Source organism: Aphis gossypii, chromosome 2 (genome assembly GCF_020184175.1).
Source record: "Aphis gossypii isolate Hap1 chromosome 2, ASM2018417v2, whole genome shotgun sequence".
Classification (NCBI taxonomy): domain Eukaryota; kingdom Metazoa; phylum Arthropoda; class Insecta; order Hemiptera; family Aphididae; genus Aphis; species Aphis gossypii.
Window position 1 is genome coordinate 14,876,888 of NC_065531.1, and position 119,113 is coordinate 14,996,000.

Consider the following 119,113-nt stretch of genomic DNA (forward strand, 5'->3'; position numbering starts at 1 on the left):
TTATAAAAAAAAAAAATTCTAGAACATATAAAATACTGAGTGGCAGACATAGTTATAATAAAATATAATACCTAATTAAAAGTCAAATGGAGTGTAAGTTTTCAAGAATATCGCTTTTAAAAAATATATTTTATTAAAAGTTACATATAGTCATATATATGTAACTTTTTCATTGTAATTAATAACTAACTCACTTTTTTGTAACTTACAACAGGACATTAACAGAACAATAATTATGTTTAACTTACTACTCCACTTCACTATTAAAAAAATAGGGTATATCCGTACAGCTTAATGTAGATGGCAATATTTGGTGATCATCTGTTAACTTAGATCTTCAATTTACATAAAACAATTTATGGTTACAATAAAGAAAATTGAAAAATAATTAATGATAATAGTGTCATAATTCATAACAAATCTTGATATAAAATTGAATGATTATACAGAGTGTTAGACAGAATATACAATATTGCAGGTACAATTATATCATCATGGTATATAAAACAAAAAAATATATATTCCAAACGAGCCTATATAATGATTAAATAATATAAACCTATTTATATGATCATTTGTTAAACACTCAGTATAATATAATTAATGGAATAAAATGTATTATGTGCCTGTGTTATAAAATAATCAAATTAAAAAAAAAACATATGTCTTTCAATCATTACAAACTATAACATAACATATTGTAATAATAATATACAATGATAAAATAATACAGTAAATAATTATTAAAACAATGTCTTATTGTTTAAAAGGTTTTAAAATCTAAACAATTGAAAGTAAAACCGAAGCTTTACAAATGGCCCAAATTACAATAACGCTGGCACTATAATAATTGTATTTGATAGAAAAAAATATAATATAATTATACTCATACTATACATAAGCTATTTAATATGTATAATATAAATAAAATGTAAGTCCATATGACAAATCAGAGTTTAATTAATTTTATATAAATATAATACTAAGGAATAAAAGTAGATCAAAAGAAAAATTATAGGAAAACTAGCTAGGAATACGTTTAAATGGAGGAAAAAATATTCTATTTATTGAAACTCTAATCATGCTTGGAATGTTTAACAAGAACTGGATTTTTTAAATATTTAACTAATAATTAGTAAAAACAAATCTTTTAATTTGTTACATTACATAGTTAATTTAAATAATTTTATAAATCTTAATTTCCCTCTAATTTATTATGATAATTTATTTTTATGAAATAATTATAAAAAACTAATTTCAAATGGAAATGTATTTTAAGCTTAAGAGCTTTTTAGAGTTTTTAAATTAGATTATATTATATTCTATTTAATAAAATAAACAAGTTCCAACATTTTTCTCATTTTCCAAATTATAATGAAATAAAACAATACTAAATATAGAACAAAATTAAAATTGAATATAGTAAAAAAAAATTTTAATCATAAAAATATATATGTAAATTTATCGTTGTTTTTTGATAGATAATAAATATGTTTTTAAAAAAAGGAAATAAATTAGTTAATAAAAACCTAAACAATAGACTTTAGTAAGATTCAAAATAATAAATAAATTTAAATGGCGCATCTTGTTACTATCACATTTTGTTTAAAGTTTAAAGTTTAACTTGAATTAATTGAGAATCACAATTTATATGGATAATATAATATTATTCATCAATCAAAGCTTATACCAAAAAAAATATAAATATATTGCAATAATACTATTTAGGTAATTTATTTTATACTCATAAAATATCATTAAATATTTCATACATGTACAAGGTGTATACTACTATGCATTTATTGTTTTATGGTGTTTTAACTTTCCATGATTCCTCTTGTATTCGATTAAAGCAGTCTGCTAGGAATGTAAACTGTACATACAAACAGTACATGTTAAATCAGATATAAATATATCAGTAGGATACATCTATAACTTAGAAAATATAAGTTTATTATTAAGTTCATAGAATAAAATACTTACATAAGGAGTATGTAGTTTAACACTTTTGGGGTTTTTTTCTTCACGTTGAAACTGAAAACTAAATAATCCATTAGTCTCATCAACCTCCCAGCATTTGATGGTTTTCCATGTGAATTCAACAATTTGATTCTAAAACAAGTAAAAGCAAATGTATTTGTTGGTATTATTTTTGTTATTGTTCTATTTAATATTTATTTTAATTATTTAGTTAAAAAAGTTAAATAAATAACATTTTATACTTTTCTAAAAATATTATCACAATTAGTATTCAAAATACATATTATTTTAAATGCTCAAAAATATACTGATTTTTATAACTACCATTTTAATAATATCTCTTATTATTTATTTTTACATTCAAGATAATTTTAACATTAAACAGTTACATTTTTTTTAATATATATATAATTATTAAAATATAAATCAATAAAAAAATATATCAAAATATACATTATTACAAAACATTCTCTAGTTTATTAAAATAGTTGAATTGTTAACTGTCATTAACAAACTAACAATTTAACTTAATTTTGGTTTAATTATTAGACACCAATTAAGTTGCTATTTTAATTAAAATATTTCTATAATATTTGTTTTAAATTTATAAAATTAATAAGTATAAAACAAAATAAAGCAATATATTACTAATAAATAGCCTACATGTTTCAATTATCCAGCACTTAAATTTAAATATTTTACTAAAGACCAGATATTTATGAATCTGTATGTTTTTACTGAAACCAATCTACATAATCACATTTGTCAACTTGTCAACACTTCAATTCTTTAATAAATTTATTCAAATTCAAGTTTTTACCAAATAAAGTATATAATTCGAGGTTAAATAATAATGTTAGCAATTTAATATACTTTAGTAATGCAACTCTGCCTTTTTATTAAGCTATACTTATTTACTTATTCAATGAAACATTATTTCTCATTTATTTAACATATAAGCATATTTTTATTCATTTTTTTTTTATATATATAAATATCCAGTCTATAGCAATTATTAAGTAATGAATATTACCTCAAGAGTACCATCTTCAGTACATGCTATAAGTCTAAGACCTAAATAACCAACAGCTGCCATCACATGACCAGTCTTTCGAGAGTCGCACGGACAATGTGGAAAAATTACTTCACCATAACCAGGTAATTCTTTAGCCATTTTTAAATACTATAAAAATACATTTACTTTTTTTACTTAATATTTTACATTGTTACATCAACATTTTATAAATAGTCTTGAAAATGTCATGTAGCATTAATTGATAAAATAAAATAAAAAATATGAAGAATAATTACATCTAATTTTTTGGAAGAATCTTGCAAAGCTTTTAGTTCGTATAAACGATCTCCTACAATGATATGATTACGATCAACTTCATCTATAGTACTCCAAAAAATAAATGTAGCAGCTAAATTATCTGATTCTATAAGTCGAATTTCAATGGCAGGGTTAAATAGCCATCGTTTAATACATAAACAACTAGCACTAGCAGTTCGGTAGTTTTGAACATAAAGTTGATGAGCAACTTCATTTGGTTGAATTTTCCTTTCTAACAAAATAAAATTAATTAGTGTTACAAGTAAATTAAATATAAAATACAAATTTTAATTTTTTGAAGTAATCACAAAAATATATTATGACATTGTATTAAAAAATCTTGATACTCACCAAAGTTATACTCAACAATTTCAAATAGATAAAAATAATCTGCTATATTTTCAGCCATTTGTATTTTATCAATAACACTGTTATAAACACTATCAGCTGTTGCATTTTTTTTAGTTCTAATAACTACTATTTCTCGGTCAGGTAATATTATTTTTAAATCCACTATGGAATCAATATTCTGTACACAAAAATTAAATGAAAATATAAAGTATATTTAAGTCAAACAGATTAATAGAATTACCTGTATGTTACCAGAATCCGCTAAGAAATCTTGCATGATTTCACACTCAGCTATCACACGAACAGCGCATACTTTTTCCAAATATAATTCTAAACCTCTTCTTCTCGAATCAAGTTGTTGTTCACTTAACCTATTAAAAAAAAAAAAAATGCATTATTTAATGTATATAATTTTTTTTTTTTTTAACTTACGTAAATGGCCACTTTCCCGGGAGTTTAGGAAAACTATATCCAATAAACTCTCTTTTGAGATTAGCATGTAGATTGGCAAACTCACTATATCGTTTTGAACATAAGTGTCGACCAGCCATATATATATTAAACACCTAAACAGTAGTCATGTTTGTAAAAATAACCATTACTCTAGTTCATTTACTATGGTTGAAATGGATAAACATAAACAATAAATATGATTTATTTCAAAGGAAAAAAATTAGAACACTAATAAATTATATTTTACAAATACATTTAAAGTATATAGATGAATAAAAAATATGATTTTTAAAATTATAATTATTTACTTAATAAAAATAACTCAATTTTATATAAAAAATAATTCATTAGTCATTAAGAGTTAAGACACATGTTATATCATTATAAAAACTTAAAGTATATTAATTTCTTACCACATATTTGTCTCCATCTTTATCAACTGTATGATAATCTGGTACAGAAATTGGTAATGATCTTTTATCACTGTAATCTATATAATTATAAGTAGACTGATCATCACTAGGTTCAAGTCTTTCAGCTTCCTAAAATATAATAACACATTACATTCAGTATATAATGCGCATAAAAGTGGTATAAAATTAGACAAAAATGTTTTATTATTTTAAGTCATATTTCAACTTTTGAAATTTATCCTATATAGTTCTATATTTAATTTCCAAAAAAAAGAAAACAATAACTTAATTTTTAAGCCAAACTATGAATATGACTATTGGCATTTTATTTTTTTAATTAAATAGCAATAAATACTACAAAACTTCAGATTAAGTCTTGTACATTTATTAGATCCATGTCATATCTAGTGAAAACATAAATATGTGGCTACTGGTAAACAAAAATAAATTATGATTATGATACATCACTAAAATATAATGTTTATGAGTTTATATTACATAAAATACTACATAACATCATGTTCCTTATTATTAAATTTATTATTATATTTTACACCCAAACTTTTTAAAAATCATACCTTCTAGCATTTTACAATTTTGAATTTATTACTAACTGTTTTATATACCTAGACACCTAGTTATTAAGAATCTATTTTATATAACTATAGTTTTAATTAATTTATTTTATTTTTAAACACCAATCAACAATTACAGATTTACAAATTAAGTTTAATTTACAGTGTAATAGCATTGATTATAGAATAGTAAAGTCTATTCACTCTGTTAGATTTTGTTGGCATTTTCTCCATCTTAAAAACCGTACAACATAATATCAAAATACACATTCAGAATAATTCACTAAACTATTATTTTAGTAATAAATTGAATTAATCTATTGTCAAATTTAAAAGTAAAACTATTGTCTAGATCACAAAAGGTTTTGTTTTATATTTTAAATATGAATAAGAGCATTTTAATATTTGTAATTTTTTGTAAAATTTAGAATGCTCATAACTTGTTTCAAAACTAAAATATTATTAAAAGCCTAAATGGGCTCTAGATAATTTACTTACCTTTAAATTTGATAATAGGTCAAATCACTATAATGTTAAAAATAAAAGTAAAATGTATTATTCTTAACATTAAATTTTATTCATTACACTTATACATTGGTAAGAGATAACATAATGCTCCTTAATGAAATCAGGTCACAACTGATTACGTTTGAACAAAATCAGTAAAAAATTAACAATTACTGTTTATCTAGTATAGAAAACTAATTACATCAATTTCTTTTTAAATTATGAGTTGGAAATATTGTAGTCCTACGATTCTTCTAATACTTAATTTAGATGGGTAATATTGAATTTAAGAAAAACTAAGTAAAAATTGCTGTTTGTTATTGACCATTGGGTAAATTATATCAATAATTTTAAAAAACTATTCAGCATATTTCACATGTTTTTGGTTAACTATGATAATCTACCTAAGAACATAAAATTATAGAAACATTTACGTACTTGAGGTGTAACAGAAATTACAGTCAATGTCAACACATCACCGCCCGATTTGATCAGGTCCACAACTTGTTTGTGAGTTGATCCTTCGACATTCACATTATTCCTAAATATCAAACACAACATTATAAAGTTTTAATGTTCTGAGCAACTCAGATTAATATTAATCGGAATCAACTTCTTATAAAACATGATTTAATGTCTCAAAAAAAAAAAAAAAAAAACGAAAAGAAACACACAAAATAGCTTAAGCCTTACACTTCGAGAATCCTGTCTCCTTTTCGGATCCCTGCGTCATACGCTGCTCCTCCTTCGAGTACAGCACTGACATGCTGTAGAGGAGCGTAGAGTTGACCATTTATACTCTTAAGTTGACCACCCTCACTAACCTGGCCACGAACGTTAAATCCGAAACCAGTGACGCTCTTTGTTATCGTGACTTCACGAGGGCCCGTCGGTACTTTCGACGACATTGTCCATTAACACTCCATTACCTAAATGAGCAATAAAATCATGTGATGGTCGACGGATAAAAACGAAATTAATGTTCATTTATTTTAAAAATCACTGATGGGTCAAGAATATTATCATCCGACATTTCGATAACACGGCCACTATCAATAGTAATATCAGTACAATATGAATCGTAAATATTCCGACTTAAAATTCTCAACCAGAGAGACATCTACAGCACAAATTTAAAAATATTTTGTTTATTCGTTTGTTTGTGCCATAACAATTTATCTATCTTCAAATTAGTTCAAAACATATCATGAATTTTGTATTAAAGTATTGTGTTTTTATCAAATACTAAAGTTTACCTTTATGAAAAATGTAAACATTAGGTAAATGGAGGGAAATTTTAAAATAACTGAATGACAAAATAAACGTAGGTTGTACTTGTTATCTTGTTATTTTAAATTTAATATTATAGGCTATAGAGGCTATAGCCAAAGTCCTATATAATTACCTACCAATTAATAAATTATTTATGTTTAGGTATTTAATTATTTGTATTTTAATTTACACAATTTCAACAAAACATTAATTAAATAATGAACAGTATTTAGAGTATAGGGAAATTTTTAGTAAAAAAAATTAAATTTAGCAAAGCCGTTTCTTAGGAGTGAGGGGGAGGTGTCCAAGGAGTTCGGATTCCCCTAAAAAAAATTTTCAATATTTTATAAATGTTTAAAACGACTATTTATCTTTTCAACAATACCAACATAAATATTTTCAGTCATAAATGGTTTACGCTCCAATTAAATTAACTATTGACTGTTTTGTATCATAATAATTTATAATATCATATGAAAATATTATTATAGCGTCTAGTAATATAATATATTTATATATGTACTTAAATAGACAGACAACGACTGCTATCGATGCCGGTCGACGGTCAGCAACGACCAACAACAACAATATTATTAAATTTGTTTAAGTTAAAAGTACCTACCTATTGTTATTATAATATACCATTGTCCGCCAGACTTTGACAGACGCATTATATTATTTTAAATTATATTTTATCAAGATAAAATTTTTTTTGTCTAATTGTCAAAACCTAAATTCTGTAAACTGAAAACTTACAATATATTCATTTCAAATCCCCCCACCGAAATATGGCTTTGGAATCTAGGTACTACCGGAGTCCAAAATTCCATAAGTATTGATTTCAAAAACGAAAACGGAATACCTATTTATCGTTTTTAATCAAATCGATTTTCTTTTTTTATTGTAATAAGTATGAATTTTTATTCATTAACGTGAAAAATAACCGTAGATATTTGTACATATTATACTTAATATATTACTATATTAGCATTTTCAAGATTTTGTGGTAAAATTTTAAAAATATTTTGGCTCTTTTTGATCTATTCATAAAAATTTGACATTTGACGTTTTTTTAAATTTTTTAATCGACATACCTGCGTATTATACAATTTTTATTTGTAAGTAAAAACCTCGATAAGTTGATACACGTGACCTCACGTTGTTCTTGCGCAGCAATTAAAAAATATTAAAAATACATACAGTTCATTTATAGTCACAATATCTTTATAATAAAGTATGTGTTAAAAAATAATTCTAAAATCGTTGGTAATACGAATACCGTACATTATGATATTAAATGTTATATTATTTATATATTATGTAGGTTCCTAAATTTCTATATTAAGGACCCGTGTGTATTGTGATGAATACGACTTCGGACTTATAAAAACAGTATACGAATTCGTGATTTTCAAATGTTCAACGCGTGATATATACCATAGACCTTATACAAAGTATAAGGTATACTTGTATACTTGAAGAACTTACATCATATTATCAAATCCAAATGTCTTTGCATAGGACGTATTGGTAACAAATTATTACCCAAGGTGATGAACCAGGAATTCGACCACCGCTATTTGTGGTAACTAGATCGCGCCACCATGTATATAATATTATATGTAAATGGTTCAGTATCTTACATGGAAAATTGGTTTTTTGTGTACTTGCGTATGTTAAAATAAATTATAGCATATTAGTACATAATTATTATTATTATTTTATATTTACCTACTTGGTTGATTGTTTGATTAACATAAGTTATTGACTTAACTCTATGTTACCCGATAAGTAGGTACAACGACAATTTATATTATAAGAAACTATGACAAAATTCCCACGTATACCAATATCAATAATGAAATAATACTTTTATAAACTTATTAATTATAACTTATTTTTTTTTTCATGAAAAACATTATAACCGTTAGGTATATGGTAATAATAATTACTGGTCTAATAATTGTGTCACTAAAAAATATGTGTTTTTTTTTTTTAATGATCATCAATCATCAATATTATAAAATGTAGTGTAGTTATAAGAATTAATAATTATATTTATACATATTAATATATTATATAGGTATATATTATTTATTTAACAAAACAAATATTTACAATATGTATAATAACAAAAATACAATTAGTGATACAAATACTACATTTTAACGGGACTTAAAGTTTTTTTTTTGTTTAGGTCGTTTAGGAGATCGCGTGGCCAATTACGCTTTAAGCGTCGGGGAAAATTATCCTAGATAGTGAGGGAGGATGGATTTATTATTAGAGGATTTGAATGGGCCAAAGTGTTAGAATGGAATTTTTGATAATGAGTGGAGACTTGACAAAAACCAAATTTATTTCTGAAAACCGTCATTATTATAGAACTGATGTGAAGGTGCATTAAGTAATATGTATAGAAGCAAGAAAAATAAAATAAAATACAAAAATGTTTTCTAAAACATTAAGATATACTAATACAAATTACAAATACTTACTGCATTACGCAGCAAACAATTAATTCTTATGTTAGTAGAGAAGCTGCTTGACCAATGATTATTAAATATAATTATAATCAGTGGAGTAGTTACGAAAGTTGGGGTGTAAGAGATCCCCCCCAAAAAAAACCAAAATATTTTATATAATGGTTAGAACAAAATAAAAATGACGTTTAGTTTAACTAATTACTAATAACTTTTATAAAAAGTTCATTCGTGTATAGGAATGAAATAAATAAATAAAAATATAATAAATATTGTTATTTCAATGCATATAGTATCTACGATCTACCAAATAAAAATATTGTATATATCAGTCGTTTTCATTAGTTTCCTGGTATAGGGCAAATTCTGGTCTATACAGGGTGATTCTTTTATCAAACAGCACTCATTATTTTAAAAGTAGGCATAGATTTTTTCAAATTTTTAGGTACAGGTTTTCTAAAACTGTATAAAATTTAAATTTTTTTCACTCTTATATATTTAATAGTAAAAATACTATCAACTTTTAATTTTCAAACAGCAACCTATTTTGTTAATTGCATAAATTAATAATGCCATTTTTTTCATGAATTTTCACGTTACACTTTTAAATTTCGTTGATCCGTCAGCGAGTTATAGCTGCTCAAAGTTAGTTAGTTTTAGATAGTTTATAGGTGTTATAGGTACATCAGTACTAATTAGTCAGAACTGGGATTTTTATTTGTAAAGTCCAGTAGCTTGGATCTTGAGTGAAGTGAGCTTGTATGGAGTGGACACGAAATTAACCACGAAACTAACCTTTCGGATTTCAGTATTGTTACTCCAAAAACAAGAAAAATTGGCATTGGACGTTGCAGGCTCTCGGCACAAATTAACGCCATAATAATTATAATACATAATAATAATAATCTAATATTATATTAAACATGTAGTTTTATTATTGTCAATTTTCATTACTTAATACATTTTTTTTTCTTTAAATGCCAATCTCAGAAATTTTGTGAACTATGGCATTTTGCCATTTACGATACCCTATTTTTATTTCTTTGCATATATTATATTATAGTTTTTCTTTTTTAAATTTATATTGGCAATACATTTATTGAAGAAATGCCAAGTTTGTTTTAAGCGTTTCAATTATGAATTAAAACCATAAATACTAAAATATTATTCTTACTATTGTTATTATTAATTATTATTATTGTTATTACCTAACATTTTAATTGTAATACATATTTATTAATTAATATATTATATAACTTAAAAATCATTAGAATATTATACAACGAATAATAATAAGTTAAAAATTATAATACAAATATGAAATAATAAATAATAAATAGTATAGTTTAATATTATGAATATCAGAATATAGATATAAGTGGTACATACTTCGACACTTCGTAAACTAAATAAAGTCTGTAAAAAAAACCAATAAATATTATTTTAGAACCCGAGTGGATTTGATGACTATGTAGTAGGTACCTATATATTGATTTTAAAAAGATGTGATTTTTGTGTGTCAATACACATTACATGATAATAATGTCGTAATAAAAATAGTTATAAAAACTCTCTGATACTTTGAAGATAGTTAAAAAATTTCAACTATTTTTCATAATAATAAATAAAAAAAAAATTAAGGAAAAACGGAAATTTTAAGCAAAACTAAATTCGACAAAATCGATTTTTTGTGTGTGTGTGTGTGTGAGTGTGTAGGTAACTCTAAAATAAATAACTAGGTATACATACAAATACTTACCTGACATTTTCACCAAATGTTTAAATAATCATTTTCTATACATCGTATAATTTTTAAAATATTTTGAATCATTTGAATCTTTTTAATTTTTTTATAAATGTCGATAAAAAAAATATTTTTTAACGGAATCGGTAGAAAAATTAATACTAAATTAGTAATTACTCATAAATTATTCATTTATAAGTTTAAAAATATTATAAATTTATTTTTAATCAAATCATTTTTTTTAAAAACGTTAAAAAGATAAAATGCTGAAAAAATTCGTGTATCTAGAAGTATTTTCAAACTATTTTGTAGTTAAAAATTCATAAAAAATTGTTTATACTTATGATTTAAAAGTGTAATCAATGATTCCTCATCATTTTTTCAACCCGCTATTGGATAATATACCATTAATTAAGATAATAGTACATTAAGAGGATGATAGTGCAGTAGACACCTATATATTTTCAAATTTGTTTTCTTTCTTCATTTCTTCGACGCGTAACAAATTTGAGTTAATGTGAACTAATCTCGTATTCTCGTGTTATTATAGCATTAATATTAGAGTTTCAATATTAATCCATAGGTATTCAAACTCGAATGGTTTTGAAGAACCCTATAATTTGCTATATATTGCGCGTGGCTTAGAGACAGAAAATAAATAGCGCGATGACAATCATAATATACATTTTAATGAAAAATGTAAACGGCAAACCGTTAACCACAATTTGTTTACTGTTCAGCGTATAGCAGCTGTAGTCACAGTTGGTTAGGTTTAATGATGTTAATATTTTAGATTTTAAGCAGAGCGATTAATATATTGACAGTATATTTTAACACTTTTTGAAGTATTTATAAGCATGACAAATTTTCAAACATTTTTATCTATAAATGTCGATAAAAAGTTTTTTGTTGGATAAAAATTCTTATATACATACATACATTTTTTATGTGTTTAAAATTAGAAATTTAACTAAATTTGTCAAATTGTAAACTGTAAGCCGTTTTGTAGTTAAAAATTCATAAAAACTTTTCATTAGTAAATTCTGAAAATTGAATACAAGATTCTTCATAAGTATTTTCATACTGAAACCATAAAATCTAATAATTAATTTACAAAGACAATTATTTTTTATAGACATTTTGAATTATTTAAATTTTAAAAAACAATATTTAATTTTTTTTTTAATATTATCATGGGAACTTTGTGTATTTCAAAACACTATCTGTTTGTAGGTACTATATGAATCTTTATTCACTATTTTACGATATTTTCAGAAAGATGATATTAAATTTTTAGTTATATAAATTGATGATAGTATAAATATATAATAATAATGAAATAGGTACTAATAATATAATAAATGCAATATATTTGGGAAAAAATATATCATTCTATCATATTACTAAAAGTAAGCTAAATTACATTATAATAGCTATATTAAATAATTAACATATGACTTAGCGAAACACAGTTTCCAGTGTTTCCATTCAGAATTGTTTTTCGTATATAATGATGCATTCAAATTGAACACACTTATTATAGTGACCCAGTGAATATCTAATGTACAGCAGAGCAATATCCACTTAGCGTCTTAGCTACCTATTTTTTTTAATGCATAATGCACTTTTTATTTATAAAATTTTTAAATTAGATAATTATTTTATAATAAAGAAACCTGAAACTTTTTTATAACTTATTTATCAAAAGTTTTTTGTTTGTAAGTTTTTACTTCTTGAAAAATGCATTTTATTTAAATAATTTCTGGTGACACATTCAAAACATTAAATATTTCTCTTTAGTCTTTACATAAAACCATTGATTATAAATACTAACTGTATATGTCATATGATATAATTTACATATAATAACTATATCTAAAAACTTAATATTTTATAGGTATTATATGATTTTTGTTCCTTGCTATTATTATTATTTGTCTTCAATAAAATATTAATTTAATTAGAATGAAATATTTATAACTATTTATATCGCTACGTCGGCGCGCCGGCTGCCACTACTGAAAACCTGTTTACCCCGCACCGCACTTGACCATTTGACAGAAGCTAAAATGAAATATGAATTTACTAAATGTTATTATTGGTTCTTATCGCCATCTACCGGGATTTTTTTTGTAGACCATCGAAAAACCGCCCAGTGAGCAATCTATAGTATTTATAATCAATGATAAAACTACATAGGTAACATATAAAATATTTAATAATAAGTAATATAAATAGGACGAAATCTATTGCATACTCTATAGTTTATACAAAACATTGCAATGATTGTAGTAGATTTTTATAGTGTCCATTTCCCAACAATAATAATATTATAATATCTAACTGTTAAACGGATATACTCAATTTATATTAATTCCATTTATTTATTTGTCAATAAATTGGTTTTTGTTCGAATAAATTCATAACAGACATTTTTAACGTGAGTATCATATATACTTTAGGTACATATATGTAACATAATAATCATTATGCTTAGTATGTTTAAATACAAGTGTATTTTTATACAAGCCTCGTCAATATATTCAACCCTAGTTTCAATAAAAAAAAAAAAAGGAAATTGTGTTATAAAAACATAATAGGTATTAAACTACTAAATATTTAATAAACACAGATCGCTGTGAATGTATTGACAAAATATACCAAATAGTGGATACTGGATACTTCTTTTGATTCACGAATCTCAGAGCAAACGAATTGAATTATTTTATGACCTGTATAAATATATTATTTAAAATTTTTACATTTCCCCACTTTCATTTATAGATTTTAATGTATTTCATTCAATTCAAATTTCCAATCAATTGATGGACTACTAAATATGGTTATCAATAAGGATCAGTGTTCTGCTTCTTCATCACGACGTATAATTAATACATATGACAATATTATACTATAACTTTAATAACATTGAATTATAAAACCTAAGATATATCTACCAAAATAAAACAAATAAAACTTTTTAACAATGTAATTATTGCAATTTATTAACAACATAATATATAGTTTACATAATATAATGTATTAAAATATTTTATACTACAGTGGCGTAATTGCGGGGCGGCAAAGGTGAGCATTTGCCTCATATACATTTAACTGGAGACAACTAATCATTGCCACCCGTCGCATATTTTATTTAACAAACTTTTGAATTTCCTATAATTCAACTAGTATCTAGTATAACAATATATTTATATGTATAGCATTAGTCTTACATAGTTGCATGAGTAAAAATATCATTTAAAATCATATTATTTATTGTATATAGTCGTATTTAATACGCAGTTCATTGGCAGCCTTTCTACTTTTTGGTTTGTAAATTAATGTTATATTAAACATTAAAGATTAAACTATAAGCGTTTTCTCTTATAGCAGAAAACAATTCCCAACAAAATATAATATAAGATATTACACTTATATAAATACTATAATGGCATAAGCATAATGATAAATATTAAATATAGTATGGTGACTGCTTAGTCTTATATACGTTTAAATAATATTTTTTGTTTCATTTTTTTATTAACGTAATAAATGTATCAATTATAATATTCATAAATAAACTATAAAGGATTTTGTTTAAATATTTTTTTTTATATTATAGGAACATTTGAGTTTTAAATAATTAAATCCTACCTACTAACTCAAAAGTAAATACTACCGATTAAAGAGGGCGTCATGTGTAGTCAACATAAAATAATATAACACGTCGAGTTCACTGGATAGTATCCCTCCTCATAATATTATCTATATTAATAATATATTCTGTTTACGGATATTAGTTATTAGTAATAGTTATCATTTTTGCATATTGCTCGAATCTACCACAGATTGTAAATATTTTCATTAAATAAAAATTTTTTAAATTATATGATAATATTTTTATACTATTATCTATTATATGAAATTTTTATATCCATAATCTGCATAAAAAAAATAATCAAGTTTTTTCCTTTTTTTTGGAGGTTGTTGTTGAACATAGATAAATTGTATTCCTTTCATTTCTCCATAAATACACCACTGCAGAAGACAGTTAAACATTTTAGTCAAAAAGTTAGGTACCTATGTTTTAAATAATTTAATCACAATTCATGGGAAAATTTTTAAAAACCAATACTTACAAGGTATCAACTATTAATAGATTAATAGGTAGGGTTTTTATGGCAAACGTTATGTAAGGTTTACCTATCTAATATCATTTAGTGGAACAACATATAAATATTACTTACAGCAAATAAAAATAATAGTAATAATAATTATAACAATTATAATGATAATTGGCGAAGGCATCATGCTAACAGTTAAAAATATTAATTACCATAAACAATAAATATATGTATATAATATTAAACACTTATTTAATATACACTATATATTAGCTATGGAATATGGATATACAAAATATAATATATTATAATCCCGATCGTGACCATAAACAATTTGGTGTTGATAAATCGGCTAAATAGTGATAATTAATTAATGATAAGACAATGATTTGTTTACGCACTTTATCAAATTCATTACCTACTCGTTGATACTTGATACGTCTGTTGACAGTATTCAATATTTAATGAAATACATTATTACTTATGAGTATTATGACTATGGACAATATTCACATTACAAATTATAAATATTATATATTGATGATTTGAAATTATTATTTCAATACAAAATGTTACGTACAAACATTCTCTAGAACAAAATGGGCGCACTTCATTAATATTTTTTTTGTTTTATTTAAATTTTTACTAAGTACAAATAACGAATAAAAACTTTTCACTACGATTAAATATATACTGTACAATGATTGTCAGTGGTCATTACAAACTGTATTAATAATACATATGAGTAGTCAAATCGAATGAGCAAATAGGAAACCTGCAGACTGCAGATACAATGAAGATAGTAATCAAAAGAGAAAATCACTGATTTGGTAACAAATAAAATATATCATTACATCCCAACAAGAAAAACATGATCGACATGTGATTGAATTTGGCAATGGAAACGCTGACGCAAATTCCATTGATAATAATATTGATAGATAGGTAGCTCTGAAATGAAGCTGTACAATGAGCTATATAAAACATATTATTATACATTAGTATGACGCTGTCGCCAGCATTGGCATCTCTGGTTAGGAAAAATGCAATTTAATAGAATAAACTTACCAAGGTTAGATATGGAGTATATTTATTGATGTAAAAAAATGATTGAAACTGTGTTTGGTTTTCATCATCACTCATTCATAGGTACCGTAATAACATAATCGTACATCATTTATTATTTATTATTTACAACTTGAATTATTTAATCAACATTGTTTGATAACAGATAAGTTACTTGACAACAAATTGATAACTCACGATGTTTTTTTTTTTTTATTTTTGATTAAAACACCGTTATGGCGGCAACACTGTAGTCCTGTAAATGTTATAATGTGTAAACCCATTTTTGAATCCCCTTTCTGTTCAAGTTTAAACTACTTTAAAAGTTTGAAGGTTTTTTAGTATTAATTAATGTTCATGCCATTCTTGAATTCGACTAGCGAGATGCGCAAGTAATCCGCATAAACAGTAAGTTCAATAATAAGTGGTTTAAACTTTAAAATAACTGAATAAATTTATTTATTATCATATAGACAATATAAGTACTGAATAGTATAATAGTATTATAATATAGTCACTGAATACAGTAAATAGTCTCTGTCACAGTGTCAAAGATATTAAATTTTATTAAATACGACTATCAATGGCCAATGAAAAGTAAGGCAACTAGGGCACTAGGTACTGTACTTGGCATTGAGCAAAGAGTGGTTATGTAGGTACTCTTGCTAAATAATATTGTGTCAGTAGACGATAAACATTTTAAAAATTATACAACTTTATTAAATATTATATTAATATGATTAATAAGTAGTTAGGATAATACTATTACCCAGACCCTGGTCTTCAATTTAGTCAAGTATCTTTTAAATCTACCTACATACAACATGGAAAGTTAATCTCAAATATGAACTAGTTTATAGTTACTCATAAGTCACAAGCTCATAAGCATGGCATTGAACTAAATGCAATGCATAGTTAAATATTTTTTATAAATTGATACTAAAGTTTATTTATTTCTTTATATTATGCATCACATATTAATATTAATTAGTTTTAAATTATAAACGTAACGATGAATATAATGTAATGATTTTGTGTTTGTCATCACTAGAGGGTTGGATTTGGAGGAAAATGTATTTTTTTAATAATAATATTAGAAATGTTTGTACAAAAATGTATTTCATTAATGGATGAACATTTTTTTTAGCCTTTTTTACTTAAAAATACTCTTTTTGCTTTTTTCTCTTTTGAAATTTAACTGTATTTAATGTTTAATTTTTGATTCAACTAATAGTTTTAACTTTTAAAGTTTTAAACACGCACAAATTGATAAGAAATTATGAAAACGACGCTTTGTCGATAACCGATTTTATATAGTATAAAATTATTTTTAATGGGTTTTATTATCGGCAATATTTATTGAGTATTTAGTATGACAAGTTAATTTAACGTTTATGAAAGTACCCATACTACCTATTTATAGATTAAAATATGTTTTAAATGCTTAGATTCAAGACTGTTCATCAGCTCACATTCGTAGATTATTATTTAGTCGTTTTTCCACGTTTATATTATACATTTTTTTCAATATTCCAAGAATTATACAAAGTGACAGCTCTAAGCATAAAAAAGTGCATTACAAAATTCTGTGAAAATATGCAAATCCAATTTTCGATCAAATTAATTTTTTTTTTTGGTTTAACTCAAAAACAAATTATTGTAGACAGGCACTTAAATATTTTTATAATTCCATATTATCTCAACTACGCCTTTACCAAAATTGTATATTACCATTTTCTATTTACGATAAAAGTTTCATTTTGACTATTTTTGAGCTAAGTATAAGCATGAGGAATTTTTAATTTTTTTATATTCACGTTTGTCATACCTTGTTATTAGTTACCTATTATAGTGGATAGATAAACATTTAAAAAAATAAGTTTAAAGACAGGAACAATTATCCTTATGAATTTATAATTATTATTGATAAAGAATAAGTATACATTAGTTTTAAAAAAATAATAAAAAATAAGGAAACTTAACCTCCTCCAATCCACCCCTAATTGCTCCACTGCAACACGTACTATACATAGCACACTTAACTAGATAATGTTTACATAATATATCTAATATCCGAATACTTATGTATATGTACTATATTATATATATTATATATCCTAGTTGTATACTTGTATCATGGCATAAATGCGGTTTATTCCAAAAACATAATTATTGCATACACTGCATTTATTTATACAGACACTGAGCAAATAGTACACCATCGGGTGTTTAATATTTTCAAAATAATTGTTTGAAGGCCATTTTAAATTTGAATTTATATTTTTCATTATATAACACTTTGACATTTTGAATAATATTAATATATTATTATTATATTACATAAACATTTTTATCATTTACCGAACCCTCCAAAAAAAGTATAAATAAATATATTTATAGGTATGTTATTATTGAGTATAACTAGTTACTCTACTATAACTTAAACTTAAATGCAATATTTATGAACGCATGCATCTTAATTTATTCTCAAATTTAAAACCAAGGTATAGGTTTAAAATATGTTTTTTATTTTGAATTATAATTTATAATTAAAAAAAAAAATGTTGACTCATATTTGTGTACGCAAATTTACTGCGATGAACCGGATCTTATTAAATATCTGTCATGAACATTAAAGATAAATATATTTCATATTGTTTGAAACTTGAGTCAACGCATAAATATACATTATATATACATTATAAATAATACATAAAATATAGGCTTTACTGGTATCAGTGTATATCAACAATGAACTATCCACTATCTAGCGTTCACTGCTTATAATGAAGTACGTAAAACGTAAATATATGAATTGAGGAACCTATTTACTCTTCTCCCCACAGATGTTTTACTATCTGCTTAAAAGTATAATTCTTTAACACTAAACTTAAAAAATGTATACTAAAATCTATGTTTTCGGACGTAGATAATATGAACGCAGTAAAGAAACATGTGAAAACATGAAATAATAGTTATATACATTATATTATTATTATAATTGATTTCTTGCTTATTAGTTATTAATTATTACTTATTATGTGTTATATAACTTATACCACTAGGTATCAAATAATTGAATACTTATAAATTCTATCAATGTCTTATCCCCGTACTCCAAATTCCAGTATATCTAGAACGTTATTCATGCACTATACATAGAATATTGTAGTACATAAATTGATACCCTTGTATTATTATTTTAAATTTTAACAAGAAATTACACAAGCTCTTAACTTGTTTTATTTTTTTATTTATTGAATTTATACTTAACTACGATATAGACGATATAGTATATAGTTATAGTCGATATATAGATAAATAGATAGCTTCCTCCCACATGTAGATCGTGGATTCGTGGCCCGTGGGTCATAAACAATATGTGGATCGTATTATAATTTATAAGTATAACAGCATATACTGCATGTCTACATAATATCTACATACAACATACATTTATAAATTAAGATCAATGATCATAATACAGTTAAATACACATTTAATGATGTACATAAAGGTTTAACATAAACATAATAAATTTTACGTACCTATTATGTATACTGTATCTATAGATACGCATATTTCACTTGACTTCTTAAGTGAGTTTAAATAAGCTTAAGTAAACTTTTTTTATCCATTAATCAAATTTGATGTAACACATTAATACGTAAAGTATTGCAGGGCGATGATATACGTACCTCCATACGCTGTAATAATATGTATAGTACCTAATATAATATGATGCTGTGGTATGTTTAAGTTATAGCTATTTACTATAACTATATAATATTTATAAAACTGCTTTTAAATTCAGATAAGTATAGGAAATAGAGTATACCTATATTCTGAACGATCTCTGTAGCTTGTTTGTATTGAGAATATTTGGATCGATAGAGAGAAGAGTATTAAGAAGATTGTTTAATACTAAAAAAATTCTATGGAATTATATTTACCTAAAAATTACTATATACATACTAACACAGGTATTCAAAAAAATATTATGGCTACAAATAACTCAAAAAAAGTTAAAATATTTTGAAAATTGTATCATGTAAATATGTAATGAAAATGATAATATAAATACTCAGCGAAGTCGTGAAGGCATTTACTGATTCTGCTGTTATTATTATTACTTTTTTTTTTAATAAACAATAGAATATCAAAAATTCCTTGAATAGAAATAATTATTTTACAGATGCATATTCAATATTGTAAAAACTTTAACTTGATATGCTTATAAAAAATAATATGGTTAGGATATAATGTTAACCTAAAAAGAACCTTATTAATTTTCAAATCTTAGGTACATAAACCAACATTTTAATGAATTTTTAACTACAAAATAATTTATTAACTTTCGCGATTTTTATGAATTTTGTTAAAATTCTATCTTTAAACGCTAAATAAAAATATTGTAACTATAGATTTTCGATAATTTTTAATTGAGAAATTAACAAATTATGAGGATTCTTGTATTAAAATTCTACTCAGTGAATAATTTTTAATGAACATTTATAGAATAAAACTAAAACAACTTGAACATTTTGCATAATCTAAAAATAGCTCAAAAACAGTCAAAATGAAATTTTGTCATGAATATAGAAAATTAAATTATAAAATGTTGGTGAAAATTTCAAACATTTATGGTTATCCATTTTCGAGTTACAAAAATACAACAAAAAATAAGACAAAATCGATTTTGTCGAAGATTGGATTTACGTGAAAATTCCTGTTTTTCCTTATTTTTTGTTTTTATTCCTGATAGTAAAAATCAATACTAAAAATGTTTGAGTTTTACCATTCTAAAATATCAACTAAACTATTTTCTACCAGAAACCACCCGAATTTTTAAAAATCAAACCACTATTACTATTCTAAAAGGCTACGACAGATAGAAAATAAAATATAAAAAAAAACACACATCATTGTAAAATCAATACATATTTATCGCTCCGCTCAGAATCTAAAATAGATATACTTATACCTTTCATACCCTATATCTTAACCTATTGGCTATTAAATAGTTGCGTAATTTAGATTAAATTTGTAATAAATAATATCAATATTAATAAAGTATAATAATTTATAGGTGTATAACGTTATATCTATCAATAATAACTCAAATCATCTACATCGTGGACCGTGGTACATCATTTATTGTATATTTGTACTGAATTTAATGCAATGTTGTGCGTATTATAAGACAACAGGTATTATAGTACTATGCCCTTTAAAATTTGAATAAATTATTCAATATTCACAAATAAATCGTTGACGACTTCAAAGTAAAACTAATAACCTCGAAACCTTGACGATTTATGAAAAATGAAATTTCGATAAATTTTTATTTAATATTTAAACACTGTATGAATTCAATTAACTATTCACAAAGTATATATTATATTATATCTAATATATAAACCTATATTATGTCATTAAAATAAACTATATACTCGTACATTAATTCTGTTACGTAAAATGAATGATATTTTTATTACTTTTGAGTAAATATTTTGCTTGTTTCGATCGATACGATAAACTTAAATTAAAAATTTTAATTTTTCTTTAGAGATTAATATTATATTAATTGTTATTATGTTCGTATATACCTACCTAGGAAAAGGTAAGTATGTATAGTCAAGTTTCGTTCTGGGTTAATTGAAACGAATGACGAATTATTATAACATATTTTACAAATTAGGTACTATACTAAACTGAGAATATCTTGATTCGCAGTGGTAGCGTGTAATACAAACAAAATTCATAAATACCACTATACCAGACGGCTTCTAAAACCTTTTTGTAGTTTTGAAAACACGTGGTGGTCAGGTGTTTGGACGTAATGAAGGTATTTTTTTTTATCCAAGCCGATTGTATAGTTTTGGGTACCCGTGGAATTGTCACCCGCACTTTCACCTTCGAAATATTTTATGTAATATACCGCCGTCCGCCACCAAGTGACAGTTCTAAAACCAGCTATATAGACATTAAAATTATTTTTTTTAATTAATCTACACCGCAGTTTTTTGTTGGTCTATTTAGGTACCTATGCATTAAAAGATCCAACACAATTTTCAATAAATATATCTGTATTTATACAATTATGCATATTTACCTATATTAATATTTTAAGTCGTATCATGTGTAGGTACTAACTACTAAGTATTGTGTATAATTGTGTAGGTTTAAATTTCTGAAAAATAGCAAACAATTAAGTGCATAATACTCAAAATTATGTTATATAAACGATGCTATTGTGTATTTTATAATTTTTCAAAAATAAATTATACCGTTGAATTAAGACTTAAGTATACATCCTCGATACATATTATTGATTATTCGTATTGTAATTAAATAAAAAATAAAAATTTTGACCAAAAAAAAAACCTTCGGAATTCCGACGTTTTTATCGTCTTTAAAATCATTCTCAATCTTAATATATACCAGTGGTGTGTATATATTCACGTTTTATTATATTTTCAAGTTGACCGTCATCGAATAACCTGTTTTATTATTGTTTTTTTTCTTCTATAATTTTTTTGATCCAAATTATTACAGGGGTAGTGGGGGTAAAGGGACGTTGCTGATTTGCTGAAAAACCATTAAACCGAAACAAAAAAAAAATTAAACTCGTATATACTGCCGTAGACATAAAAACCTTATAGTCTTGGGCGTACAGTATACACCTGTATGGCTATACGTATATGTGTATTGTCTATGTATAAGACTATAACACTCGTATACTCCTGAGACGGTAAACCTTACGGGTCAGGGTAGTTTTTTATTCCGTTACAGGTATATATACTTCAAACACTATATACACTAATACACACACAAATATAATAAAATATTATAACCTATATATAAATATAGTGGCGTGGGAAGGAGCCTAGTGTTTGAGAGCATTGCCGCCACGGAAAGGGGATTGAGAGAGGGATGTAGCCACGACGAGGTATATACGAAATCCCATTTATTCGGAATTTTTGTGGTTGGCTGGTTTGGGATTTCGGGTGGTGATACGGGGGTATACTATAATATACAGTAATAGTCGGTGGGTGGTAGTAGAAAAATATTCGTTTCGCGGACTCAGAGTCTCTGACAATATTTTACGTTCGTGACGCCAGTGCTGGAGAATTATAATATATAGGTACCCACACCAGATATCACTGCGCATACACACCACTCGCAGGAACACACAATATAATATAATATTATTTTATAAACATTACTGTGGCGGCGTTGAGCAGCACGAAAACGAATATCATTATAATACCATGAAAAAAAAAATAAAAATAAAAATAAAAGAACAGCCGTCGGGCAATCTGGTGGTCGTGCGGCTGTGGCCTGCCACGGTGCTACGACGGCGGCGGAGAGTCGACCCACGGTTGTGCGGACGACGCGGTAACGGTGGGGAGAAAAGGCGCTCCGCCGCCGCCGATTGAGAGATCAATACACCCTGGGCGCGGCGGCGGGGCGAGTGCGCTACACGCACCAACAACTCGGCGGCTATATACCTACGGTATAAATACTACTACAACGACTCGGTGTGACCGCGAGCCGGTCTTCAACCGAGGTAACCGCGGTCCCGGGCAACGTCACGGATGTTACAAGCGTCCCGCACTTGCAACGTCACCGACATCGTGTCGGCCGATTGATGTTTTCGTTCGGCATTCCTGTCTGCCACCGTCCTTGTCCAACTACTAAATATAGCGCGTACGCGGATCCGTGCTCGCCGCCGTATCTCGTCCGTACAATGCACGCGCATTATCGTTTCATCTCCGTCTGATCACCCCCGTCCACCACCGCCGCCGCCGCCGCCGTGTTTCGTGTGTATTATTGTTTTGGTTTTTTTTTCTAAAACATTTTTTTTTCCACATTATTATTATAACTATTATTATTATTATTTTTATTATTATCATTATATTTTTATTATTATTATTATGTCGCCTCCCACCATACCGCTCGTCCATCACCGCAGCAACTGAAGACGACGACGACGACGGCGTTTTACGTTTTTCGCGATTTACGAAATCCTCGCTATCAACGTTTTCGGACGCACAGAATCCGGCCGCTGCCGCCGCCGCCGCCGCTGTCGTGTTATTATTATTACTAATATCGTCTTCTTCGCGGTCGTCGAACAACACACGTCCGGCACGGCCATTGTGGCTGTCGAGTACGCACACCGTTCGCCTTTTTAAATACATTTTTATTTCATTTTTTTCTCCCTTTTTTTTTTCGACTCGTCGTCGAGTATATCCGTGCGTGCATGTGTGCGACAGTATACGCGAGTGTGTGTGCGTGTTCGTGCGCGCGCGTCGTCTTGCACACACATAATATATATACATACGATTTATAATACATATGTGTATAAATAATAATAGTTTATATACATAGAGAGAGATACGTGTATGTGTACGGTGTGTATTTTGTATTATATTTATAATAATTCACGTATCGTACGTTTAAACGCTTTATATACAACGTCGAGTACGTTCGAAACGTAAACGGAAATTATTGCCGGCCGATGGCAGCGTAGGCAGAACAGCTAGCTGCATACTCCGATCCTCGGCCACTACAGTAGAAGGAAGAATCGAGTCGTCCGTCACAATTTCCGTGAGTTGTGTAAAAGTAAAAATACGATCGCTCGAACGGGAGGTTTTTTTTTTCCACCTACGTTTCCGTACTTGTCTGTGGCGTAGGTACCTATTCGAGTTTTGTTTATTTTTTGTAACTATGTCGCTTCGAGTTAACACTCCGATAGACCCAATTTGAAAATAAATCATTGATTATACTTTTATATCTATGTGTACTTGCACAATTATCATGTCTCGAGATGTTGTGTGTATTCGTCTATTGCTTTTTGGTTAATTTAATTTTTTTTCTGTATTTAGGTTTTTAGACAGCAATCATCACTGTGATGCATTCGATACTTTGAGTTCGATCTATTAGCAATGAGCCACAACATGGGTGGCATGGCCCCTTACGTCACGTAAGTTGCTCTTTATTTTTGGACATCTGTTCAGCTACCCTCGCCTATCTATGTACATAGTTGTAACGGTCATGTTGGTGTGTTTCATATAGGTTACCGAGAGGCCGTAATCAAATGGCGTATTACAATCAATGTCAAGATATGCCACCTCATATGCAGAGAGGCCACTGTTATCCAGATGATTTTAATAAAATGGGTGGACCCTGCTCGTATGTATTGTTTTTTTTTAATTTTATAAAACGGTTAAAATTAATATTTTGCGAATAGTTAATTCATGTAATAACACCCATATTAACTAGTAAAATTTAAAATATCCCTTTAAAACTATTATATAATCAAATATATAATATGTTTCTACCTACTTAAAATAATAAAATTGACACGTAAAAAATTATTTTAATCATCTATTTTTTTCTAATATTATTCTATAATCTTTATTAATATTTTTTTTATAATTTATAGGTACATTTATGTAACAATTTAAAATGTTTGAACATTTAAGTTAATTAATATATTGCTTCCTAACATAGAACCCTTGTATATTTGCATATTGCTATTCTATTATGTGTTTATACCATAATTTTACTGTTTAAACTAATTAATCTTATAATTTAATAAAGATACCTTATGTTAGATACCTTAACTTTGAAATGAACCTAATAACTATTAAGTTATTGTTAATATTATATTATTATCAATCATAATATTATGATATTGTTTAATTATTTAATTATTAATTGCCCGGATACATAAAGGTAATATCTATTTGTTAAATTATAATAACATATATTTTTTAATTATTTATCCAAATTCTATCTAACTTTTTTTTTTTTTTTTTTTTTGTTACTAGATATTTAAGAATAAAAGATACCACATACTAATTTTTAAATTATTATTACTTTATAGTTTTTTTTTTTTTTTTTTAATTGACAACAAGTGTTACATTTTTTTTCAATGAGAGCCTTATAGAGTAAATAATATAGCATTGAAATTGAAATATATATACAATTTGAAGTTGCTTACTATAGTAAATTTTAAATTTAAATTATTTGACTAATAGGTAATTAAAAATAAGTAGGTAGGTATTAAAAATTATTCTAATACCTATGTATTATTATTTTTTTTAAGTTTAATGTTTTAATTTATAATAAGCAACTTAAAGATAAATTTATTATAAATCATCACTAGCTTTTTATAACAAGTAAATATTATTCAAGCATCAATATCGACTTAGTTCATCTAATCAAAAATTTTAGTTTTTAACATACAAAGTCATTTATGCTTATTTTGTTAAAATTGTATAGATAACATAATTTAAAAAAAAAAAAAAATAACTTATAAATTTGTTTAATTATTGATTGTGAATTAATTAATCAAAACTTTTTTTTGAAACTATAATATAAAATATTTTTAAAATTTTAATAAAAACTGGTCTATTATTTTATTTTGTTTCAAGTATTAAATCATTATGTATAATTAAAGTGCCTCCTATTGTTTTAAGTTAAAACAGATGAAATTGCATTTGGTACTGAATAATACATTAAAAGCTAGTACCTTGTGATCAATAATGTGAACTTTTATCTTTTATTTCTTATAATTTATTATGTATATAAAGGAAATTCTTTGTAAAAAAACATTCATTTAGTATCTAGTAGAAAAAATAAATATTTGAATTTTGAACTATGTTTTAAAATTGTCATTTTTATTTATCTATTGTAATTTTTTAGGATGTTGCCTATGGGCAATGAGTTTAAATCACCAATGATGACTCCAGATCCACCTCCACCACCTCCAGCCAAGAAGAAACGACGTACTTCTAATGCTGCTACTGTGACGAATCATGCACCTCAACCACCACCACCATCACCTCAAGATTTACTTCCACCCCCTTTAACTGGTAAAATTGATCAAATATATTTTAGCAATAATTTAAACCAAGGGTTGGCAACCTTTTTGGTGTGAAGGGCCAAAAAAATAAAAAATTTCACGGGCCATATACCTTATTTTATTTACAATTTAATTTTTTTAATCAACTATCATAATGTGGTATACTATACTTTTATATAAATCACAAATTGAAATCATGGGCCAAATAAAACTGCTACACGAGCCACGAGTTGCTGACCCCTGATTTAAACTAGCAAATGTTACAATATTTATTTCCTCAATATTAGGTATTTATTATGCTTACTTTCAATTAATAAACCAAAACAATATTTTTTTCAATAAGGGTAATTTTTTAATGGATGTTTGAAGAAAAATTTACGTATGAAAACTAGACATGGAACGTATGGGAAAAATATGTAAGGAGTAAAAGCATATACACATATAATAGACCTAATACGCCCATTAGAATATATTCCTATTTAGACCTAAACCTTTACATACTTAAACACTTAGTTAATTGTGTAGGTATTAAATTAAATTGATGTTAATGTTAGGTAGGATTCATTTACAATGATATGTAGATATTTACATCTAAAAATGTATACAGAATTCTTTTATCTTTTTGGAAAGCTATCTTATTTTTATCATATATATTCCCGAATCCTTTACCCTATAATTTATTTTATATAATAAATATTTTGTTAAATCAATAAATCCATTAAAGAGTAATATACATACTAAATTATGGTTTTAAATAATTCCTCCCTACAATTTAGACATTGAAGAAACTTTGCATATATTTTCTAATATTTAAAGCTTTATATTTTAGTGTTTACGTTTATCGATTAAATATTTGTGTGTGTTATAGACTTCCAAACTGTTTTATTTTAAACAATTTCAATTAAAAATGACTTAAATAAATGTTCATTACTTAATATTTATTTAGTATATTGTTATTACCTACTCTAATCACACATACTATAAAATTTAAAAATCTTCACAAAAATAATTAAGATATACTGTAAATAATAGTAAATTTATATTAAATATCTTAATAAATACCTGTTATAACTTATATGTGTGTATTTAATTTCATTAATGATAAAATTAATTTAAAATAAACTATCTAGATATAAATCTATACTAAACAGTAAATAAAATTCTTGGATTAAGGTTTAAGATTGGTGACAAATTAAAGTAATATAATTTTGTAAAACTTAAGAGAATTTCATTTAAATAATTTGGTTTATTATAGGTATTTTGGTAATGTTACAATTATAATTATTTTTTGTTTTTCTTGTATTTTTTTTATTATTTGTATACTAATCAGAATTTTCTTACCAATTTCTAACCTCATGATTTTTTTTTTTTTTAGATTTATATAGTTGTACTTTAGAATAAACCATTGACAATCTTACCCGTTATACAATACCGTTCAATCTATTCTTATTGAGTTTTGATTTGGGAACTCTTAATATATTCGTTAAATAATTTTTAAAAAAAATTACTACAGCATAGCAAATAAAAATATTCATTTATACACTTACATGTCACTTAGTTTAGTAGGTTACTAACAATTGTTAACTGTATTTTGTAGTTATATTATGGACATCAAACTTCTATTTAATTTATCAAAAACACACTGATAAGCATACATATGATTATACATATGACAAAATTATATCTTAGTATAATAATTAATCTGTAATATGTAATAAAAACATGTAAAATATGTATACAATATTTTGTTATTACATTCTTATAATAATGATTAATAAATCTAAAATTACTGCATGTAATTAAAGAAATTCTATCTTCATACAATATTAAAATAAAAGCTTCAAACCCACTTATTATAAAATCTAAATATTTAAATAAAAAATATTAAATAAGAAATTACAAGCCAATTTTATTTTTTTCTCTAAAATTTAAGTACAAGAATTAAACATCAGCGATTTTCCCAAAAAAAAAAAAAGATTTGTACTTTTATGTTTTAAAAATGAATATAAATATTCATATTTTATATAATTTTTTTTTTTCATTTCTTACAAAATTTACCGGCCTAGGCGTAAATCTGGCTCGGGTTGTATCAAAATTCAATATATTTTTAATTTCCTTAAAAATCTAAAAAAAAAAAATAGAATAACTAAAATTAAAACTTGAATTTAGTCAAACCTTGCTTAATGGTGCCAATATATGCTTATAGTAGTTATAAGTATATTGTATTTAAGGTACCTCTTAAAATACTTTAAATGGAATTGTTCACCTCTAGATATCTAATTTATATCTTAGCAAAATGAAAAACTATTATCCTATTACAAAAACTATTTATTTTTTATTTTTGAGTATCCTGTACTTCGGTGAATTATTAAGCTATTTTCATCATATTTCCTATTATTTTTGTTTAGTTTGTTTAAATAATAATGTATTTAATGCATATTAATAATATTGATATTAATTTTTTAGGTTATGGAGATACTATAGTTGCTTCAAACCCTTTTGATGACACTCCCCCACCACAAGTGATGAACACAAATCATATGAACAGACAAATGATGAATTCTCGACCCATGATGTCTGGTAGCCCTTGCCACCAAATGGGTGGCTCACCTATGAATTGTGGTCCACCTATGGGTAGCCCAATGGGTGGACCCTGTGGTAGTAGTCCACATAGAAATCCAATGGTATGCGGACCCCCTATGATGAGTTGTGGTGCACCAGGCAATAGTCCACATGCCTTATCTATGAATCGAAGTCCTTCTGCTATGGGTAGTCCACATATGGTGCCAAATATGCGTGGCAATAGCCCTATGGAATGTGCTGCCATGGTAAAACCGTCTTTGAATTGTGCTTCGCCTATGGGTAGTCCCATACCTCAAAATACCAATATGAACATTCATCCACCAATGTCTAGTCCCATGACAATGGGTCCTTCACCACTTAATGGTCATCCTAACTCAGGTCCTGGTGGCAGTCCCATGATGATGGGTCGAGGAGGCCCTTCACCTTTAACAAATAGTCCAATGTCGATGAATATGCCTGTAAGTTCAGCAGACATGAATGATATGAGTCCACACATGTCAGTAGACAATAATGGATGTCCAGTACGTGGTCCTCCATGTCCAGGATCCAACAACATGACATCTGTTTCCATGGCTTGTAGGCAACCAATGTCAAATCAGCAGTGCAATAGTATGCCTGGACCTAGTAATATGATGAACTGTCCAAGAGGTATGCCCTGTCCCCAAATGATGCGGGGTCCACCTCAACCTTCTGAACAACATAGACTTATGTCCCCTATGATGCATCATTCTCAAATACCCAATAGTCAACAACCAGGTGGATATGGACCTGGACCTAATTCTAAACCAATGCCAGTGTCGGCTGGAAAGGTACAAGAAATTATTATTAATAATTATTACATCTTTAAACTAAATTTATTTTAATTTAAAATATGATTTGATTTGTATGTGTGTAAACAAAAAACCATACATTATTTTAATATATATATATATTAAAAATGGTGTGTAAATAAACCATTAAAGCTCAAGGGTTATCGAAGAAAATACCATTAATTCTATATAATTAAAATTAATTTTTGAGATAATGTTTGATTTAATTAGTTGAGTTTAGTGGGATGAATTGATTGTTATTAATTACTAATTATTTTCAAGACTGAAAGAGAGCTAAAAAAGAAAGTGGTTAAACCAGGAAGTAAAATTTGGTAAAGGAATTTAGTTTATTGATAATTATACATTCAATTTAATAATTAGTTGCCTACACAAACACACATGTGGGAGATTTGTTTCATTCTTTTTGTATTTATTGTTAACTAAATATGTATATACTTACTATACTCTTGAGTTAGGTGCTCCTTTGGATAACCACACACAAAAACACTGTGTTCACATTACTAGTGAATGCATTTTAAATTACAAATATTTTTTTTCTTGTTTTTGTGAAGTAGCTTAATAATTGAATAATTATGATTTTTATTAAAGTAAATTTAATATATATGTATACTACCACATACTATGTAGTCATAATTTAAAATAAAATAATTATTTATCCTTATACTAACTAATCTGTTGTTTATCAATAAATTTAAGTATGTGTACTTACGTATACAAATATTGATTTATAGGCATATAATTATGATATATTCAACCTTAATAAAATAATAATAATTAAATAAATAAATATACATAAAAAATAAAAAACAAATTAATGATGGTGTACTTGTATTATCATATTTTATGGAAGAATGGATTTATCTTATTACTTTAATAAAAAGGAATTTCCATTAAAAGGCGAAGAACTTTACCATAGATTTTGTTATCAATGTTGCTTCGACCGTTTTTATTTTTAATTTAGTTTTCCCTTCATCCATAAGTTAGTTTATTTATTAAAAAATGATTATTAGATATGCAATTTAAGCAAGTATTCACTTTAAAATTCCGAAAATTATTTTAAAATTTAAATTGAATCACAATCATTAATTTTCTTTACAGATTTAAAAATAAATGACCATACTAATAATACAGTTTTGAGGAATTAAATTTTTTAATTTAATTATATTGTGAATTTATCAACTAAATTACCAAATGATATAAATGTTATTTTAAATAATTGTTTTTATTAATTTAATGATAATAGCTTGAAAGATGAATGTTTACCCAATTAAAATCATTCTCTATATTAATAAGTATAATGAACATGAAATAACCATTTATCTCAAGTGAAAATTAATCATTTTTGTGTATTCATATTCTAAACATGTGTCAAAAGAAGTATTTTCATAATTGAAATATGCATATTAAGTTAAAATTGCTTCATTAATTCTTAATGAATTGAATTATTTATTTGTAATAAAATAGTAAATAATATTTTCTTTTAAATCAAAATACAAGATTCAAATTCTTACTTAAAAAGGGGATAAAATTCAAAAAAGATTGTTTTACTGAATATTTCTCAAAAACAAGAAAGTTAAAAATTATAAGGTTTCAAATTTTTCAAAAATAAGTGTAATATTAAGTCTTTAAAAGCCCATACATACTATTGTAGTACCTGTACCACTACCTGTAGTGGCACTGCTAAATAATTGTACTAACACCGCCATTTAGTTTACTGTTTTATAGAATTCAGAATAATTCTTATCTTATTCATGCTTGTCTTGCTGAAATTTAACTTAAATTGTTATCATTTTTTTATTTATATGTATAATATAACCAATTTACACATTATAGTTGCTTATAATCTAAGTATTATAATTTTTAATAATAAACTTTCAGATATACCCTCATGATCAACCAATGGTGTTCAATCCACAAAATCCAAATGCCCCACCAATTTATCCCTGTGGTAACTGTCATAAAGAAGTGCATGACAATGATCAAGCTGTTTTATGTGAATCTGGTTGTAATTTTTGGTTTCATAGGTAATTATTAAAACTATTAACTAAAAATATTAATTTTATACATTAATATTGTATTGTAATATTAAATAACAAACAGTATTGAGTAAAAAACTTAATAACACATTGTTGGACTTGTAATAGCTCTTTGTTACAATATTACAACTTGTAGGAGGTTTTAGTTCTAATTCTTATAAATATGTATAAGTTGTATTTAATGAATTAGATTTTTTGAATATGGCATTGTTGTGACTTTGTCTTTAAATTAACATCAATATAACTACAACTTAAAAAGTATTCAAACATAACACAATAAACTTGAGTTTTATTTAATATTGTTCCATGTTTATTTACTTTATAACCAAAATGTTTTAATAAACCATTATAGCCTTCTAGTAATGTTATTGTTTTAAAATCATTCATGATGTATTTAAGTAATTAAACAAAGGACAACTTGATGACAATGATAAAAATAACAAGACCAAATTATAAAAATCATGTTATATTGCTTTATATTCATTTTATACTCTCTAAAATTTATTTGCTATCAAAAGATAAATAAATAGAAAATAGAAATGTATTGATACTGATATTATTGTGCATCACTGATATTGTTTGGTATTTATATTTTTAATTAAGTTATATATATATAATATTAATGTAATGTAAATGTTTTCAGGGTTTGTACAGGCTTGATGGAACCTGCTTTCCAGTTACTTACAGCCGAAGTATACGCTGAGTGGGTGTGTGACAAATGTCTACAAACAAAAAATATACCTTTGGTAAAATACAAACCCTAACGAATACATTTAACATCTCCCAACCCTAAATGACTTTAGCTTTCACGCACTGAATGTTACAATATTTACAGTGCTTCAAACCTTCAATGGATTAAGTACTTAATCTCAGTTACGAGCATTAACACAATTTCAAATACTTATTATTTATGTATGGAATATAATTTATATGAAATCAAAAATAATTATTTTTGAGTTATTGTCAGTCTTATAATTTTTGTTTTATATTTATGTGTATATTATATTTATATATGTGTGCATATATATATATATTATATATATTTTTTTATTGAGTTACGACTGAGGTTCAAAATGATATGTGTAGCGTATAAAAATTCCTCCTTTGTACTCATCAGTATTTCAACTACTTGCATACATTGAGCGTTTTGCCATTTGATTTTTATTTGGCATTTAAAAAATCTAAAGTTCCTTCGAATATACAACAAATTGGGCCTTTTCCTTTTCAATCTACTAATGCATTGTCTTATTGCCACTTTTTTCTTCTTTATTATTTTACTTTTATTACTTTTTTCACAACTGAATTGTTTTTATATTATGCAGGATGCTCTTAATAATGTCATGATTTATTATATTTTTTGTGTATATCAGTTATCATTGGTTATAAATACTTGTGTTTGTAATCAATGATGTAATAAAGAAACATTTTTTTTTTTAGAAAATAATTTAACACAATCAATATGTTTGTATATAGTTAGTTCAATTAAAAAATATATTAAAACCGAAAAACTTATGAACTTGAGATTGTAAGTTTCTAAGTGTTACTTGTAACTAAATAAAGTAAAATTAAAAATTTGTAATAATTTTTGTATTTTTATAATTCACACTATTTTGCAGATTGTTCAATGAATGTTTGTACATCTAAAGCAAATAGCAGAACAATTGGTTTGTATTATTATTATTTTTTTTTTGATTTCATCAAGTTCCAAGTGACCTTTTGTTATAATATGCAATTTATTATATTGAATAGTGTATTTTGAAAAAGTTCAAGTATAATTTTATACTATTATATTGTCTTCAATCAAATATTTGATGACTAGTTGAATAATAATTAATATATAAAAACGATCAGTATTTATCAATTTAATACAACCAAAAGTTAATAATACATCAAATAATATGCTCTTAGTCTAACATCATATTATCTCGATCGCCATCAACAGCAACAGCAACAGCAATTAGTTCATCCTTTGATGAAATGGAGATGGACTTAATATTTTTTAACTACTAAAAACAAAACAAAATGTTTAAATTGATTTATTAATTATTTAAATACATGTATAATTATAAAAGTTGTATTTCATCTTAAATGTATTCAACAGTTTAAACATAAATTTATTCCTAAAAAAAAAATTACCTTATATCATGTTTTATTTATGCAACTAAATAACTAAAAAGGTCTGAAAAATCCTCTTGCCAGGGACAAGACATACTGACATTTTTGACCTACCCGGGAAATTAAATATTTAGTGGCTAACTTCTAAGTCCATATTAGGGTAAATATTATAGACTATAGACAATAAAAATAAATATAAAAGTACAAAGCATAATTTTAGACAATAATTGTAATATATTTACTATAGTATTAATTATTAAATTTTTAAATACTAGCTCTAAATAAAAAATAAATTAATAACTATTTCATCATATTAATGTGTTACTTAGTTAAGATCATTTTCTTGCAGATGATATATACAAACTAGTCATTGCTATGGTAGAATATTGTAGAATGTACATATTGTGTCTGTTGACTCACAATTATGCGATTAATCTTCCGATTGTCTTATTGGCCCAACCTATGTCTGAAGACAGATATTTATATTATATCTTAAAATATAAACTATAATTAAATGTTAATTATTATTTTGTTTCATAGTAACTAAATAATAATTCATGAAGTCAATGTTTTTAACATTTGTTAAGGTCAAGGATTGATTGAGCATACATCAGGATAACTTAGTCAAAATATTGTTTGATTGCATGTAAGAAATATTTTGAAAACTAAGCTGAAAAATATATACATTAAGTAAAACTCAAAAGTCATACGCCATCGATATAAAATCTCATGATGTGTACAACACACATATTCTTAATAATTGAGGAATTTACATTTTAACGAATCATGATTATGATTGGTTCAAAATTACATTAATTTGTGATATAACGTCTCTTATCCTTAATAATTGTATGTTGAATTTCACTGTTTAGAAAAAAAAAATTGAATTCCTTTTTTATCTAACACTTGCCGTCTTTTTAACTTCTTTATTATTATACAATGTGGTCTGTATTGTGTTATAATAAAAAAAACACTATTAATATAATTTCATATTTATTAAACATAATATTTGCATACAAAGTGAGTCATTGATTGTAATGATAATTTAAATGCTAAAATAATAACTTTATTTCAATTAATTTGAACTAAATCATAAATATTACAAGAGAAATCAAAACAACAATTAATGATTAAATAATATTAATTTATTAAACTTCATAAATTATTAACCAAAGGTACATAAAATAATCACAATAATTTCACCTTATCCGAAACAAATTAATAACTTGTTTTATAATACCAACATTGGTAATTTTTAGTTTTGGTAAAATAGTTTCACATTTATCACATTTAATCATTGTACCAATCTAAAAATAGTAAGGTAAATGAAAGTACTAATATAAAAAATAATATGTATACTCTAAGACCAGCATTAGTTTGTATAGCTGATCTTATTTCAGTGTTGGCATCAACAATGTTCTCAGTGGTATTCACTGCAATTGTGTCTATTCTCTCAAGATCCTGATCTTGTTCCAATATTTTTTCAGTAAACAACTCTTGCAATTCAGCAATTCGTACAGCCTTAGACTCTATATTTCTTACCTAAAAAAAAACAAAAGGAAAAACAGCTCAATAAAAAGTTGGCAAATGAAACGATCCAATTTCAAAGTATAGTACTTACTTCATTTGATAACTGATTTAATTCGTTGTACATTTCTATATTTTCAGCTTCAAACATTTGTAATTCTTCTGGTGATAATTCATCATCTTGTTGAGCGGCATATTGTCGATCAGCTGCTTCATAATCAACAATTGCTGCGTTATTGGTTTCTTTCAAAGGTTCAAAACCATGAGTCAAGTTGCTCAACTTTGAAACATTCTCATACTCTAAACACCTTTGCGCCCGTGTTGCTTTGATCTCAGCAAACAATTTTGAGACAGATTTTAATCGCCATTCAACATAGCGTATGATCTGCCGTCTATGATCATCAATTTGACTGCAATCACCTGCCAAACTCTTTTTTAGCTGTGTCAATTGTTGACTGCATGTTTTAATAATGTGCTGTGCGCCGATATCGATTTTGTCACGGTCTGCGTCCGTTAACGTGGTTTGCTGGTTAAAAGCCTGGACGTCAATATAGTCCTTAAAGTGACGGTTCAAAAAGTCTGTTAACTTGACTAGATCGTTGACAATATCCTTGGCCCTACGAGAAAATTCATCTCTGCGCGGCTTTCGCTGCTTCAAAATATCCACCTGTGGCGGTGCTGGGGACCCGAATGCTCTGTTTCTCGTTTTGATCGTCTTAACATACGCTTTGAACACAGCAGTCTTGTCCATTTTAACTACAAAATCATCGTAAAATATGGTTACACCAAAAAAAATTAAGTATGACGACAACTCTTTTTTGAATATTCCCCGCTATCAATTATCACTTGTCATTATGATTATAATGCTATCTTCAATTGTGTTGTCGTGTGGTTATCGACGTGATAACAACAGTGGATTTAAAAATTGTTAATAACCATGGTTTTGGTTGTAACTCAGATAACGCATTTAATGATGCGGAACAGACCGCCATTTTTACGTTCAAATTCCATGGACGTACTAGTAATACCAAATAATATAATATTATGTATATTTAGTATTATTATAATCCATGACGAATTTTATTCTTTGTTTCATCGTTCCAATCGTTCCCGAAAAAATGACCACTCAATAAACACCATCATCTTCGTTTTTAATTTTTCCAATCAATTAACTATGTGTTCGTGTCGATATACTTCGAATTGCTGCAAATTAATATACTCCGATCCTGGATTCATCCTTGAAAAATATCGTACAAATATAAAATAATAAACGCGCGTGAATGTTCATCAGAATAAATTAAATTACAATTGTGTTTTACATTATAGTTAAATAATATAATTGACATAACTAACGTATTTTTCTTTACCACTCGACCCATATAATAAATATAGTGGTGCCAATAGAAAATGTTGATTCGTGTTTTCAAAGTGAAGTATTTATAATTTATTTATTTATACGCTGTTAATGGCTTGCAAGATACAAACACCGAAACAGATCACTTATGGTTTCTAATTCAAAAATATTTGAGGTAAGTTTATTTCGATGTTCGTTATTTTCTATACAATTTTATTATTTTTAGTAGGTACTTATTGCTATTATTTTGTGTTTAAATCTAAAAATCAATCAAGTGCAATTCCAAATAGGTGTATAATAATCTTCATTGAAATTTATGTTTGTTGGCAATCTATCAATTATTATCACTAACAGCCCAATAATATACCTATAAACAACTTCTTCGAAAATAATAATCAATCTGTAATCAATATTACATCAACAAATATTAATAACCTATGGATGCTAATAAAACTATTAGCATCGGCAGAATACGCTCAAATTCCCAAACGATATGATATAAGTTTTTTTTAATGTTGTATTATATCTCTTGTGTCTAAAATATTAGTTATTTAAAACATTTGTAGGTATTGTGGTTTTATTAAAAAAAAAAGACTGACAAACTGTTTTAAAATAATATAACGCAGTGTTAACCTTTATAATCACAATAAATGAATTGAGTTACTAGAAAATCGTAGGTTGTTGAGATAACCAATAAGTATTTCATACCTAACTAAATTATTTAAAACTATGTCCTGTCATGATGACCAGGTCACAAGTGAAACTTGTTTTAGAATGAAAAAAACATTATTTTAATGGAAATGTTTAGTATATTATTACCAAGTCCGAAGAATATAAATTAAAAATTGTATTTACGTGCTAACAACCTAAACAGGATGTAACTTTGCAGTCACCCCTACATGCACACATGACCATATGTTCCTGATGTGTCATTTTGATTGGTAATTTTCAACGGTTTTTATTTTCCGGTATCCTACATATATGTATGAAAATTGCCTACATTAAACGCCTAAATCCAGTCAATTATTATTAATATTTTATATAAATAAACAGTGAAATAGCATTTTCTAGAATGAAGGTTGTAAAACACATTAGGTAGGTGCTAAAAAATTATAACAGACTTTTCTCTAAGACATTAAATTAAATATTATAATATATAATGTACATCATTATAGTTAATATTTTAATAAGTTAATTATTATTAATTTAGGATTAGATATTTGTATTAAAATTAATATTAAAAATTAAAATATATTTAGGAAAAAACTATTCAAAATAGTTATATTTATTTATTTGAACTTAGTTATTATGTATTGTACACTGCAAACAGGGTCGGGTAAGTATAGCATATTTTTTACCCAGGCAAAGTATAAAGTTAGCATCCTCTCATAATTTTGCCCCCTTTTATTGTGCCACTGTTATTAGATAATTTGGTGCCCCCCAACCAAGACTTTAGGGGCAAGTGCCCTGGTTCGCCCTACCTAGATCTGACTCTGATAACAAAAATTAATGATCACTTAATTCTAAAATCACACATTTTATTAAAATATTTAATTTGGAAAAGAAACTAAAAAAAAAAATGAAACTGCTTTATTACTTTTGAAAAAACCACCAGTGGTTTATTATTATACAATATAAATATAATTTTTGAAATCTAAATGCTTTTAATAATACTTTTAAAAGTTAGTTGGAAAAGATAAAGAGGCTGGATGTTAGTAAACCACTATATTTTGTGTTAATTTATTTTTTCTAAGACTGTACGGCTATTATAAATGCATGATTTATATTTTGTGGATAATAAATAAATTATTTAATAGTACCTATATAAAAGTATAGTTAGTTTATTCCGCAATATTGTTTTAAAATTCTTATTCTTTCATCTAGTGTTTTTCAAATAAAATATTCAAAAAATAAAATAATGATGATGATCATTGTCTTGGTTGATCATGTTTTGATGGTTGTTAAAAATATGATTACATTTAGCAGCAGATAAATCACGAATACTAAATATATACTATGGAATATTATTATTAAAATATGTTTACTTATATAATTATTTTATTTTATTAATATTAATATAAATTGTGTTTATTGCGACTTTAACTGTTAAACTAAATGCCTATCGTTTACTCCTTAGAAATGAATTCAACCCCCTTAATGATTGATGTATATTGTATGTACTTTCTAACATACGTAAACAAATCGTAGTAACTTTGAAAATTACATCGTATACAATTGTTTTATAAATAGTAGGTATAATACTATAATATAATGTATTAAAATTAAAGATCACTTGATGTGAATTATAATGATACCATTATACTAAAACTAAAATCCTCAAACAAAAATGTGAATTTGATTATTTATTAATTTAATTTTTTCATAATAATTTATATTATATACTAATATAAATTCTATTTCTATGGTAATATTTACAAACATCAAAATAGATACAATTATGATATTTACATGATCATATATTGTTATTAATAATTAGGTAAAAAATACCTAACAGGACGTTAAAAATATTTTATAAATACAATTATTCAATTCTACAAAAAATTCTTTTTAGGTATAATTTTACATTTTCACTACTAGGTAGATTAAACACAAAGTAGTTAATTGTATAATATTCATATTGATTGCATTTTTAAATATATATTTATGTAAATATATCTATCGACCATCATTATAAAACATAATGTTCATCATTTTGAGAAAATTATTACTCATTAATATACGTTAATTTTAAAATATTAAAAATTCAATGTATATTTTACACAAAAATGTAAATAATTGTTAATAAAGTATAATTAACAAAAATTATTGCACAAACATAGATACGTATTAAATAAAAAAATAAAGTTTAAGAATTTCTAATTTTAAACAATATATTTGCACTCAAATTCTGTGAAAAAGCCAAACTATTTTTCAAATTATTAAAATACAATCAAGAAAAAATTAAATATCTAGAAAATGGGAAAACAATTATTTTTTGCTTACAACCATTGTTATTATTTTTAAATTTATTTGTTGAACCATTACCATTATGACAAGTAAATTGTTTACGATAAACCAAACAATTCAATTATGTTTTCATTAATTTATATTTATATTTCTCGAGAATCACATTTTTCTTAAGTTACCTTTGTGGTTTGCATAAAATAGGAGGTGCTTCTTTGCCTTGCATTTTATGTTGTTTTTTTTTTTATAAAAGTTTGTTTAGCACCTATAGGTAATAATAGCTTTTACAACTTATTTTGATTAATTCCCAAATTATGAAATGCGTCAATATTAAAGTGTTAATCGTCTAATATATTTAATATCATAAAAAAAAAAAAAATGGTAATATTTTTATAGTGGAAGTAAAATGATATTTTGATGTCAATATTATGTGCAATAATGACATGAATGCGTTTAAAATAATTGTACGATGTCTCAGTCTCACGATACCAACAAAATCTGTTTAGTCGTCTCCCATCATTGCATCACACGGGAAAGAACACCCTTACGGGAATCATGAGAAATGTGTGTGACGGTATTCGTATTCAACGGAAACAGGGCAGCCAGGATGGCCGGTGTACGTCCGGATGTGGTTTCCGTATGACACGCGATATTGTCTTCCGGCGTTCATATCTGAGTATCGGTGAAAAGTCGGTCGAACCTGTTTCTTTGGTTGAATTCGATTTTTGTTTATTATTATTATTTTACTTTTTCTACAAAAAACTTTATCATATTTAAAGTAGGCTCAGGAAGAATAAAACTAAAACCCTACTCGGCTGCTAATTGACAAGTATAGTCAGTATATCTTGTATATTGATGTAAAATATTCACGAAAAATCAATTCATTTAAAACTATTTAAAATTTAACTGGTTAAAAATCGAAATAAAATAACTTCGATTGTGTGTACAAAATCAACAGTTGGCAACCCCGAGGGTTGTTTTAACGGTGTATAGGCGTATGGCAACTGCCCTAAAGGTTGAGCATGTGTTTAGTTCGAATAAGTAGTATGTACCATCATTATAACAGCAAACTATATATATTATGAGAATACAAATATTTATACTTTCAACTATCAATTCACTAATTTTATTATTGCTGGTCAAGCTATAATCAATATTTCAACGAAAATATTTTTTCCATTAGAATGCAAATCATTTATGCATGACACTTTTAAATGGAAAGTTATTAACTTTGTATCATCTTGAAGTATAGAAACAAATGCTAATGTTTGAATAATAACACGAAATACGAATCACATACTATTTTATACCTACTAATAATGCAGACCGCACTGAGTGTCTGAGTGAACTGATATATTAACCAAATGGCAAATAATGAATATTTTATAGTCAGTACTCAATGGTATAATTTAATTAATTTAATCTCATGGAAATAATTGTGAGAACTTATCATGAAAAAATATATAGGATATTTAAATTGACATAATTATACCTACATAGATTTGTTTAAGATATTATAATGTTCAGACTGTTTTTTGAAATTGTTTAGTATTATAAATTATTTGTAATTACTTCACTTAGTCAAAAAAATAAATAAAAAATGTTGCGTAAAAACCAAAAGTATGGTTAGTGTAGTTGGTAATGTCTGGAATTTTTAATAAACTTATTAGGTATATTTGAATTTATTCTGATATTTTTAAAGTTACATTGTTAATTTTATTTATTGCTCACGGTTCATAAACGTTGTGTAAATCGTATGAAGTTACTATTGTACAGATACGACAGTGTACACATGTGCCTCAAACCACACAAAAGTGTCTAAACATTTTGCATTTCGTGTGACGCGTTTATTCGCACGCTTTGTGGGTGGCGGTTTCAAAAATCGTTACGCACTGACCGGGGAAATCATTTTGAACGCTCCACTGTCGATAGAACATTTGTATACGTTTAAAGGGGAGAAATTACGATTAATGTTATGTATATAATAATATTAAATAAAAACCGTGGTGAATTTAACTTCGATTTCTGGTCTTTCAATGTGTTTACTGTATAGCCTGTATTATAGGTGTATATATACATTATACACGGAAGTACAATGGATGAAGAATACCTGTGTAGTTCACATATTTCATTCCTAAATAAATATACGCGTTTTACCTGCAAATCAGCTCCGCGCCAAGGCACCTTTATATATTTAATATATAAATATATATATATATATTCAATTTATACCTCCCACTGCACATACGTCGTCGTATGTGAATGCCAACAATGCCGCAAACCAGTTTAATGTGCATCTGCCTTACGTAGACCAACATCCAAATTGTCCCTGTATAATGTTATTGTATAACATATATATTATATATTATGTAGCTAAGCACGCTGCCAGTAATGGGCAATGGCTATGATGTCTTTTTGTAAACGCCGATATTTTTTAATTTATACCTAATATATCAATAGACAACAGTTATAATATAAAACAACGTTGTTTTACATATTATATATTTTTATTTTTAAAAATATCTTGACCAATACTAGTGAGAACCATTAATATAATCGTCATGTTTGGAAGATAATCGATAAAAAAATAATACTATATATTTTTTGAAATTTTCTTCATAATACGGAAATCAATTTTTTAAACATAATTTTGGTTTAAAAATGGTTGTCCCATCATTTTTTAGAATTTGATTATTTAACATAAATATTTGAAAACCGTCGCTAATACTATTCCAAAACAATGGCTAGTTTTTAAAAAAAAAAAAACGATTTATCATGATTAATACATAATAATAATTATCGTTTCAAATAGCTAAAAACTATGTAATAATCTGATAATTATATACCTACATACATCTTGTCATCAATTATATCAATAAGCTCAATACTAATTACATTACAAAATACCTGCTACACAAATATTAAATTGTTAACATAATATTTAATGGTCTTAATTTAAATAATTCTATTATTAGCTATATTTATTTAATCTATTTGCATAAACAATGCAGACTGCAGTCTGCAGAGTGCAGATTATTGTTTTAACCGATTACAGTTATACATAAAATCAATTTGTTTCGTTAACTGTAGTTACTACCTATAAATATTGACGGTAATTAAATAAAACGCTATTTAATAATCATACAATTCTAATATAAAAACACTCATCAGTAGTCAATACAATTTATATGTTCTAGTTGTAAATTGTAATATCCTTGTTCTGAGTTGTTTATTTATTATTATAATATTATGATAAAACGAAGCATAACTCCATATCACAAAAAGTACAACATAATATCTAAAACATTGATATTTTAATAAAACTTTATTCATGTACAATTTTAGCAAGAATTATTTATACACTTAATATAATTTACTTACAATTATAACTTTTACAACAAAGATCTTTACATATTACAACATTAGTCATGATATATGTAGTATATAGTACTACACTGTATAAACTGTATAATGTATTGTATATATTATATTAAAAACAAATCAATAGTTATTACTTATTATAGTAAAATGTTTTATTTCAAAATCAGATCGATGTTTTAATATTCAGCGTTTGAGGTATTAAAAGTAAACAGCTGTGCGTAATATTTTATTGTTCATATACTGCTTTTGTCATCTGTGTCCATACTAAGCGCCATAGGAACTATACCCTATCATTAAATACGTTTACGATTCGTCATAGTGCTACGGTCTTAAATCGATAGGCTACTACTAAAATATTCCCCTCTAGTATGTTAATATTTCCAAGTTCATAATTCAATAATTTGGTCGTTTGAACGTTTGCTTTGGAATTAGTAGCATTATTTAAATTTTTTAAATTTGTATATTTTTATACAAACCATAAATTCTACTTGAAATCTATCTAATTTGCAAGATAAATTGCATTTTAAAATTACCATATTATTAAATTTTAAATAACCAAGTATTTACCTTGCGCGACCTAAATGACGTCACTAAATTAAGAATAACAATATTACGGTCATTCTTGTATAATAATAAAAACAAAATAAATTGTATTCGTGTACACTATAATAATATTATGCTACGTCTATACACTGCATTGTAATTCTACAAGGTAAAATACCGAGCATGCTCATACCCATTTTTTCTTTAATAATGAATTTATTCAAATTTTCATCTTTAGAATTTATAAATATAATTTATTTATTTTAAAATTCTTGAGATTTGAAGTGCTTCATAGTTATACATATTTCTGTTTTTTTTTTTTTTATTATTAAATAAGAATCCCTTTTTTAATTATAAATTATTTATTAGATTATTTTTTTGAAAATGTTGATGCATCTATTTAAAAATTTGAACAAGTAGTTTCTCATTCATTAAAATATTTATACTAAGAAAAATAACAATAAACCAAACCCATTATCGTAGATTTATTATCCTTAGTAGGAACACAAAGTTTAATTACTCAAAAACTATTCGTTGAAATTTTGATCAAAAATTTTGAAGGTCAAAATTTTCTGGAAAATTATTCACTAAATAAACTACAGTAGAAATGGGAAAGAATAGAGTTCCGGTTCTCTATCAAAAACAGAAATTTGTACTTTCACATGACACTTTTTCGCATTACAAACAATTTCAAGAGCTTGAAAAAATAAATAAGCATACCTATTTCTAAAAATCAGATTTTGAATAACTGCATCATTAAAGATAAAAGGGGAGTGATTATGCTTGGTAAATCATACTGTACATATATGATATATTCAACTTCGAACTTCGTAATGTAAAATTTATAATTAACATATTTAGAATTTAAGTCAGTTAAAAATTATTATAAATTTATAAATTATAATTGTTCTAAACAAATGGTTTCTGCCTATATGTAATATATAGGTACTATAATAAGTTTTAAACCACTTTATAAATATATTATTATAATATTATATAATAATATAATAGTGGAGATTTTTCTCAAATTTATCTTGTTCTTAAAGTAAATTGACAACATTGTAGTCTGTATTGTAAAAATAAACATAACTGTATTTATACAGCTTCTTTATAGTTTATAAAGATATAATCTTATAAAATAAAACAATAAATTTATTGCATTTATTTTCATTATAAACAATTTATTAATATTAAGAATAAAAATTGAATTAAATGAAGTAAATAGTTCATAAAACAACTAATTTTCACGAATACTTTATTAATTAATCTCACCATTTTACTAGTTATTAATGAAGTTACTTACTATGTATAAACATTAAGACAAATGTGTTGATATATGTTACTTATCTTATGTATAAAAAAATCCTACTGATAGTAATTTGTGAAATATAATACCTACTAATATTAATGATGTGATGTTTGATTTCATTGCAAACTTGGTATAACACGTATTTCTCGGCATGCTTGATTATGCATCATATCTATAAATTAGTTATAATACTATAATAATAATTGCATTGTTGAAAATAAAAATGATTAAACCACGTACAATATGTCAACGTATTATGAGTATTTAGTCATATTTTTCAACCACATTTTTTTATTGTTTAACTTTACAGAATAACGACATTGGAGGAATCCTGCAGGTATACGTTTATGCAGGTCGAAAGCTAGTGCGATGAAAGCCGAAGTGCATATTGTAATACATAGTTGTTCCGAACGTACAAGTCTCCGGTAAAACTCAAGTTGAATGATACGTCCCACCAAGTATATTTTAATCGGAAAGTTGAGGTCGAATAGCGTCAATAAATTAATCAAACATTCAAATTCTAACGAAATCCTATAGGTAACGAAAGTTTAAGATGTAATAGAATTAATATTGTGTAAAACGCGTATCAATAAGATATGACAATTTTTCATTTGAATAACATATTTTGATACTTGAATGTTTGTTATAGGGGTGTGAAATTCATGCACGCGGTTCTGTACAATACAATCGATAACGTACAACAGAATAAATGAGATGTATTAATTTAATTTGGTCGCGTGTACCTGCACATGTGTACTGTGTACACACACTTTCAATCGTCAATTCAGTTTCGTTTAGATATTATTAAAAGGAGAAATTTGTAGAAAATATCGATTCATGTCAATTTAGTAAGTGTATTCAATACAACGTTGTAAATATTTTATGTAATTTATTGGAAGCGTTTCGAAACGCACTGCAGACAATGATAGATTTTACTAATCTCAAATAGCCCATAACTGCACAACGTCACAATAATGTCTCGGCGACTACGGGTGGCAGATGTATTCCGTGGTCGGCGCGGACTTAGCGCCTCTGGCCTCTGGGTCCATCGCATCATGCATATTATTATACATATATATATATATAAATTATAAATACAAAACACTATAACAGTATATAACCATCACGTAAAACCACGTTGTCTGAGCTTGGATTCGGGGGAGGGGGACGATCGTATACCTATATTATACATAATAATAATAACATATATTATAATGTTATAAAGTAATGTGCCGCCGTCTTCGTCCTTGGGTGCTTATATTATATTATAATATTATATGTCCTTAACGGCGCGGAGCATCTTGCAAGCTGCACACGCACCCGCCGTCGGTCTTCTCGGTTGGAACAGCTGCCTTCCTCCTCAGTGTCTCTCGCCGCCACCACCCAACCCGCACAAGAATCCCGTTGTTCCTCGCTCAGGTACACGTACACACATACGATTTCTTCTTATTATTATTACTATCGTTATTATCATTATACACATTATTATTATAATCCTTGAGCATACGTATTTCCTGCGAGGGTCGTCTCGTCGCGGACGCGCACACGCATAAAAACCAATCGTCTTTGGATACGACCCGGGCCGGGTGTTTGTGTGTGCGTATGTATGTATGCCGAATGCCGACTATACGACGTTATATTATAGCTTAGACGAGGGGCGCGTGCCCGACACACGTATATTATATATGAGCGCGCGCGCGCACGCGTGTACGTATCATATCTATAAGACGGTTTTCAGCCGGCCGAGCACGAGACAATCGCGCGTCTCCGTAATATATTATATTATATTAACCGTCGACGTCTTTTATTTTTTTCTTCGGGTACACGCCCTTTGTCAGGACTCCTCGCCCTTTGCGCGACGATATTGTCTTTTTCTTCCCTTCTTATTCTTCTGCTTATTTTTCTGCAGCTCAGCCGTCGTCCTCCGCACAATATACAATAACGTACAATGCATCACACAATAATAATAATATACACGCGCGTATAATAATAGGCAATAGCGTGTCGTTTTTCGCTTTCCTCCGCGGTCTTTGTCGTCGTCATATATTATTATAGTTAACAATTTTTTCTTCCTTTCTCCTCGTCGTCGAATTTTTTATACTATATTATTGTAAGCGAGCTCACGCGCGCCCATTACCCTCAACCCCCACCTCTCAGCCATCACACACCCCCGAAAAGACTATACTCGTTTGCAACAGTCGGCGCGGACGCTGCACGCGCTTCAGCTGTTCGCAGGTGTGCGGCCGCGACGACAATAATAATAATATAATAAAATATAATATATATAATATTATAATGTAAAAAATCTACCATGCGACGCGAAAATCTCAGGAATGCCTGAGCGCCCGTAGTCCGTCACCTGCGTGTTCCGATAAGACGCTTACCGCCTTGGCCGTCTCTTTCGTAGTCTTCTAGTGTCTGTCTCATGTATATTATATACGCCAGCCCGCATAAACTCTTTTCATCTGGTAAATTGTTGACGGCTAGCGAGGAAAAAGTTCTTGATTAATAATCTTAAATTTTCAAAAATACATTTATTTAACTAAAATGTTTATAATTTAACGACGCGTTATCTTTTGATTTCGTATTAGTTAAAATTAAAAACTAGCAGTATCATACACTTTATGTACAGTATCATTCATCACATTAACCAGCGAGATAGAGTACAAAATAGCGTTCTAATTCTTAAAAAAAAACAAAACAAACACTATTTTAGTAAGATGTTCTTTTAAGCAACTGTTTTGATTTAAAAAATTGTATGAAAAAGTTCTACTTTATTCCAGTGATATATAAAATATATATTAGTTTCAGGATGAAAAAAATCTTATATAACTAGATAGGTATTCATTTATTATACATGAGGAGTATAATTATATACATATAATATGTATATAATTATATTTAGATATATTTAGTAGGTTATCCTAGTAGGTATATTATCAGTTGATCCTATCATTAGAACTTTTACCAATTCTTCAAAGTTATAGTTAGTTTTCTGTATAATTTGCTTTTATTTTATTACAGTTTTAAAACTTTTAACTACTTAGTGCATTTAATGACCATTTATATATTTTTACATCCAGTCCTACTTTCATGTTTTATACTAAATTGAAGGATTTCGGATTTTAAACTTGCTTGGTTGAAAAAAAAACCGAAAAATTGATATTGACCTTACGATTTCAATCCAACGTATAAGTATCGACTTGTACGTTATAGAATGTAGTAGGTTTACATATTATATATTATGTACTCTCTATATATACTGACTACTCTATATATCTTTACGACAATAGCGTCGTACTATATGTCCATACAGTCATTCCACGATCTTAATTAGTTTACTACACTCAATAATATAAAATATAAATTATGATATTAGGTAGGTACATTTCTTATTAATTTTACTTCGCGTGTGTGTAGTTTGCGCGTCCTAGTAGTACGCACTACGCACCTCGGTCTAGTTTCGACCGCCGCAGAATCGTATGCTGTGAATATTAAATTATTATATGATGTGTTGTACGCACAACAACATCTGGACGACCGGTCGATTTTACTTAACATAAATTACACGCTTAGTTATATATTTTTCTTCTTACAATTTTTTTTCACAAACATCTGTATTCTATTACACGCTTGCCGGATAATGACAGATAGCGGCAAATGCGTTCGACTGTGTACCTCAGCGTGTACATTATACTTTAAAAGTATAATACTAGATTATACTATAGTATATTATTTATACGATAATAGCGCCTGTCGTGTGCGAGCATTTGTTAGTGTTATAGTATGTATGAAAGTATATTCCTGTATTCGTTCTACGTGGATTTTTACATAGGCTAAGCCGGCTAAGGTATACGAGGGGAATGTGGAGGACATGGGCGTATCTAAGATTTAATAGTTACAGGGGGTATAGAGTCATATAAAAATAAAGTTCAAAATAAGCTGAGGGGAAATATCCCCACATCTTCCATCATGAGCGCTATTAGAGTTTATAGTAGTCACGAGGTGTCCTGTAAAATCGAAGTTGAATCACATCGTGACCTTTTTTAAGGTAACATAAACGCCACCTTTACTACGCCTATTTTTTTTACTTATAGATATTATGTTTTTATCCACCGCATAAGATCTATGTATGGTGACTTATTTTATCCAAACTTAACTCTCAAGCTGTAATTCCATAATATCAAACCACGATAATACGATATACATTATATTTTATTTATATTTGTCTACCACGTCCGCTACTATCACACTTCGATGGAATATTAATCATCTCACTGTGTAGGTATATTAGAAATGAATCAATTAATACATAAATAGTTCTTTAAATGTGAGTAAAAATTAATTAATTTACTTATATTGCAAGTACAAATTCCTTCAACATGCTATACGGAAATATATCGATATTCTCAAGAAGACAGGGAATGATTAATTTACCATATTATGTAGATTGATATTTGAATATTTGATACCTCGTAATTCCGGCAAATCTGTAATTGATTTTCAATAAGAACTTTTAGTTTTGTTTATTAAGTATTTATGTGGTAGGTCTTTGAGAAAATTATTTCAAAAGTACACATGTGCCAAGAAGACACTTTTACTATGTATAAATATATACCTAATATTAGATTTTGAGCGGAGCTCATGGTATTCATGAATGTATTGATTTTACAATGATGTGTTTTTTTTTTAAAGTATTTTTCCGTGTAAAGATACTTTCTATTAGATAAAATATTCCGATCATCAACTTCTAAAAACATTTCTGATGGGTTGAAAATATTAGATTGTATACCCTAGGAGATCCTAATACTTTTTACAATAGTAAAAAAACATAAGTTATAAAATTGAAGTTTCTATCATTTGGTAATCATGTTTCCTAAAAGATTATTTTAATAATAATATATATTTACATATTTATGTGTATAATTTATTAAAATTATAGGTATTAATATAAAAATTACTTATGTATTAATTATTAGTTGATAATATTGTATAAAATATTGTCATCATTATTACTATCATAATATAATATGCAAACTGTTTTTAATAGTAATTTAAATATAAAATAAAATACCATTAGAAATATATGCTGACACATTCACATGATTCTGCTCAGAATTGTTTTTTATCTCATTAGATGATTTATCGTTTCAAATTGAACATAATATTCATTACAGTAACCTATGCTCAATGGCAAAGTACAATCGACACCTACAATGCGTAACTACACAGCGGTTATCTACTTTTTAAAATACAAATATCCTCTTTATGTATAAAATATTAGTAATTATTATAGGCATTATAAATTATGACACTATATGATAATGTTTATTTTAAACGTACATCATGTATAGAAATTATGCGATTTGATTTTCATAAATGTCATTTAAATTATTATTAGGATACAAAAGTACAACAATGCTATGAGTATCAACACATTCAGTACTACAAACTAAACATTATAATAACATGTATGAGTATAATACATAATAAATATATATATATATATACATGATGATTTAGAGCCGCGTTACTGTTGTCAAAATTATAGTAAACATGGAATTTGTATACCTAATAAACTAATAAGAAATAACTGTTTTTTTTTCCGAGGGGTTGTGTTCAAACGAGTGTGAAGGTAATATATACAGAGCGTGATTTCCTTAACCATATAACCATTACCTCACATCGGAATTTCATCAAGAGAAGAGAGGAGTTTTCGTTACACAAGGGTTGATTGGGACTTGATTACCCGCATTAACATCGGATTATGTTTCAAAACGAACGTCGTCGTTGGCGGCGGCAGCAGATAGTTTATACGACGCAGTATAAGCATCTCAACGTATAGGTATACAAACTGCCCTTCGGCCATAATCTTGTAATATTATTATACATAGGTATTATTATACCACGTGACCACATGGCACACTGTTGTACATAAACCACTATAGGAGGTATATACAATAATAATAATATTATTATTATTACACTTTAGTACGTCACTAACTACCTGGGCACGCGTCAAGACGATAATTATTGTTGGACAATAATACCTATAGGTGTATATTTTTGATCAGGTTTTAAGCTATTGCTTATATTATAATATTATATACCGGTACATATTATAATCCGCTATGTTATGATGGTGCGCGTGCGTCGAATTGAATTAAAAAAATTATTTTTCTCTTTGGATTTGGAATTCTATGTGAGTATAGTACATAATATAGTATACTACATACATAAAATATAATTGATATATGACGAAACGACCACTTGTTGAGCAGGTGACCACGTTGTTTTTTTCGTACAAGGCGTCGGTATTTAAAAGCTGTTCCAACTGTCGGGGCCACCTGTCGATCGCCCGTGTTAGCCACCTGTCCTCTAGTTTTTGTCAGTAGACTCGTGCCACTCTGCCATCAAAATAAAACCGTCAGCTGCTGCGTCTGTAGACGCATGTAGGTTTTTTCGTCTCGTAATAATTATACCACAGACGCCACTGAAACTGGGCGTTTATATTAATGATACCAAAATATATCGTATTAGTCGCATCAAGATCCATTTGATCTGATGTTAGGTATGTCTAAGATAAGATGTACGGGTTATCGTTTATTGCGTTTCGTTAAATGTAGGAAACACTGTTACTGTAATAATTGTGTATTTGTGTAGAAGGTATACCTCCTGCAGGTTAAAATCATCAAATATATAAACAATATTATAAACATCTTTATGGATTTTATACATTATTAAAATACCAACTATTATTAGTTATTACTTATTAAGTAAACATTTCAATGTTAATTAGGTAAATTTAAAACTATCTATTCTTTTACTTGGCCAAAATATTAATAATAGAATAAACTTCACTTAGAATGTTTAAAATCATATCATTAATAATTCAATAAATCATTTTATATTACAATTAGGTATATGATATACAATAATATTTACGTATATGTATACTTAAATGTTCAATGTACATTGTATTTTATGTAATGATGTATCATTGAATTTAAATTTAACATATACTATAGCGGTGGCTTATTCAATGATACGGTAAAGTGTACCTATACTCAACACCTATACTATACAGGAGAGCGGTTAACTATTTATACTTTTCTCCTTTTAAAAAATAGTTATTATAAATAAAGTTCTTATAATGTATTCATATTATTTGAGGGGGCTTAGTCTCCCGAGCCTTAATTTTTACGCTATTTATGTGAGTATACAAAATATTCAAGAAATTTAACAAAAAAAAAAAACTATTAAATTTATTTGAATTTTTCTATTCAACATTTTCAACATTTTTAACATGCTGCATCTTGATTATTTAATCTATCACGAACAAATTTTGGCAACGGTTTCGCTTTGAAAGCCGGTAAAGTGTCCGGGCGATCTGCTTGTTTTAATTTTGGAGCCCATCCTTTTGGTGCACCGCTTGGCCGACTTCTGCGTAGAAAAGTTCCTGAAATATGATTTAGAAAAATTTAGAAAGATTTTAGAAGGTTAACATTTACATATAGTTAGTCTGCGTCAATTAATTATTCTGTAATTTACTTTTATTTTCTGCAGGAGGATTACAACCTTGTTGAGAACTATCATCCGTTCTTTGGTTACATGTCGTAGGTGGTCTTCTACTAACATTAAGCTTTGGTGCTTGTGGTTGTCTAACATTCGGTGGCCTTTGGTTTGGTGGCTTAGGAGTAACTTGTCTTGGACATGAGTTTTGTGCTGAACTAGGTCGTCTTGAGTCAGATTGTTGTACTAGACTAGGTTGTTCTGGACATAATTGTTGTGGAGTTGGTCTTGGTCGATAAGATTCTTTATCAGGTATGGCAGGCATTTTTTTGTCTTTATAAAAATATGTTTCCCAAGTATTTCTTGTAATAAGTTTGACGTGTTCTATAAGCATATCGTTCTTAAGACGTGGATCTCCCAAATCATAGTGTATGTGATAAAAAGTGGACATAATGTCATCTAACATATTTATACCATAATCTCGTTGTGTTTTCGAAATATATTCTAATTGATTATGTACGCTTTCATAAAACGGGAGTAAACGAATAAAATCCTTATCATGAAAAGCATTATCGTTCCATTCACAATCATTGAATGGTTTGATAATTTTCGGTGGATTTTTATAAATAGCTTGCAAGATCATCTTGGCACTTGGACTATCCGGACACGGAGGTTCTACTTCTATTGGGTTCGATGCAAAATTTAAATAATGTTGTGTTAACATATTAAAAGCTTCTGTTTTCGTTTGAAGGTCTTTTTTTGCTAATGATAAATTAGTAAATGCATTGGCCACTAAACTTGATTTACATACTATCTGCTGTACATTTTTTACACTCTCAATAGAATCTGAATCACTACATTCTTCGTCGTCATTGTCTATTAGAGAACATTGTAGAGCATTTGTTCTAAGTTCTGGTTCAACTGGCATTTTTGGCATACGCTGAAGTTGATTTCGTGGTGGCGATGGCGTGTTTGCAGTGATTCTGTAATACTCATGCTGTGTTGTATCAATCCCAGAATTAGGCTCACACGCAGAAGTCGTAGGACCAGCACTGCAGCCAGGTTCAGAATGTGGGAAATAAAAGTCATTTCCTGCAGGTTGACGTTTGCATTCCGAGGTAAAATGTTTTATTTTTCTCATAGTATCTTCAAAACCAATATCACAATTTTTGCTTGTGGACTCATCGAGTTGTTTCAACTGACATTGAGTTCCAGATATTTTCTCATAACATTGTTTTGAATTCAATTTAGATGTATATTTATTTTGGTCTACTGTACTTGGAGAAATTTTTCTTGAAGCTTTTGATTTAAAATTATGTGTGTATGGCAAATTATCAGAACCAGCAAATTGGTGTTCGAAATTCATATCTGGAGGACTAATGTCAAATAAACTTTGATGAGTATCAGAACCACAGATATCTCCAAAATTTACGTGTTCTATAGGATTTCTCTGAGATTTTCGAGTGCATCGATTTTGTCTACGAGGTTTTGAATACTGTTCAACACGGTTTTCATTATTTATGGGACATTGTTGTTCATCAACTTGTGAGTTGCAATTTTCAGTTGTGTTTGACACGGACTACAATAACTACTCAAATCTATGAGATTATTATTCTTAATACATTCACGTAATGATACCCATTCTTCAATTTTCGACCCGGGGACGTAAAGCCAAAACTCATTCCACAACTGTTGGGTTCGTACAGTCTTAGCTCTCCAATTAATTGTTTTCATAACGTCAATAGGATGTTTATTTGGATGAAACAAATGATAAAAAGTTTTGCATACTTCTCGAGCTACTATTCTAGCATATGGATTATTAGTGTCTTTAATTAGTCTAACAAATGGATTAAGTATTCGAACAGCATCACGAAGTTCTTTGGGATCATATCTTGGTTCTTGATCCGTGTATGGGCACTTTTCATCTTCGTTTATTTGTGGCTCAATATTATCAGCACATTCTTCTTGGATAGGTTCTATAGCCATACAATTAGTTGTTTGTTTGCGTTCACATCTATTAGATTCCGAACTTTTTTTTCTAGTCATTGGTTGTTCTCGTATGCATAAATTTCTTGAAGATGGTCTTTGACTCATATTTAATGAAGTATAGTGAAGTATTAAAGTTTCTAATATAATAAAAGTCTAAATATGTAAATTTCAAATGAAAATTTAGTTTAAAATTATTGTTATTTAAACTTGTTAAAATTATTATATTATTTAATTTAATCTTAAATATCTCTTAGTAACTAATATAATTGATAATGATTGAATAATAATAATTCCCATATACTATAGTGTATTGTACTCTATATGAGGTATTAAAAGCAAATGTAGAATTACAAATAGTTTATTTAGATCGAATTAAAATTTAATTTAATTGAATTATTATGTTTATAATTTGTATTTTTAATCAAATTAATTATTTATCATTAATGAAATATTTTTATTTAACGACTATACATTCAATATTTCCGCAATAAATGTAGTCTATTCATAGACGGTTGTCATTAAATGCATTGTACGAAATCCCATGCTTAATAGAGATCATATAATATAATATATACGTCGTATATTAGGCGCGTATCCAGAAGGTGGGCCACCGAACATTTTAAAGTACAATAATTTTAATTTTTCATTTAAATTTTACTGTACCTATTGCTTATACTATTTTTCATGGTTAAATTTATGTGCCCACCTAAAAAAAAAATATACATCAAAATCCGTGGCTGATATTTGATTAGATTTGTTTAGGAATATAGTAGTTAGACCTATTATTCACATTTTGTAGACCAATTACATCTATACATATATGTATAAATTGATGTCAACAATAAAATAACATTTTACTATTTACATAACATAAATTATGTGTCACTGTTGTTTTACTCGAATAATTTAACTGTCACGTGTCGAAACTATTTAGTGAATCTTTGTAACACTTTAAGTTTAAGAAACGTCTGGACACAACTGTCAAAGTGTGTATATAATATAATATTATACACAGTAAATAGCGATGAAGAAAACGTTTAATTAAAAACTTCGTGGCGTGATAATTTATCGGGAACTTTAAAAGTAATTCGAAACTACTTTGGAGACTTTTTTTTATCGTTCTCAAGGATCAAAGTATAATAATAATATAAGTTATAACCAGGCCCAGCGTAACTGCTGGCTATTACTTATATATTATAATACATTATATTGATTCAGATCGGCCGTAGAAAGCTTTTTAATTTGTATTGCCGCCATCGAAGTGAAAACGTTCGTCCACGTTCACCACCTGTTTAAATTGCCACTAGAATCGTAGTAATTATACAACAATAATAAGTAATAAGTAATAACGATAATATACTAAATTAAATATGTATCGATTATAATATTACAAAAAATAAAATAAAAAATAGAACGTATTAAAAAAATATTTGTCGGAAAAAATAAGTAATAAACATAAATACGTATAATAACAAGACTTAGAACGACGGGGGAAAAGAAAAATTAATAACCGTGTACAAAAAAAAAAAAAAAAAATACATCCTCAATAACCTGACGTGTTTTTACGTTGTAGATTAATGGCTGCGGCGTCAAGACAATAATGCGCGGCGGATATAGTTGCGTGCTTCGGTTAATGGAATCGTGAACGTTCAGCGTGTACTATGTACGCTGTACAACAACAAAAACAACAACAATAACAATAACAACGACTTCGACTACGACTACGAAGACTGTACGGTTGGGAGCAGATGTGTCGTGTACGCGTACATAATATTATACCAGGTAGGTACCCTCAATATAATATATTATATCTAACCCATATATAAATGTGTACGAACTACGAAGCGAACATACGGAATGAGATGCCCGGCGGCGAGGCAGTCGTGTTATATATATAGACGATATTATATTATTATTATTACTATTATTATTATTTGCCAAAGAAACGCGGAACACAATAGCTGACGGGGTATCGCTGCCGTGTTCGTATAATATAAGTACATATATTATTATTATTATTATTTTTGGTCTTCGTCTTCGTGTCGTCGTAATCGTCGTCGAACCGTGTGCGAGGCGCGGACGGCTGCAGCACAGACGCACAGTGTTTAGCTGCGACTCTGGCAGCTGCAGCGTCGTCGATGGAATACGACGGCGGCGACGGCGGTTGCGATCAATGGACGACGCGAAGGAACAACCACACACGCGTCCCTCGGGGGCCTTCGCGTACAAAATTATATTCTCTTCGAAAGGAATACGCCGCCACAATCGAGTACTCGTTTCCTTCTTATTGACGAGACGGCTGCCGACTGTATCTCTACATACATTATATACCTATATATAATGACGTATATATGTATAATATAATAGTACCTGGTGACCGAGCTCAGTATTTTCAAAAGTATAATATTAGGTATATTGTGTTTGAACAACAATTTTTGTATCATTTATTATAATTAGAATAGTCTGTATCATTTAATGTTTTTTTACACTCTTGTATTGCGATAAAAGCACTCTAAGACTGCGTTTTACTTTTACTCTCGAAAAAGCAACGTGTACGGGTATATTTTTGCATGTAAAAACTGATGTTCATTAGATAACAACAGTACAACATTTTAAAGTGTTTGACCCTGAACCTTATAATATTAACTGAAACTTAATTATTGCCGTATTTGGTATCGTCAATTACGTGTTGACGCTGGCGTAGTGGACCCGTTTTATATAGTGTTTCAATTTTCCGAATATTTTACGTTCTTTGGAATAATCAAATAATATCGATATTATAGATAAATGTAATTTTCAAAACGTTTAGCATAATTCAATAACGTGAATTTTACTGCAGGAGATGAGACCTCGAGATATTAATTCCTTTTATAAAAAATTTCAATACTTACAAAATTCTGTCAAAATCTGTGGGGCCATTTTTGAGAAAAATATACAGATTCATGTACACGCAATTATATAGCTTAGGTTTGTAGTATAGGATTATAATATACATATATAAGTAGACATTATGTTCAATGTTGTAACCAGAATGCCGAGCTTCACTCACCAACCCGTTCCCTTACAACTAGAGTTCTATAAAAAAAGTAAAAACCTTTAAATCTTAAAAATCTTCACTAGTTGTAAAAAACGTATTTTAGTTATTAATACTGTATGTTTTAACATTATAAGGATATGTGAATATGTGATAGAAGAAATTATATATGCATTATTTGAGACTCGAGTAATAATAAGTCACCTATTTGTGACACTTGACCGGGATTTATTTAATATATGTTTTGTTTTTGTTTGTGAAATACTTATAAAAAAATAATGATAATAGTTTTTAAAAAATGATTATTGGCACCATTTATTTTATCAACTTTGATAAGTATTTTTTTTGTTATTAGGATAAATCTATGTTATAAACATATTAAAAATTTTTAATTAAAATATTTTTATTTCAACTGATAAAAAAAAAAAAAAATTGACCACATTATTTCTTGTCAGTTAGTACTATATTTACAGATAGGTATTTAAAAAGCCTCAGTCGTTTCAACAGTACATTTTGATGACGAAATTGTCATACAATATAATATATTATATTTATCAAAAATAGGTAGTATAATAGTTCTACAGTGATTTCAAATTACACTTACCTGGACATTGTGTATTAGTTTTGGTCCATATATAGAATAATTTTAAACAACCTCAAAACCTATACATATTAAATTCTAAACTCACGACACAATTGATGAACAAGAGCAACGAGATTAACTGATAAAGAATGTAAATAGAATTCATGTGAAGACAACACAATAAATGTCGAATTACATCTTTTCAACTTATCTGTGAGATAAACCATCTTGGGTTACAGCGCGTTTCATTGTCGGTATGGTCGGCAGTTTTAAACGATATATTATATTCATGCCTAAAAGGTATTTCTCACGAATTTGGACCATAGTCCATAGATATTGTAATTTCAGATGGATATCCCGATCACTGTACTTCACCCGTAACTTGAAAGTGAGATTTTAAGAATTTGAATTTAGTCGCTTTCGCAGTAGTCGAGTAAATCTGTTATGTAAGCTATTATACAATATACAGCAGCTGCTTCGGTAACAGCGCCGTTAATAATATGATTGAAACTATTTTCGATTTTTATCTTGAAATCCGAATATTCTGCGCTTGTAATTGTATTATACAGTATCACAGTGTCGAGTTCGTTAAAAATAAACAAGAAAAATAGATTTGAAAATTGATTACCTATTTGCTCGGATGAGATGAAATACAAACATTTTATTTTATATTTACTCCAAACTATGAAAAATATGTTCTAATATATTTTATGTTTATTGATTTTTATTCGTTTTCTAACAAATTTTGAATCTTTGAAATTAGGTCACCGGAATATGACATTTCACTATTTTGCAGTATAATAATAATATAATACTATGGAGAATATACATTTAAATTGATTGCTTAAACAATCACTCAATTAATCAGAGATTACATAGTGAAACAAATCGTGTTTGCTATTTGGTTTTCTTTAAATCTTTATTAAATAGCTGATTATGTTTGTTGTTAGTGATAATTTACTATGTATATGTCATCGGAATACTTGCACGTGTATGGCTGAACTAAACTGCATTAAATTTAATAATTATTTATCATCTTATCGTCTTCAGCAAGTACGTATACAATACAAGGGGGGTTTTGGGGGTTCAAACCCCCTCCCAAAAGTTAATAGTTGTGTAGTTAATTCATATCATCATTCATCGATAAATATTGATTATTGTAAATTTTTTTATGAATCCCCCCCCCCCGAAATTTTTTTTGTGTACATGCCTGGTCTTCAGAGCCTGGCATAAATGCATCATAAAAAATTAGTAAAAATTATAATGAATACAATTAATAATTAACATAATTTCAGTTCTCAAACGGTGTTAATCAACATTTAAATCCAATATATTTGTTTTGTAATTTTAGTTAAACGTTAATTAACATATAAATTTATAACAAATTACAAAAACGAATAATTATTCCATGAATTTAATATGTTAATTTGTATTTTGTATTTATTATAACGTGACACATCAACATTCATTACTTTATATATTTTTCAAAGTTAATTTTTTACAACAGGAACTCTCTAAAATAACCATTGTCAATACCTGCTTTCCATGTAATTATTTTGCACCTGTTTTGTACTATACACGACTACGGACTACCGACTACCGTTATTATTTTATTAGTCACCTAATTTTGAAAATAGCTTTAACATTCATAAAAATTAATATATTAACTGCCTATACCATTATTATAAATATTTTAAAATATTATCCACCGATTATTAATTGAGAAAGAAATTTAAACATAAATAAGTACTATTTAATATTTATATTGTATACTTATACTTTATACATTTTTATAATATATTTTACACGAAGTTTGTACTTATAACAACTGTTGATTGACAAAAAAATATCGTTGTGACTGTAACAAGTATACCACACGGCACACATACACATTGACGCATAAAGATTTAATGATGATATAGAATATATAGATTATACTGATTATAGACAATAGAGACAGCGATCGCTTTTGTAGACTCCCAGTGGTTTACGAAGTGTACAGGACCTATACGATTTTTTAGAATTATTAGAACCCCCCAAAGGCACTTAGTGGTCAAACTGCGTCCAGAAAATTATCGCGAAAACATTTATCGTCTAATAAGGTATTCTTCAATAAATTCGCATGATTGGATTATCATCGCTTTTTATGCACGTACGATGTACTGCAGGCCGAGTTGACCTTCAGCCTGAATATTATCTGTCAATAAATTTTTATAAAAACATTTTCACATTTCTATTCTCGATTGTTTTGTTTTCGCATTTTTTTCTTTCATTTTTCATGTTCGCTAATACGTATTATATGCAATGTACCTCAGTGCGAAAAAATTCCGAATCAACTGTAATGATCTAGATATATAACCAAATTAAACTGTTTCCGCATTATAAGAGGATTATAGTATTGTGCATCTGTACGGTAACGAAACGCGTTGTCTTGCAGATCACCTCTGGTCCAACGGGCCCATTAGGTGAAGGTATAATATAGGATGTCTTATATTATAGTCAGCTATATCATTCACGCTTCGCTGCAGGCTCTTTGTAGAAAATATGGAATGGACAATTTTTTATGTCTCTATAACCGTAATTTAGAAATCAAAATAAACTCTATAATTAGTTATAACTAAACATTATATAATTAGTTAGTTATAACTCGGTAAATAAATTACATTTCGAATGGTTCCATCCATTGATTTATTCGATTGATATAACTATAGACATCGGTCGAGATTTAAGATTTTTTTTATGAATCTTACATAACACATACGCAGTTACTTTTTGACATCAGTATAGTTGTACGAGTTTTATTGCATTTTCAGACATTGTACTCTCAATCATTTCATTTATAAAAAGTAAGAAAATACTAATAAAACACAATTCAAGTGTAATAGGTTGAAATGTAGCAATAGAAAATTATTTTATAAGAATAGCATTGACGTTATGTAGAACCTTTGATGTTTTATTTTTCTTCTTAACTTCCCAGATATTTGATGCAAACTATTTTTTGAAAACTTTAATGGTTGGAAACTCGGAACTCGTGTCTCATATTTGATTGAAGACAAAATTGTTTTTTTAAAAAAAAGAAAAATATTTCAAATATTTCAGTACTTTATAGTTTATACTAAGTTTTGTTTATTTTGTCAAAGAGCAGCTTTCTGAAAACTAAATTAAAAAGGCGAGCTAACAATTAAAAAAAAAAGAAGAAATTAAATAAATGATTATAAAACAGCTTATTATAATATATATATGTATATGCCGGGACCTATGTTTAGACATTGAATGTACTCATATTCTACATTAAAAGTTTTTGAGTATTTTGAAATGTAATAATCTTGTACGTGTTTATTGTACTTAAAACGTACAAGTGTAAACATTATTAGTTATTAATTATTATTATTAGACTATTTAGACTATAATATTGTAGTGTTCGTATTCATTATTTACCCACTAAACCCACTTATAAAAACGTGCACTTGGCTATTTTACGCACAAGCTCTAGTGGCGAGTTACATAATATTTTATATTTTTGTTATTTGTATAATATGTATGTTATGTATAAGTATAATGTAAATAATTTGTAAGCACACTAGGACACACGAAGAAAACTATATACATGTATCTGTACATTTTAATAACAATGAGTCGCAAATACCAGTGCACAATGCATAGTATAATAGTAAGTATACTCTCTATCATTTCTCTCTCGAACACACACACATTTATGCATTATGTGCTCAGATTTTCATCCCTGCGGTATTTCCGGTGATATTATATTTGAATGTCTAGACAATATCTCCGTTTTATACTAACACGTGTGTCACGTATCCGTTATAAACGTAGGTAGGTAGTGCATTTTAATGTAATGCATACCTAGTTTTATTTTTCGTTGTATTGTTATCGACGTTTCGTAGGTAATTTACATATACCTATTATTTAGGCACATAGGTTGTGTAATTTGAAGCAGAATAAAATAGAACGCGACACGAAAATTTAAAATTAACTTAATTATAGGACTACTAGAAAAAATTATAAGTTGATAAGTGATAATACGTAGATGTGAAGGAGTTAAGTTGATTAAATTACTAAACTAATATGTTAATTTAATAATTTGAAATAAATCTAACTTTTAACTTATTATTAATGCTCAGCCACGCGTTTTAGATACAATTTATTTAATTTTTTTAATTTCATTAACAAGGTATTTGTAGAATTTTTAAATAGTTTAATTATAAGCTAACTTAACAGATTGTTACATAAATATAATGCCATACAGTTTTCAAGTTGACATTTTAATAACTTAGGGTTTGTGATAATGCAGAAGAGTTGCTCAGCTGCTATTATAGTACTGCTAAGTTCTAACACAAAAACCTAATTTCTGATGTTCAATGTTTTTACAAATTTTATGGTTAGACTTTAAAGATTACAAATTATTACATAATACCAAGTATAATGTCCATGTCCACATTTTTATTTAGGGTGTAACGCATTTATTATTGGTAATTTTGATATTTTTTTAATAAATCATTGTTGGAAATTATCAAAATCAAAACATATAAAGGTACAGAATATGTATATTAATTTAAAAAGTACGAATTAATTATTAAATTAAAATTTATAATACAACATTTGAGATAATATTTTCGAAAATTAGTTAAATGTATGGAACATTAAAATAGTGAAAATAATTTAATTTAATTCAAATCATACTTGAAATTTGTTATTAATAAGTTTAAAAAATTTTAATTTAATTTAGATTTTTTAGAGTACGCTTAAAATTGTAATTACATTTGTAAAAAGTAATTTATTTATAATTGGATTCAAACATTTTCTGTAATTATAAATACCAAAATACCAAATACTAATCTTAACTTTTATTGTTGCTCATATAGTCATATATTTTATGACAAATATGAAATAAGTACATCATGTATCATTTTAATAGTTGTAAAAAAATTATTAATTACTGCATTAACTGTTATTTTTCATTTTTAGACCGTAAAAAACTAGCTTCAGTTATTCTAAACAGGTAAACTGTATTTATTATATTTTCTCTTTAATACTTATGATGACAACTATTTAACCCCTATAATTAAACCTAATATAAGACTATATTATTTATATTATAAGTTACAACTATGTAGGAATGTAGGATTTATATATTATCTATATAGGTAACTATAAAGATTAAAAGTACCTTCACAATAATATGCCCATCAGTGAATTCGTTTGTCTGTCACTATTTTCGTTGAAATTTTGATCAATATAAATAAGTTTCATACAAATGTCGGGATAAACATGACGAAATAACAATAATAATTTTGTCACTAATATTTAATATGTTAATCAATTTTAATTTAATTTGGAACACATTTTATTAAATATTTATTATTGATAAATATTATTGTTCTACACTTCTATAAGTCATTATCAGATATTCAGATCATTCAGTAATTTTAGCCATTATTGTTACTTTAATTTTTTGATATCATTAATACGAATAAGATTCTTATTTCAATATCCATTATTTTTATTTTTCAAACTTGAATAATTTTTTTTGTAGTTATGACATTAAAAAAAATAAAAACGATGTAGCCAGAATTATATGTCCAAAATCTCCTCTTTTTATTTTTCTAGTGTGAAAATTTGTTTACTCTGCTTGGACTACAGCCTGAGTGGTCCTTGCCCCTTGCCTGCACGATATGTTTTTAACTTTGTTGTACGTTTGTAAGACACTAAGACGTAGACAATACAAAGTCACAGTAACACGTGAGCGTGGCGTCCTTTTAAGTCTAAATATATTATTATATAAATTATTACAATATTAATTAAATAATATTTAAAATTAAAACCATACTTTTAGAAGTTAAAATATACTAGAATCACGATAAAGAATCATAACTAAAATATTATAGAATAATTTATTGTAAGAGAAATGGTGAAAATGAATAGGAATTAAGTAGATTTTTCAGATACGTCTGCTAACGCTAATATTAGTATAAAATTAATGTTTCAGTTTTCCAATATTAGAACATCGAATAATGTTTTTCAGCTTAAGAAATATGAATAATAAAATAAGAAATAAGCTTAAGAATTAGCGTAAAACAAAAATATACTGCGAATTTAATTAAGTAATTAATGTGTTATTACTTTTATTCGCTATAAGTGTTACCTACCTACATAATTATAATACCAACATTTATATTTTAAAGTGAATTTATTTAAATTTAAAACTAAATTTAAAAAAAAAAAAATATTAAATTAAAATAAATTAAGCCATACTACAATCGAATCGACTGAGTCGATGTTTACATTTACAACATTTATCTTTTATATTTTTATATCGTTTCTCAGGAGCGTATATCGTATTAAGCACCATTATTGCGGAAACCGGAAATTAATTATTATTTGTTAGTTATTACTTTATTGGTTATTACTACTTGGACTTATTAATAATAGATTACGGTGAAAGTAGATTATTTGTTGATAACTATATTGTATTTTAATTATCAGGTAAAATAACAAAGTCAGACAAACTGTATAATTTGTATTTATTTGAATTTGAATGAAAAATCGAAAATCGAAAATGCTTACTGCTATGGCTCCATCGGATTACATTTATATGGATGGTGTAGAGAATTGCTCTCTTGAGATTCAGAAGTAGTGTAGTGGAAATAAAGATGTTATTTTGACCTCCCTGCATTAATTTATTGCATATTATAACCCAGTTTGTTTTTTTTTAAAGCATTATGTTTGAATATTACTCTTCTGTTCGCGTTTCGTGTAATTATTAATTATCCATTAAAATATTTACATTGTATAGATATTAGATAGATACACTTAAAGTTATACACATTATAATATGAAATATGGATAGTAATTAATCGTATAGTACTAACTTCAAACTTGATATAGTTTTACAAATTTTATAATTTTACAAAATTTCAAGGACTACTGTATTCGTGCTATAATTATTTGAATGGTATTTTATGCGATTCCTCCTCCCACTATTTTTTTTAAAAAATATTTATAACATTTCCCCTCTACAAAAAAAAATATTTAAAGTTACGCCTCTGACTACTAGTGTTCAGCGAATAACAACCAACTATACTATATTAATTTGAATAATTTGATATGCGCAAGTACATAATATGGCGTAGTGTTATTATTTACTTTTCCCTGTAGTATGTACGTAAAAAGTCGCGGTCGTCCCGGTTATATTTTAATAGCTTATAGAGCGACACGCTATAAGTTTACGTTCATTGTTTTATAAACGACTTGACCATAAAACTACCCCCGTCTTCGATGTACACACTACAAACAGTCGTCTGGTGTGTGGTAGATGCATTTTGTAGTAATGAATCTGAACACTCGACGACATTATTATTATTATTATTATCATCATCATTACTACTTACACGATGACGTATAGTCTATTCAGTATGTAATTTGCAGTGAGCACAAGCTGTCTATGTGAACTACACTGTGACCAAGCAGTTGCACATTTCAGACAACCCCCATAAATTGCCGCGTGCAAACGAACAAATTTGTTTTATTGTTTTCGGCCTTTACTAAGCTGTCTGTGAACTGCACTGTGGCAAACGAGCAAATTTGTTTTATTGTTTTCAGCCTTTCGGCGGGGTATGCGGGATTTATAAGAAGTCGAGCGACATTTTTAGTATATTGCGCAAGCCAAACTAAAAACAAGCTCAATGAACTATTATACTATACTACAACCCAACACAATAAATAACAATATTTTCCATCTGTGCCAGAAGAGAGAAAAAAAGACAAATAACTCTAGAAATGTTCAATGATGATGATGATAATAATAATAATAATAATAATTACATTGTTATTGATAATATTATAAATTATAATTGACTGAAAGCGTGCGCGTTCTCATTCATATTGAACACGTATCTCCTAAAAAGTTTTTCGATGTTCATGGATTATGTGTCACTGTAACATAATAATATCATAATATTATGTTGGTGTTTCGGTGATTACATGATTATGTACCCCTCAACGCGGAGTACGGACAATTTAACATTATTAATTATTATTATAAATCATATTAATATAATATAAACAATAAACACACGCTGTATACGAGAAACGTGATATATTTGGATTAATTATTTTAAAACCTTGGAGTATAATTAGTATAAACCAATAAAGCACACTAACGAGATTGTGATTTTTTTTTAATTACTATATATTCATGAATATTGTGGTAAGCCTCTTTAATTAAAAATAGCTCATAGATACATGATATGAAGTACTTATTAGTACTTTATGAGTTTATTAACATTTATAATTTTTTATTCTTTAGTTCAAAAAATTTGTGACACCAATCCATCGAATGAAATAAATTGAGTATGGTTAAAAGATCATTCAATTTTTATTGACTTATTTCGCTTTCACAAAATATTTAGTAATTGCACACGACATCCAACGGCTTGATCTCACACCCACCGTGTACCTATCTTAAATTTTCAAACAACAATATTTCCGGGAACACATTTCAGTGAAATATTCAAAGTATTTAATAACTACACTAAAATTTACCAAAATCAAAATATTTATTATTTGAAATAACGCCCATGGATATTATAAGATATTAATATAGGTAATATTAATATTATAATCCATTTTACCTGAGACCCAGTAGTTGGTATTATGATATTGTTATTTATAATTTTTCTTTCTCAGGTTTGTAAATCAATAATTATTATTTTATTCATGCTTTTATAATAAAAAAAATGACAAAATATAATATACCACATAATGAATTAATATAATTACATACCGTATGAACGTTTTGCATATGGATTTAATTAAAAATCAAGAAGCTTGGCTTGCTCTATTTTGTAACCGTATATAGGTATCGTGAATATTATATTAATGGAAACCAAAAAGCCGAAATTGCTTATAATTGACTTTTTAAATTGTAAGTTTTCTCTCATTCTCTGCGACATTTTAAATAACAATTTTGTATTACTACAAATTACAATAATTCACGGAATTCGTATCAGGCGTGGTTGTGAACTGAGAAATGTACACCCACGTCCACGTGGCGTAAAATATCACTTAAGACAAACACCGGATTGCAGATAAATTGTTGGTACGCGTCGTTACGTTGACTAAACATAATGACATTATACGCTATACAGTGTTCATGTTATGCAAAACATGCAGAATAATTGTATTTTTAATTTTTTTTTCAAGACAACTCGCAATGTACAATACAAACATTTTTGTTTTTAAACAGCCAAATAACTTTATAATAGACTCTATTCGACATTTTATACGGTTTTTTTATTTTTTATCAAATATTGCTCAGCTGTATTCTTTACAAGATTTAAACGTTGTGTGTTTCAGATGGAAATTCGATTAAAAATAATTTAAGAAACAAAACATTTTCCGGTCGATTTTTTAATTTCATCCGTCCGTAGCTTTCGATATTATTAATAATAATTTATTCGTTTAAATAAAATAGACAGAAGTTCAATTTGCAATAACAAATTATACACTTTAATAATTTGCAAGTGCAAGACAGATGAATAAAAATAGTTTGCCAGGTTTGCCCAACAACATTCAATGCATAAAGTATATTATATGAAAAATAAATCAATTTATTTTTTTTCAGAATATTTTACATTCATTTTCAAAATATCTGTTTCTTAAATATAATTTGTTTCTTGTACACTATAATATTTTCTATAAATTATTCGGGTTAACTCTACGGAAAAAAATCGAAATAGACTAATAATTTTTCTTTGTATGTTAAATGTTAGATTTCTATGGTGAAAATGCACATTATAAGTAATTGCAGGTTTATTGTCTGTCGTATACTACGATTTGTATAGTTTTATATGCTTTACGCTTAAGGTTTGGATACTTTTTACTATTTTATCTTGTATATTACAAAATTATCTTAAAATAATACAACACAGTAGAACGACAATGGAAGTCGCAATAACAGAATTGAGTTTAACGGAAATTCTTAGGGACCAATGTTTTATCTTATTATTATCCCGATGAAACACCCTAGCTTTGTTGCCTTGGAGATGCTAAGACTTGAAGAGGAACGTCACATACTTCTGAAATTACGTCGTGAACTTACTAATAATGCCATTTAAACTGCGTACATAAGATGAATATTGTGTCGTATACTTGTTAGTGGTTTTTCACAATGTTCACACAGTTTAGTAGAATAATAAAAGAAAACTTTTAATGTTTTATGCGCTCATCTCCACCTTTTGGAAGCTTTTGACTGTTAACATCAAATTATAGTAATGAACATTTATTATTTTTACAAAGGAAAATCGAATTTAATTAATTCAGTTCATATTAATTTGATAATTAATGTATTTTTTTTATTTTATTAGCCTTTTGTAAAAAACTATTGCAACTCAACAATCACGATAATTTCGTCAAAATATTAAATTGTACATTTGACAATTGCATAATAAAACCTTTGGTTTGTATAGTTCTTAATGAAATTATAAATAATGGAGAGAGAAAAATAATAATAATACTGATGACATTATCTAAATTATAAATTATAACGAATTACATAAATAGGTTAGATATTGGTAATTGGGTTTAGATAATAATTATGGGGAAACGGGGAATTCATTATGAGTTTATTTATAAGGACGTTGTAAAGGAAAAGTACAGGATTTAATGAAGTTCTTGTTATGACATAGTGGTGGATTATTAAATTTGATGTGTGGTTTTTCGATAATCACAATGAAGTGGAGTAGAGATATTATAGATTTATTGATTATTGTTATTAAGCGCCAGTTTGATTTAAAAAAAGTGGTAGCCGCTGTTGGTTTTTTTTTAATATTAACCACGCGTAAAACCGAGTGCCCTAGCGCCCCTACCTTCGCCAGAGCAATTGAGTTATCAATATTTTATTTCATAATTATTTATTTGAGTTTAAACAGTTGAACATAAATTTTATTACATATTTTAGTTTATTATTCATTTATGTATTGCTAGGCGTTATTATTTACCATGTAACATTATAGTATAGTTTTGAAAAAAAAACATTTTACCGGTATTATAGTTATCATTTATTACCATTTTATAGTGTTTAACTACATTTTACATTTTATATACTTTTACTTATATACATATAAGCAGTGGCGTAGTTATGATTTTGTTCTGGGGGGGTATATATAATTTATTGGTTAAACATAAAGTGGGGGGCTCAATAAGTCAATGATTTAAACATTAAAAAAAGGCTCTGGGGGGATCTATCCCCATATCCCCCCCATAACTACACCACTGCATATAAGTGTATACTTAATTTATTAATAATAGGTTATTAATGAATGATTCCTTACTCATATCATATTTAAAGGATTAAGGAATTATAATTAAATACAAGCGAATCTAATAAGTAATAACGTGTTGTCTTAATTAAATTAATTAAATTAATCCAACCAATAAGGATGATGCAGTAAATTCTTACCTGATCAATTAAAATCATATGTTATTTTTACTTTGTACCTCATTCAAACGATTAATTTACCTGATGTAATTTTTTATTAACTATTAATTAATACAAACATATTGTAAATGATAAATTTAAATTTGAATAAAATTCGATATTGATTTGATAATTAGTTTAAAATGTGAAGATATTTATAACTACAAGAACCTTTATGTAATTTATAATTTAATCATTTCACGGTTCCGTACACAATTTTTTGCTCTATGTCCAATGATTTGTTTAATGATAAATTATTAGTTTATAATACGGATTAGTATTATATAATATGCAAATCACTATTAACTAACAAGACATACCTAAGGAATAGGTAGGTACTCTATTATGGAATTATTTAGTTATTATCAAGGTTTGGAACTTTAGGCATTGCATATTTGTTTAAAGTGCATTTTGAAATTCTGGTTCGTTACAAATTCGATCCATACTACATGGATTTCAAATGTAAAATTGTTTGTTACATAATATTGCATATTTCATTATTTTTTGTAGAGATTGCATATATTAGGTTTTAGAACTTTTATATATATATTTCAAAGGATTTAACGAATTTTTTTTTCATAAATGTATAGTTTAACAAAAAATTTTAGATATATGACAACTAAAATTCTAAGTTTTAAATCGTTTGATAAAATAAATTAATTTTTCAATGGTTATTTTATTATTGCCCTCAATGCACTTAACAATAATATTATTATAGTACTATGATATCTATTATACTGAGAAATCATATTAGTGACCGTCGACATCCCGTATTTATTTTTATCCAAAATTTCCAATAAGGCATTAATATTGTAAGTACCATAATATCAAATCAAAATGGTCCTTTAATTTTTTTAATTTTAATTTTATTTCTTTCTCATGTACCCAATTTATGTAAATTGTTAGATTGTTATTCATTCAATAAATTGCATACTTTCCACATTTTTCTGCATACTATAACTATACCACATATTATGATGTTTTTTATTACATGTATACTCATATTTGAGTACTTTTTAGGGCATGAAGTTCGAGTTTTAATTATTAGTTAACTGCATACTTTATTCTTCTTGTGATTTTTTCATTACCCATTTATACTTAATTTAATTTTGATTCCACAATTCATTTACTAAATAATAATTTTTAAGCTAATATTAAATATTAATTGAAAATCATTATTGCAAATAGACACACATGTTTATATTTATCTATTTACAATTTTATAATAGTAAGCTCAAATAAATATTGAAAAGTTGTATACGATCGTTTTGCAAAGAATCGAGTCTTTAGTCACTTTGGCGGTAGGAGTTCATATTTTTAATTATTTAATATTTAATTATTATTTATTTAATTAATTAATTTAAGAATATATTAGGGCTATGAATTTGTAGGAAAATGCATTTTTTTTATTGATTGTGAAATTTAACTTTATAAGTACCTATTTTGAATTATGTATCAATGAATCCATTTATGAAACATTTTTTGATCATTTTGTTTGCACTTGCAGGTCATCAGCCTCCTAAAAGACTGAATCACGAAATAAGAATAGAACGCAACTGTTGTAGTCAAGAAAACATAAAGCATATTATACGCAATACACTGATCAATAACAAATACTATAAATCTATAAACATTCTTTTGCATTTTCTGGACGTGCAAATGTGTAATTGTAAGTATCTATTTAAAGTTAATAATTAAAGACCAATATGACTCGTAAAACTATGCATGTAACTAAAATCGTTTCGTACTCTGTATCAATGATGGCATGGCAGGCATTGTGTTAAACTGACGAGTATAACATAATTCGCTCGGTACAGCTACGCGAAAGTTTGACGGTAATAAAGTTACTTAAGTATTTACTGTTTACACAGTCGTCAAATCAAATTATTTCACCGCTTAGTTTGTTGATAACTTTTAAACCTGCGCGCTCATTCTACTTGTACAATATAGTTGCATAAATATATTTGCGACGGAAGTTTACCTGGTTTTAACTAGAGGGATATACCCGGCTGCGATTCAGTGGAACTCGTACAGGAAATGAAATGACGTATAGGTACGTTAATGAATTAAAAGCTAATAATAATATTACGTAATTTATTGGACGTGTAAACAAAAATAATGCCTATCAATAACGTGATTACTGGTTAATTCGTTCAATTTATTTACGTACCGACGTATTTTCGACGTGTAGGTTTTGAAAATAGCTAGCGCGAGTTAAAAACCTCATTTCGGGTAAAACTTTTTGTTACCGATAAGAAGACTTGTATAAACATACTGTATCAACCTCTACACCAAAGAAAAAAAAAATCAAAGGATTATTAATTCTAGTCTTTCTTTTATATCTTAATAATTGTTTCGTAGTATAATATATTAATATTATATATATATATATAATCGTACTCGAAGAAATACGCCGTTGCGGGGTGAATCACGCCGTCTGCACGTAATTATTATAGTAACGGGTTATTCCTGCGTTTGGCATTATTAGTCGACGGCAAAGCGATGATAATAATATTAATGCGTGGGCTTTAAACCCACGACCGTGCACGGTGCACCGTATTATAATAATAGCGATATAATATTATTATCATGTCGCACGACTGTTTTGACGTTTTCGCCGAACGAACCGATCGGATCGATCGGAGCGCGGCAGTTCACGCGAATATAAACGAAGCAGTAAACTCTCGCCCCCGGTCGCCGTCTTTTTCGAGAAAACAATAATAACAACAACAAACATTTGAAATTCGCAAACAGCCGTCGTCGCCGCGTGTACGGTCCGATCGATTGACGGCTCCGCACACATGTCACGGGTTCTCACGTGCGTCGTCTCGTCCGGACTTTGTGTGATTAAACGGACTCGACAACGAAGTTTTCTCATGGCAAATTTTCGATATTCACCTGCGGACGCTATACCTTTTCGCGCGGCTCAGGTCTCTCGTATAAAACGCTATTTAATACGCTCCATATCACTAACGCGACGTCCTCGTCGATATTGTCATCATCCGTTCGTCGGTCGTCTTCCGTCTCGCGGCGGGACACCTGCGCGACGCTCGTACAATATCATATCCGCGTGTACAGGTACCCATAATAATAATAATAATACGAAAGCGCGTGGGAATCGTATATAACAACACCGAGGCGACGAGAGAAGATGGGCCGAGTTTTCTCACGTCACACACACACACACACACGATAAATAGATACAATATAATATAATATAATGTGTATCGCACAGGTAAAGGGTAGCGCACACTTAAAGGTGGTGGGTATATTATATGCGCGTATGTATACGGTCGTGTGATTTTTTTTTTTTGGTCGGACACGACGCGCGGGGAAAACGGCGGCTGCGGCTTGTTTTTCGGCGGCCCTCGATGATGTATAATGTATATAATACGTCGTATGCGCGTGTGATATATTATATATACATTATACATATAAATATAGGTTCCCGCGAGCCGGTAGCACGTCGCATTATCTGTGTGCGTGTGTGTGTGTGTGTGTGTTACGGTCGCTCTGCTGCCGTGCACAGGTAATACACGACGAACCGCCACCCGGCATACGTATTATATAAATCCGATCGATATCCGGGCGGTGCGCCGTCAGCATCCGGCGGCGGCGGCGGCGGAGCCCCACAGACGACCAGACGGCGGCCGACCCTTCTCTGCCGGGGCAACGTTCTCATACATTATATTGTGAACGAGCACGCACACACTGCGATACGGCCCGACGAGGGATTTTTACCTTTTTATTTTCTTCGCTTTCCTATTCCCATTCACGCGATGACGATATATATACATATACGAGCGTGAGCGCTGCTTTCTACATTGTATATTATATATGTTATACGGCTGCAGGTACAATGCGCACACACGTATATATATATACCTTCTGGTCTTACCCCCTGACTTTTGATATGTAAATCGACGACCTCGCACCCGTCGAAAGGCGAAAGGTTGTGCCGACGGTTGGTTTTTATCGAATCCTGAGAAAATTTCGGACCGACCGATCCGACGCGCCACGACGTAAGTGTGTTGCGCGCGTGGACACTCGAATTTCACGTGTACATCGATGTCACTCTGCAGTTATAAAAACGCATATAATGGTGCCCGCCTCGGGTGCCCGAGCTTGCAGGCAGCTCAATTTCAGTTTTAGAAACGTTTTTTTATATATTTTTTGATTAAAAATGTCTCATATCATTTTTAAATATTTTAAATTGTTTTTTCTCATATAATAAAACCAAAAATAAGGATTTTTTTGTATAAAGATTAAATTTACGATGAATTTAATGCCAAATCAGATATTTCAGATTATTAAATTAGGCCAGGCTGAAACCATTCGATTTAAATCTTCTATATAGTATCCAAGCAAAGAGTTTTTTATCAAAATCTATATTTATTGATGTTTATTTTAGATATTATGACCGAAACAGTTTTTTCCTACATTATTTAATGTTTTTTTTCCACATAATATGTAAAAAGGGTTTTCTTGTGGTAAAAACACTTTTAAACATTTAAAATGCATTTTTTTTGCCAGTTAAAAAGCGACTTTCAACGTTCCGCGCATAAAGCCCGATGTTTATAAATCTACATCAACATACTCAAATGTTTGACCCTGAACCTTACGCATGAGGTATCATAAAAAATATTAGCCTAACCGGAAATTGATGTCTTTGTATACATGGTATACAACCAAGCTGATCTTTGTTAAAGTTTAATGTTACGAGTATTTTTTGAATGTGTACTTCTTATCCCGAATTTAAAAAAATTATTATATACAAAGTAAATCGTTTTTATATTGGAATATATAGTATAAAAAATACACACAAAACGGAAGTTATATTAAAAAATAAAAAATAAATACATTTCAGATTTTTGTAAATTTTTCAAAATTTTGAGCTTAACTAAACACCTGCATTTTTTCAGTAATAAGGGTTAAACAGTGAATGATTTTTGTCGAAATATCCCTTATTACGAAATCCGTTGATCCCTTTTGTGAAAAATGTTCAAGCATATAAAATTATTATTGTCCATGTTATCATTATAGAATAATATACAATGTATTCAACGCAATATAATATTATGTGATTTTTACACCGTACACAGAGTATAATAATACAACGCCCGCCCGGTTGTCGAAAAAATAACAAAGTGCCAAAATCGATTTTTCAGGATTTACCTATTTGTCTTTCAATGTGGTACTGTCGTGGTGGTCTCCCTTAGCAAATGTAACTTTTATATGCATACAGGTAAGTATGGTAGACACAACACAATACAAAACATGATTTTCTGAACATCGATATGTATTTCTCGTTCAACACAATATTTCAATGTTTTTTATTTGTACTACAACTGCAAACACGGATTTGTTGTTGTGATTATGAAATATGAACGAATGTTATTATCTACCGCAATGGGCAATGGCCAATAACATTGCTAGTGGCAATACGATTTTATTGAGATTAAAAGGTTCGTATTTCAGGTGTCGACCGTTGCGTTATTAAATATTTGTGATGATTATATTACGTCCACATCTCCACCAATAGTATTAGATTAGTTACTTATAGAAAAATATTCACCAATGACTACTGTTTGAGATGAAACCTATCGTTTTTTTTTTATTGGATATCAGGTTATTAAAAATGTAATATTTACCACTATACCTTACATATTTTTTTATTGAGTGCTGATAGAATAATTATTTATTTTTCAATCACCTTCACACACCCTTATATCCTTGAAGTGTTTACTTGGCCTTTATTTTAAAAATGCTAAATTTGTTGAAAATTTTGTATAGGCAATCTTAATTAATTGGTTCAATATTATTTATAAATTACATGTACCTACCTAAATAAAAGTATAGTCACAATTAGCAAAAATACCTGTATCGAAAATAAGATATTTTAATTCCATGTTTAGTATCATTATAATATTATAATTTACTTTTTAATAATTATTCAAATACTTTGTTATGACGAAATTCGTCCACTTTTTAAATGGTTTATAATCGTTGTTTTATTTCTATTTAACCTTCAGCGTGATTTTAGAGACACTTATAGTTTAAATTAAATTAATAGTATCTAAGTTACTATTGAGGCTATTGAGCAGCCCATTAATTATTGTTGATTATATAAATACTATTTTAATCAGTAATTATCCATAAATATCTATTAACAATTTCGCACTGAACTACAACTATTGAAGTCATTAGTCATGACGCCACTTAACTTATCAATTATCAATGTATTGCATATTAATATTACATTTAGCTATGTAATTTATTGTACGTATTATACATAAATTGTAATCAAAAACAATAATAAAAATTAATTAATTACAATTTTTGGTACACAGTTTTTTTACTGTGACATAATCGCATAGTTATTGTTAAAAAAAAATCATATTGGTGTGTTTCTCATGGTGTTATTTTCAAAATTTAAATCTTTTTAGATCAGAAAATAACTGTTGTAATAAGTACTATCAATCACTTTTTTGTTTTTGTTTATTTTTTGACAAGGTTAACAAATACATTAAATTTTCATTATTCCTTAACCTTAACAATTCTTTCAATAATTTTGGCTCTTAGAGAGCGATATTCAATAAATTAATAAAGGTAAAAAAAATGCTTCATTGCAATTTATCGACAATACACAATGCGCATTATTTAAACAAGCTCTTGTAAGTTGTCAAGATTTTTAATAATATTCTAGAAACAAATTCAAATTTTTATTCTTATTAAATTATAAAACAAGTAAATTAATAATATCGAAAAAAAATATAGTTATTAATGTAACAGTTAGATGTAATAGAAACGAGAAAACTTAAAAGGATTTAATTGGTTACAATTAATAAACATCATATTTTGATCACATATTGAAAAAAAACGAACAGCATTAATTATAAAGCATTAGTACACATATTTTTTTTAATAAGACGTTGTTTAAAATTTAAATGCATCTAAAATAAATTATCCCGAAGGATAATCTTTTGCAGAAAGATAAAAAATATTGTAATGTTGACTATACTAACCTTTTAAAAAAGATTTTATAGTTTTACGTATTGATAGGTATTATAAATTACCTATAATATTGTATAACAGGGTAATAATACGGGACCGGGAAATCATTATGATTTTTCATAAATACAAGTAGAATAATCATTTCAATGGACATCGTACTAAGAAGGGTTTAAAACTATTAAAGAAATGAAATTGTGCATTATTGACACCCCGAGTAATAATTTATTGACAGGTGTGATTGTGTGAATGTTTTCTTATGCTTCGACAGTTCCAATGAATGTTGCCAGTTGTACGCATTATAATAATATGTATTATATAAATTATGTTTTCGTATTTAAAATTATGAGATTTATTCGTTTCCTAATGGTATTCAATCGGAGACGTACGCATTCAGCATCGAATTCTTTTGAAGTACAATCAATAACATATTTTTGCAATACTGAGAAACGTTATTTATGATCGTTTTTATTTTTCACTTTATATATTGTAGAGTATTTGATAGTTACTCTGCACTTCTATATATAGGGTGATTATTTTAACGTATCTAAGATACTTATTATTCTGAAAGCTATGTAGAATGTAGATATATTTTTTTTTACAAAGTTTAAAATCTTTACTGCAAATTATTTTTTTTTAACTATAATTTTATTAATATTTATCGTTATTATTTTAATTTTTTGTATAAACAATTGAACAAACATAATATTTAATTTCTCTTCCCATAGCAAAATCATTTTCGGAGTAATTCTATGAATACAAATTTAATTTCGAACGAGCGCTTAATGGATTACAAGCATTAAAAGTATAAATAATGTATAATATCAAATTAAAAATGTAAATGTCATTCAAAACGTAAAAAATTATAGAAAATAATATTTATTTATTTTTAAAGTTGTATTGCAACGACTTCAAATTAATAATATATAAACAATTAATATCCTTTGTAAAAATGTTGAGTAGTAGGTGTAAGAATAAATAACGAGTAACTGTATATATCACGTTAAAATAGTCACCCTGTATACTGGCATAAGAGGACGGGTGACATTGTCTTTCATTTTCGAATTAGGCTAAGTCTCGAACGGACGATTTGCAGGACAAATCAACTCAAGTATGAAAATAATAAATTATTACGGCTGATTACACACAGACTCGTGCTACAGACGGATGAAAGGTCTATAAAAGAATTATTATTTCATCAAACAACCGGTTCGGCTCATACTACACGTCTTGAGGGAATGACGGATTCATTGTTTGCGATTTCGGTGGAAAATAGGGAAACGTTTGCGAAATGTTTGAGAGCTGACATGTGCTACAGGCTACAGCCCTTGTGTGTACATTCGTATACGTATACGTATATGCATATACATATAAGCTTGTGCAAGTATACCGCTCTAAGCCAGCGGCCATATTTGCGTGTAGGTATACATAGTGAATTGGGGAACTCGATTTACACGGCTATATAATATAATTGTTTTTCAATGCCACGGGATTCGATCAAAACGAGTATACACAACGCAAACGAATGGGCTCTTTATTTATTGTTTTTGTTTATTTACCCATTTATGACGATTTTTCTCCGACATGCTTTTGTATATATAAACGAAATTAATTATATTATTTCCTACCGGAGACTTTATTTGGTTTCGTCTGGCACTCGATATAAATACGACACTTGTTTGAATTAATTGTGTACAAGTTCTACATCGCACATTCCAAACGATCGGGTGTAAATCACTGTCACCGGATTCTTTATACCTTAGCCATTATTTTCGAATGATTTGTAACGTCACTCTATATTATATAGGTACGATAAAATGTGGTGCATGGGAATTTATCGGATATAGATGTTTTATCGGCGTCGATAAATCAAATTAAAACATATATGGGAAAATTATATTTCGTTCGAATGAAACTATGCGATTGTATAATAAGGGTTACAATGTTTGCGTAGAAAAATTGTCGCGGAAGTGTACTTGCTAAAACAATAAGAGATTTATTATGGGTTATGCACACATTTCTTTGAGAATATAACAGTGTAATGTGTTGATATGATATACACTTTTGTCTGTCCGAAAAACCAAATTATTTGCACTCCGCGGCTATTAATGTCATGGAATTGTAACATTATTATTAATTATATTCTTTAACTTTACACATTATTTTAAGTTAGTTTATAGTTGTTAACATTCAAGTGTGTCATAGTATATAACTTGTAATACTCGAACTAAAAATGGAAACAGAACTGAACATAAACAATAATAAACTTTACGATTATTTAAAAAAATTTAAATCTGATTTTTTAAATTAAAAACTTGTTGTTGTATGAAATAGAGTATTATAATATTGTATTGTGTTGTATTGTACCTACTATAGTTAGGATAATATCATATGACTATTTTTTTTTATTTTATGATGTTTCGTAGTATTGTAATTATTACTTATTTTCTTTAAATTGTACTCAAAAATAAATTAAAATTCAATCACAATATTTTAAAAATATTGGGAATTTTCAATTTTACCTCCAAAAAATACCAATTAGACTCAATTTCCTACCAAAAACCTTCATCAAAGTTCAAAGTTCAAGGTATTTTTTCTTCCAAAAAAAAACACTTTTAGAAAAGTTAGTAAAAATAAAAATACACACACACATCATTGTAAAATTATTTTATTACTCCACTTAGAGTTTTAAAAAACAAATTAGATGTATTAATAGATAGCATTTCAGATACACGATAATAACTAAAATGAAAAGAATGTACAACATTTATTTTGAAAATGTAATTGAAGGTTCAAAATATAATAATATTATCTTTAGTATGTTTTTTTGTGTAGCTACTAGCTAATAAAAATAATGAGTTCATATTTATTTTTAATAAAAATGAAAATGCACGAAACGAGGCATAAAATTATATTTTTTGCATTAAGTAATATAAAGGATGTTCAAGTCAAATATATTTAAGTAAAATGAATGGCTTACTAAAACACTAAACTATTATACCTTTTTTACTATCCAATATTTGCACCTTTATTTTATTTTTATTTTTTTACAGGAATTAGAATAATTTAAACAATATTTTTTCATGTTACATATTATTCGTATTAATTAAATGTAATTTGTAATGTTATGTAGATTTTAGTAGTGCTATAGTTTAATACTTAATTGTTTAGGTACCAAAGAGTATGTGAAAAAAATATGCAAATGTCAGTATTTCCGGTATATTAGTAGCTAATGGACCTTATGAATTAAATTGTTGGTTGTGTAATGTCGTTTATCGGATTAGGAAAACTCACTTTTTATAATGTAAGTACTACAAAATAATTCAAGGAATATAATTAAAACATATTTTTTTGTATTCCCAAAGAAATATCACCAACATTTATTTTAATTCTAGTATTGAAGTCTACAATTAAAATATTTTAATTAATTCTGTTTGAGTGATTTTTTAAACAACAGCTGCGCGCTGTTCTACATAACGAAAAAGTAAATAATATTTCATGATAATAATGTTAATAATAATAATATTAATTTAGGAACAAGCGAATCCAAGAATTATGTCTACTTAGCGGCAGTGCGACGAGACCTTTATGAACTTTTGAGAACCAAAACAAAAAAGCCAAAAAGGTTACACAAACATGTTTCACTTTAAAACAATATATTTTAAGCTTTTCCCAGAATCTTGAAGGTTTAACACAGGTACTTTATGTATACATTTAATAATACGCTTTAAAATATGCTTTATAAATGAAAATACGGACATTGACCCATTTGACCTATCGACAACTCTATCGAATTCACTGTCATGTACAAAATTATTTGAATAGTAATTATTATTTATGATTCTAATATTACATAAACAAAACGTGTGAAAATTAAAATATTATTAATTACTCGTACGTTCAGTGCCCCAGTCGGTATTTTCTATCACGGATGTGCAACTGCACATTATACAGATAATATACATAATATATAAGTAGGTACATAATGTAGATATTGTATATTATCAAACCAACTCGGCGACGCACGTCACAATGTCCGTCGCGTCATCTAAAACCGGCAACCCGCTATACATAATACGAATACGTCATAATTATGCATAATATGCATTTTTAATTATGTCATAATAGATTAATGAAATATGTACAAATGTACAACGTATGATGTAATGTGTGTATGCGATTATTAAACGAAATCTATATGAATACGATTCAACGGTTTTGTTTCGATGTACTCGGCACTTGCGTACTTCAAAAATACCGCGTGCCGTATCTAACTTTGTCGAAATGTACACGGGTCACTGCAGGAACGTAAAGTACACAATTTATTATTATTAAAAAAAAAACATTTTCTTAAACTCGTCACAAAGGCACGTGTTGTATACACACATCGCATTATAATGGTCGTTACGGTAATAATACACGAGGACGCTCTCATTGTAAATATGTGTAAATTGTGTACACGAGTGTATACGAGGGGAAGGTGGTGAGTTTATTTGCATGTTTGTGTATAACGTATCCTAGAGTAACGCTTCTCCTTATCGTTGAATAATTAAGTGCGTTCGATATATTTTCTAGACAAGCGATCGAGAGTTTAGAGTTTCGGTGTTTTTCTCGTTCTTCTGGACGAGATTTTTTAGATATAGGTGTATATTAACGTCATTAATTTTTATAAATAATAAATATGACGTATACCGGCGTAGATAGACGCTCGTGTCAGTGAACGTCTGAGACATCGCGTTTACACCTTATTTAATCGATAACGACATTTTATTTTTTGTCAAACATCCCTTCGAAATATGTAAGGTATGAGTTTTGCCAGTTTTGGCGAGTCGACATAATATATATATATACTTGGTATATTATATAATATACACATATACGCTTGGAGAAATGTCCAGAATATCGGTCATCACAGGTCTTTGCAATCCGAGGGTGTTTTTAGAAGATTCCAAGTAGAGTTTGTTCCATAAAAATGGTGAACACTGATAGTGACACGTGCGTTGCTTGGCGACACACGTTAAAATCGTATCGAAATAAATTCCAAATTGTATTACCGAAAACGCGCGACTGCGAAATATTTACAAAGCTCGTCCGTGTACAGAAGTATAATAATAATATACATTCCAAGCATATACATATAGATACGTTTATAATGTCCCCAGGTCCCTTCCCGATAAGAAAAATTGTCATTCGCGAAGCAGGTGAACAATTTCGTTAGGTTTCATTATTTCGAAATGAGTTACCTGCATTTTATTTTGTAGTAATAGTAGAGCCGAATGAGTGTTTAGTGCGCTTTTATTAAACTTGATTATTATTTACTAATCTACTAATTAAATATTTAGAACTAGTTATTTACGAATTATGATAAGAATGTTATCTTTATGCAAATATGAAAATATATAGTTACAGTGGTCAATGACGAGGAACAGTCTATTTTGTAACGAATTTTTATGATTTGATTTATTTTGATGATTGTTAATAATAACTAAATTAAATACGCTCTCTTTGTTTTTACGCGTTAAAAACTTTTTTGAGCAATGAAATCATTCTAAATTTTTAAAAACAAACTAGTACTTCAGAAAATAAATTTAATTAAAAATTATAATACACATATATTTGCGAGCACCCGAGTACGTGATTGCTGGTTTTGTTTATTTATATCTTCTGTTTAAAAAGTATTATTGGCCAAAATTAAAAATAATTCGAGTACGCATTTTAATTACGTTCACAGTATGGACCATAAAAAAAAACTATTAAAGCAGTAAAACCTTGTTGCTCAAAGCTACCTCCTTCGGAAAAAGTGCATCGTAAGTCAAATAATAAAAAATATAATTTGATTGATTAATAGTTCATACTAATACTAGCTCGTGTAGTGTGTATAGGTATAGGTAAACTTGTGAGGACGTTACGACGGTTTTTCGATTTCACGCATTTTGCGCGCAATACGATTTATGAAAAAACCTCAAAATTCCTAAAAAAAAACTTTTCTACTACAACGGCGGTCAATGACAATACATAAAAAGCGTAAGGCACGAAATTCTTTCAAAAAAGCATGCGTATAGAGGGGTTGATGAATACGCACGCATTGAGGGTTATAAATTAAAATATATAGTGGGCGACGAGGATCGTGGAAACCGTAGAGTGGAAAAAATTAACCGCAATATGACAACACGAACGTCAAAAGTAATTTTTGTCTTTATTTTTTTTTTCGCTTTCGATCCCTCGGGGGAGGTGGACGCGCGCGCACTAAGGTTGTACAGTAGGTATACACAGTACTACACTCGAATTATTTCACCACTTTTGCGGGTATACCTACTCTGTATTTTAAACATATATATATATGTGTGTGTGTGTGTGTGTGTTGACGAAAAGACCGAATTGTTCGGGCGGGCCACGACGAGCGTGTTTGGACGCGGAAAATCGCACCCTCTTGCCAAAGCGTCGGCGGCACTGTCGGCACCGCCGCCGGGAACCGACGAGGTGCGGTAGTGGCGGTATAGGCTGCAGCAGACGGGTGCGGTATATATATATACATACACAAAGCGTATACACGGTCATTATACATATATAGTGAAAAAGTTCACGTATATATAGATATACGCGTATATGTGCGCCGCCGGGTTCCGGGTGTATATATGTATATAAACACGCGGGCGCGATGGATGCTGTCGGCGGCGGCGGCGAGCGTCGAGCTCTCTCTCTCAGTCACTCTTCACCGGAGCAAAGTCGTTTACCCCGGAAATTCGGTCGGCGGCCGCCTCGCGCGGGGGAGGTGAAAAGCGCTAGCCCGCCGCCGGTTCACGGGGCCCGGGTAGTCATGGCAACGCCCTCCGCGTATACGTGTATATAATATATATATGTGTGTGTGTGTGTGTGTGTGCGTGTATAATATGTACAAGTCGGCGGTCGCTGCAGACTGTAATATATAATACGCCGCCGTCGCACACCGCTATATTCGTTGCGCGGCGGTCCGCTCCCCCTCAAACGCACACCCGGAAAAACCCGACGCGCCGATGTTTCTCCTCTTTCGCGGATACAGTGTATAAGTAACTATACCTATTATATACGTATATACACTGCACATTATCCTTGTATAGTATGAGAGATTGAGAGCTAATGTGTATATGTATATATACTATATATTATAGTGTATACATGCAGGTGCATATACTGGGTGATTCGTTTAACGTAAGATACTGCAGAAATTATTATGAATATTATAATACACTACAATTAATCGTTTTTGACCAATTGCACAATATCCTCTCGGATGGTTTAAAAAACAACATATTTCTAAACAAATGTGAAATTTTCTATTTATTATTGTTTTTATTTTTAATTTTTCAGAGGCAACGTACCTTTTTTATTTCTTATTCAAAAGTTATTTTTGCACTTTGATACAAAAAAAAAAAATTGAATTTTTGACGAATAGTTCATGATTTATAAGGCGTATTTAACGTTTATCGAACGGGATTGAGTATCCCGCAAAGTGTTGGTCCATTACTTCGCTCATCTTAACTTTAAATACCTATAACGGCTATAACTACAATAAACTACTGGTCCAAAATTTGATTTGTGTAGATTATAGACTCAAATACATACTTGGAATAGTATTGTTCGGAATATGAAATTCAAAGTATATATTGTATTGTCGTTCAAAAGATTTAAAAATATTAAAAACATATTTATTTTTTTCAAAAATGTTCTTTTGTAGGTATAGGCTTAAAATGATTCATAAGAAATATTTTCATAAACATCTGAAATAATGAATATCTTATATTAAGTTGATCACTCCGTATATGTATACGAAATTTGATGGTTCGATTACTCAGTACTGTCTATAAAATGTATATAATATATGTACATATTTTTCAATTTTAACTCGGTACTTTGATCAGTGGGGCTATAAGTAGGTGGACAGAGAGTCCAAAGTTCCGTCTTAAAAATCATTTATCGCGAGTATCAATGGTTTTTTATTCCGATATGTAATATAATTATAATTAAAACATTTTTCTTTTCATTTTATTTTGTAAATATTATTAAATATACTAGCATGTATTTATGTATAATAAATAAATACCTATACGTGGGATTATGGGCTTGACATGTATCATATTGTGGATGTATAAAGTTATAAGCCCTAAAATATAATTTATTTTAAAATAATTTATGTCAATTACACTGTTATATATACACAAAGTGAAACGTCTGTCAATCAATAAAATATTATCCATAATGCATTCTGCAGTTGTTTTTGGATTCCGAGTAGTCCGATGGTATGACTATTTCCTCGTAAAAAGAAAAAAATGACTTACGCCACTAGTTAAAGGTACATAATTTCATGTCTATTACGTGTTTTATACTATCTGTATAGGTTTAAATATATTATCTGGTACATTTTACTCGAATGAACCTTTTAGAATTTCCCAGAAAATATTTTGTAAAAAACAAACAATGCATTTTCGATTATAACGTTCACCTCGCTCGTTAGTCTTCACAAATTTGATTTTCCCGAAAATTATTAACTGTGTTTAGACAAAAAAAACTTGATTCCATGTGTAAATATACTTATAACATTTATATTAAATTAATTTTTCTATACAGCCACCACTATGTTCGTCATCAGAATATTATAATATTCTGGTGACGAAACGATGTTGTCTTATTTATCAGTAGAACTATCACCACCACCATTGCCAACAAATTAAAGCGAAATATGCGCGTTTCGCGTCATGTTTTATACTTACATGTATATTATATACTACGATGTATATGTATATAAATACAGATAAAGTAGGGCGTTTGAGTATTAGTCATAATGTCTAATATGTTTGGCCAATGCAAAAATAATAATTTTAAAATTCCGTCAATATATTTCCTACAACGCTCAACGTCTATACTTTATATTCTACCAGAATCTTGTGGCCACTGTGGGCAATGCGAATTAAATCAAATTATTATTTGAAAAATAACTTATAAATACAAGTTGAACAATATAATATGTTATTATAATAATTTTACATGTTATAGAAAAATATCGGCCAAAAAGCAGACTTCATTAAAAGAATCTAAAACCTTTAGATTAAAACTTAATATTTTCGGCTTACAGTTTATTTCTATTCAGAAAGCGTGCGCTTTACACCACCGTCGTATATAATGGAGATTTTGAAGTTTAAACAACCCATTAAATTTACAGATAAAATCTTTACCGTCTGTGCTGGCCGCTTATTTCGCTGACTCGACAAAACGTCAATACGTAACAATAATACAACTACCTAATTTTATCATTATATCAGCAAAAGGTTTATCAACCCAACTTTATCCTGAGTAATTATTGGTCAAATACTAAATCGTACTGATTATTGTCGTATACAAACTACACAATCTGTTTAATTATATATTTTGTTTTACTCGTTTTAATAGTTTACTATACGTTGTAACTTGTAATCACATCAATTTGCGGGTCGTTGTGCCCCAATGTCCGGGCTATACAGACTTCCAATACGTACCTGGACCACTAAAATCGGACATGCGCGATTTCCTATACTGTACCCGTCAGATATCGCATTATTTACACACGCGGAAATTTCGTATATAATATGTGTCGGTCCAGCCCGCCGCCGTACCACTTGCACAGCATCCCGCAGAACCGCGCTGCGTACAAAAATAATATTATGTTTGTCCGCTGAGTTTTTATCATATTTCACGTCCACTGTCGAGACTTGTTTGCGAATTAATATATATTTATGTGCTACTGCGGAATACACCGTTACGAGAAAATTGAGGGTTTTATTTTTTAGGAGAACATAATGTATATTATGTATATACATGTATATATTATACAATATCACGATGCGTATAAAAAAAAAACCGTATTATATACATTTTATATTATACTGCGTTCATTGCAGATTTAATGCTCGCGTGTGCACGCTGCATGTATATATTATATTTAAAGTGTCTCTCCATGTTAGCTAATTGATAATACAGAAAACATTACGGTGGATCACCACGTATGGATGATATATGAGCGCATAATACATGTAGAGAGAACATAATTTTATCTACTATAATAATTAATTTAAATTTTTAACTTGATCGCCGTGTATTATTTGTTTACATATCGAATTAAATGTGTATACGATGTGTATATACCTTTACGGCTTTACCTAATAGTGTTATAAATATTAAGGGTCGTTCGTATAATTTCCGGTTAAGCGTTCGTTAACTCTTAGCCGGCGGTTAGCGGATTTTAATACCGGCAGAATTCCGCCGGTTAGAGTTAACGGAAACTTAACTGGACATGGCGTAGGAACACGGTCCTATAAATGACCTAAATAGTATATTATATTATACATTCGTTATATAATATTCTATAATAATTATAATAATAAAAAAACTAATAAATAATACTGTAAAAGTTGTTGAGGTATATAATTTGTAACGCCTACTTATTATAGATCATTTAAAATAATCATTTTTTAAATTATTTATTTGTTTGTATAGTTTTTACTGTATAGTTTTCAATACCTATACCTTAAACGTATAGGGTGATAGGCATCGCATTTACTTAGATTTATTTGTCGTTTATCGTTATTATATTATTACGATCACTAATTTTGGATGCACTTTAAATTTAGGTATATTATTATTACACGCGTGTACAATATACAATAATATACCTGCCTATACATAGGTACTTGTATTGTATATCCTTCAGGGTCGTTAAAGGGTGGAGTCGGGTACATAAAAATAAATTCGTACATAAAATTGATGAACATTTTATACGGGTAATGATGAATAAAAAGCAATGGGGGGTTTTCAACCCCTAAAAACACCTCCCCGGTTATACCATTGTTTATGACGAGATATTTTGACAATTTAAAATGTTAAGTACAATATTATTAACTTTAATCTGACCTAACCTATTTAAAGGTTACCTTTTCAAGTTTAATATAATTACTTTAAATTCAGGTATCATGTTTACAGACGAGACTTGTAATATTACTAAACTTTATAAGTCTACAATTCCCAATATACATTAAGTAACAATTTTTTAATGAATAATTATTGAAAGTATTGCAAATCGTAAAAAACGTATTTGTTCGACAGACTATTCAGTTCATTTTTATTAAACATTCTGATCGACATATTTTATGATACCTAAAAAAACTATAAATATTAAAAACACTATATTTTATTATAATTCTTTGATCGATTTTAATATAGGTACCTATTCATATTTTTGTTATTATTATTATTATTTTTTATAAAATGATACTAAAAATTCAATCAAAAATTTTATTTGTTTTTAAACAACAAAATGAAATTTAATCATTATGGCGTAGTCACTTATTTTCATAATATAAAGTCATTAATGTTATATTATATGTATTCAATGTTTTTTTTTGTCGATAAAAATGAATCGTTTCATAAATTATTATTGTAAATAAATTTGTCATTTTATTCTTTTATTACTATTTTGATGTACCAACCAAACATAATTTCCAATCTATTATATACACAGAATTAGCTAGATGTGTTACTTAAGTAGTGATTACTGGCTATAAACTGGTAAGTATTCTCAATAACGATGTAAAAGTAAAATACAAATTTAAAAAGATTATCAAATCAACCCAAGTAATATTTGTATCAATAGACGTTTCAATACCTCTGAAACAATAGGAAAACAAGTTTCGGGATTTCAAAAAGTAGCTTTTATACAAGCAGTATGTATATTAACAAATTAGTTAATCCTTATAAGTATATATTAAAGGACTTGCAAAGTCATTTTGCAAAGACTTTTACAAGACTTTGGAAATTGCATTTGGTTAAAAAAAATTGTTTAACTTTTATTTTGCAATGATATGATATTATAAAATTATGAATACACATAAACGTCATTACAGCATACAGATAAAAATATTGTTCATAAATTGATATGCTTTTATCGTTTTATCATATGCGTTCCATTACTTCCATTTATACGTTACTTATATAAAAAATCACAATTGCAATGCAATGCATATCATATATGCATACGTTATAAACTCAGTCACTTGGGTGCATTATAAATTTATATAATATATAATTATTATTGTAAGTAATAAAACGTGTGATCAATTATGTAGGTAATTCGTCCGATTGGAAGTATTGCGGTTTTTTGTGTCGTCTCTTGAACTTTGAAGTGTCATAGATATCCCAGTGTACAATATGGACTATGAATACTTTATACACAGTTATGTGTTAAATAAAGTTGTTTGAAGAATTTTTTTTTATTCACTCCTCTTATACATAAGTGTAAACTTTGAATCACAATTATTATTTGTGTATGGTGTGATTTGCATAAAAAAAAACGCAATACTTCAAATTTAATAAACATTTTTTTGAGTTCATTTTTTGTTTAATGTGGAAAATCGTTAAGATCCTTGACAAAATAAAATTAAAACCCGAGTTACTCATTTCACCGTTTGGTAGAGTATACCGTCCTATTGTCTTGTAATTGATTAGGTTATTGCAATGCATGTATGTTTAAAATTTGAATTCAATAATAATTAATTGCAAACGAAGAGTGAATATAAGTGGTGAACCAGAATATTCTATTTCTAAGAATAATTTATAGATTATTTATTTTTATTAAAATATCAAATAATAGTTATATTATTTGTATTAACTTATAATTGAATTTTAATGTACCGTAGAAATATATTAAAATAATTATGTGGCATAAATAGCTTGAAATTAAATTAAACATTTTGAAAATTTCATTGTGTGTATAGAAAATAATAATATGATGTATAATGACGAAAAGTTTCAAGTCCTCATGATTAAAGTATTTTAAATTACAACAAAATAACTTAAATCGTTAGACGAAATTATTTTGTTATTTTATTCGTTTAAATATCCAATTTCATCAAAATATTGAACTTAAAAAATGTGCTAATAAATAAAATATGTATTTTCAATATTTTTAAACTGTTGCAAGTACATTATTGTATGAGGAAATCTTATTATATTAAATTTCTTGCTTTTTGAGGGACAAAAAGAAATTAATCAGCATAAATAAAAAGATAAATCATGATGTTTTTTAAATTACATCATTTTTAGAAAATTAAATACATAAATATTTAATGGAACTTTTAATGGTACAAATCTCTATATAGTTATTGCTTTTGAAAACTGGTAAATATTTCTTTAAATATTTCCATTTTTTATAATCTTTTTTTTTGTTTTTCATAATTATTTTTAGAAGTATCAAGAAATTTTTCTTTTTTGACCGTTAAAAATACCAACTGCAGATTCTTTTAGGTCTAATTTTTTATCAAAAAAAAAAAAAAACCCTTAAATATGAAGATGAAAGTATTTTTATTGCTCCAAAAGATGACGACAGACGCAAAAAACACACACATAGTTGTGAAACTTATACATAATTTACCGTTCCGCCCAGAATATAAAACGAGTTACAATAATAGTAGTATAATATTCCACGAAATACAATAATTCTTAACGAGTATTGAAATTATGGAACTGTGGAGGAACAGATTTAACTACTTACTAGCAATAATATTGTATTTTATATATTATTTAAGATTTCAGACGTTCGAAATCATATACATTTGTGTATAATGATTTTAATAGTATTCCGGCGACAATAAATAATGATGTCGCTCGCATAATATCAACGACACACAATAAACATTCTTTCGGTTTCGTATACTATATGTGAGTAATACACACTGTATATATATTATAGTGGTCTGTGTTCAAGGCAGTAAAAACGATTATGTAATTATGCGTAGTTTTTTGTTGAAATTTGTAAATAATCAAATTTTAATGTTGTATACGCGGTAATGTATCGTTTGATTATACGGGTATTATGGTACACCGGATAAAATAGTATATATTTTATGCGTGCATTTTAGTATTAATTGTCGTTTAATATCTCCTATTTGGAATTACTCTTAAGACTATTATTTTTGTTGCAGTTTTTCATCATGCCGGACCACGGATCAGAACATTCAGAACTGCAGTCAGAACTCCGGACGAACACCAATCAAATACTTCGATTATGGTAAATCATTTATTTATATTATCTATACATGTGCTCTCATAAATTATAATGCACTATATATTTGATAAAAGGTAATTGCCACTAGGACCTTCGAATAATAACTGCTACCCCTAATATTTATGTAAATCGATAGACGATAATATTCTTAATATGACCCGATCACGCACAATTCTAATCGTTATAAGAATACTTTTAAGAATTTCGTAGTGCGTTATAATACGATCGGTGTTGGTTTTTATGTTCTCGATGTGAACTATACAGACGAAACGACGTTCACGTTTAATTACTTGGTTATATAATTGCATCACAACAGGCGTATTAAACGACTGCAGTATAGAATCGGCGTGTATATTGTCAATTAGGTATAGGTATATACATATACATAGTCGGTATATAGAGTAGGTACTTTACTTTATGTACACAAACACACAATATAATATTATGTGCGAATCCTTTCGACGACCTCGGGGCACGATCATGACGGAATTATTCAATTATACAGCGCAGAAGATGCGGTTAATATTGGGCGTTTTGCAGTGCCGGCGGTTCTCTTTTGTTTATACCCCTTTTCTCGAGTTGTTTTATACGCATGACTGCTGACGCATAAAGCACGAAAAACTCTCGAGTGAATTCCACCGCGGCGGCAAAAATACATTTAAGAACCCCGAAAAAGATATCGTGGGCCAAAAAGGCATACGCTTATTCCGCAGAATATTATATAATGCACCCCTGATGGCCGGAGCAATTTATATACTTACAGTATACGTATTCAGGACAATTTACAAATACGATCACCACACATTTATCCATTAAAATTATGCATTCATTCAAATTTGATTTTTGGAATTTTTTAGTGCACTTAAAGACCAAACTTTCAAATATTAGCTAATCACATGATCATTTTGAAAATGTTGACGCGTCTAAATTGAAATTTAAACAAGTAATTTCTGTAGGTACTAACTACCAAAAAAAAAATTTTTAGTACTGACTTAACATAAAATATTAAATATATTTAACACATTTTAGTTCTTATTATACTCGGACGGTTATCAGTTGGAACATTTTTATAAATTATATAAAATAATAATAATTTAATATCAATTACTATCATTTTCAAATTACAAGTACTATAAATCCTAAACTTATTATCATAGATTACTCTTCTTAATAATTAAATTTAAATAATAACTCAGTAAGTACTGGTTAAAATTTCAAATTGAATAATAAATATTTTCAAAAAACCATCTGTTTAACGATTTATAACATAAAAGGATGATTCTTATTTGGAAAAAAAATTATAGGTCAGAACATTGATCTTATAAGATATGAATATAAGTATAAATATTCCAAAAATTAAAATTTGAATAAATGCGCTATTAAAAGAATATTTAAGACTAAGCATGATCGACAAATTTCTCTCTCTCTCTCTCTCTCTCTATGTATAAATATAAATGTATTATTTTACACTTTTGTATGATTATACGTATATATAGATACATTAAATTCACATTAATCGCAATAATGTCTGTACAGCAACGTGGGTTGCTATTTACTTGACATTTTAATAGAACACAAAAACGTTTATTGTAAACAGTTAGCATTGTATACTAAATTAATATATATATATATATATTATCGGTGTAAGAGTTTTGTCATCTGGTGAACCTGATGTTATATCCATTCATAATTTCAAAACAAATCAAAGGTAAATAATTTTTAACATTGTTTGTTCCTTGTGTTCTGAAATGTGAGCAATATGTACTTATTAATTCTTATGTATAGACTAATAGTAAAAGTATTATATATTTATGCGCAAATATTTTAACAAACTAAACAAACTAATATATAATATATTATTATGTTATTTGAATAATTTAATAATCATATAAACTAGTCTTGAAAAATAAAAAGAAAAAGGTCTGTTTAATCATGTGAAATTAATATTATAAATTATTTAGCTTATTTAATTAACTATTACAATGGTTTTACAATTTAATATTCTATAAACTTTCTTTAAATATAATTTATATACATTTATACTTTACACATATATTAAAATAATGTAATAGGTATGTTAACTTTTAAGCCCACACATGAACTTATATAATGGGTCTCATAAACTTCTTGAATAAATAAATAATATCAAACAACAATTTTCAAGTATTTCAAGTAGGTATAGGTACTTAGTTAAATCGATACTAGTGAAATAAATTTATAGTATTCTGAAACTTTAATCCAAATAAACAATCATCCGATATATATTTTTTCAGAAATAAATAAGTAAAAATGGTATTATAATTTTAGTGATATTTTTTAGTCTTTGTGAGCGAATTGTTGTTAAAAACTTATGTATATTTTCATAAATTTCTTTCTCGACAATCTTTATAATTTTTTCATTCACTAGATTATAATAAACTGGAAATATTACCTGCTCAATAAATTGTATCTATTTATATTTTGCTATATATATAGTGTGCAGTGGTATTGAAAAATGAAACTTTAAAAGTTTTTATAACTTTTTAAAAGAAACACATATACTGTAAACACATTTAAACCAATAGCTATTATTTGTTCCACTATATAATATAGTATATATGAGTAAAAAAATAAAAGTTTTGTATTATGTGAGTGATAGTTTACAAACACATCACTGAAAACGTCTGGAGAGATAGAAAAAAATATATATAGTAGGTATATAATTGCAATCAAGTTAAAAGTTACCAAGTAAACGCTCAACTTATAACGCAGGCGTTGGCATAAAAAAAACATCATCGAGAGTAGAATTGGAAGAGGGATGTATATAACCACATCGACCCCTCAATAAACTGTCATTGCGTTATTTTTTTATTCGGGTTTTGCCTTTTGCCCGGGTCGAACTTATCGGCTTGCTATGCTTTTCGTGGTGGCCACCCCTGTTGCAATATATGTACACAGAGGCATTGGCTTGGATAAATAACGATCCATTAGCTATGTATACATTTTGTGAGAGTTATCATATCGGTTTGCTACGTGGTTGTTTCAGCTAAATATATGGGGACGGGGATTATTAGGAATTATATTGGGGTCAGATAGTTGATGATAACGAATATTTGATATAGCGAATTCAGCTGAATACATGCAAGTTGCTGATAACGAAAAACTTCTGCTTGGATTACCTCCATGAAATATAATCATTATTTCGATTTTGTCAATAGTATATAATATATACTATAAAAATATACAATAATAATAATTTAGTATATAATATATACTATGTATATACATATTATGTATGTATGTATATATATATATTGTATAAAATATAATATCTTAAACTTTTGAACTACGAGGACCGTTTATGAAATAGACTTTTTCAAACGGTGAACCACTATTCCTTACGATTTTCTTTCAAATAACCCATTTTTCATAAAAATGTTCATATGAAACCTCATGTTGGATTATAGTCGGAACATAGACCTGTAATAAGCTGTAAACTAAGTTATATTATATAATTTATCTATAGATATATATGTAGGTTCCCACCTACAACGTCGCATATTCCCGGCATGAGCATAAACTATTTTAAGAACTACTGATTATGTATTAATTGTTGTCCAATCAACAAAATTATTATATTTCTAACGTGTAAAAAATGAATATTGACAATCATTAATTCTAATAATACGCAAATACGAACCTTGTCGTATCTTCCATTGTCTCCACTGCACTAAACAATAAAAAAGTATTTATGGTAACTCTGCAGAAACAGATTTCACACTTTAACACGCATAATAACTGGAAAAGTGACACTGAATCGCTTTACGGCAAACTATGTGATGCTGTATTTACCTGTAGCTTTACACTTAAACATTTATAGGACTATTCACCAACGTCCAATAGTATGAGATACCCATCATTCGTTATTTTTATTTAATAGAACATTTTTAAAAATTCTGGTTTTCGAGTTTTCAAATATACTTAAAAATCATATTTTAAAGTTCATGAATTTATTTTTACTACTTAAGGAGTATCCTGTGGCGATACAAACATCTGCTTTTTAAATAAAAACCTTTTTTTTTACTGCAAATTATTCAGTGAATAATTATTTAAAAAAAATATGTATCTAAATCAGAATTCAAACAAGTAGTTTTTCAGTTATTAATATGTTTGTATAAAGGATAATTTGAAATTTCTATTAAAAATGATTTTATAAAAATAAAAAATAAAAGTTATAGACCACTTTTATAGATTATAAATATTGATAAAATAATTTTAATTACTAAATATTTCAAATTACTATAATTCACATCTTACAAGATTATTATCATAATTATGAACCTATCCTTTTTGCAAAAAAGTTTAATAATTCAAAAAACTCTCGTTTGAATTTTGATTTTATACGTCAACATTTTCAGAAATTGTTTTATAAAAAGAGATTGTCATTTTAAAAACAAAAGTTTGTATCTTCACTGGACTCTCTTTAAGTAGTTCTTACAAAAAATCACAAACATTTAAAAACATGGCCATTAAATATATTCAAAAAATTCAATAAGCCAGATTTTTAATAATTGCATAATTATTGAAGAAAAGAAGGTGAGCATGTTTGGCGAATCACTCTGTATTTATTATATATTTAACTAATACTTCTATAGCTAGATAATGTAAAATAGAAGTAAATTTATCATCTCGTGTGCGGTATTTTGAATATAGCACAAATGCATGACATATATATTATACATACGTGCAAGAGTTTTGGCTTTTTGATTTATGTCGGGATACGCGTGCATATTATAAATTCTTAATAAAGAACGTGACACCCCCGGATATAATGTGCAGAAGGTTAGGTACTACTGTACTAGATAGGTAGGTAGTATATTACCTACCTACATACTATCATCATGAAATTTCAAAGGGCGACAATGTACTGCTTCTCAGATTTAATACATGTTTTTGATATCAAAGTGGCTTTTGATTTGGGAATAATGGAAATTGCGACGGTTAGCAGATCGAACGGAAGCTTTTGTATACGCAACACTTTTAGATAGAATATTAGAAACTGATATAGTTCGAACAAAACGTGTCATTGAAAACGCTTATCAACATATTAAAATTTATACATATATATATATATATAAAACCGACGAGTGTGAATTAATAAAAAATCGATTTTTGTGTTGGACGATAGAATAAAATCTATTTTATTATTGCTTAATGTATACGGCGAGAGTATCGTAAAATTTAGAAAACTCGGCGCCTTAACATTTTATTGTATTTACGAGTATATTATAATACAATATATGCACATTATGTAGTTATTTTATTATACGGAACATCGTGCGGCAAGACGTTCCTTCACTTCGTCCTCTGTGTTCTACACATGCTATAAATGACATCTCGAGGAAATCCGGCAAAACGTCTGCGACTCAGTGGTGTAACTACAGAGGGATGATAGGGCACGGCAACGCCCCCGGAGCGCTGAACCCTCTTAAATATAAATTGTAAAAAGTAAAAACAAAAATTCATGACATACTGTTATAGAAACAAAAAAATAATGCAATAAACATAAAACTTTTTACAAAAACAGTATGGACCGGGCTGGGGTTTTATGTTGTTAGTTGAAATAATCGTAGATAACGAAAAATGAATAACACGGGGAAAAAGATTATAATAATATACTCGTATTATGTGAACTAAATTTTGTTGTATATTTTTTGAATTAAAACATAACGTAAAATGATTAATATACTCAAATTGATCGTTGTCGGAAATGTCTATTTAGCGTATTTGCATCGTCCGCGTCGTAATCGTAATATTGAGACATAAAATATATAAATAACTTTAAATAATTATTGTTTATTATAAAACATAAGTTACTATTAATGATTAGTTAATCAGTTTATGTATATTGTAAATAAATATTAAATTGTGTACGTCATGCGAATGTAATCATTATTATCGGATAATGATTTAGGATTTTACACACATCACGTATTAATATTTCAAGTTTCAACACCTACTTTAATAATAATTATAAAAATATCTTCTTCTTTTCAAATGGCTTCAGCCTTTAAGACAATGCTGCTAAATACAATAATTTGTCATCATCTTGTCTTCTGTCACTTCTCTCCAACTGATTTCTGTCTTTATCGTTTTGATGTCCTTCTTCCACATACTTTGGTCTTCCTAACAGTAATTTCCCTACAGGTTATTGTTCTCTCCAATCACCCGCTTAACTAGAGATCCTATTGTTTACACCAAGTATGGCCAGAAAAATCCAGAAAAATCTTCCTCTTAGCGATTTCTTTAACTATATCGGGCTTCTATAACACTGTCTTTCACTATACAGTTTTCTTTACTCTTTAGTTTGACTTTTAATTTTATTCATATAGGATCCTATATTTCAGATTTTTTTCTAACCCATAATGTAATATTATTATAAAAATTTAACATGAGAAAATAATTATTTGTATTTTCTAGTTTGTTCACATATGAGTCACTTTACATTTGACTGTCGAATCGTCTGGACGACTGGATTTAAAACAAGTAAGTTTAACTTTTATATTGTAATTCTTGTTATACCGTGTGTTCGAAAAATTTGAAAACACTTTAATAATTGTTTGAATATTTCAATACCTTTATACCGTACAGCAATAACAGTTGACACTGTTCACGGACTTGGAATCAAAGAGTTACGCTAAACTTTATTTTATCCCTTTGACAGAACTTTAAGACATGATACGTATATAATGTAAAATGTATAGTTACGCCTCTGCAGAGTCGGGTGCATATACGCATTAAGATCGTCGCCTGCCTACTCTCGCCAGTCGGCGGTACATTTATTGGCCTCGGTCGGGTTCACGCTACGGCAACAGAAACGACGGTCCTGCGGTAGACTTATATTTCCTATAACATAACGCGGGTAGAAAATTCAAGCTTCGGCGCGCGCGCGTGTTCTCGCACCCTCTTGATGACGTGGACCCTGCCACGTGTATATACAGAGTGATTCACCGGGAATGATTGCATGTTTTTCTCTTTACTTCAGCAATGCCATTATTCGAAATCTGACTTAAAACGTTTTAAAATTGACTTAAAAACCATATTTTCAAATTCTTAGGATTTTTTTTTTTTTTTTACTGCTTAGGTATTAAGGTCTAGGAGTGTCTAAAAAGTGTCGCGTAGAGATAAAAACTTTTTAAATGAGAGCACCCCTCCTCCTTTTCTTAAAGTACAAGCATTATAATAACGGAGAAAATACCTACACGTATTTGAATTTTAAATTAGTTACATTAACATTTTAAATTAAATTATGTATAAAATAATTTATTGTAAAAAAATGATTATTCTCATTCGAAAAACAGCAGTTTGATCACCACGGAGCACACTTTTTAAGAACTTAGTATAAAATATCTCAAGAATATGAAATTATGGTCTTTAAAAATATTTAAAAATTCCAAAAACTAGAATTATTTAGAATAAATTCATTATTTTGAGGAAAAATTGAGGTGAAAATGTTTGGTGAATCACTCTGTACTTGTGTATTTGTATATTGTTGCTCATAAGCTCAAACAATAGACAGGTCAAGACAAATACATAATAAATGTATTTATAAATAATATATAATATTATTATCATATTCCTCGGACGGAACTCAATGACGCGAAACCGGAACACGTGGTTATTATTATTATTATTAGATGTTATTATTGTACCTGAAGTGCTACAGCAATATAATACACACCCCCTTCCGGCGCGGCGGCGGCCCGTTCCAATAACGATCGACTTTTTACATAGTAATGTAATTATATTATATTGTCTGCAGTGGCGTGTGCAAAAAAAATGTTTACGCTTTTTTAATTTTAACACGTCGCACTAGCATAGTAATAATATAAATACATCGTTACGCGTGCGGCAAGGTACGTTTACCTTTATGTTATTATTTATTATAGTAGGAAAAACTAAAAAGAAACATTTAAACGGAACATCTTAAATATCTGTATCGTAAAATGTCCATAGACGAATTTTATTTGTTCCTTCGGACACGCGATTTCTTTAATATATATTTATAGTCTTATAAGCCTACTGCACCAATAAACTGCTGTGTGTATATATACACGAACTGTAACAGTACGACCACAGACTATATGAAACTTTTCATAATAAAGTCTGTGGTACAACACTATAGACGCAATAACCATTCTTGTTAGCCCGACTCCCTTCCGGCCGTGAAATATACCTATTATATAATCTTCAGCATATCCCCGGATTTTACAATTGTATCGTATGGTATTATAATATTATATTTGTTGGAACACTTCGATCTACATTACACCGGGCTTCCTAGTTATGTCTATGGTTATTTTACCGTATTACATGCACCCAACGTGGTTCTGCTGTTTCGACACTGCGGACCAAGTCGTACTTGCGCTCGTTTGATTTCGATATGCCGTAGAGGCAATGTTAGAGTACGCTGTTGATCGGAATATTAAAAATACTATAAATATGTTAATAAATACCACCTATACGACAATTAGCCGAACGTATACCATTACAGTATATGATGTATGGTTTACGATGAAATAAAGTCACAAAGGCTATATAGTTAGTCAAATACTTACTACTTTAGTTATATATAGTTAATAGTGTAATATAAAATGTATTAACTGTGTAATAGTGGTGTATATAGCTTTTTTTTAACTATCGGGTGAAGGAGAGGCTAGAACTTTAAGAAAATAATCCGCAGGGGCATCGCCTTTACACAAACAAATTTATTATTAATTAAATATACTATTTACTATAAATTAAAAACGTATAAGCGTTAGTCACAGACTCACAGCGTTATCAAGAATGTTCAAGTTCATTAATTGATAATCATCGAGTGTAATTGATTACCTATTTAATTTAAATTTTTTAAAAATAATCCAACTATTATAAAGTGTTTTTATAAATATTTTGTTCGCTTTAAAATCGTTTTTAGTAATGTAAAATAAGTATTTTATATTACTCTGAAAAGTAATCAATTTTTTTTAATTTTTTTTTTTTTGGAGGGGGGGTGACTGAGCACTTCCACAGTATGTGTACTAAATAAAATGGAAATCATTACAATATAATAATTATAATATTCAACGTCTACCAAAGATATATACTATATGAGTATATTATAAGTTTAAAATAAACTTATTAGCAATAAATGCACAAATAATATGCATATTATCTACAATTAAAAAAAAACATCTCTCATTCTGCGCAATAAAATGCTTATTAATGGATAGGTAGTCAACTACCTGGTTAGTGATGGTTAGGTTTTCTAAGAACGATTGATTTTCTCAAACAAAACTAGTAGGTACTGTATATAAATTTATTTTATTTTTATATAATATAGATATATCGAAGAATTTTCAATAAATCAATTAAAAATAAATGATTGTAGATTAGCTATATATATATATATATATATATTATTCATTATTTTTTTTAATCTATACATATGGTATAAATGGAATTTGCAAATATTTAATTATAATTTACAGAGATCATTTCAGTTGTCTTGAATAAATTGATAATCATATTATTTATAATCAAAAAATATAATTGTAGAACAGTAAATATAAAATACCAAAAAATAATATTTTAATTATAATAGTAATCTGTTCTTATAAGCATTCGTAAAAAATTTCGAAATAGCTATGGTACAAATATTGACACATACCTATAATATCTTAATTTTTAATTAATATTTATTATTTAACAATTTTGATTTGGCTAAGATAAGTTAAAGTAAAGAATAAAGTTTGAATTGACCCATTTTCCATCGTTTGACAATTTTTTATAATTATTGGTGTTTAAGACAAGGTCAAGGAAATCGTATATATTTACAAATTGTAACATTCCACAGCATAAATTTGTTTAATAAAATAAATAAAATATCATAATAAATTATATTAAATATTGTTATGCTATATCTAACATCAAATTAAATTTAAAAGTTAAAATACTTTTATTTTACAATATTATCTATTATTTAGTATACATTTTTAATCACTGAAGTTATCAATACTAATTTTACAAACAAAGTTTCCAAATAGTATGGCCAAAATATCTTTTATATCGGTCTTAGGATCGACAAAGTATTATTTTTTTCTTAATTTTGATAGTTGTTCTAACTTTAAAGTCATTGCGTTGACTATATGCATTTGCTTAAAGTTTAATTTTGGACTATTCTAATTTGTAGTAGTAACGTATCACCAATAAAACGATAAATATGATATAACTAACAAAATAATTTTCAGTTTTATTAGTAAATTAATAATGTATTAATTAATTACAACAACTACCTAAAAACATTAAATAATGATCAAAACAAACTTAAAAAATGTATGTATGTTTGAAAATATTTTTTCTTCTAAACGCAGTATAAGTATTATATGTTTAAGGATTGGTATGTATAATGTATAATGTATATGGTATACATCGTATGTGTGTTGTTTTAATTTATTTAACAGATGACAAGTTTTCTTTATAAATGCCTAGTATTTTGCAATTTTTGATCGAAATAAAGGGTTTGATTGATCGTGTTGAAAATTTGTGAACATAATGGACAAAACCACGTGCAAATGCAGGCAATGTATTAGCGCGAAATGACGTACGTATAATATACTTTACATAATACACGTAATAATATAATAGGTCGCATTGCGCAGACTATTTGCCTTTAAATTCTCTTCTCAGAAACCACTTGCACATATGCATTGTATGTGCGTGTTCGCACTCGGCTGTATAGACTCGAGCCGACGGTGTTACACAAGTCATTGCCAAATTTCTCGTCTAGGTATCGTCGACTGCAGTATTATAGTCGTAGTTATACTGCACGAGTGGTGCGCCGATCCACGAACGACCATTATATATTGTGCATTATGAAACGCCGATTTAAATTTTTTTTTCTTCTTTCCTTTTTCCCCCCACACGTCTGGGCCATTATTACGATTAAATAATAATAATAATACAAACACAATAGTGTCTGAGGTGGTATCGCACAATGGATCCGGTCCACAGGCCGGAGGGGGGCAGCAACGAATCCGGGGCGCGTTCCGGGGGTCTTTGACGTGTCCGTTTCTCCTCTTCCTTCCGAAGACGCAGGAAGAACTGGTCTTAACGGTTTTTTCGCCTTTTGTGTTCCGCGCGCACGGGGGACTCTTGCAGTTCAACCCTCCGTCTACAAATCCGTCCTGGCGACGTGTCGGCATTTCCCCCGGGTGAAATATCGTGAGAAGCGCGTATACGTATACTGCAAGGGGGCGCCCTTTCCGTTTTTTCCCAAGGGCGAGTTCCGGGAAAAAAACAAAAACATAATGAACCATATACACATGGAAGCAGAGGACATGTGGCGAAATTTGGGTCTTGTAACCGCCGTTTGAATTTCGAAAAAAAAAACCATAGGTACCTACGCGGCAACGAACCGCTACTTGTGCATAAATATTTGATATAATATTGTTATAATATATTATTATTGCTGCAGTAATGTATACATAATATATATAATTTATATTACACACACACTTACCATCTGCATTTACGCAGTATTGTGTACGTGCCGTTTTGTCAGGAGCGATTCGAAACTATTGCGCACATCTATAATAATAATTTAACACTTTATTTTATAATATGTATATTGCGAACGCCGTAAATACGTATAATATATATATATTGTATGCTTATATCTATGCAAGTATTGGTGCACATATACAAAATATATACACAATATAATATAATATTGTGTGTTTGTCCTCAAACTTGTTTTTGCCGCATAAATCAGAAAATAACTTATGTAACGCGCTCAAAAGTTTCATGTTTATATATAATATATATCATAATATATGCGATTGATTGGAAATCTGTTTTCGCATAAAATGAAATTACTTTGCAGCACAAATTGAGATACGATTAAATGAACCTACAAAACCTACAAATCATAATAATAAATTTCGTCAAAAGTCGTTTTTAAACTTTAAGTCAACACGCTCACTTAAATAACTTTTCCGACAAGCAGTTCTCACGAAACTCAGAGGCCATGAGCGTGTGCAGACATTATTATATAGGTAAGGAAGTAATATAGATAATTTTAAGTATATTCACGCATTATACTACGCGTTAACTATTAATATAATATTATAGAAATTATTCATGACGGACTGAGAGGATACTATTTTTTTTTTAATCTCTACAAATATATTTATTAAATGCACATACTAACCACATAAGATTATCACTACAAAATATAATCGTAAATTTATAAATTTACAATTATGAATGTTATATAGTATAATATTTTAATATAGTATACTGACAGTAATAATATTATTTTTTTTTAAATCAATCCTAAACGGTTAAGTTAGTATAATAATATAATAAATATATATAAAAAACAAAAATGAATAAAATATGACTCATAGTATATTATTATTTATTATACAACATCATTTTCCAGAATACATTTATTATATATAATATTAGTATCGTAATATTCTATTACTATTTACCCTTGTAATCGTATACGACTAAACAAAATATTCTTAGAGAAGTCCTCAGTAAATCCTAAAATATTCAATGTATGTACTCAATTTCTCATTCCTTATATATATAGAGGTTAAGTGAAATATAAATGTTACTGAATTATAATAATAATAATTCTATTTGGCTAAAAGGCAATTCATAAATCTGTAAATCTGTAAATTCATAATTATTCTTCCAATAAAAAGATAATGCATTTTATAACATTAATACTGCATTAGTTAAGATATTTATAATTGTATAATATAGAGTATTATAAAAATCTCTACCGCTACCAGAAATTCTGAAAGGAAAGTGGTGTTGTTAAAGAAGTTAATTACAAAGATTTTCATTAACTTGAAATTTTAACACGTAATATTAGTATAATTAGCAATTTTTAAACCAATAAAAGCTTATTGTTTATAAGGAGTGTCTCATATCTGGGGTTCCTTCTTAGCCTCGCCATTATGGTAATTATATGCCACATTAATATATTTACGTAAACAATTTGTATATAAAAAAATAATTAGATACTTAATAAGCGTTTAACTTCAGAGGTTGGGCTGCGGAAATACGATAGATTATATTATATGAATTTTAAACCGTCAGATTAAATTATAGTCATAAATTAATTAATTTATTAATTGATAAACAGTATTTTTATGGTATTAATATAAAATTGAATTTCAGGCCAACAGGCGTAAAAAAATATTTTATATTATTTAGATAGTAATAAACTAATAACTAATTTACTTATATTTATTGAAAAAAAACGTGTATTTTAGTATTATTAGGGGAATGAAATGAACGAAGAAATTATATCCACATAATATAATAGTACCTACATACAGAGGTATTTTAATTAAGTGACTAATAATGCAATTAAATGTATACGAGCGATATAACATTAATGAATAATCGTTTTATATACTATACGAAACGCAGTATGTATATTATGAATTATGATGTATCTTATATCGACTTGATATGCATTGTACAATTTGCAAAAAATTTGTTTGAGAATAAAACGTAATTCATAAAAAACTTAAATATTATACTTTTTTATTGTTTTTTCAATTAAATTTATGGTATTTTTAGTATGTAAAAAATAGTACTATTTAAAAAAACTATCCCAATTTCAAGTATAATATAAAAATAAATAAAAAAGAATACTGTTATGGGTATTTAAGGGGCGGTGGAAACAATAAAAAACATAAAAAATTGTACTTATTTGTTGAATCGTTGGATTTTATTATCATTTAAACGTTTTTATTTACAAAAGAAAATATTGTGGAAATATTTAAAAAAACATATCTAAAAGATGACAATTCGCAAAATAAGTGTCACTTAAACCCTTATATAAAAATGTTTTCTGTTAAGTTCGATTTCCGAAAATATCGTCACCACTAGTTCTATGCTTACAGTTTTAATTGATGGATTACAAATAGATATATAAGTACTGATGACTGCAGTAAGTTCTTGCAGCAGGGACATTAGTAGTTAGTACCCATATTTCTATAGATGTACAGCTGATACTTATAAGAATAAGACGAATCTTAAATAATTATAATTTGAAATAATAAATGTGCTATAAATTAATGCATTATTTGTTTATTGGTCATCAAAAGGTAGGTACATTATAATTATATACAGTATCGGATCGAGTACATTTTTTACCCACGATAAAATATAAAACTAGCACCCTTTCATAATTCAACCCCATGTGTTATGTCACTGTTAAATTATATGAACCAGTTACTCTCTAAAAAAAAAGTTCTAAACCACATCGTCTAGTAATTGAAATTTGTAGTCTGTTTAGGTATTCTATTATATAAGTAATGGAAATAATTCATATAGCCAAAGTCAAACGAAAATAGTAATTTGTATTAAAATACTCATTATATAATGAATATATAAGCTGTTAATACAAGGCCGATTTTCATCTACATTTTTATTTTTAGCAACGCCAAAAATTGCATCAACATCAATATTATTCAATGTATATATATATATATATTTATTTTACAGCCACAAGCAGGAATGTCTCTATTGTATGAACAGCCTACAACTGTCCACCGGAAAATGTTCTGATATCCCGCTGGCATAGTTGAGTACTTGGTACCAGAAAATCGGTGTTAAAGTCGGTGTTAACTTATTGCTGTTTAATGTTTATTATGGTGATAGAAAACGGGTTGGATCTCCCGGACGCATTTCTCCGAATACGCTCGGCTGCCTGCAGGGCTGAACATCAAACATACATCGCCGTCGTCTGCGCAGAACAAACAAACTTGCGCAGACTACGACAGACTGCCGTCTTATACCGTCTCGTATTCAGTGGTGTAATTACGGGGGGAATGGGATTTGGGCATCCCCTGTGATTTTTTTGATTTTTTTTTAATAAAGACTGACACACTTCATTTATGACGTGTACTTATTATTTAACACAACTATACAATAGTGTATTACAATTTACAATAGTGTATAAGGACACCCGAATACCCCCCAAAACTTTAAGAATATTACTTCGCAATAAACACTATTGTACAAATAAATAGCATGTTGTATTATATTGTACTGTGGTTTGTGGTACACGAGTAACCGCTGACTGGTCGAATATTATTTGATCGCGGTGAGCCACGAGACACGTCAACAACGTCGTATAATGTGCATATATACATTCAAAACCGTTCCAAAGTTTTCCGGGAACGAGGGAAAATGAATGTGGGGAACTCTGAATCATCGTAAAACGACTTAGATAAGATGAAAAAAAGTCAGAGAGATTTGCAAATTTTTAGAAAATTTTACCAACCCTGCAAGTTCAAACTCACGGTGTCGATGTTAATGCAACTTTTCGGTATTGAAATAATAACACTCATTATTATTTAAGACGCCTGTTGAGTAGCCTGTTCATACGAAATAAAATTGTGTTATTGAAAGGGACTTGAGCATTGGTAAATTCTCAACGGGTTTAGAGCCGAGTAAACTTAATCGTATTATTTCAGAAGCGGCCTGCTCCCCGCAGGAACCGTCTCCTTAAACGGCGGGTGCGGACAGAGAGGGCGAATTTGTCTAATATTTTCTAGCGCGATATAAATTAGTGCCGCCTCCTTCCACTACTCGTGGACGTCACGTGTCGTTACATTATACCTCGGCGGGGAGTGAAGTGCAGGTGCGGTGGCTTTGGTGACAAATACCTGCGGGCGCCGTATACCCTCGACGTATACCACGTGTTCTTCGGTACTTAAACAGCAGCAACAACAACAAAAACAACAACAACAACAACAGCAGCAGCAGCAGCAACACCGAAGTCGACGCTATTGCCCATAACGCGCGATTTGGCCACCCGGAAGAGGAGAGCGCGCGTTTATAATAATACGGGAAAAGCGCGAAGACGGATTGCCGCGGAAGACTCGCAGACAACCGGATAACGGCGGCGGCGGCGCGGGGGGGGGATGTTTGATGGGGATGAGGGTCGGCGGCACGGCGGTTGCTAGGCGATCGCCCGAGCCGGTCAAAACTAATTGAAAAGTCGTCGTGCAGACTGCAACGCGCGGGAACGCTCGCTCGGAGTTTTGCGCAAGTTTAGCACCTCCCCCGCCGTCGCCGTCGGTACGTTCGGCGGCCGGGAGCGCGCGTGTTCCGTTCGGCGGCCCGGCGGCGACCGGAGGGCGAACGCAGATCGATGGTGCAGCCACACGCGCGCGCTGCGGCGGCGGCGGCTGCGAAACAGCCCCTCGCGCGACACCGCCACCGCCGCCGGTCTGGGTCGTACGGGTACAACGACCTCTTTGGCCGCACATACCCGCGGGTACAGCCGGCAAACGAATATTATGTACACAGAATACATAGCGTGATGAGGGTAGAACGGGCGCGCGCGCAAAACGTCCTCTGTCGGGGTGCGAGACCGGATCGCAGCCTCCGCCGCGCGAGGATCCCGGGAACCCGAGAGCGCGGCCCGGCTAAAGTCGTATACACAAACGATATTCCCGGAATCGGCGGCGGCGGCGCGCGCGTCTCGGCGTGTACACATGACGCATTATATATCGTACGGCGAGAGTGCAGGCGTACGGGGGCGGGCCGGCGTGTGATTTTCGTTTTTATTTTTATTTTTCCCCGTCGTCATCTCGCCAATAATAATAACAATATCTTGCAGCCTCGCAATAATAATAATAATAATAATATTATGTATATGCACGTCTTGTTTATTCTCTTTATTATATTATTATTATACGTACGTAGGTACCTACGCCGCCGCCGCCGCCGTCGCCGCCTCCGCCTCCGCCGCCCCCTCGGTGACGAAATCGTAAAAATACGAATAATAAAATTGTCTTGAAAAAATTATATATATTTGTTCAGTCGTAGACCGCGGTAAAACTTGAACATAATATACGTTACGTATAATTTTTCCGAAATTACCCGTATATAGACTAAAATGATTCATTTTTGAATGTATATATAGGTAGCTGCGCGTTATAAGACCTCCCACGGAAGTAAATAGAATCGTATAGAGACGGTCGATGTGATGGGTAATATAATAGTTATTATTTGTGAACTCCTCCCTCTACTTCCTATATATTTGTATTGTACTGTTGTAAAAATGTAAAAAAAAATTTAATAAGTACATTTGGGCGGATAATAAGGTAGAGATATTTCAAACCGAAAAAAAGAACCAATAACATATAATATTATGTCTGATCTTCAACTCTCGTACTGGTATAATCATAAATGTATTCAGTATAGTGTATTATGTATAAATAATATTTGCTTACAATTCTAAAAAGAGCAAGTTACATGACAATCATTAAAATATCTTGTTTGTTTTTAAAGTAGAAATCATCCCATGTACAACGAAATATCATATCGGTTAGAAATTTAATATCCGTTGAATCTTAGAACAGATTATTTTTCCAAATTTCCTGATACTGTAGTTTTCTTTTATATTTGATAACCGAGAAGGCGAGAAATGAGAATTTATATAATAACATTTGTAATTTTGATTAAACATTTTTTCAATGCAATTTTTAGACGTTTTTTATTAACTTGGTATTATAAATGGGCAAGGCCCTGTTTCAGTAACAAAAACATAATAATCATTATGAATTATGATAGATATGATAATAAAATACTGTAGAGATAATAATAGTAATAATACTGAAGTAATAGCTATATAACAACCTCTTAAGATTCCGGCCATTCTGCACAACGCATATGTATGATATACACGGATATTAATCAAGTATATCCATCCCCCCTTTTGTTCTTCAATAATGCTGTTACTATAAATCTGATTTTTGAATTTTTAAATATCTTAAAATTCTTGATTTTTTTTTTTTAACTAATTGAGTCTTGTGAAAAGATACATAATTCTGCTTTTCAAATGATAACCCCTATTTTGTGTTGTAAATAATTCAGTGGATAATATTTAGGAAAATTACAAAACACTCCTTAAGAAATACAAAAATAAAATAAGAACTCGAAAATATCATCTTATAAGTATATTTAAAAACCGCAAAAATGACAATTTGAATAAAGTGATTATAAATGAAAAATGGGGATGAGCGAGCTTATGGTGAACCGCCCTGTATACTTAATATATATTTATCTACATATAAATTTGTTATTGATAATATTCCAATTCTCGCAAAGATGACAGCAAATGACGGTTTCATTCATTCCAATAGTAAGCTTACAGCAGTTAGCAATCTAATTTATTATCTATACCTATGACTGTAAATGGATGCCGGTGGTGGGGTGGTGTATTGAATTGAACTTGGCATCAAACACATTTTAACCTCGGCACGCCACTGCGGTGCGAATAACTGTAATTACCAATTATTAATCTTGACAAATTTGCACTGAAGAAAACATGATGCACTAATTAACATAATGTAGAAGAAATCGGTCGTAGCAAGTATGAATAAAATATAAGCGCGATTTGTTTGTTTTTTTAATTTTCAACAACTTTCATTTTATGTAAGTAGTTACACAAAAATGTAATTTAATTAGGTATTATGTATAAATGAATATACATATATATAAAATACACGAAATCATTATTATAAATTAATAGATGAAAGCAAGTTTAAGTGATTTTTAAAGTGAAACTATTAATCAGTTTAATAAATCATAAATAATTCTTATGAAGTAAAAAGAATCATTGATTATGTATATAAAAAGCATTGTATATAAAGCATTTTAATATTATGAATTTAATTTTATCCAAACGAAAATAATATGATTTATATTGTAGGTAATGCCTTCTTTACGTTTGATATGATATGGTTCAGCCAAATAGCCAATACAAATTTTAATTTTAATAACTAAACGTAACAGAATATTGTCGAACTATTAATTGTTCTTAAAAATAGAAAATAATTTCCAATGTTTGTTGTTTCACGTTCGAATATTATATAGTATGTTATTATTAATTCTTGTTAATTTTGTGTTATTGGGAATTTTCAATATTTCATTCAGAATTCTTAGATTTAATAACTTTTAATAAAGTACATATTATTAAGTTTACATAAATACATAATATTAAACAAACATAATATATTACATAACATTTATATTTTACATTTTTAATATAGTAGTAAACTCACAATTTCGACAATTCTATATCAGTACAAAATTTTTTTAAATTTTTCCTGAAACTATCGACCAATTTATTGTTATAATATATAGGTCAATAATATTATTCTATACACTATTAATGAATGGCCTACACAGTAATTAATTGTTTATAAAAAAAATATATTAAGCACGTTTTTAATGAAGAAATACAATTGATCTTCTTATCAGACTTTTACTGTAATAGCAGCCTTTTTATTTTGAATTCCATAAAAAATAGCAGATAAAGAACTTAAGTGATTTTAATTTTTAAGTAGGTACGACCTACTATTAAAAAATTCTTTCCACCTAATAAAGTTATTATGTACTGCTAAGTTATTATTAAATATATAAATAATTAAAAGGTATTCTTAACCTATATTATTATATAATAGTGAATTTTTAAATCAATTTTTGAATCAAATCAAATTGATATGTATGTAAGGACCTATAACATATGATTGGTAGTATGATAAAATCTTCAATATCACCATAAAATCAGTTATAAGGGTATGGACATATTATGGTATATGTCGGTAAAAATGATTCAAGGGAGGATTTAGGATTATGAATTTGTGAACGGTAAATAAGGTATGACGTATAGGAATATTTTACTTAACATTTTTTTTTTGATAAAATGTGGTTGTAACTTTTAAGTAAGAGAAGGGGAGATTGCCTTTTAAGTTTTGCTACGGGTCCCAAATTGAAATTTAATTATAATAATGTTTACATTTCAAACTTTTGAAAAATATGAAAAATGTTTACAATTAAAAATAATCTGAGCCATTCATAAAATCGAATTTAAATTATTCAAAAGACCAACAATCGATTTCGATTAAAATAAAACTATATTAACAAATTTTTCAATGTAATATAATGTCTATAACATATATTTTTCTTTCGTACATGGACATAATGCTTATATTTGATTTCTGCACGTCTTTGAAACAAAAAAAAACTGCTATAAAATATGTTATAAAGATATTTGCTTTTAAGACTAGTTTACCATACTATTAATTATTATTACTATGTAATTAGGTAGGTACTACCACTTCCACAGTATACAAAGTTTCAACCACCACCACCACTACCGTCGGTATAACTATTACATCAAACACTTTCAAAATCACCGTCGACCAAAAGACTCTGAACACATCAGTATAGCCGGTAACCCGAGTGTATACAGTTTACGTACCGCGTATACATTATGCACGTGCGTAAAAAAGTGTCGAATAGCCCTGAGGACAGACTTCCGGTGTTCATTCAAAAGATATAATATAATGATGTAGCCACCTCGTCATTCAAGGTGCTGTATAAATTATACTATACGTACACCGGTTCAACTGGATAATTGGACTATATTCATTAAGGGGCGTATTCGTGGCGCTAGCCGTGTACACCGCACACCGTGCTATGCGTATATACATGTCATGATTTTAACGCGTAGGCGGCAATGCGGCATATTATCTATATTTACAGTATAGGTACACCGTAAGTCGTGACTATTATGTATGTATAATATATTATAGTGCATCTTTTTAATCAATAGAACACATTTTGGAAGGCCTAACCGAGCTATGGTAAAAAGTGTCCGTAATCAGTATAACAGGTGGACACGTCGCGTAGGACAGATCGCGAGGGGGAAAGGGGTGCACAATATATATTGTAATATACAGACACCGTGTAATATAATATTATAGCGTTATCAACCGGTGTAAATATTTGATTATCGTCGTATTATACCTTTGTACATATTTTAACTCGGATCCGCGATGAAAATATATTTAAATATTATATAATGTAATAAATATATACATATAGGGGTTCACCGCTTTAAATCTACAAATCAAAGCTTAAAACATAATATTTTTAAGTATGTGAATGAAAACAATTTAACGTTCGTTGTATACGCTTGATCAACGACCAGTATACACAAGAAACACCTCATATATTTTAATAATATATTATTTTGTAAGATTTACGTTTTACAATATCATATAGATTAAACGCACTTTTTTTAAAAAGCCTCTTCATTTTCAATAATTTTATTCTTGTACGATGATTTGTGAAAACGACATAGTTGAAATAATTCTAAAATTTCCCCCTTGTGTTTATTATTTTTTTCGATAGTTCTTTGATTCTTTTTACACGAGAATTCACCCATTTTAATTTATAACCTATCGGACATATTGGTGCCCCGCAGCACAAAATCTGCTACAAATTGTATATAATATAGATGTTTTAATCCAGGCTGTAGATATCTTATTCTATGACTATCAAGTGCGGTGTTGCAAAGGTGTGCTAAATACGTAAGTACTAAATACACATAAATTTTTTACGATGTCGAAACAAATCTTATTACATCGATTCCCGACTGCGTGCGACAACGGAAACCACGTGTAATTTTACGGCGCAATGAATGTTAAATGAAAATGCCAAAACATCGTGTATATATGGATTTATTATACGAGATTAACCGTCATAGACGGTATGCCCATCTATATATTATACAGAGGCGACGTTTTAAAAAAAACGAGTTTATCGTTGTTTTATCGTATTTTTTTTTCTTCACATCCCAGAATTACAGAATACATAATATCATAAACATTTTTTGTCGGTAAAATTAAAGAGGGGAACTTACATCAATGCTGTAGATTGTTTATTTGATGATTCCGCCGATCATTACGTTACCTATTAGTTAAGAAAGAGCCAAAAGAAGGTCGAGTTAAAATTCAATGCTATAGTCAGTATACATGTACTCGTCTTTATTGTTCTCGTCGTATACACGCATATTATGTATCATGTGACACCACACAAACTCGTTCCCGCAGATTTATATATTATAATCATATGTATTTTAAAGTACCTATCCGTAAATCGATATAGTAAAACCACTACCATTGCGAATAAAACGGAAAAAAACAACATTGTTTCCAAATAAAAGTAGGAAAATTCTAGGTTTTGGAAATCAAATAAAACTACGGTACAAGCTTAACATTTTTGGAAGAATATAAGTAGTTTTTATTATTTTTTATATATATATTATTTTTTATAACTATGCTATGTAGTATATTATAGATAATATACAACATAAATTGTTCATGGTAATCAAAAAATAATCGCACATACATTTGTATTTTTTTTATGTCTATGTACAGTGGCGAATTTCAAAAAAATAATTTTTTAAGGGTCTTAAAAAATATGTATTGTTTTTATAAAAACAAGTATATAGTACACTGGACCCCTTAGACCCTCCTCCAGTAAATCAGCCACTATGCTTATATATATAAATTTATTTAAGCAAAGTAAAATAGGTACAACATAAATATTAACATGTGTATAATTACATGTTAATTAAGTAAAAATAAAATATGTAATACTTGTTCAATACGTATCTAATTGTAAAAACAAATATTGATTTTTTTAAAGGACTTATTTTTAGATTTTTATTCCGTCGAGCTTTTTCGAGGGACTTTTAGGTACAATACTACCGATAACTGATATTATGATGTGCGCACCATGACACGTCTGCAGAGATTATGAGCTATAGTTGATTAATATGCTATAGGTTACGTTAGGTATTATTTTGTAATAATAAAAAATAAACATTCCAACTCAATTTTATATGTTTTATAGACACTTGAAGCACTTCTGAATCCTAAATCACCAAAGAAGAAAACGTCAAATAAAGTCTCGGTGATCAGCTTTATGATTTTAATCACAATGTGTTGACTATTGTCTATACCCAATCAAATATAATCAAATAGAACATAATAATATCATTTCTTATCTTCAAAATTATGTTTTTATCGTGTATTGTGTATAGTATATAATAACTGTGTATTATATAGTGTATACACCACGCGTCCGCGTACCATTACCGGTTACCATTCAAGTGGTAGGTAATTAAAATGATATACCTATAAAGTTTATGTACGTATATTATTGTACATCGCGTTGGTGTATATTTTAGGTACAATCGGTATACACAAAAACTTGAAAATCAACAATAATTACCGGTTTGATTAAAAAAATTAAGTCATCTCAATTCAAAATATACACGTATGTAATCATATGATTGAACTGAAGTCCAGCGGAACGATACGAATACCAATTACTAATTAGTAATTACACGGTGCTATATCATAATCTCAGGGCTGACTGGGCTTAAAGTATACACGACGTTTTGGTCTGGTATTAACCTTAAAAAAATAAATAACACTAAATGTGTATGAACGAACTAGGTGGAATTATAATATATTATACCTATACTTATTAGAGTGTATGCAGTCGTTGAACGATCGCGGTTTTTTTAACTAAATTTATTGCAACTGGTACTGTGAATAATAAAAAAAAAAAAATGCAGTTATATACACGGAAATGGCGATGATCATTGATTTTAGATTATTATAGGAACGACTCAGGTTTCACAGGTGTTAATTTTTTTAAACGGTTTAACTTTAATACGAACTCGAACTTTATTAATTCAAAATTTTCGATACCTCAAAATTGTTCTTCGATCACTAGAATTTCCTATTTGAACAGTTTGAAAAATAATACTAAATTCCAATTTTATTGAAATTTATCAGTTATCGGGTTTTTCGTATGGCCGTATGTTGTATGGTGGCATTTTGCTATTGGAAATAGTCACATTATTATGTTATTGTTTGCTGATTATTGGTTTATCGAATCGTTATCCACAAGCTTTTTTCTGCACTTGATAAAACTGAACGATTTAACACAGGCTGTGATCAACGACAAACATAACTAGTTTTTAAAAATATATGTATATATATGTATGTGTACGTTAAGCACACAAAAGATAAATACATTAAAAATTGTAATCATTGTATAATGCAATTTTTAATTTAGTACCAATGTCAATACAATTTTATTGTTAATTTTTATTTTTACTTTTCTTATAGACAAGTGACAACTTGAATTTCTTTTCTGATTTCTTCAATTTCAAGTTCAAAAAATTCGACAGTATTGCATAAACCATCGTGGTTAATAAACTATGATTATTCACACGTTCACTCGACACGTCTTACAAGGTCACCAGGTCAACGTAAAAAGTAAAATTATTTAAATCATAGTTCGTAATATCGTATTTGTGAATTTAATAGGTACACGAAAAACAGGAAATATAAATGTAATGTTTGTATACAAAAATATATATGTTTATTTATAAAAATAAGCTTTTGATTTTGATTTTCTATAAAAACTGCTTACGATGGCCCAATTTAAATTCTTTAACATCATAATAAATTGTAGAAAACTTAAAAGGATTATACTAGAAACTATACTCGTATTAATACTATAAATTAAATTTAAAAAATTGATGATTGGAAACTGTATAGAATATTATGCAAGGATCTAAAATTTTATTTTTTATCATCGAATTTATTTTAAAAAATCTTAGTTTCAAAGTTATGGAACAAACTAGTTATTAGTGATTGATTAAAGCATGATATTTGTATTTTGCTAGTGTAGCTATATAGTTCTTACGAAATCAAAACTTAATTTGTTTTAACATGGTTGATTTCTGTACTCAATCTTAAGTCTTAACATTTGTTGAAACTGTTTTAAAATAATGACAAATCTTAAACATTTTAAAATTTAAATTACATTTTTTTTTTTTAATTTTTGTAAAACTTTTTTGAAACTAATGCCATTTAACCACATCTAAATAGGTACCTATAGTACTTTTTCACGGAGATTCTAAGAGTGATACAAAACTTCCGGGACTATTGTACAGTATGCAATAATGTACATATTATTCACTGTAAGACATTGAAACCAAGTGACTACGACGTAGGTACCTACCAAGTTTATGATCAAGTATTTCAAATTTTATAAAAATTATGTATATGTTATTAGTTTTATTTTATACTGCTAGTATATAATAATATTATAATACCATTTTGATTTTTAAAATCTAACTCTAAGAAAAAGTTAAACTTTTCTTAAGTTATTCAATTCATACTTTATAGGTTGATGCATTTAAGAACTAAGAATAATATGCTTTTATATTAATAAATTAATTGAATACCTAGTATTACCTACCTACATTTTATAGAAATTATACATTGCCAATTTCATGCTGGAAGATATTTGTGGTTTTATGACTAGCGTTTGAAATTAATAATAAGAAGGTAATAATATAAATTTCAGGTATATTATTATTTATTATTATTAGATAGGTTTATTAATTATTTATAAACTGGGGACATGCTTTGTAATATTGATGAAACAATGTGGTGTATTTTAAACCCAAACATTTTTCGTTATTCAATAAGCAATAATAATCTAATAACAATAAAATAAATAGTTAATAGCATAATTAATTAATTAATTATATAGGTAATCACATTTAGCAGTCTCAACTATATAAACATTATAAACTATTAATTAATATATTATATTTTAACAGTTTTATATTAATATATATTCCTAATGTTTTCTCTACATTATATTAACAATAGTTATTAAAAATAAACGTTAAAATTCGTTCTTTTGAGTTTTCATTAAATTTTTGTAGTCTAAAATGTGAGGTTAGCGGAAATTAGTATAGATCAAAATTCACAATTATAACCTTATGCTACGTTGATTTAAAAGTGCGTGATAAGGGGTCGTCTAAAATTCATAAAGGCAGTACAATCGTAACGAACAACTCAAAGATGTCACAAACACGCCCGTTAGTTAATATAGGGGCGTTAGGTTTTAATGTATGTTGTTTCAAAAGGGCAAGTTTTGTTTTAGAACCCAATTGGTGAATAAAAACACTACTTACGACTCACGAGTAGCAAAAGGAATTTACAGGATGATTCATCAAACATGTTCACTCTCATTTTTTTTCTGTAATAATGAAATCATTTAAACTGAATTTTTGAATTTTAAGTATATTCGAGAATTAAATTTTAAATTATTTAGATTTTTTTAAATAATTTAAACAGTATCGTGTACCTATTCATGTGGCAAGATAAACTTCTGTATATAAAACCAACGTCAATTACTAAAAATTATTAAAAAAGGATTTTTTATATTTTTTTCAATCCCAAATTTTGACAAAATCGTAAAATTTTCAAATTATTTTACGAACATTGAGACTGATAACGGTTACCGCTCAGAATAATTTTGCGTCTATACAATGATTCGTCATTTGACTTAAATTTCCATTACAGCGACCAGTTAAACGTTAATGTTTACTGGAAACTTCCACTTATACAGTAGAGCGATTTCCAAGAATTTGTTGTTGTTATGATTCAATATATTGTATATCGTATAAATGTATAAAACACACACAATTATAGTTCTATTTTAAGTTTTAACAACGCACAAATATGATCAACATGACAACATATATAGTTATTTTTGATTTTCTCTTTATTCTAGTAAAATACATTTAGAACTTTAAAAGCGAGTAGGTATATTTAAAATGTATACGTACTTTATAGAGGATGATTATTTTAACAGTATAAACATTAAACACTCAGTATTTTGAACAGTACTAAAGTTTTGAAAATATAGTTTTTAAGTTAACTTGAATTTAACTTGTACAAAACAGTGTATTTGTATCAAAATATGTTTCTTATTATTGATTATTTTTATAATTTTAAAGATTTTTCTTTTATGAATGACAACATACATACCTATACCTATATTAGTTTTGTAAAATTAAACTTCGAATGATTAGTAAACTAATCATATTATTATTAAGTATTAATAAAGTTTACATTATTGTAGACCAGCATTTTGCCGAGTTTTTTCCCTTATACCATTCAACTCCGTTCATCAAAATTTAAAATTCCATAAAAATAAAAAAACAAGTAAGTACTTCGTGGGAAAAATGTTTTTTCTCGTAAACCCAGTCGCGACAAAAACTATATAAAAGCAGAAAGAATAACAACTGTGGTGTCTAGTATAGGTATAGCCCATATAGGTCCATATATATTGTAAATGCTCATGTGAATGAAATGCTACTGCAGAATTGTATATTATATTGTTACATTTTTGGGCGGTTTTCGCTGAAAAAAATATATCGTGTATTATATTGTGTGCTTTCAATTTTGAAAAGAAGGCGGATTGCACATGTATAAAAATATAATGCTATTACAAGGTTGATATCACAAGTAAAAAAAACCATCGCGAAATGTGCGTCAGGTGCATGCACAGAAAGGTTTAGGTGGTATACTGTTATTTCGTGAAAATTCGATTCTCATATATTGTGGGAACATTTTTTTTTTACTATCGTTTTCAGAATGTCCTGTAAAAAGGTAGGTATTAAATAAATATTTTAAATACTTACTTAAAAATTGTTTTTATACTTGAAATGTAATACGAGTACACGACTACACAAATAAATACAATTATTACAAACTATTATAGTGAGCACTGAATCTGAAAAATAAAAATCACTAAAAATGTTTACTTTATGTTTAACAAGAAAACATTTGAACTATATTATAAT

General features: G+C 28.2%; 4 protein-coding genes and 2 long non-coding RNA genes across 9 annotated transcripts; 2 read left to right on the forward strand and 4 right to left on the reverse strand.

The window, feature by feature from the left end:
• Window positions 1-1,718: 1,718 nt before the first annotated feature.
• Window positions 1,719-6,724, reverse strand: LOC114128259 (sorting nexin-27). The gene is made up of 10 exons (XM_027992734.2): window positions 6,306-6,724; window positions 6,051-6,153; window positions 4,531-4,659; window positions 4,097-4,230; window positions 3,906-4,035; window positions 3,665-3,842; window positions 3,292-3,545; window positions 3,014-3,163; window positions 1,984-2,112; window positions 1,719-1,873 (listed from the first exon to the last, which is right to left on the reverse strand). Exons 1-10 carry the CDS (start codon window positions 6,518-6,520, stop codon window positions 1,808-1,810), a joined length of 1,488 nt encoding a protein of 495 aa, XP_027848535.1. The 5' UTR covers window positions 6,521-6,724; the 3' UTR covers window positions 1,719-1,807.
• Window positions 6,725-14,085: 7,361 nt separating this feature from the next.
• LOC114120145 (uncharacterized) lies at window positions 14,086-16,481 on the reverse strand. Its single transcript, XR_003592091.2, has 2 exons — window positions 16,301-16,481; window positions 14,086-16,206 (listed from the first exon to the last, which is right to left on the reverse strand). It is a non-coding gene; the product is annotated as an uncharacterized LOC114120145 (long non-coding RNA).
• Window positions 16,482-23,944: 7,463 nt separating this feature from the next.
• Window positions 23,945-34,205, forward strand: LOC114120141 (protein pygopus). 3 transcript variants are annotated; one of them, XM_027981958.2, is made up of 7 exons: window positions 23,945-24,996; window positions 25,189-25,286; window positions 25,379-25,495; window positions 27,014-27,183; window positions 29,640-30,565; window positions 32,465-32,610; window positions 33,266-34,205. In XM_027981958.2, the coding sequence occupies exons 2-7, from the start codon at window positions 25,249-25,251 to the stop codon at window positions 33,384-33,386; spliced, it is 1,518 nt and encodes a 505-aa protein (XP_027837759.1). In that variant the 5' UTR covers window positions 23,945-24,996; window positions 25,189-25,248; the 3' UTR covers window positions 33,387-34,205. The 3 variants fall into 3 exon arrangements, with proteins under 3 accessions (XP_027837759.1, XP_027837760.1, XP_027837758.1); XM_027981959.2 differs by having other exon boundaries at window positions 23,945-24,992; XM_027981957.2 differs by having other exon boundaries at window positions 23,946-24,910.
• A 1,655-nt stretch (window positions 34,206-35,860) lies between these two features.
• Window positions 35,861-37,015, reverse strand: LOC114120149 (syntaxin-18). Its single transcript, XM_027981971.2, has 2 exons — window positions 36,359-37,015; window positions 35,861-36,279 (listed from the first exon to the last, which is right to left on the reverse strand). Exons 1-2 carry the CDS (start codon window positions 37,013-37,015, stop codon window positions 36,028-36,030), a joined length of 909 nt encoding a protein of 302 aa, XP_027837772.2. The 3' UTR covers window positions 35,861-36,027.
• A 119-nt stretch (window positions 37,016-37,134) lies between these two features.
• LOC114120150 (uncharacterized) lies at window positions 37,135-106,455 on the forward strand. Of its 2 annotated transcripts, XR_003592092.2 has the most exons (10): window positions 37,135-37,793; window positions 46,126-46,352; window positions 46,465-46,663; window positions 56,890-57,098; window positions 71,938-72,099; window positions 80,613-80,745; window positions 80,976-81,138; window positions 91,427-91,512; window positions 97,969-98,034; window positions 106,063-106,455. It is a non-coding gene; the product is annotated as an uncharacterized LOC114120150 (long non-coding RNA). The 2 variants fall into 2 exon arrangements; XR_007603774.1 differs by lacking the exons at window positions 80,613-80,745; window positions 80,976-81,138.
• Window positions 53,054-55,547, reverse strand: LOC114120148 (uncharacterized). The gene is given in 3 exon segments (XM_027981969.2): window positions 53,054-53,274; window positions 53,367-54,893; window positions 54,896-55,547. Coding segments are annotated over 3 exon segments (2,211 nt in total). The 5' UTR covers window positions 55,422-55,547; the 3' UTR covers window positions 53,054-53,116.
• Window positions 106,456-119,113: the final 12,658 nt, after the last annotated feature.

Coding starts and splice junctions, on each gene's coding strand:
- LOC114120141 (XM_027981958.2), top strand. CDS start 25,249: ATGAGCCACAACATGGGTGGCATGGCCCCTTACGTCAC. Junction 25,287..25,378: donor GGCATGGCCCCTTACGTCAC/GTAAGTTGCTCT, acceptor TGTTTCATATAG/GTTACCGAGAGGCCGTAATC. Junction 25,496..27,013: donor AAAATGGGTGGACCCTGCTC/GTATGTATTGTT, acceptor GTAATTTTTTAG/GATGTTGCCTATGGGCAATG.
- LOC114120149 (XM_027981971.2), bottom strand. CDS start 37,015: ATGGACAAGACTGCTGTGTTCAAAGCGTATGTTAAGACGATCAAAACG. Junction 36,280..36,358: donor TAAATCAGTTATCAAATGAA/GTAAGTACTATA, acceptor GTTTTTTTTTAG/GTAAGAAATATAGAGTCTAA.
- LOC114128259 (XM_027992734.2), bottom strand. CDS start 6,520: ATGTCGTCGAAAGTACCGACGGGCCCTCGTGAAGTCACGATAACAAAG. Junction 6,154..6,305: donor GGAGACAGGATTCTCGAAGT/GTAAGGCTTAAG, acceptor TTTGATATTTAG/GAATAATGTGAATGTCGAAG. Junction 2,113..3,013: donor CTGAAGATGGTACTCTTGAG/GTAATATTCATT, acceptor TACTTGTTTTAG/AATCAAATTGTTGAATTCAC.